This window comes from Acomys russatus, chromosome 24 (genome assembly GCF_903995435.1).
Source record: "Acomys russatus chromosome 24, mAcoRus1.1, whole genome shotgun sequence".
In the NCBI taxonomy this organism is placed as follows: domain Eukaryota; kingdom Metazoa; phylum Chordata; class Mammalia; order Rodentia; family Muridae; genus Acomys; species Acomys russatus.
Window position 1 is genome coordinate 48,542,279 of NC_067160.1, and position 143,578 is coordinate 48,685,856.

The 143,578-nt window shown below is 45.7% G+C and overlaps 3 protein-coding genes across 6 annotated transcripts in view; 2 read left to right on the top strand and 1 right to left on the bottom strand.

Annotated features, from left to right (window-relative positions):
* The first annotated feature begins 7,274 nt into the window (after positions 1-7,274).
* LOC127207282 (40S ribosomal protein S15a-like) lies at positions 7,275-7,776 on the top strand. The gene has a single exon (XM_051166660.1). It carries the CDS (start codon positions 7,289-7,291, stop codon positions 7,580-7,582), a length of 294 nt encoding a protein of 97 aa, XP_051022617.1. The 5' UTR covers positions 7,275-7,288; the 3' UTR covers positions 7,583-7,776.
* Positions 7,777-13,122: 5,346 nt separating this feature from the next.
* On the top strand, positions 13,123-87,306 carry Gapvd1 (GTPase activating protein and VPS9 domains 1). The gene is made up of 26 exons (XM_051166794.1): positions 13,123-13,268; positions 30,753-30,970; positions 32,411-33,254; positions 38,537-38,623; positions 40,522-40,656; positions 40,803-40,992; positions 44,876-45,036; positions 47,141-47,270; positions 49,604-49,729; positions 52,989-53,162; positions 56,142-56,282; positions 58,173-58,307; positions 58,863-58,982; positions 60,199-60,276; positions 60,399-60,763; positions 63,946-64,033; positions 64,873-64,953; positions 69,257-69,379; positions 71,265-71,394; positions 73,522-73,631; positions 74,109-74,268; positions 75,923-76,110; positions 79,594-79,807; positions 84,984-85,056; positions 86,208-86,405; positions 86,639-87,306. The coding sequence occupies exons 2-26, from the start codon at positions 30,786-30,788 to the stop codon at positions 86,777-86,779; spliced, it is 4,377 nt and encodes a 1,458-aa protein (XP_051022751.1). The 5' UTR covers positions 13,123-13,268; positions 30,753-30,785; the 3' UTR covers positions 86,780-87,306.
* Positions 87,307-140,758: 53,452 nt separating this feature from the next.
* The window catches only part of Mapkap1 (MAPK associated protein 1), a 212,760-nt gene continuing 209,940 nt past the window's right edge, over positions 140,759-143,578 (bottom strand). For all 4 annotated transcript variants that reach the window (XM_051166492.1, XM_051166493.1, XM_051166489.1 and 1 more), the window contains one exon: positions 140,759-141,412. In XM_051166492.1, the coding sequence (XP_051022449.1) occupies positions 141,287-141,412 (126 nt within the window). In that variant the 3' untranslated portion in view covers positions 140,759-141,286. The remainder of the gene's footprint in view (positions 141,413-143,578) is intronic.

A 143,578-nucleotide genomic window follows, 5' to 3' on the forward strand; every position in this document is an offset into this window, starting at 1 on the left:
GGATTGGGCTGGAGAGATGGTTCAGTGGTTAAGAGCACTGTCTTCAATTCCCAACAACCTCATGGCAACTCAACAACTGTCTGTAATTCCACTTCCAATGGCTCTGACACCCAATGCACATAAAATAAAATTAAATAAATTATAAATACAGGGATTCGTGTAGCCCTAGGTGTCCCCGGGCACTGTGTAGCAGATGACTTTGAACTCCTGATCCTTCTGCCTAACCCTCCCAAACACGGAGATCAACAGGCACAGGCGTACATTACCATGCCCAGTTGGGACTTGAACCCAAAACAACGTGTGTGCTGGGCAACTGACATCTATCCTCTGTCCTGGAACTTAATATGTAGACCAGGCTAGCCTTGAACTCTCAGATCTACCATCTCAGCCCCCCAGGTGCTTATAGAGGATACTTATGACATTATCACAGGCAGGAAATGACTTCAGTATTCCTATTAAATGTTTTCTGAACTTCATAAATACACTGTACAAATACTACTGAAACACCACAGTTCACTAAAATGGGGAGCCTATGAGTCAGTGTTCAGGAATTTTCTCCTTTCTCGTTCCTCAAGGGTTATGCCAATGAGTCAGTCAACTCCATCCTTGCTACAGAGGTTGCACCATACAACTCTTCCAGCAAGGTTATAATACTGTCATAACATTGATCTGCCTTTGGCTTGCATCAGTCTAGCATCAAGGCGGAAGTCACTAAGCCCAGTTAACTGGTGCACACCTTCTTTTAATCCCAGCACTCAGGAGGCAGAGGGAGGGGATCTCTGTGAGTTTGAGGCCAGCCTGGTGTACAGAGTGAGTCAAGACAGAACTGCATATTGAGACCCTATCTCAAAGGGGTGGGGGAACCAAAACCACTATTTGGCCACCTTTCAACTTTATGTCGTTTCAAGCATATTGGTTTCCACTAAAACACAAAACTCAGTTTTGTCCTCACTTGATGGATGGAGGAAATGCTTGCAACCAATTTTTTAAAAACATTTAGAAAAGTAATACCTGACCCAGACCTGGTGGCACAGGTCTGTAACCCTAGCTTTTCAAGAGGCTGAGGCGAGAGGATCACAGGTTCAAGGCATGCCTGAACTACAAGAGGGAATTCAAGGCCAGCCTGGGACATTCAGTGAAAAACCCTGCTCAAAAGTAAAAGGAAGCTGGAGACACAGCTCTGCGTTAAAGTACTTGCCTAGTACACTTGAAGGTCAGTCTCAGTGCCCAGTCTCTGTCTCTCTCTGTTTCTCCCTGTCTAGCTGACTCTCCCTGTCTCTATGTCTGTCTCTATGTCTGTCTGTCTGTCTCTCTCACGCGTGCGCGCGCGCACACACACACACACACACACACACACACACACACACACACGCACCCTGCTAACTCCATTTTAGGTTGGGTTGGGTTAGATGGGCTCCTCGTGTAAGGCAGGCTTATCTCCAGTACTCTTTGTAGTCAAAGCTGGCCTTGAACTTCTTATCCTCCTGCCCTACCTCCCAAGTGCTGGGACTAGAAGTATGTCACCAAGTCAGGCTATCTGACTAACTTTCAAAGAGTTAAGCATGTCAGTGGCTATAGGATCCTTTTCTTTTTTGAGACTGGATATTGCTAACTATGGACACTATATCCCTGGCTGTCCTGGAACTTGCTAGATAGACCAGGCTGGTCTTGAACTCACAGATCTCTCTGCCTCTACCTCCCCAGTGCTGTGATTAAAGTCATGAGCCACCATGTCCAGCTGTAGTCTTCTTTAAATTTCAAGCCAAATGGAGCTAGAACGATGCTGAATGGTTAAAAGCACTGCTTTTGCGGAGGACCCAGCTTTGATCCCCAGCACCCACAAAGCACCTCGCAACCATTTGTAATTCCAGTCCCAGGGGGTTCAATACTTTCTAGTTTCTGTAGGTACCAGGAATGTACGTGATACAAATAAAATACTCATCCATAGAAAATAAATTGTTTTTTAAAAGAACATATACATATATACATACATATATATGTAATTATATATAACAGTCCTTTAATCCCGGGACTCAGGAGGCAGAGGCACATGAGGTAGATATCTGGGAATTCAAGGCTAGCTTGATCTTCAGATTGACTTCCAGGGTAGCCAGTCTATATAGTAAGATCAAAATTCAAAGTAAATAAAATTCAAGTATATTATGTGTTCTGTAGTATATATTATGGCATATTCTAAAGCACAATCATCGGGGCATGAAATAAGTACAAAGACAAGTTGTAACTGACCGCTGCTATTTTGTGAATTTTTCTTTCTTCTACCTTTCTCCGTTTTTCTTCTACTCTTTCAATCCCCTAACACTGGGTAGGCAGGGGGAAAGGTGGAGAGGAAAGGAAAGAGATCACTGAGTAAATTCAGGGGTAAGAAAGGGGTGACTTTATTGTTAGACCACTTCCTGCTGATTAGGGGCATCAAGTTCCTTAGGGCAAGTTTGATCCTTGCCGTCAGGATATCTAATTTCTTCTTGTTGTTTCTTTTTTGCACATGACTACTTAAAAAACTATAACCAACAACCAAGCAACAAACCCACACCACCTATCATGGGGACCTAGCATGTATGCGTGCGTTTATTCACTCATTGATTATTTTGCTTTTGTTTGTTTGGGTTTGGTTTTTCAAGACAGGGTTTCTCTGTGTAGCCTTGCCTGTCCTGGACTCACTTTGTAGACCAAGCTGGTCTCGAACTCACAGAGATCCACCTGCCTCTGCCTCCTGAGTGCTGGGATTACAGGCATGTGGCCCTGCTGGACCTAGCATTTATATACCCTCTGAAAAGTTCCTAGAATTCCAAACATCACACAACTATCTGCAGCTGGAAAAACCATGGCCTCACCAGAGCACTAAGCAAATCATAGTCAGTATCCCCACACCTGGGATTTAAATGAAAACAGATTCTTATAACATTGCTGTGGTTTTTTTTCTAAGAAGCCAAAATTCAAAAATTCTCACTACAAGTTATTTTCTGAATGTTAAAATGTTGTAAGAGCTAACCACTATAATCAGACTATGCTGGTTTTTACTATTTTGTTGTTGTTTTGGTTTTTGAGAAAGCATTTCTCTGTGTAGCTTTGGCTGTCCTGGGACTAGATCTATAGACCAGGCTGGCCTCGAACTCAGAGATCTTCCTGCCTCTACCTCCTGAGTAGAGGTGTGTGCCACCACCACCCGGCTGCTGTTTTGTTTTTTGAGACAGGGTCTCTCTATGTAGCCCTAGTTGTTTTGGAGTTCCCTATGTAGACTAGATTGGCCTTAAACTCAGAGACTTCTCCTGCCACTGTCTCCCTCATAAGTGCTGGGATTGAAGGCATGTGTCACCATGCTCAGCTTTCTTTACATTCTTGTTTCTTTGTTTTGTTTTTTGAGACAGGGTTTCTCTGTGTAGCCTTGGGTAGCCTGGACTCACTTTGTAGACCAGGTTGGCCTCGAATTCACAGGAATCTGCCTGCCTCTGCCTCCCAAGTGCTAGGATTACAGGCGTGCACCATTGCGCCCAGCTTTTTTTCTTTTCATTCTTATGAAAGCATTTTTATACCATTTAGAACTTAGGAATGGAAGGTCCAGGAGATTTACCCAAGGGATCACACACCTGAGAATTTGTGGACCTGGGATTTGGACCTTTAAGCCATGGAAACTTGATTTTACTGTTGTTTGGCTTATACTTTTTTATTTTATTTTTTTATTTTTTTTTTGGTTTTTCGAGACAGGGTTTCTCTGTGTAGCCTTGACCATCCTGGACTCACTTTGTAGACCAGGCCTCAAACTCACAGCGATCCGCCTGCCTCTGCCTCCCGAGTGCTGGGATTAAAGGCGTGCACCACCACGCCCGGCCCTGGCTTATACTTTATTAATTTTAAATTGTGTGTATGTGTCTGTGTTTGTGTCTGTGCACATGAGTGCAAGTGCCCTTGGAAACCAGAAGAGGATGTTAGATCCCCTGGAGCTGGATTACAGGTGGTTGTGAACCACCTAACATGGGAATAGAACCCAGGGTCTCTGGAAGAACAGTGTATAGTCATAACCACTAAGCCATCTCTCTGGTCCATTTGCTTTTTGGGGCTGGGTCTCTCACTCTGTGGTTCTGGCTAGCCAAGGATGACCTTATATTCCTGATGTGCCTGCATCCATCTCCTAAATTGCTGTTTAAGAGGTTGAGAAAGTTTAATTTGTTTTGTTTTGTTTTTCGAGACAGGGTTTCCCTGTGTAGGCTTGGCTGTCCTGGACTCACTTTGTAAACAGGCTGGCCTCAAACTCACAGAGATCCACCTCCCTCTGCCTCTCCAAGTGCTGGGATTACAGGCTGTTTGCCACCATGCTCGGCACATTTGATTTTAAGTTTTGTTTGTTTGTTTATTTAAATGATTTATTTTTTATGTGCATTGGTCTTTTGCCTGCCTGTGTATCTGTGTGAGGGTGTTGGATCTCCTGGAACTGGAGTTACAGACAGTTGTGAGCTTCCATACGGGTGCTGGGAATTGAACCTGGGTCCTCTGGAAGAGCAGCCGGTGCTCTTAACTGCTGAGCCATGTCTCCAGCCCCTTAAGGTTTATTTTTATTTTATGCATAGGATGTTTTGCCAGCATGTATGTCTGTGCACTACATAGACTCTTGGAAGCCAGAAGAGGCCATTGTTAGCTGCTATGTGGGGGCTTAGAATAGGACCTTCTTCCAGAGCAGCGCACGCTCCTACCCAATGAGCCATCTCTCTAGCTCTGCAAAGTTTGGTATGGAACCTCTACAGTGTCGGTTATTATCTTTAACCACAAGCTGAGAGGACAGAAAACAGCTGCATATTTTATAAATATTTTGATAAAGAAGTAGAAGCTGAGCCGGGCGTGGTGGCGCTCACCTCTAACCCCAGCACTCGGGAAGCAGAGGCAGGCGGGTCGCTGTGAGTTCGAGGCCAGCCTGGTCTACAAAGTTACTCTAGGACAGCCAAGGCTACACAGAGAAACTCTGTCTCAAAAAAAAAAAAAAAAAAAAAAGTAGAGGCCTTTATCTAGTAATTTTATCTGTGCTCTTATGAGTAAGTTAATACATTTTAATCAGTAATAAAGCTAAGCTGGAGTGGGCTCACTAGGCTTCTGTATCAATTAAGTTCTAGTTGAATCTGTGTATATGTAGTTGGAGGGGCCATTTGCTAATGAGCTCATCAGTCTAGCTGAACATTTGGGGACTCTCTTATCCCTCGCTGTCCACCTGCTGGTACCCACTCTGTAACCTACACTGGCCTAAACTTTTGGCAGCCCTTCTGCCTTAGAGTCCTGGGATTGCAGCAATAACTACCATGCCTGGCTTGTCTACTATTCAGAATTGAAAGTGGGATAGAACTACACATAGCAGTAAGGATAAGGAATACATAACGCGTATGTACCTCATGCTAAAAGAGAAGCAAGATGGGGCTGGAGAGATGGGTCACTAGCCTACAGCAGTGGCTGCTCTTCCAGAGGAGCTGGGTTTAATTCCCAGCACCCACATGGTGACTCACAGCTGTCCATAACTTAATTTCCAGGGGACCCAACATAAAATAAAAAGTTTTGTTTCCCCGAGACAGGGTTTCTCTGTGTGATAGCCATGACTGATAAAATAAGATCTAAATAAATGTCAAACTAAAGAAAAAGAAGCAAAAAAAAAAAAAAGCCAAAATAAAAAAGACAAGCTATCCCAGCACTCAGGAGGCAGAGGCAGGTGGATCCCTGTGAGTTTGAGGCCAGTCTGGTCCACAAAGTGAGTCCAGGACAGCCAAGGCTACACAGAGAAACCCTGTCTTGGGGGGGGGGAAGGCAAGTTGATGGAGCTGTTATTCAGTGGTAGAGTGCTTGTCTGAAATGCACCAGGATGAGCATCTAAGCACAAAAACCACGATCTGGGTCGACACACTTCAGTTAATAAGAGCAGTTAGGCAGAAGCGGAGCTACAGAAGCCAAAAACAAGGTTAGTCATTTAGAGACTCCCAGAACTGTTGGCTTTGATGGATTAGGCCTTTGTTATAGTTTTGGCAGGTGGTGCTGTCTACATGCTGAGTTTTAGGGCCTGAATGGTACTTCCATCATGGAGTCAGTTGTGCTAAGGTCTGGGGGCCTGTTACTTGATGATCTTGTTTGATCCTTGAATTCCACAAGGTGGCAGGAGAGAACCAAGTTCTGTTAACTGTCCTCTGACCCCGAAGGGGCCTACACACACCACCTACACACACACACACACACACACACACACACACACACACACACACACACACTCACAAACACAATAGTAAATAAAACTGAGTCTTCCACAGTGCTTTAATGGAAGAGTTTGATTAATAAATGTGTCTCCTCGCCGGGCGGTGGTGGTGCACGCCTTTAATCCCAGCACTTGGGAGGCAGAGGCAGGCGGATCACTGTGAGTTCGAGGCCAGCCTGGTCTACAAAGTGAGTCTAGGACAGCTAAGGCTACACAGAGAAACCCTGTCTCAAAAAACAAAAAACAAAACAACAAAAAAAATGTGTCTCCTCAGGGCTGGAACAAAAGCTCAGGGTAAGATCACTTCCTGCTCTTGCAAAGGACCAAGATTCAGTTCCTAATACCCAAACGGTGGCTAGCAGCCATCCTAACTCCTGTTCCAGGGGTCCAATGCCTCCCCCCTCAGTTTCCTCCAATCTAAACCTGGAAATTCACATTGGTGTATAATTTATCTCTATGGATTTTTCAAACACTTAATTTTTTGTGTGCCTGTGTGTGGATTTGCACGTGGAATTCAGAGGAGGCAGAGGCAGGTGGATTTCTGGTCTACAAAATGAGTTCCAGGATAGCTAGAGCTACACAGAGAAGCCCTGTATATAAAAATCAAAAGAAAAAAGAAAAAAAAAAGTCAAATATATGGGGCTGGAGAGATGGCTTAGTAGTCAAAAGGAAATATTGCTCTTTCACTCAAGTTTGGTTTCTAACATTCATGTCAGGTGGCTCCCAACTGTCTATTACTTCAGTTCTAGGGGATCAATCAATGCCTCTGGCCTCTTTGATCACCTGTACTCATGTACACAGATGTAATGCACGCAAATAATTTTAAAAAATAATAAAGCTTTTAAAAAGCCAAACTCAATGGTGTGGTGACACATACCTTTAATCCTAGCACTTCAGAGGCAGAGGCAAGCAGATCTCTGTGAGTTCAAGGCCATCCTGGTCTACAAAAGTGAGTACAGGACATCCAGGGCTACACAGAGAAACCCTGCCTCAAAAAATGAAAATAAATAAATAAAGCTCCTCTTTCCACCATCTTTCCGCGCCATCACCATGGTGCGCATGAATGTCCTGGCAGATGCTCTCAAGAGCATCAACAATGCCAAGAAGAGAGGCAAACGCCAGGTGCTCATCAGGCCGTGCTCCAAAGTCATCGTCCGCTTCCTGACTGTGATGATGAGGCATGGCTACATCGGTGACTTTGAGATCATTGATGACCACAGAGCTGGGAAAATTGCTGTGAACCTCACAGGCAGGCTGAACAAGTGTGGCGTGATCAGCCCTAGATTTGATGTGCAATTTAAGGATCTAGAAAAATGGCAGAACAATCTGCTCCCGTCCCGTTAGTTTGACTTCATTGTACTGACAACCTCAGCCAGCATCATGGACTATGAAGAAGCAAGACGAAAACACACAGGAGGGAAAATCCTGGGATTCTTTTTCTAGAGATGTAACACATAAATAAAACGCCTCCGTGGACTGTGCTGGGCTGAGTCCTTTTGAACCCTTCCATCCAGCACAGTGGCTGGTTGTGCTGACTGAAGCGAAGACAGTCCTGTGGCTGGTGTGCTGTGTCCAGCTCCGGATGGTTACGTCTGTGTTGGTGTCTGGTGCTGCTTAGCTGAGGGTTGCTATAAATATTGAAAACATGAAAAAAAATTAAAAGTAATAAATAACTAAAGCTAAACGCAGGCAGGTATTGGTGGCCCACACCTTTAATTCCAGCATGTGGGAGTCAGAGGCAGGCAGGTCTCTTGAATTCAAGGCCAGCCTGGTCTACAGAGTGAGTTCCAGGACAGCCAGGGCTACACAGAACTCTGTCATGAAAAACAAAGCAAATAAAAGAGATAAATGTTAACCCTGTCTCAAAAAAACAAAACAAAACAAAAAAAGATAAGTGTTGTTTTGCTGGGCAGTGGTGACACACATCTTTAATCCCAGCATTTGGGAGGCAGAGGCAGGGGATTCTCTGAATTTGGGGCCAGCCTGGTCTACACAATGAATTCCATGTTAGTCAGGACCTTAGAAATTCTGTCTGGAAAACAAAGCAAAACAAACAACAAGTCAAACCCTTCTTTATTTCTTCTAGGTAGTAAATCAGGTTCCAGGTTAACAATGGTGAATGACATGGGGTTCTCTGACTTCAGGGAAATTGATTTAAACAAGTTAGGCTGGGTGTGTGGCTTTTAGCAGTAGACAGAGCATGTGCATAGCGTGTGTGAGGCTCTGGGTTGGGGTTCCTGGGTGCAATCCCCAGCACAGCAAATAAACAAGTAAATCAACAATAAAAAGAAGGGTGTGTGTGGTGGTGGTGTGGGGGGAAGGGAGGGAGAGAGATGACTCAGAATTTTAAGGTGTTTGCTGAAAAGTCTGATGACCTGAGTTTTAACGCCAGGATCTACCTGGGGGAAGGAGAAAACAAATTTTTACAAGTTGTCCTCTGACCTCCATATGTGCACCTGTATACATACACACAACAAATACATACTACGTTGAAACACTTTTTAAATAGTTTTATTTTTTATTTATGTATTTATTGTTTTTGGTTTTTCGAGACAGGTTCCTCTGTGTAGCCTTGGCTGTCCTACACTGGCTTTGTAGACCAGGCTGGCTATTAACTATTATTTTATGGACATTGGTGATTGGTCTGAATGTGTGTTTGTGTGAGGATGTCAAATCTTGGAGTTACAGACAGCTGTGTGCTACCATGTGGGTGCTGGGAATTGGGCAGTCAGTGCACTTAACTGCTGAGCCACCTGCCCAGCCCCCCAACCCAAAAATCTTTTTTGTTGAAACAAGATCTATTTGTGTAACTCTTGCTGTTCTGGTACTCACTCTGCAGAGAAGGATGGCTTTGAACTCACTGAGATCTGCCTGCCTCTGCAACTCAAGTGCTGGGACTAAAGCTACCAGGTTAGGTGATGGCTGCTTCTTCTCCTTCTTCTCCTTCATCTCCTCCTCCTCTTTTTTTGAGAAGAGGTCTCACTATGTATCCCTGGCTGGCCTGGAATTTGTTATATAGACCAGGCTGGCCTTGAGTCTATGAAATTACCGCTGTAATTTTAAAAAATTCAACACATCTATTTGATGAAGTCTGGCAGATCACCTAGTTTTCTTTCTTTTTTCTTTTCTTTTTTTTTTTTTTGGTTTTTTCGAGACAGGGTTTCTCTGTGTAGCCTTGGCCATCCTGGACTCACTTTGTAGACCAGGCTGGCCTCGAACTCACAGCGATCCGCCTGCCTCTGCCTCCCGAGTGCTGGGATTAAAGGTGTGCGCCACTACGCCCTGCTGAGATCACCTAGTTTTCAGTTGTTTGTTTTGTTTTGTCTTACTTCTCTAAGGCCGGCTAGGCACACAGGGAAAGAAAGCAACTGTTATTTTTTTTTTAATTTGTTTTGAGATAGAGTTTCTTTGTTACACAGAGCCCTGGCTGGCCTCAAACTCACAGAGATCTGCCTACCTCTGCCACGCAAATGCTGGGAATAAGGTGTGTACCACCATGCCCGGCTATTTAAAAAATTAAAATTCTGGGTTTATCACTGCTGTGTGATGCTGAGGCAGAGTGCTTAATGGACAGCATGGAACAGGGGTGGAGGGGGGGTGGGGTCAGAATATCTGGACTTATGAAGATCGAGTATGAATAGTCACTGTTGTGCTCAACTGAGACAAGGTCTTGTTCTCCAGTCTAGGCTGGTGTCAAACTTGTGATGCTCCTGCCTCAGCCTTCTAAACACTGACATTATATGTATTTAACCACCATCCCCAGCTCAACTCAGTGAGAATTTGTGACTGTGCGCAAATAATTTTACATACCTGTATATCATGGTTGGCTGAGTTGTATATTAGGAAGAAAATGCTTTTGGATAGAGTTTTATTTATTTATTGTTTATTTATTCTTAAAACAGAATCTCAAATATCCCACGCTGGCTTCAAACTCTCCCATTCTCCGGTCTCCATGTCTCAAATGCTGCCACTACAGGCGTAATCCACCACACGCAAACAACAGTAAGAAAAAGATTATCACTATGACAAATTTCAGACGGAGGGCAGCTGCTCTCCCTGCAGAGCAGCACTATTTACTAAATTCTGATCACTTCCCCCGAAATGTATTAATCTTGGCTATATTTTTCTTTCCCACATGTACAATGTGTAGAGTTTAATGGCCACTCTGTGGCCTGCAAGAGTCACTGCTCTAGCGATCCACGGTTCTGGCAAGAAGGTTACACTCTTTGGGAATGTTGAATGGAAAATTAAAAGCTGTCCACCTAGTTCAGGTGCTCCATTTGTAGGTGACAGGACAGGGCTCAGTCCAGTGAACTGGACATTCCTGTTCTCGTTTCACTTACAATGCACATTGTACTTCCTCCTCCTCCTCCTTCTTTTTTGGTTTTTTCGAGACAGGGTTTCTCTGTGTTATCTTGGCCATCCTGGATTCACTTTGTAGACCAGGCTGGCGTTGAACTCACAGCGATCCACCTGCCTCTGCCTAGGTGCTGGGATTAAAGGCGTGCGCCATCACGCCTGGCTCTACTTCCTTCTTAAGAGCCTTTAGTACCTTTCTCTTTCATTTATGTATATTCATTTAGGTATTTACATACTTATTATACATTCATACAATCTGTCTGTCTGTCTGTAAGTCAGCCAGTCTGTCTGTCTGTCTGTCTATCACCACAGTGGAGGTCAAAAGACATTGCAGGAGTCGTTTCTCCTTCCACCATGCAGGGGCCTTGGGATCACACTCTTGTAGTCAGGTTTGGTGCCAAATACCTTTACCTGAAGGTTTCCTTTTGTGTTTTTGAAAGCTTTTCCTTTACCTCTGTCCTCCTGACCCTTTGAACAGTCTTCTATTCAAGCTGGGTTGATCCTTATGCAGTCTACACATTTCATACCCCCCCCCTTTAGGATTTTGGCATCCTCCTCCTCCTCCTCTTTCTCCTCCTCCTCCTCCTTTTGAGACAGGGTTTCTCTGTGCAGCCTTGGCAATCCTGGAACTCACTCTGTAGACAGGGCTGGCCTTGAACTCATAGAGATCCACCTGCCTATGCCTCCTGAGTGCTGGGATTAAAGGCGTGTGTCACCACTGGCAGGCTCATTTCCTACTGAAATCCAGTCACAACCAAATCTCTTTTTCTTTTCTTTCCTTGATCTTTTGAGACAGAGCCTCTCTTATACTGGAACTCACAGAGATTTACCTGCCTCTGCCTCCCAAGTGTTGGGATTAAAGTCATGGGCCACCAGACCCAGTTTAGGTCCTGATTTCTCTCTCTCTCTCTCTCTTTCTTTCTTTCATTCTTTCTTGACAGGGTTTCTCTGTGTAGCCTTGACTGTCCTGGACTCGCTTTTGTAGACCAGGCTGGCCTCGAATTTATAGTCATCTGCCTGCCTCTGCCTCCTAAGTGCTGGGATTAAAGGCTTGCACAACCAACCACCATATGCATGGCAGGTCCTGATTTCTCAAGAAGGCCTCTTTCTCTGAAATTTCATAGCACTTTGTAACTCTTCATAGCACTTTGTAATTTAGTTTATTGTTACAATCCTCAATCTGTGGGAGTTCCTCTCCACTTTAGATTGTAAATTGTAGCCACTTGCTTTTTCAGCTTCTTTTTGCTTTATACAATGTAACAGACTAACTCACAGTCTTTAATTGAACTCACTTCCAGACTCTGTTGCATGGCAGCATGGTACCAATAACATCTGACCAGCTACTTACAAAGCTATTGTAATGAAATAGCAAATAGGAAGCAAATTCTGACCACAAATTTCTTTTTTGAGGCTGAGTCTCACAGGATAGCTCAGGCTCACTTAGACATCCAACGTTGCTCAGGCTGGTTTAAACTCTTGTCTAATCTTCCCGAGACTTGCCTCTGCCTCCCAAACGCTGAGATTACAGGTGTGAGCTACCACGCCAGTTAAATTCTGATGATTTTTAAAGGAGGTGTGTGGATGAGTGATGGAAAGCAGTCTGGGGTCTGAGTTACATTTCAAACAGTTGGGAAAATGAGTTTTCATGCCCCTCCCCTTTATTTTTGGCTGGAGACTGCTGCTGTCGAAGGATATATTCATTGTCTTCGATGTTTTAAAGAGCTGTCAAGTGGAGCAAGGAGGATTTTTTGCTCCAGGCAGCATAACTACTAGCAAAGGGAGGAGAGAGAGAAGGGAAGCAGATTTCAGCTCAGCAGGAGGCGGAACTCTCTAACATTTAGAGCTGTGAACCGGCTCTTAAAGGTAGCGAGCTGCCTGATACTGGAACCTCTGAAACAGAAGTGAGGCACGGGGGCCATCTGGTTGAACGTGCAGGAGGATATTTTTGCCCGGGCGGGAGCTGCGCCGATGACCTTTAAAGTGTGTTCTAATTTTAAGACTGTTCACTTCTGCTAACTTGGCGCGTCACGTGTCAGTTTTATTTAAAAATAAAATAAAATAAAAACAACACCTATCTAATGTACCTGTGTGGCTTACAATAAAAAATCGATAAAACAAGAAGTGGGAATTAGATTTAACACTAAAAATGAAGATACCGCCCAATTGGCATAGCTTGACAGGGGGAGAGAGAGAGAGAGAGAGAGAGAGAGAGAGAGAGAGAGAGAGAGAGAGAGAGAGAGAGAGAGAGAGAGAGAGAGAGAGAGAGAGAGAGAGAGAGATCATCGGATGATATGAGGTGTGAGGTGGTCCCGGGCAAGTGAGGAGTGTCATTTCCCTCCCCCTCCCCCACGTCTTCTCCAGCACCAGGTACACAGAGGTGAGGGCGTGGGGGAGGGGACGGCGCCGGGACCCGCCGACAGGTCCCAGCAAGGCTGCTCGCGACCCGGAGCGGAAGGGCGGCTGCAGTCCGGACCACCGATCCCAGGGGCCCCCGCGGCGCCGCGCACGCGCACTGGCGAGGGGGCAGCGCCGCCGCAGGAGGCAGGGAAACCGACTGGCGATCTGTGGCGGCGGCTGGGCGGCGGTGGCAGTTCGCAGCGAGGGCGACGGCTCCGAGGCCGAGTGGCCGTCCGGTGGGGACCTGGGCGCCGTCCTCCGCATGACCTCATCGGTGAGTGCGCGTCTTCGGCCGGCTCGCGCCGCGTGTGCCGCTGCGGGCTCGGCAGCCCGACCGTCCGGCCTAGCACCGCAGCCCGCGCCTGACGGCCGCCCCGCCCCGATCCCCGGGCCCCAGGCCTGCCCCGCGCCGGGCGACGCTCGGGTGGGAAGCCGCGCGGCCGGGCCCCGCGAGAAGGGTGGCGGCGCGGTGGCGCGGTGGCCCGGTGGCCGGCCTCAGGCGGCGGGGGACACAAGGCGCATGGGGGGGGATGGGCGGGAGCGCGACGCGGCGAGAAGGGTCGCCTCCGTGGGCGTCCGGGGCAGGTGGACAACCGAGCCCTGGAGGAGCGGACCGAATGGCTTCCGAACGCCGCCAGTGACGCGCCGGACGCTCCGTGCTGGGGACACCGTGCACCCGCAAACGCGCGCCGGGCTTGGCGTCTGTGTGATTGCTGGTGGTGGTCTGGAAGTGTCCGTTCTTTCCACCTCTCTTCTTTCAATGTCGCCTTTTATTGACGGGCAAAATTGTCACGGTTGCTGGCTGGGGCGGACCGCAGAAACGAGCGGGATTTAATGCACATCTCTAAATAAAGTGAGATGAGGTATGAGCTGTCAGATGAATGGTAGGTTACACGGAGGACTCGGTTTTTTTTTTTTTTTTTTTTAACGTTAAACTTGAATTAAATAAAGCCCGGTAAAGTGAAAAATTTGAGTTTGAGCAATAAAAGAGGAGGGCTTGGAACTAGAGTTTCCAACCTGGGGTTCCCCGGTAGGTAGACTGTAACTGATCATTTAGCGAGACCGAGGGTAAAATTACACCTTTATTTACAAACTAGTAATTGAGACTGTGGCCTTTATGAAAGCAGGCACTAAACCGCAATAGTGCTAGCAATCCTTGTGAGCTTGCCACCAATAGAAATTACAGAGATTTTTGTGTCACATTTACAGTTGGAGCTATCTCAAAATATTATATGTGTTTATTGATGAATTTCTTTGAGTTAGTTTCGTTATATTTTTATCTAATATATAACACGTCAGCTATACACGTCAGTTTTTCATTTCACAATAGGTCAGTATAATAGGATTTCTTTGTACTTATATGAGTTTTGCGTTTAAAGGCAGTTTGAGAAGGGGACTTTACGTTTCTCCAGACTATCAAAGAGTTAGAATCGTGGGTACAAAATAATCAAGAATTACTGAAATAAAGATAAGCTTTGGTCGCTGTGAGTTTGAGGCCAACCTGGACTACAAAGTGAGTCTAGGACAGCCAAGGCTACACAGAGAAATCCTGTCTCGAAAACCAAAAAAAAACACGCAAAAAGATAAGGTTTGGAGGGGACTTAACAGTACTTGGATTTCATTATTCAGTAAGAAAGAAGAGAGAGGGGTGAGGGGGAGGGAAAGCAGACAGAATGAGACACAGACAGAATGAGACTATATACATGCAAAAGAATTTTGTAACCAAGGACTTAATGGCTCTGTTGACTCAAAATTGGGTGTGAACCCCAGGCTGGCTTCAGATTTGCTGTGTGGTTCCTTCTACTTCTGTTTTCCAAATGCTGGGATACAGGTGTGTGCTGCTAGTATTGGCCTTTTTTTTTTTTTTTTTTTTTGACATGTGAATTGTACCAGAGTCGTTTGTTTGTTTGTTTTTGTTTCTCTATGTAGCCCTGGCTGTTCTGGACTCACTTTGTGGGACAAGCTGGCCTTGAACTCCCAGAGATCCACCTGTCTCTGCCTCTGCCTCCCAGAGTGCCTGACACCAGAGTAGTTTTGAAAGAGACTAGAGCGCAGATATTTCATCTAGTGTACTGGGGAATCAGCAAAATACTTTCGGAAGAAAGGGAAGTGAGTATCTCGGCTGTTTGATTTTTGTGCTGAGGCGTCCCACACTTTGAAGCCCCTGAAGCTGGGGAAGGGAAATTTTAGTACTTGCTGATTTTCTTTTTCTCTTACCTTCTTGTGTTTGTTTGTTGTATGGTATGTAAGTGTTGATGTGTTTACATGTGTGTGCATGTGTTTTTGGAAGCCATTGTTTCCTGTTGAGTGTCTTCCTGTCTCTTTGCCTTAGTTTTTGAGACAGCGTCTCTTCCTGGCTTGCCAGCCCGCCCCAGTATCCTTTGCCTTTGCTGCCCCAGTGCAGGACTTACAGGCTTTCGTCAATGTGCTGGCTTTTTAATGGGTGCTGGGACTCTGAACTCAGGTCCTCAGGCCTGTGTGAAAGCAACTGAGCCATCTCCCACCCTCCTCCTCCTCTTAAAAATAATGGACTTTGTCAGGCCCACACCTGTAATCCCAGCACTCAGGAGGTAGAGGAAGGCAGATCTCTGAGTTCAATGCCAGTCTGGTCTACAGAGTGAGTGTATGACAGCCAGGGCTACACAGAAAAACCCTGCCTTGGGAAAAGCAAGCAACCAAGAAAGAAAGGGTTTTATTTATTGTTTTTGTATTGATGTAGATGGAACCCAGGGCTTTGCAAGTGCTCTGCTGCTAAGTTGTGCAGCCAGACCCCCTTTTATGGCTTTCTTTTGTGTGTGTCCCCCTTCCCCCGAGACACGGTTTCTCTGTATAACAGCCCTGGCTGTCCTGGACTCACTTTGTAGACCAGGCTGGCCTCAAACTCAAAGAGATCCACCTGCCTTTGCCTCCGCCTCCCAAATTCTGGGATTACAACTACCATTGCCTGGCCTTATAATTTTCTTAAAATCATAAGATTTTAAATAGGAAGGGTTTTAAATAGGAAGAGATCCTTATTTTTCTCTCTTTAAGTGAAAAGTAGCAGGCTCAACTATACTATGTCTTTGGTTGTTATTTTTTCATATATGAAAAATTAACATACAGATTATACAGAGTTGGGAAGTTGGTAAATTGTTTTCCTTTCTTTCAAAGATTTCTTTATATATTATGTATACCATGTTCTGCCTGCATATAATGCCTGCCTGCCAGAAGAGGCCACCAGTAAATTGCTTTCTTAAAATTACCTTTCAGCCTGATCTACAGAGTGAGGCCAGGATAGTCAAAGCTACACAGAGAAACCTTGTCTCAAAAAATAAGAAAAAAACAACCCATATCTTTCAAGTTCTTTGTGTTCTGGTACTCTCCCAGTAGGACCCTACTCAGGGCCACAGGCATTCAGGACAGGTGCTCTGGCACTGAGCTACACAGCCCTGTATGTTTTTCATTGTGAGACAGGTCTCACAAAATTGCCCAGGATGGTCTGGAACTTGCTGTGTAACCCAGACAGCTCTCAGAGTGGCAAATCTTTGTCCTGTGTGCTGTTGCTTTCTTTATGCTGTGTATCTGCCTGCTGTTCTAGTATTGACATACTTATTGGCTATTTTCATTCTTTTTCTTCCCTCCTTCATGCTGTCTTTGTGACAGGACTGTCTTCACGGCTGTGCAAGAACAAGGGCTGCTGCATAGTAGGTGTTTGGTCTGTGGCCCACAGATAGAGGAGCTAACCAGTCTTTCTCTCTTCCCTTCCTTCTTTCCTTTCATTCTTTCTCTTTTCAGCTCCTCTGGCTTCCAACTTGATATGTAGCTGAGGATGGTTTTTATTTTATTTTATATTTATTTATTTTTGTTTTTTGAGACAGGGTTTCTCTGTGTAGCCCTGGCTGTCCTGGACTCACTTTGTAGACTGGCTGGCCTTGAACTCACAGAGATCCACCTGCCTCTGAATGCTGGGATTAAAGGTGTGCACCAACACACTTGACCTGACTAATTTTCTTAATCTGATAATAATTGGTGGATGTGTAGCAGAAATGATGATTTTAAAAACAGCAGTTAGAGTATAAATTAGTTCAGGTGCCATGGGAGATTGTTGTTCTTACTATTTGTAGTTCTTACTGAAGTTGAAATGTTTGTACAGGAATAAAGATGGGAGGTGGTGACAAAGGTGACAATATCTGCGAATCTTTTTTATTATTGTGAATCTATTATTATTATTATTATCATCATCATCATCATCATTATCATCATTATTATTCCTTCTTGTTTGTTTGCTTTTTTTTTTTTTTTGTTTCCCTATGTAGTCCTGGCTGTACAGGAGCTTGCTCTGTAGACCAGGGTGGCCTTGAACTTTGTGCCTGTCTCTGTCTCCTGACTACTGGGATCAAAAGCGTGTGCCACCACTGCCCGCCACTTTCCCCCCTTTTTCTAAAGACTAAAGCAGAATTGATGGTTTAGCTTAATGGTAGAGCAGTTGCCTAGCATATGTGAAACTTCCTGTTTAATCCTAATAATATATGCAGGCACACATGTGCATGAAGAATTGTGATGATGTTAACAGTTATTTCTGGAAAGCTGAATACAAATGTTAAGTTGTTCTACGGCTTTTCTGTTTCCTCTTTTCTGCTGTTGAACTTAGCTTTTAGAATCTATAACTTTAAAAATTTTAGTCTGATGCAGTCCCAGCCCTTAGAAAGCAGAGACTGCTGGATCTTTGAAGGCTCAAGGCTGGTCTGATGTACATGGTGAGGTTTAGGCTAGCCAGAGCCACAAAGTGAGACCTTGTCTCAAAAAAAAAAAAAAAAAAACAACCAAAAAACCAAACCAAACCAAACCAAAACACAATGAAAAATAAAAATATTTCCTTGTTTTGTAATCTGTTTGTTTGTTTTGCTGTGTTAGAGATCAGATCCTGGTCACAGCATGTAGGGCACTTGCTTTACCATTCAGCTGGACCCCCAGAAACCAGTCACATTTTTACAGCATTTGCATCAGTTGGTTGTCAAATGCCATTTTCTTGCTTTTTATTTTCCTTATGATTTTCTTGCATGTGCTGGGAGTTGAACCCAAGCAAGGCAAACATTCTTCCACTGAGTTTTATCTGTCCCTTAGAACACCACTTTATTTGGATTTGTCCCAGTGTTCTTTTAAGTCAGATTCAAGTTAAACATCTTTAGCTGGAATGCTAAAGTGATTTTAGGTCTCTCATTGTTTGTCATAAGAAACATCAGATGATGCCAGGTTCACTACTGATATAGATTTGATTGATTAAGGAGTCTCACAAGCTTTCTCTTGTAAAGATGGTCCTTTTCTATTTTTAATAAGTAATCTATAGAATAATAATTTTTAAAAACTTTCTCAAAGTCTTTTTTTTGGGGTGGGATATGTGTGTATATATAACCCAGAAACTGAGGATGGTTGTCTTCCTTTATTGTTTTCCACCTTATGGTTTTTGTTGGTTTTGTTTTTTGTTCGTTTTCTAAGACAAGGTTTCTTTGTGTAGCTCTAGGTCTCCTCCCCGACTCCCACCCCCCTATACCCCAACCCCCATTTGGAGGCAGGACCTCACTTGGTAGCCCAGATGGGCCTCAGACTTGCAGAGGCAGTTTGGGAGACCTCATCTTAATGGGTTTATAAGCAGGAGCCACTATCTCTGGTTTATGATTTCTCTATGTGCCTCCTCCTCCTCTTCCTCTTCCTCCTCCTCCTCCTTCTTCTTCTTCTTCTTCATCTTCCTCCTCCTCCTCCTCCTCCTTCTTCTTCTTCTTTTTCTTTTTGAAGTTTTTGAGACAGAGTTTCTCTTTGTAGCCTTGGCTGTCCATGATTTGATTTGTAGACTGGTCTGGCCTTGAACTCACAGAGATCCACCTGCTTCTGCCTCCCAGAATGCTGGAATTACAGGTATGTGTTGCCACACCCAGTTTCTAGTGTATTTCTAAAGGCTTCTGGAGATTGGCCCTATGCCCCAAGAGTTGTAGGGAAGCATTTTACTACTGAATTTATACCCCTAACCCTCTTTTTATGTTTTGTTTTGAGCACTAAATTGCTTAGCTGTTTTTAAAGTTGAGATCCTCTTGACTCATCCTTTCAAATAGTTGAGGTTACAGGTCAGTGCCACCAGGTCTGGTGTCACATTCCAGACTTTGTTGGTTTACTAGATTGTCCCACTGTGTGGCTCTGAATGGCCTGGAGCTCTCTATGTTGACCAGGCTACATTTTAAACTCATTGAAATCTACCTGCCTCTGCCTTCCAAGTACTGGGATTACAGATGAGTACCACTTCAGCTGGCTTTATTTATTTTTCAAATTAAAACCAATTTTAAAACCAGGTTTTGGTGGCACATGCCTTTTATCCCAGCACTGAGGATGCAGAAGCAGGCATATCTCTGAGAGTTCAAAGCCTTCTTTGTCTACAGAGCCATTTTCAGGACAGCCAGAGTTACACAGAGAAATACCATCTTGAAAAGAACCAATTTCCAAGACATGGTTTCCCTGTGTAGCCTTGGCTGTTCTGGAACTCGGTAGACCGAAGTGCTGATAGCAAAGGTGTGTGCCACCCTAGCACAGCTGAAAAACATTTTTAAAAAATTACATTTGTGTGTGTGTGCGCGTGCGCGCGCGCACGTGAGTGTGTGTTTGAAGAAGGGTCTTATGTAGCACAGGCTGACTGTGTAGCCAGGGCTGGTTTTGAACTCCTGATCCTCGTGTCCCTACCTCTCAAGTACTGGTACCGCCATGCCTAGCTTAGATCATAGACTCAAGGAGGTGAGCCCTTTTCACTTGGTGCCTCCTTGCCACTGTCATAGTGCTGTCATTTCCTCCTCCTCCCTTTTTTTTTTTTTTTTTTTTTTTTTTTTTTTTGTTGGTTTTTTTGAGATGGGGTTTCTCTGTGTAGCCTTGTCTGTCCTGGACTCTCTTTGTAGACCAGGCTGGCTTCAAACACAGGAACTCATATCAATCCTCCTGCTTCTGCCTCTAGAGTGCTAGGATTATAGGCTTGTGCCACTGCGCCTGGCTTGTGCTGTCATTTCCTGTGTCTACCAGCTGGTTCCTCCTCTGAGGATGCTTAGCTACTCTCCAGTGTACTCTCCAATTCTTGCAACCTTAGAAGGCACTACTGTCTGATAATCGTATTTTGGAGGTTGTAAACATTTTAACTTTTTGTTGATATAGCTAATTGTGAAATTTGTTGCTTTTAAATACAGTTTATTTAGTATTTTTAAAACTATTCCTCATATTTGCAGAAAAGTTTAAGAGGAAAAGCAAGTTCATTTGACAGTAAGGCATTTACTTTATTCTTTGATTTTTTTTCTATTTTTTCTTTCTTTGAGACACAGTCTCATAGTATAGCCCAAGCTAGGCTTAAATTCGAGGTCCTGCCTCAGTCTCCCAAGTATTGGGATTTCAGGCAGATGCCACAATTTCCATTTCTTTCTTTTTGTTTTTGTTTTGGTTTTTTTGAGACAAGGTTTCTCTGTGTAAAACCCTGGCTGTTGGGGCTGGAGATATGGCTCAGTGGTTAAGAGACTGCCTGCTCTTCCAGAGGTCCTGAGTTCAATTCCCAGCAACCACATGGTGGCTCACAACCATCTGTAATGTGATCTGATACCCTCTTCTGGCATGCAGGTGTATGTGCAGGTAGAGCACTGTATACATAATCAATAATCAATCTTTTTTAAAAAAAAAAAAACAAAAAAAACAAAACCAAAACCACCCTGGCTGTCTTGGGCTCCCTTTGTAGACCAGGCTGGCTTGAACTCACAGAGAGATCCACCTGCCTCTGCCTTCTGAGTGCTGGGATTAAAGGCATGTGCTACTGCATCCAGCTTTTGATTTCCATTTCTTTTTAGAATTATTTTTTCAAGGGAGGATATATTGGAAAGAATTGGTTACATGTTCTAGGAATCTCAAGGTAAATTATGATAATTATGATTTTCTTTCTTTTCTAAGCTGTACAATTAGAATCCCTCTTATTTGTTTGGGAAAGAATAGTGGTTTTTTTACTGCACAAATTCTTTTTTTTTTAGTCTGGAAAACCTTTTCTTTTGTTTTTTTGTTTTGTTTTTTGTTTTTTGAGACAGGCTTTCTCTTGTGTAGCCTTGACTATCCTGGATTTGATTTATAGACCAGGCTGGCTTTATTATTATTTTTTTTAAAGTCAGGGGATTTTTTTTTTTTTTTTCTCTTTCTTTCTTTCTTTCTTTTTTTCCTGAGTCAGGGTTTTTCTGTATAGCCCTGGCTGTCCTGGAATTTTCTCTGTAGACCAGGTTGGCCTCAAACTCAGATCTGCCTGCCTCTGCCTCCTGAGTGCTGGCATTAAAGACATGCACTACTACCACACAGCTGGAAAACTTTTTAGTTAAGTATTTGATTTGTATAAACTACCCAGACTATTGTTTGTATAGAATTTCTTATGATTCTTAACTTCCTAAGTAATTCTCTTCAAGATGTTTTCATTTGTAAAAGAATTGGAACCAGTAATTTCTTTATGGAATATACATTTTAGAAGTTGCTTTAATAATAATAAATAATAATTAAAATAATAGTAGTAGTAGTTATTACTATTACTAAATAATAATTACTGCTATATTTAAGGCAGGGTCCCACTATGTATCTTTGGCTGGCCTGCAACTTGCTATGTAGACCAGGCTGGCTTTGAAATCAGAAGAGATCCATGCCCCTCTGCCTTCTGAGTGCTGGGATTAAAGGTAAGTTCCAGGGCTATACAGAAAATTCCTGTCTTGGAAAACCAAAACCAACCAATCAAACAAACAAAAACAACCTGCTCCAAAAAAAAACCCAAAAAACAAACAAAACCCCAACCATTGTGTGTGTTGTTTCGTGTGTGTGTGTGTGTGTGTGTGTGAGTGTGTGTGTTGTTTCGTGTGTGTGTGAGTGTGTGTGTGTGTGTGTGTGTGTGTGTGCGTACGCACACATGTCCGTGTGCTGTGAGTCAAACCCAGAGCTTCATGTATGCAAGACAAGTCTAGGCCACAGCTCTGCGCAAGCCTGTGCATGTGCCTGCACGCCGCTCTTAGTAAGCTGTTCCTTAGACTATACTCATACTCCTGTAACCGTACAGCAGACATGACGTCTGCTCATTGCCTAAGATGTCCGCCCAGAAAGCTGCTTGCTCTGTCTTGCTCCTCTATAATCCTGGTACACCCACACAGCGACGAGTAAAGAGCATGTTCTCAAGCATGTTCAGGTTTTCCTTTTTCTTCTTTTTCTGATGCTGATGCTTACCAACATATATTTTATTAATTATTTTCTGCAATTTTTGAAGGATTAAGTAATGCCTTTCTATTGGAAAAATGAAAATATTAAAAGGAGCCAAGGGCTAGTACCCCTTTTACCTTTACTTCATGATCGGAGCCAAGTAGTGCCCTCCCGAGCAATTGTTTGGACTAAGTACTTGCTTTCCCCTCTCCCCTTTATGGTGCTTTAGCTCAAACCCAAGGCCCCACAGAAGTTAGGCAAGCACTCTACCATTGAGCTACAATCCCATTATAAATGTTTATGGTTTTAAAATTTTAGAAATTTGTGGGCTGGCTTAGTGGTTAAGAGCACTCATTATTCTTGCAGAGGTCCTGGATTCAGTTCCCAGCACCCATGTGGAAGCTCACAGCGGTCTGTAATCAAGTTTCAGGGGATTGATGCCCTCTTTTGACCTCTATGGGCACCAGGTTCACATGAGGTGCACCTACACATATCCAGGCAAGGACCTCATAAAAACACATCTTTAAAAATTTAGAAGTAAAAAAAAAATTAGAAGTTAGACTAAACTCATCTATTTTTTGCCACCCTGAACCACCTTAGAAAATATATACTATATGTAATATACTCTAGGACAGAGTTTCAGAATGCTTACAAATAAGAATACTGCTTTTTCTGGGCATGGTGGTGCACACCTTCAATACCCAGCACTTGGGAGGCAGAGGCAGGTGAATCTCTGTGAGTTTGAGATCAGCCTGGTCTACAAAGTGAGACTAGGACAGTCAAGGCTACACAGAGAAACCCTGTCTCAAAAAAAAAAAAAAAAAAAACAAAACTGCTTTTTTTCTTCATTGGAGGTATCACTATGTAGCCCAGGCTAGACTTAAACTTCTAGTGTTCCTTCTGTCTCAGTCTTTCAAGTGCTAGGATTGTAGGCTGAGCCACTCACACCTGACCAACAGGGTTTTCTATACCAGAGAAGCTTAAGAAAGAGTTTTATGTGGTTTCTCCCCCGCCCGAAAGCATTTCATCTCAGAGGATATTATGGTGCATACCCATAATCCCAATTTTGTTTCCTAACAAGTCCAATTCTAATTCTACTGAGTGAGGCAACTGAAAGTAGTAACCTTGACCATAATAAAGTTCTCATAGTTGGGAGATGAATGAATGAATGAATGGCTTAGTAGGCAGAGAGACAGAGAGAGAGAGACAGAGACAGAGAGAGAGAGAGACAGACAGACAGACAGACAGACAGACAGACAGAGGGACATAGGGAGGATTGTGTGTATTGCTGGGGAAAACCAAATTCTAAAACTGGATATAACAAGATTCTAGTCTAGTTTTACATGTTACTAATTTGACCTTGAGAAATTAAATTGTTTTTACCTCCCTCAGCTGTAATGCTCTATGTTGTAATTAAGAATGTTTACATATCCTGGAACGTGTTCAGGCTGGCCTTGAACTGACAGAGTTTGCCTGCCTCTGCCTCTCCAGTAAGTTTCAAGACTCTGTCTTAAAACAAACAAACCAACCCCTCAAAAACTTATAGATGGCTCTGTGCATAAAGGGGTTTGCCGCCAATACTAAGGGCCTGAGTTTCATCGTAGGACCCACATGGGAGAGGGAGAGAACTGACTTCAGCAAGCTATCCTCAGACTCCTGACTTCACATGTGCTCCATGACATGGATAACAAGTTAAGGAAGAAGAATACTTACATTCTACATCAGAAGTGTTGGTAGAGCACATGCTTAGCATGCATACAGCTATACTTCAGCTTCCACTGTCAAAACTAAAACAAAACAAAAGGTCATAGTATTTCATAGATTCACCTGGAGCATTTAGGCACTCAGTTGACGCAGAATGCAATCTTGAAACGTGTTAGTTACTACTATTTGTATTTCCTAAGCACCTCTAGTCAGTTGAAACTATTCAACCATGACCATTCTACATTGTGTCTGTAGCTCTCGAGGTAGACACATTGCACACTGTGGTCCAACCCACTGTGTAACTCAGGCTGGTCTTGAATTTTCAGCAACTCTTCTGTGTCAGCCTCCCAAGTGCTGGGATTGCAAGTATAATCCACTGGCTGCTGCCTTTTCTTCTTAGTTTGTGTGTGGATGTTTTGTTGCATGTCTGTATTAGCACCATATACATACATACCATAGCCTGTGGAGGTCAGAAAAGGGAGTTGGATCCCTTGGGACTGGAGTTACATGGTTGTATACCACCTGCGGGTGCTAGGGCTTGAATTTGCTTTGTAGTTCCAGCACTTAGGAAGCTGAGGCAGGAGGACTGCAATAAGTTGGAGGCCAACCTGGCCTACGTAGAGAAAGAAGTTCAAAGTTAGGCCAGAATATATAGCAAAACCTTTCATAAAAACAAAGGCACTCACTGTAAGCAGCCAGCGGTGACCTGCCAAGGTGGTTCTACTCAACCCAGAAAAATCTACAAAATCATGCAAATCAAGAGGCTCAGCGCTTCGTGTTCACTTTAAGGACACCCAGGAAACTGCCCAGGCCATCAAGGGTGTGTGTATCTGAAAGATGTCGCTGTAAAGCAGTGTGTGCTGTTCAGGTGGTACAGTGGTGGAGGCGGGAGGTGCGCCTGGGCCAACAGTGGGGCTGGACTCAGGGTCGGTGCTGAATTGTTGCTGCACAGGCTGAAAAATGCAGAGTAATGCTGAACGTAAGGGTTAGATGTAGAATCTCCAGTCATTGAGCTCATCCAGGTGAACAAGGCACCTAAGATACGCCGATGAATTTACAGAGTCCATGGCCGGATTAATCCGCGCATGAGCTCCCCCTGCCACATCAAGATGAGCCTCACTGAAAAGGAGCAGATTGTTCCAAAGCCCGAGGAGGAGGTGGCACAGAAGAAAAAGATATCCCAGAAGAAACTGAAGAAACAAAAACTGATGGCACGGGAATAAATTTGGCATAAAATAAATGCCGATAAAAGTAAAAGACAAACTGGGATGGATGATGCACACTTTCAATCCTAGGACTTGGGAGACAGAGGCAGGTGGATTACTGCCAGTCTGGTCTACATAAGCGAATCCAGGACAGCCAGGGCTATGCAGGGAAACCCTATCTTGAAAAAAAAAAGTTATATTAAATGGATCATAAAATCAAAAGTCATGAATCTGAGAAAGTGACTGATGGGGAGAGAAGGGTAATTCATAGCACTTAAGTGTGAAGGGGCAGGGCGGGGAAGAATGGCTTACATTATACACATGTATGAATTTGTCAAAGAGCAAAGGTAATTAAAAAAAAAGAAAAATACACTTCAAAACCATTAAGAGTACAAACAGCCAGCATGCTAACTTTGATTCATGAGCTGTTGTTGGCCTGTCACTACTTCAGACTCTTATGGAATGGTGCTGGAACAGCTAGCCTAAGTGACATTTTAGCCATATGAGTTGAGAAGCTTAAGTTATTTTTCAAAATCTGATTTAATATGAATGGGTAGAATATATATGTGTGTTTATATTCTTAGTACATACATACATATGATATATATGTATAGATATATAATTCTTGTAGAAAAAGTGGTAAGTGGTATTGAATTTAAGTGGTCAGAGACTAGTGTTTGAGCCTTTCAAAAATGAAATTAGCTAATATAGAAAATGCATGCAAACTTTAGGAGAAATATGTGTTTGTGATGGTTTATCTTGGTGGAGCCCTGACATTATAAGATTATTGTTAAGTATTATTGTTAGACTATTGTTTGAGATAGGGTCTTTCATTTATTTATTTATTTTGTAGCCCTTGCTGGCCCAAAACTCACTAGTAATCCAGGCTGGCTTAGAACTTGCAGTGATCCTGTTTAGGACACACCACCATGCTTAGATGGTGCCAGTTCTTTGATGTTACTTGTGCTCTTCTTCAGAGTGATTAGTGCTCATATAAATACTAGCAAAGATGTATTGAAAATGTTTTGTGCTTTCTATGGTCTCTGGAACTGGGGATATACGGGCCTATTGGGTGTTCTCAGATTTTGAAAGATTAATTTTTTCCTGGAAACATAGGAGGTAGATAGTAAAAGATGAAAATATTTTGCATACCTTTAATCCTGACACTAGGAAGGCAGAAGCAGGTGGATCTCTGAGATTAAGGCCAGCCTGGGCTACAAAGTGAGTTCCAGGACAGCCAAGGCTACACAGAGAAACCCTGTCTCAAAAAAACCAAACCAAACCAAACCAAAAAAAAAAAAAAAAAAAAAAAGAAAGAAAGAAAGAAAAGAAAAAGAAAAATACAGCCAAAACAAACACAGTCAGTTCCAAATCAGGGATATAGTTAGTTCTTTAGCCCAGAGTTGAGATTTATTGCCTGGCAATGTATATGATTGAAAGGTTCATTGAGCCAGGCTGTGGAAATTAAAGCATGTAATAAGATATGAAGACACCGGACAATAGAAATAAGGTCAATTTGAACAGAACAGGTAACATAAGGAAATAGTGTAAGGGCTCTCTATGTTTTGTAGAAGTGCTTGCTGTGTAAACCTGATACCTGAGTTCAGTCTCTGGATTCTACAGAGGAAAGAGAGAGCCAGGTCCTATGAGGTTTTACTTTAGTTTTAATTATGGAAAGGCTCTCACTGTGTGGCCCTTGCTGACTTGGCATCTACAGAGATGTGCCTGCCTGCCTCCTCCTCCAGAGCACTGACAGGAAGGCGTGCACCGTGCTTGTCATGTCCACATTTTACTTACTGTGCTAACTTGAAGAGCAAAGTAACCCTCACTCTTTTCCTTAATTGTCATATTTGGGGTTTGGTGCTAGGCATGGAAGCAGTGTCTACCACTGAGCTGTATTCACAGTAATTACTCTTAAGACTTTGTTTTACAGGGTAAGCTATGCTCAGACTTTTGTGGCATTCTGACCACAAAAAGGAAAGCTTATAATTCTCTTTTTATTATTATTTATTTATTTATTTTTAATGCTTATAATTCTTGAACCTGATTAAAAAGATACTTAGAAAGTTTGTCTTGTGGAAGAGTTCTCTAAAAAATGACTGGGGTCAGCCAGATAGCACAGAGGGTAAAGCTAACTGCCTAGATAACCAGAGCTGGATCCCCAGAGCCTACAAGGAGAAAACCAACTCCTGTAAGTTGTCATATGACCTACACACACACACACACACACACACGCACGCACGCACACACGAAACAAAAATTTTGGGAGTATAGAAGGTCAGTTAGAAGGTCAGTTCTTGGTTAGATTAGATGGATCATTATTTTAAATGTTAATTGTTTAATTTAAATTTTTGCTTAAAATTTTTATTGTTGTTATTGTAAGATGTTACTGAGTTTATCTGTATCAGTGTTTTGCCTGCATGTATATATGTGCACCACATGTGTCCCTGGTGCTGCTGGAAGTCAGAAGAGGATATCAGATCCCCTAGATTTATGGACAGTTATAAACCTCCATATGGATACTGGGATTCAAATCCAGGTACTCTACAAAAGCAGCAAGTGCTCCTAACTGCTCAGTTATCTCTCCAGCCACATTAAGTTTTAAGTTTCATTTTCTTGTTTTGTTTTGTTTGTTTGTTTGTTTGTTTGTGTTTTGAGAGAGAGTCTCTATGTAATCCTGGCTGTCCTGGAACTTGCTGTGCAGACTGTTTTCTGAGTGCTAGGATAAAGGTGTGCACCACTATTCCTGGCCCTTAGTTTTAACTTTGAGGTTATACTTGAAGATTTTAACCTCTGAATTCCATAAATTCATTTGTATTTTGCTGTGTCATTGAAATCATATTCACTTGGTAGCTTGAGCAGTGTTTTGGTTATAAGCACATTATAGGGTCTTTGAGATCAGAGAAATTGGGCTGAATTCCAGTAAAACTCAAGAATGTATTTGTTACCACACCTGGTATAATATATGTCATTATACACACGCGCATGCACACACACACACACACGCACCATTATATACCTATATATACATATATATACCACTATATATATACATATATAATTATATGTATTTATAGTTATTTGCGTTTAAAAATATAATTATGAACCTAAGGCCTCATATGTGCTAGACTTGGCCACTGAGTTGTACACACCTATTATAATATTCAGTTAAGGAATTTGGTGATGTATGTGTATTTTATTTTGTTTCAAATATTTATTTATTGAATGTATATGAATACTTTATCTGCATGTACACCTGCAGGCCAGAAGAGGGCATCAGATCACATTATAGATGGTTGGAAGCCACCATGTGGTTGCTGGGAATTGAACTCTGGACCTCTGGAAGAGCAGGTGGCACTCTTAACCACTGAGCCATCTCTCCAGCCCTTATTCTATTTTATTTTTTTAAGGATGGGATTTTAATGTGACCACACCTTATTTATTTATTTATTTATTTATTTATTTATTTATTTTTGAGAGTCTTACTAGGGGCAGCATTGGCTGATCTGGATCTTACTATGTAGACCAGGCGGGCTCAAACTCAGATAGATTCACCTGCCTCTGCTCCCTGATTGCTGGGATTAAAGGCACGGGCCAACACCAACCATTTATATTATTTCAAAGACAGAATCAACAGGGTCTATTGATTGTTATGGGAAAGCAGTCAAGGATGACTTCATGGCTAATGAGCAGAGGCTCCTCCCTAGATAGATTTAGATTGTATTTGATACTATTAGCTCTAATTTAGAAATGTGTGTGTGTGTGTGTGTGTATCTACAATTTTAGGTCTTGGAAGACTAAGATAGGAGGATCAGGAGGTCCAGGTCATTCTCAGCTCTGTGGTGAATTTGAGGCTAGCCTGGACTGTATGAAGCTGTCTCAGAAAAACAGCAAAAGGGCTGAGGATGTAGCTCAGAGGTGCTTCCTAGCCTGCACAGACCATGGCTTCAGTCCCTAGTACTGCAGAAATTGGACATAATAATTCATCGCTATAATTCTAGCACTTGGGAAGTAGAGGCAAGGTGAACAGGAGGTCAAGATTATCTTTTGCTACACAAAGGATTCAAAGCTAGCCTGGGCTATGTGAAACTGAATCTCCAAAATGTAACACACACACACACACATACACACACACACACACACACACACACACACACACACACACTCGGGCTACATAGATGGCTCCAGTGGTTAGAGTGCTTGTTCAGTAACCATCAGAAGATGAACTCACCTAACAGGCCAAGTATCTAATGCATGCCTGTAACCCCAGCTCTAGGTGGGTCAAAGACAGCAGGAGGATTGCTAGAGCTTGCTGGCTTTCAGTCTAGACAAGAAATGTGAGCTTCTGGTGCTGGGAGAGGCACTGCCTTAAAGGAATAGGCAGAAAGTAAGAAGTATACTTAGTGCCTTGTGTGGCATGTGTATGTATGTATGCAGCCTCATAAGTGGACGGGGACACACACACACACACACACACACACACACACACACACATTAAAACAGACAGACAAACTGTGATCCAGTGAGGTGGTCCAGATGGGAAAGGCACCTGCTACCAAGCCATAGGCACCTGAGTTCAGTCCCTGAAACCTACATGCTGAAAGGAGAGAACCAGACTCCCAGTTTGTCCTCTGGCTTCCATACACGTGTTGTGACTTGCCCCCCATATATTGATGCAAAATTAAATATAACATTTACCAGGCAGTGATGGTACAGGCCTTTAGTTCTAGCACTCAGCAGGCAGAGACAGGCAGATCTCTCTGAGTTTCAGGTCAGTCTGGTCTACAAAGTTGAGTTCGGGCACAGCCAGCAATACACAGAGAAATCTTGTCTGAAAGAACCAAAATCAAACAACCAGCTGACCAGCCAAACAAATAAAGTCTGTGTTTTGGGTTTTTTTTAGTTTTTTTTTTTTTTTTTTTTTTTTTTTTTGAGACAAGGTTTTTCTGTATAACAGTCCTTGCTGTCTAGGCTGGCCTCAAACTCACAGTAGTCTGCCTGCCTCTGCCTCCCAAGTGCTGGGATTAAAGGCGTGCACTACCATGCCCAGCTAAAATCTGTGTTTTAGAAATTACAGTGTAGTTTCAGTGTAGAAAATTGGCAAGTAAGGATTATATTTTTAGTTTCTAATAAGGCTTCTATTTAGAGGTAACCTTTGTAAACACTTGAGGCCAAGTGTTTGTGGGTTAGCCTAGGGTCACACTTCACATCATGATCAAAATCTGCAGGGTTTCTGACATGGGGTCAATGCAGTCCAGGCTGGCCCCAGACTCTTCCTGTCTCCGCCTCTCAAATGCTGGGGTTATTTTTATGTTAGAGACACTGGTTGTACTAAATATAGTCAAAATGTTATTCAAAGGCAATTTCATTTTTTATGACTTATTTTATGTGCATTTTATTTTACCTGTATTTATGTCAGTATAAGGGTGTTAAGTTCCTGGAACTGGAGTAAAGACAGTTGTGAGCTGCCATGTGGGTGCTGGGAATTGGACCTGTGTCCTCTGCGAGAGTAGCCCATGCTTGAACTGCTGAGACATTTCTCGAGACCTCATAGCCAAAATTTAATGTATTCTATTCCTTTTGATTTTAGAAAGTAAATTATGTGATATAAACTTGAATTTTGTCTTTTTCATTCTTAGTGATCCACCCTTGTACCTTCTCCGAATGCCAAGATGGTGAAGCTGGATGTCCACACTTTGGCCCACCACCTCAAACAGGAGCGCTTGTACGTAAGCTCCGAGAAGCAGCTCATCCAGAGGCTGAACGCGGATGTACTGAAGACGGCTGAAAAGCTGTATCGAACAGCGTGGATTGCAAAGCAACAGAGGATTAATTTGGATCGGCTTATTATAACTAGGTAAAGACAGAATTTTTAGGTCATGCCTTATGTAAACACTTAATTCTATACTAAGTAATTAAGTGAATCTCTTAAATGCATGGTTTTGAATCAATATTAAGTAGCCTTTGCTTATAAAATGTATGGTGTTCACTTTGTTTATTAATCAGCTTAAACAGTGATATAGAAAATTATAACTTAAGAGTTAATGTTTTGTGCCTTTGCATATGTAACATTTTATTGCTATATAGACTTAATTTTGTGATATTTATATACATTTCCTTGTTTTGGAATTGTATGTTTTTTTTTTGTTTTGTTTTTTTTTCCAAGGCAGGGTTTCTCTGTGTAACCATAGCTGTCCTGGAGCTCACTCTGTAGACCAGGCTTGCCTCTGCCTCCAGAGTGCTGCGATTAAAGGCATGTATCATCATTGCCCAATGGAATTGTATATCTTTTTAAAGGCTTTTTCAATTTTTAAATTTTATGTGTAGGAGTATTTTGCCCACATGTTTATGTAATTGTGCCACTTGTGTGCCTAGTGCTTATTCTATTCTTCCAAGAAGAAATTTCTTGTTTTGGGTTTTTGAGACAGGATTTTTCTGTATTGCCCTGGCTGTCCTGGACTTGATTTGTGGGTCAGGCTGGCCTCAAACTCACAGAGATCCACCAATCTCTGCCTCCTCAAATACTGGGATTAAAAGTGTGCACCACCTTGCCCAGCTCCAAGAAGTGGTTTTTAACTGTAACAATATTAGTATAATGTTGATAAAGGAAGTAAAAAAAAAAAAAAAAGAATATATACTGTATGATTTCATTTATAAACATCTAAAGAGGCAGGATTGACTTTTGATGATGTCATTCAGAATCACAGCTCTTTATTGGGCATACCAGGTAGGTATTGACTGGAAGGCCATACAAGAGCATTCTATGTTGTAAATCAAACCCAGGGCTTTGTGTGTACCAGCAAGCTCTCTTCCAACTGAGCCACCTCCCTAGCTCCTGTTTTGATTATTTTTTATTTCAGTACGTGAATATTTGTAAATGTTCTTGTGTCAGTAAGCAGGAGTTTTTTGTTTTGTTTTGTTTTTGCTTTTTCAAGACAGGATTTCTTTGTGCAGCCTTGGCTGTCCTGGACTCGCTTTGTAGACCAGCCTGTCCTCAAATTCACAGTGATCTGCCTGCCTCTCCCTCCTGAGTGCTGAAATAAGCAGTTTTTAAGCTGTAGCCAATTTTAAAATTTAATTCATAGAAGATAGTTTTGGACATTTAATTTGAAAAAAACTGGCTTTGTCTTTACTTTTAGGTGTGGCTGTCTTCACTTATTCTCAAAGAGTTTAGCAATTCAAGGAGATATCATTGTTGGCACAAGAATGAACTCAGATTTATTTATTTCAATATAGTGTCCATGTTGTAGTATTGTTGTTCTTAATATTATTTTGCCTATGTGCTGATATTTTCCAGCGCTGAAGCTTCCCCGGCTGAGTGCTGCCAGCATGCTAAGATTCTGGAAGACACACAGTTTGTTGATGGATATAAGCAACTGGGATTTCAGGAAACAGCTTATGGCGAATTCTTGAGTCGGTTAAGAGAAAATCCTCGTCTTATTGCCTCCTCTTTGGTTGCTGGAGAGAAACTCAACCAGGAGAACACACAGAGTGTTATCTATACAGTTTTTACCTCCTTGTACGGCAACTGTATTATGCAGGAAGACGAAAGCTACCTCCTTCAGGTTTTACGGTACCTGATTGAATTTGAACTTAAAGAAAGCGACAACCCCAGGCGCCTTTTAAGGAGAGGAACTTGTGCCTTCAGCATCTTGTTTAAACTTTTCTCTGAAGGACTGTTTTCTGCCAAACTTTTCCTTACAGCTACTTTACATGAGCCAATCATGCAGCTCCTTGTGGAAGACGAAGACCATCTGGAAACGGATCCCAACAAGCTAATTGAGAGGTTCTCCCCCGCTCAGCAGGAAAAGCTGTTTGGAGAGAAAGGCTCAGATAGATTCAGGCAAAAGGTTCAAGAAATGGTGGATTCCAATGAGGCCAAACTGGTGGCTTTGGTGAACAAATTTATTGGTTATCTCAAACAGAACACATACTGCTTTCCACACAGTTTGAGGTGGATTGTGTCCCAGATGTACAAAACTCTATCTTGTGTAGATAGATTGGAGGTTGGGGAGGTCAGAGCAATGTGTACCGATCTCCTGTTGGCTTGCTTCATTTGTCCCGCAGTTGTCAATCCGGAGCAGTATGGAATAATATCTGATGCCCCTATCAATGAGGTGGCAAGATTTAATCTGATGCAGGTATGCTTTTGCTATTATCATTTATTGTTGTTGTTGTTGTTATTATTATTATTATTATTATAGAAATATTTATGTATAGTGGTGTTGTATTTACATGTGTGCCTGCATGACAAAAGAGGACATCAGATTCCATTATAGATGGTAGTGAGCTACCTTGTGGGTGCTGAGAATTGAACTTAGGTTCCCTAGAAGAGCAGCCAGTGCTCTTAACCACTGAGCCATCTCTCCAGCACACTTTTGCTACTATTAATGTAGCATTTAGTTTTAGTTTGTGTGTGTGTGTGTGTATTTATAGTTGTTGTTTGTTTAGTTTTTGTTTTTTTTGAGGCAGAGTTTCTCTGTGTAGCCCTGGCTTTCCTGGAACTTGTTCTGTAGACCAGGCTGGCCTTGAATTCACAAGGCCTCTACCTCCCCAGTGCTAAGATTAAAGGCATGCGCTACTGCCTGGCTGTTCATATATTCTTATCACTTCTTTTCTTAAATTGTCCTAAGTATTTACTTCTCTTGAAACAAAAGCAATTATATTAGGATCTTGAGATATTAGAGTCATAAACATTTTACACTGGTTTTCAAATGAAGTCCTTGAACTCTTTGATACAGAGTTGGCTAGATTTTCTAGGACAAGCCTGTCATCCCTACTCTTATAATTTCAGAGTCCAGATTGACTGAAAACTGAGAATGTTCTTTGTACTTCAAAAATGAGGCTGAGCAGAGTGATAGTGGCACACGCCATTAATCTCAGGAGGAAGAGGCAGGTGGCTCTTTGTGAGTTCAAGGCCAGCCTGGTCTACAAAGTGAGTTCCAAGACAGCCAGGGTTGCACAGAAAAACCCTGCCAGGAAAAAAACAACAATAGCAAAACAAAAAATCAGTATTAAAGCAGGTTGGAGAGATGGCTCAGCAGTTAAGAGCACTGGCTGCTCTTTCAGAGGACCTGGGTTCAATTCCCAATATGGCGGCTCACAACTGTCAGTAACTCCAGTACCAGGGGACCTGACATCTTCACATAGAAATATATATGGATGAAACACCAATGCACAGAGCTAGGCTCAGTGGCGCACGCCTTTAATCCCAGCACTCTAGGAAGAAGAGACAGGCAGATCACTGTGAGCTAGAGGCCAGCCTGATCTACAAAGTGAGTCCCGGACACAGAGAAACGCTGTCTCAAACAAAACAAAAACATCAATGCACACAAAACAAACAAACAAAAACTCCAACAAACAAAACAAACCCTGAAGCTGAATAGGTGTACTTACTGTTAAGTTAGTATTTTTTGGAATGCTTTTGAACTCTTTTATTATATGTGTGTGTGTGTGTGTGTGTGTGTGTGTGTGTGTGTGTGTGTGTGTGTGTATTTTTTTTTTTAGGTTTTTTAAGACAGGGTCTTTCTGTGTTAACCTTGGCTGTCCTAGACTCACTTTGTAGACCAAGCTGGCCTTGAACTCACAGCAATCCTCCTGTATCTGCCTCCTGAGTGCTGGGATTAAAGATGTGTGCCACTATGCCTGGCTTTTTTTTTTTTTTAATTAAAATTAATATATTTATATATACAGTATTCTGCCTGCATGTGTGCCTGCCCACCAGAAGAAGACACCAGATCTCATTATAGATGGTTGTGAGCCACCATGTGGCTGCTGGGAATTGAACTCAGGACCTCTGGAAGAGCAATCAGTGCTCTTAACCTCTGAGTCATCTCTCCTGCCCCTGCTTGTGAACTCTTAGGCCTTTTTGCAGAAGTGTTCATGTTTTTGAAAATAGCACCTAGTGAAGGTTTAATATAAAAAATCTGAATTCTGGGTAAAGGTGATGGCTCTCATTGGGAAAAGCCTTTACTTGAGGAATCTGAGACCTTACCCTGGAGCCCATGTTGGTAGAAAAGAACCAACTACCGAACCTCTGACCTCCACGTGCATGCCATAGAGGAACCCAGAGCCTCCCATGTGCCAAGCACACTTTCAATGCTAAGTTACACACAGCCAGGGCGTTTGGTTTTTTTGAGACAGAGTTTCTCTGTGTAGCCTTAGCTGTCCTGGACTCACTTTGTAGATGAGCCTGGCCTCGAATTCACAGAGATCCTCCTGCCTCCCAAGTGCTGAGATTAAAAGCGTGCGCCACTACAGCCCAACCATGTGTAGATGTTTTACCTGAAGTCTTACTATTTATATATTTAAATTATTTTGTGTGTGTGGGTGTTTTGACTGCGTATATGTCTGTACAGTGTCTGTACAGCGTTGGATGCCCCAGAACTGGAGTTACAGACAGCTGTTAGCTTGCCAAGCTGGGGCTGGTATTTGAACTCAGGTCCTTTGGAAGAGAAACCAGTGGTCTTAACCACAGAGACATCTCACCAGCCTCCCTTCCCAGTCTTTTTATTTACTCCCCGCCCCTAGTCTTTTTATTTTTAAATTAAAAAACAAACAAACAAACTTTTGTGGGTGGAGAGATGGCTCAGTGGTTAACAGTACCTTTTACTCTTATAGATGATTTGGGTTCAGTTCCCAGTGCCCACATGGTGGCTCACAACCATCTATAACACCAGTTCCAGGGTATCTGATACCTTCTTCTGATCTCCACAGGTACTAGGCATGTACATGGTGCATATGCATACATGTAGGCAAAACATTCATATGCATAAAATGAGATAAATCTTAAAAAATTAAAGGCTTTTTAAATTGAAGTGTGTGTGTGTGTGTGTGTGTGTGTGTGTGTGTGTGTGTGTGTGTGTGTGTAGGTAGGTCCATGTGCCATGTGGAGGCCAGGTGAGGACACAGAGTGTCTTCCACTTTTTAAAAAATATATTTTATTAATTTATTCCTATTACATCTCAATTGTTATCCCATCCCTTGTATCCTCCCATTCCTCCCTCCCTCCCATTTTCCCCTTACTCCCCTCCCCTAAGACTGTGACTGAGGGGGACCTTCTCCCCCTGTATATGCTCATAGGGTATCAAGTCTCTTCTTGGTAGCCTGCTATCCTTGTGTCTTCCACTTTTGTGTTATGCTTTCTTCTTTTGAGGCAGGGCTTCTCACTGAGCCAAAACCTCAACATTTTGGCTAGGCTAGCTGGCCATTGAACTCATAGTATGTAATTATCACACTTTTCCAGTGCTGCAGTTATAGGCACATATGACCCTGCCCAGCTTTTACATATGTGCTGAAGATTTGAATTTAGGTCCTCATGATTTCATGTCATGTGCTCTTGCCCACTCAATCATTTCCTGAGTGCCTATAATCTTTAAGCCTTTTAGTCTTGTTGTATTCTCCTGAAAAACTATAAAGAAGAGATTGGGTGAATTTAAAATAGACTGTCTTATGAACTTCAAAAAGTCTGATAAGCCAAAATCATCAGCTGGGCAATGGTGGCGCATGCTTTTAATCCCAGCACTCGGGAGGCAGAGGCAGGCAGATCTCTGAGTTTGAGGCCAGCCTGGTCTACAAGTCGAGTGCAGGACAGCCAAGTCTACACAGAGAAACCCTGTCTTGAAATGCTTTGTATAGCATGATGGGAACACCTTTAATCCCAGTATATTGTAGACAGGTGGATCTCTTAAGAGTTCAAAGCCAGATTGGTCTACATAGTTTCAGGCCAGCCAATGCTACATAGCCGTGTCTTAAAAGAAAACATAAAACCAACCAACCAATCAATCAACAATCCTCCCCAAAAAATGATAAGCATTAAACAAAACAAAACAAAAAATAAAACAAAATCATTGGTTGGGGCTGGACAGGTGGCTCTCTAGTTAAGTGTTTGTTACTCTTCTAGAAGAACTCCAGGTCTAGGGGACCCAGCTCCTCCTTTGCCTTCCATTAGCAGGCACACACGTGTGGCGTATACTCAAACACGCATTAATTCTTGCCTGCATGCTGGAATACACCTTTAGTCCCAACACTGGGGAGGCAGAGGCAGGCACATCCCTATGAACTGGAGGCTAGTCTAGCTACATAGTGAGCTCCAGGACAGCCAAGGCTACACAGACCATGTCTTAAAAAACAACAGAAAACCAAAAGGAGAATGCTTTATCCTAAGTTTTTCATGGATTTGTAAGGGGGAAAGAGCTTTGTGTTAGACTTGAAGTCATTTATTGTGTGAGTTAGCCTTTGCAGATTATTTAAAACATTCCTTGGGCCCATAGGTAATTCAGGGGGTAAAAATGTTAGGTAAGCTTTACAACTTGAATTTCATCTCTGTATCCAGTGGTTAGAAAGAGAGAGCTAACTCTCAAAAGTTGTCTTCTGGACACACACCTTTGGAAAAGAAGTGACACTTCAGCTAAACTATAAGCCAGCACTCACAGCCGCAGTCATGGCTTGACAGGAACATTGCCTCAGAGTCCGTGAAAACAAGACAAAGTGAGGGAGAGGGTGAATGGAAGCTCGTTTTCTACGCTTAGTCTCACCTTCCTCACTTGAAAGAACAGGGTTTAAGAATGAAGTCATGCAAGGAGAATTCAGAGAGCCTGTGAGAAGACTCCAAGAAAACACAAGTCTTATGACCTCCGTTTCTTTAAAACATTTCTGTTCTGGGAACATGTTTTTGAGCTCCTCCCAGATGTGGCGGACAGGAGGAGTGATCTTATTTCAGATTATTCATTACAACTGGATGTTATTATTATTATTATTTTTGCATGCCTCTAAGGAAAATATTTTCACATGTGTGGCCATTCAGTTTGCCCTTGTACACTTTACTCAGAAAATTTTTTTTAATCCTCAAATTCTTTGATGCTCTGAATAAAGCTGGCTATGGCATGAGGGGAAAAAAAAGCTGTTTTCTGACCTCCACACATGCTCTGTGGCGTGCATATACCCTTCCCCCCAAGTCATCCACACACATGCAGTAATAATAAAGTTAAAACTGTTTTGTTTGTTTGTTTTTTGTTTTTTGAGACAGGATTTCCCTGTATAGTCTTGGCTCCTGTGCTCACTTTCTACAAAATGAGTACAGGCTGGCCTTGAACTTACAGAGATAAATTTAAAATATTTTTAAGGACACAAAAGTACGATATCAGAAATAAATATATTTATTGTACTTTCACTTTCCTAATGTAGCTGTCATGTTTTAATGGAAATTACAGCAAAATTTTCTACTTCCTCTAACTGTTAATCTGAAAACAGTAAAAGCTGACATAGACAAGATACACATTTTATTGGGAACGTTATTTTGTTTGCCTGATCAGATGAATGTGAGTATTATGAAACCATATACTTAGGCTAGAATGGAAGTGCTTTCATAGACCAGTGTTGAGGTGTGCAGCCTACATATGCTTATCACTGCTTTTGTTTGCAGGTTGGCCGCCTCTTGCAACAGTTAGCAATGACTGGCACTGAAGAGGGTGATCCTCGGACCAAAAATAGCCTTGGAAAATTTGACAAGGTAGGAATAAATGTTGTGTCATGTGAAATACTGTTTGTAAACTGTAAGATGAGTAAGTGTGCTAGCCCACAACTGTAATCTCAATTGAGGCATCATTGCCTTGAGTTCAAGGTTAACGTAGATAACAGTGAGTTCTCATATCACAAACAAACACCCTTGCGTGGTGCACAACTTTAATCCCTGTACTCACTGTAATTCCCAGGCCCAGCCTGGCCCACTGAGAAGTTCCAGGCCATCCAGGCTTATTTAGAAAGACTGTGTGTCAAGAGTGAACAGCATGAAATACAACAATATCCCCCTCCCCCAAATTTTTTTTTCTGGCAATGTATTAGTGAACTTGACTATTCTTTTTATTAAGTCTTGCCTTTAAGTGATATGAAAGTAAAATAATTCCATCATTAATTTGCTTTAAAATTAGTTAACAATATTATATCAGCAGCAGTTAAATTTAGGAAGATTTCTTTAATGATTATAATAAAACTCTCTTATAAATACTGAATAGAGTCAAGACCTATTGGATTATTTTTTAAAAGTTTGTTTTTAACTTAATGTCTTACTAATATAACAATCAGCAATAATTAAATAATTTTAAATGTTTTTTATTTATGACATTGTTGAGTTAGTTGACTAAAGTAAATATTTTATTAGATATTGCTTAGGCTATTAATTAAACTTGGTTTGAATCTCAAATGTTGGAGCAGGAGAGATGGCTCAGAAGTTAAGAATGCTTGCTGTTCTTTCAGAGGACAGGAGTTGGGGCTGGAGATATGGCTCAGTGGTTAAGAGCACTGGTTGGTCTTCCAGAGGTCCTGAGTTCAATTCCCAACAACCATATGGTAGCTCACAACCACGTATAATAGGATCTGATGCCCTCTTCTGTAATGCAGATGTACAGGAAGACAGAACATAAATAAATAAATCTTTAAAAAAACAAAATAAAGCAGAGGACAAGAGTTTAGTTCTTAGTACCCACCTTGTGTGGCTTACAACCACTTGTAATTTCATCCCTCTTGGGATCCTGTACCCTCATCTTACCTTTCCAAGTCACCAGTGTTCATATATGTACGAAAACATATGTACATAAATAAAAATTAAAATAAATCTTAAAAACAAATGAATTTTTAAAAATGTAAAAACCTCAAATACTATGTTTTTGCGTAGCAGTATATACTGTAATCACAATACCTGAGGAGTGGAAACAGAAAAATCACTCAGGTTTGGTGCCAACTTAGGCACTATGATGAATATCAAGCCAGCCAAAGCCAGAGAGTAGGATTTTGTTTCAAAAAGCAACAACAACAGAAAGCCCAAGAAACAAGAAATAGGGCCAGCAAATGGCCTAGCGGGCAAAGGTGCTTGACATGAACCCTGATGACCTGAGTTTGATCCCCAGAACCTACATGGTGGAGGAGAGAGCTGACACTCTCAGGCTGGATCTGATCTCATGTGTGCATCTTCATGAACACTTATCCACACCCCCCACAAATACATATATGAAAAATGTAAAGGAAAAAACAAATAAAACAAAAATGTGTTGTTTTGTTTCATTCCCCCACCCTTACCTCTCATCTGTCACTTCCATTTCCTCTCCAAAAGTTGTGGTTGTCATCAGTCTTTTGTGTATTCTAGAGGTCTGTATGTATCAGCAACCTCCTATATGTCCCCACTGCACACCCGTCCCTGCTGTCTCAGAATCGTGGGCTGTAGAGTGCATGCACTTTGTTTTTCTCAAGCTTACTCTGCATCACTGTATAAAGAGTTGTCGTTTTTAAAACATTGGGTTTAAAATTCTTTTCATGAAGATAATTACTTTTCCATTCTTGTACACCTTGGTTGGGCAATTTTCCACTCTTTTGAAGGGAGAGTTTCACTTTGATTATCTCTTCCTGTTTTAACAGGGCTGTGTTGCTGCTTTCCTTGATGTTGTAATTGGGGGCCGTGCAGTGGAAACTCCACCGATGTCCTCTGTCAATCTTCTGGAAGGCTTGAGCAGAACTGTGGTTTACATAAGTTACAGTCAGCTTATCACTCTGGTAATAGCATCACCCGTTAATTGAAGGGTTTTGACTCCATTCTTTTGGCCGTAGGCTGGGAGGTCACAGATGAATACATCCTGCTAGAAGCATGTGCTATTTTTGAAAAATTTACTTTATTAGATAATGTTCTTTCCTTTTACCAGGTAAACTTTATGAAGAGTGTGATGTCTGGAGATCAACTGAAAGAAGATAGAATGGCTCTTGACAATTTGTTGGCAAACCTGCCCCAGGCTAAGCCAGGGAAGAGCAGCAGTCTAGATATGACTCCCTACAGCACTCCTCAGATGTCTCCAGCAACCACTCCAGCCAATAAAAAGAATCGATTACCTATTGGTAATGAGAACTTTCCATATTGGAGCTTTTCTTTAAATGCTATTTCTTTGAAGTTGGAGATGTAGTCAATCTGGAAGAGTATTTGCTGTATTCATGAAGCCTTGGGTTCAACCCCAGCACGGCACAGGCCATCTGTGATGGCACAGGACTGTAGTACCAGCATCCATAGTTGGAGGTAGGGGGATCAGAGTTTAAGGTCACCCTGGAGTAGTTCTTGGCCGGCTCGGGGTGTAGTAGACCCGGCTTTTTAATTAGGCCTTACTCAGTATTTGTACCTATCTACATGCCCACAAGACATTGACCATGTACCCTGTAGCAGGCACTAAGTAAACCTTTCGCAAACATTTCATTTACTCCACACAAACATCCAGTCATGGTATGGTCACTGTTTTGCACTTGAAGCACTATATTAGATGCTGGAGATACAAAGAGCATTGACAGAAGCCCCGCTAGTTACTCCTAGGCCATGAGGGAAAATGAGATCAGCGCCCTTCCTCGTATTAAGTGTTCCAGTGGAGACAAGCCTGTGGGTGATGGAATCATAGCTCAGCCAGGTACAGAGTAAAGCACTCTCTTGAGGAATGGCTAGGAGTTAGACCAAAGAAGCAAAGAAGAAAATTAAGTTCAGGGGAGCAAGAGTATTCCAGTATCTGTTTAATGATGAGGTACTCAGCAAGACCTAGTGACTGTGGTAAGCAGCATATTTCATACACACACACACACACACACACACACACACACACACACACACACGTGTTGTCTTATGAGTTGAACCTAAAGTTTTACACATGCCAGGCAAGTACTCTGCCACTGAGCTATACCCCAGTTCAACTTTACACATTTTAAAGAAGATTTCATTTGAACTTAGGGTTAACTGATTTTTTTTAAACAAACACAGTTTCTTAAAACCAGTGTGTTTTTCATTTAACATAATAAGAATTTACAACAACATGAACATGGTATCATCCAGTCTTTAGCTTTCTTCACTATCCCAAAATGTCAGATTTATAATTAAAAATGGGACTGGGTTGTGGATCCCAGCACTCTGAAGGTAGAGGCAGGTGGATCTCTTATGAGTTCGAGGCCAGCCTGGTCTACAGAGCAAGTTCCAGGATAGCCAGGGCCACACAGAGAAACCTTATCTCGAAAAACTAACCAACCAGCAAAAAACAAACAAATAACAAATACATTGAAATGAAATAAAATCAAATAATAAATTTCTTAGCTAGGCGTGGTGATGCATGCCTTTAATTTCAGCACTCAGGAGGCAGAGCTAGGCAGAGCTACATAGTGAGACCCTATCTCAAAAAACAAAACAAAATTCTCTTTTGATTAAAAAAGATGCTTTATGTTCAGTGATTTTTATTACTGTGGATATTTATACTTTGAGAACATGAAAAACCACTATTTTTGGTAGAGATCCCCAACCCCCTTTCACTATTGAACATTAAGTTTTTTTCATTTTCTGTCACTTGAATATATTACTAGAGATGGGTTTGGTAGGGAGAAAAATTTAAATGTTTGCCCAATATTTTGTATGGTCATGTGACCTTGTCGTTGCATTTATAATTTCATGTTTTATACAATGTTTCCAATGTTCAGAGGGTTGATTTTCTTTCTATTTAATATTTTTGCGACCCAGGACAGCAGTTAGCAGCCATCACTGCCTGGGACTCCTCAGCCACCAATCTTACCGCTCATATTCCTCTCGTGACCCCGTTTGGTGGGTAATAGGCCGTTCCCCTCCTCTTCTGTAACTGTGCTCTAGAAATGCTCACAGGTGTGCTCTGTGTGCATGTTGCTTTGCTTTCTATAAGTTGCTACATGAAGTTTGACCGCTTGCATTTTTATAAATTACAGTTTTTCAAGTTTGCTAAGGTTATAGTTGCTCATGAGGTTGATTGTGAGTGCACAGTTCAGTAGAAGATAGGACAGGGAGGCAGAAAGACGTGCTGGCTCCTCTTAGGCTTTTGGAAACCCTGTGATGTCGCTTTTCAGAGTAAAATGATAATGAGCATATCTACAGCTTTGAGAGATGAAGAGCGTTGTTTATCTCGGCCTCTGCCTGTCCTCACAAGTCAGCTTCTCTCAGCACGCAGCTTGCTTCTGTCACTACGGCACGGTTTGCTTTATGTCCTCACTTTTGATTGTGTTGTACCGTCAGAGAATTGTCTACTCAGCACAGTTTTATTGAGTTAGGTTGCTCTGTGAGAAAAGGGTGAAACTCTTCACAGGAGACTAAGACACACACACACACACACACACACACACACACACACACACACACACACACGAAGTTTCAATGTTCAGAATTTCTTAAAAGATGTGTAGGATGCAGCTTGGGATAGCTCATTGTAGAAAGGTAGCAGGCCCAGGGTGCAATCCCAAGCATCAGAAGTAGATAGAGAGGTAGGTGGATGGGTGGATGGATGGGTGGATAGATAGATGATTGGATAGAAGGAAGGTAGATGGAGATAATTTTTTAATCTATATAATAAATTAGTCAAAAAATAAGTATTGTAAGGCTGGTAAGATGGCTCAGAGGGTAAAGAACTTGATGTCAAACCTTACGATTTGAATTTGATCTTTGGGATCCACATGGTGGAAGAAGAGGACTGACTTCCACAAGCTGTCCTCTACCTCTACAGGAGTGCTGTGATGTACCCACATGCTAAAGACATAGAAAAAGGGGGAAAGGGAAATATGTATATTAATGGTAGGAAAAAAAGTTGAATTTTTAAAAAAAGATTTTGCACACTGTGTGTGTGTGTGTGTGTGTTTGTGTTTGTGTTTGTGTTTCTGTTCATGCCAACATACATAGGTGGAGGTCAGAGGACAACTTTTGGCAGTCAGTTTTCTTTTTCTACCAAGAGGATTATGGGAAATGAGCTCAGGTCCCCAGGCTTGGCAGTAAGTGTCTTTACTGCTGAGACATCTTGCCAGTCTAAATGTTCTATAGAGTATTTTAGTAAAGCAGAAGGGACCTCATTTTAACGTAAAGCAGTATCTCCTGTGGCTCTGGGAAGGGTTGATATATTTCAGAAGGAAGAAATGTGCTTTCAGAAATTGACCCTGGCTTTGCCAATACTTGTATAATTGCTTTGCTGGGTGTGGTGGTGGATGCCTGTTATCTCAGCATCCAGAAGGTGGAAGCAGGACTGTAGGTCCCAGACTTCTCTGTTCTACATAACACAACCCTGTCTTCAAAAAGAAGACAAACATGTTACTTTGTTGTTTACCAGGTTTCTACCTGACATTTTAAAAACACTTATAAGTTTATTAGTATGAAAGACTGCTAGCAGTTAAAACTTCTATAAGAAAAATAAATGTCTGAAAAACTTGAGAAACAGGGTAGTGCTTTTGTTGTTCCCGAAATTCTGATTGGCTAGGGTGTGTTCTCTTCACTACAGCTGTGGTCAGGTGTGGCCTTCCTGTCCAGTGGAGGTGGAGCACTATTTCTGATGATCAGTTGTTCGGAAAAAAATTTTTGTATTATTTTGTATGTTTGAGTGTTTTGTCTGCATGTGTGTCTGTGCATCAGATGCATGCCTGGTGCCTGTGGAGGCCAGAAGAGGGCGTCAGACACCGGGGACCGGAGGTAAGGACGCTGTGAGCTGGTATGTGGGTGCTGGGAATTGAATCTTCTGCAAGAGCAGCAAGTGTTCTTATCTGCTGAGCCAACTCACCAGCCCTCTAATGATCAGTTTTGAAGGAGAATCTGATTAGGAAGACCTCGTTGGATTTGTCTTGATTTTTTTGTGTGTGTGTGTCCATGTTTTCACCATCATCTTTTATGCATGCATGAGTGTTCAACATTAACAGAAAATAATTTTGTATTTAGTGTGCCATTTTCTTCATTTTAACTTTTTCTCTTATTTGTTAGCAACTCGGAGCAGAAGCCGAAGTAATATGTTAATGGACCTACATATGGACCATGAAGGATCATCTCAAGAAACCATCCAGGAGGTACAGCCAGAAGAGGTGCTGGTCATTTCCTTAGGGACAGGTCCCCAGCTTACTCCAGGGATGATGTCAGAAAATGAGGTATGTGTGTACCACTACATTTTAAGTTTTTATTTTATTTTTTAATTTTGAGACAAGGACTTACTACAAAGCCCTGCCTGTCCTGTAACTCACTATGTAGACTAGGTTTGCTTTGAACTCACAGAGATCTGCCTTCCTCCGTCTCTTGAGTACTGCGATTAAAGGCCTGCAATACTGTGCCTGGCCTGGCTTGTATTGCTACATTTAACTTGTACCTACCAGTGTTAAGAACTTTAAATCCAGCATGGTAGTTCATACTTGTAAGTTCAGCATGTGGGCGGCTGAGGCTAGAGGAGGGAGGCTGTGGAGCTAGTTCTAGGCCAACATGGTCTACATGATATGAGCCTGTGCTACAGAAAGATACAAACAGATACACTAGCTAACTACCTAGCTAGAAACCACTTGCTTTTGATCAATATTCATAGCTAGTTTAGTAAGGTCAGTATAAAAAATACTAGAGGTTTATATATTTTATTTTGGGGGAGTCTTGTTTGTTTAATTGTGTTTCCTTATTTTGTGTTTTGATACTGAGTCTCATGTAGCCATGGCTGTCTTTGAACTCTGGTTTTTCTGCCTCCAATTCCCAAGTGCTGGAGTTGTAGGTATATACCTCTGTACCTAACATAGAGGTTTATAATAATAATAATAATAAAGCTAGTAGTTCATAAATAACAGAAATTTATTTGTGATTGTTTTGAGGGCTGAGAAGATACAAGATTAAGGAGTGTTTGGTGTCTTGTTAGGGTCTGCTTCCTGATTCAGAGTCTCCCTCTTACTGTGCTCTCATGTGATGGAAAAGTTCAAGGGCAGTGTTAGTGACGGCTTTGCTCACACCAGGCACACCAGCTAAAGCTCCATGTCCAAATACTACCATTTTGTGGGTTAGGATTTTACTACGTGAACCTTTGCAGACCTCAAACACTCAGGTTATACCAATTCTTTTTTGTTTTTTTACCTCCCATTTTTCCTTTTTAAAATTTCCTCCATCCCTTTCCCCTTCTCATCCTTGGGAATACATAGGGTCTTATGCATTCCCAAGCTGGATTGAAATTCGATACATGTATCTGTGAGCTTCTGATCCTTCCGTGTCCACCTGAGTGCTGAGGATTTACATGCCTGATATATTGGTGCTGGGATTAAATCCAGATTCTCACACCCTTGGCAAATACTCTACCATTGAGCTGTATTTCCAGTCCCCAAATGCATTATTTTCTGTAAGTCTGTATGATAAGCTGTCACATGCTAAGCCCTGTGAACATTGTATGAGTGGGCCTTTAATACTTACATGACACTGATGTGGGTGAGCAAGTAAACTTAAATAATTTATTTGTTTATTTATTTACTTGTCTATTTACTTCTTTATATGTGCATTGGTGCTTTGTCTGCATGTATGTCTGCGTGAGGGTGTTAAATGCCCTGGAACTAGAGTTACAGACAGTTGTGAGCTGCCATGTGGCTTACACCTGTAGCCCCAGCACTCACGAGATGGAAGCAGAGGTCAAGAATTTAGGACCAGGGTCTGGGGAGATGGCTCAATGGTTAAGAGCACTGTCTGCTCTTTCAGAGGTCCTGAGTTCAATTCCCAGCAACCACATGGTAGCTTACAAACTTTTATACTGGGATCTGATGCCCTCTTCTGGCCCACAGGTGTACATGGCAGATAGAGCACTCAGATACTTAAAATACAATTAAAAAAAGCCATTTCTTTAAAAAAAACAAAAAACAAAAACAAAACAAAACAACAAAAAAAACCCAAAAAAGAATTCAGGGCCAGCCTGCATGGAACAAACAAAACGAAATCTGCCAGATTCTTAGCTGAACACTGAAGTCAAGCTAGGAGAACAGCCTTGAGTGGCTCTACGGATATAACAAAACCACCAGTCTTCTGATGGCTGTGCCCTCCTCCCTCTGCCTGGTGACTCTAGCTGCTGTCACCTGGGAGGAAGATGGAAGATAGAGTCTGAGCTGGCTTCACACATAGACTTGAAAGACCTTGCAAATGGGCTTTTAGCTAAAAACAACTAAGAAGAACTTAAATACGCACTTTTTTAATTTTATTATCAGTAGTCTCTCATTTATGAGAGGCCAATTTTTTTTTTTCCAGGTTCTAAACATGCAGCTTTCGGATGGAGGACAAGGAGATGTCCCTGTTGATGAAAACAAACTCCACGGTAAACCTGATAAAACCTTGCGCTTTTCCCTCTGCAGTGATAATCTGGAAGGCGTATCTGAAGGTGAAGGGTCACTTCATCAGGGAGTGTGTGTTGACGTTGTCTGTGTTCTCTAAAGGAGCCTTATAAAGTACAGTTAAGCCAACCCCGCCCCTCACTAAGCAGAATATTGAGATTTCCTTTAATGAGCTTCAACATGGCTGTAAGATTGTTTCCTGAATAAAATTAAGATCTCAAGAGGCTGTTGGTCTTACAAAATGAGAAGATACATCTTCATTCAGTGTTAAATGAGCAACAGCAAGTTGTGTGTCTCCGTCTGTACATCTGCACCAGTTTATAGAGCTCCTTTAGAAGGACATAACGCATGCACAGATGGGGAGAATGGACTTATGCCATTTCAGAGTGTTGTGTGTCTTCTTACTGTTCTGTGTCCTTTATTTACACAATCACACATGCCTTTATGAATCAGGGCACCATGGAGTAAAAAAGGTAGTTGAGGGTGAGATATAGCTCAGTTGGTAGAATATTTGCCTGATATCCCTAGATTTAATCTTCAGCAGTAGTGGGAAAAATAAAAAAGAAAACTAATCCAGATTGTGAAATAAGAGTTTGTCATTCCATATGTTAGGGCATTTTTGTTTTATGAAAAAAGTTCAAGTTTACTAACGTCTAAACGAAAATGTAAAAATCACTGAGTAATATACGGCCACTCTACATAATGTGAAAAAGAAATAAGCTCACCTATAATTTTTCTTTTTCTTTTTTTCTTTCTTTCTTTCTTTTTTTGTTTTGTTTTGTTTTTTTGTTTTTTGAGACAGGGTTTCTTTGTCTCACTTTGGCTGTCCTGGACTCACTTTGTAGACCAGGCTGGCCTCAAACTCACAGCAATTCACCTGCCTCTGCCTTCTGAGTGCTGGGATTAAAGGTATGCGCCATCACCGCCCAGTTTAATTTTGCTATTCTTTTAACAGTTAATATGTGTATTATTTATGGCAAAATTAAGTTTATGATGTTTTGTAACCTTTTTATTTTGTGTGTCATTAACATTCCCTTTGTAATTTGTGTTTTTAAATAACATGCTTTTATTTTTATGGTTTTTTTTCTTTATTTTTGAGACAAGGTGTCACTGTGTAGCCCTGGCTGGCCTAGAATTTGCTATGTAGGCCAAAGTGGCCTTGCACTTGCAGATTCTCTTGCCTCTGTTTTCCAAGTGCTGACATTAAAGACATTGCAATAACATGCTTTTAAAGGGTTTTTAACATCAAATATGCCTATCAACATATTTTAGCATTGCTCTGTGTGTAGACAGGTAGAATACTTCTACTTTTTGTTTTACTTTATTTATTTACTTTCTCACTTTTGTTTATGACAAATATTCCCTGATTTCTTCTCGTCAGGAATGCTTTTAAACAATTCCATCAGCCTTAGCCAGTTAGAGAATAGAATCATCTGACTCCCTGGAGATGATGGCACACACACCTTTATTCTTAGTGTCAGTGAGGCAGAGGTAGATGGGTCTCTGAGTTCGAGGCTATTCTGGTCTACAGAGTGAGTTCCAGGACAGCCAGGGTTATGCAGAGAAACCCTATCTCTAAGAACAACAACAACAAAAGAATCATTTGAATGGCTTATCCTGTGAATGGCCTGCAGATGGCATAGGTTTTAAACTGACTATTAACCTGCCTATGACCTTGTCGACCTTGGCCACATTCTTCTGGGTGGATGTGTGGCCGTTTGCAGAACATTTCCATGGAAGGTACAGGTTCATGAACTTGCTGGCCTTGTTCTGCATGCCCAGGCATCGCCTGTTCTCTCTTTTCCTGTGTGTAAGCACAGAAAGTACCTCTAATTTTTAAGTATTACAGGAGTTCTTCAACAAGCAACTTTAGGTAATTTTTTAAATTAGTTTTTTAAAGCGAAATATCTGGAAATGGAGCTGTTGGCTCAAAGGCACCTATGTTTTTGTTATTTTAAAAAATTATTTATTTATTATGTTTGCTTGTGCCTGCCCACTAGAAGAGGGCACCAGATCACATTATAGATGGTTGTGAGCCACCATGTGGTTGCTGGGAATTGAACTCAGGACCTCTGGAAGAGCAGACAGTGCTCTTAACCGCTGAGCCATCTCTCCGGCCTGGCATCTATATTTTTAAGGAAATAAATAAAATATTAAGGCTTCTTAAACCTAGCATGGTGGCACATCAATAATTGCAGGGCTCAGAAGGCTGAGGTAGGGGTTTGAGAGTGTAAGACTAGTCTGGCCTATGTCGTGAGACCTTGTTTCAAACCAGAACAAAAACTATAATCATTTTCAGTCTATTTTTGTGGCATGAAATGTTACATGGTGACTTACCGATGTTGTAAGAAGACTGCTGACAGGATACATATTTCTCTAGGTCCTTCCAATCGCTCCAACTCAGTGTCTTCCCTCGACCTGGAAGGAGAGTCTGTATCTGAGCTTGGGGCAGGCCCTTCTGGAAGTAATGGAGTTGAAGCACTGCAGCTGTTAGAACATGAGCAAGGTAAGGTGAGGGTGAGCAGAGTTGTGCAAGTGGAAAAGATTGTGTTCCATCTCAGGAGATGTAATTTGTCTGCATGTAAGCTGTGTTTGGAAAGTGATTTAAGTTGATTAATGACCGGCTGTGGTTTTTTTTGTTTGTTTGTTTGTTTTTGGTTTTTCGAGACAGGGTTTCTCTGTGTAGCCTTGGCTGTCCTGGACTCACTTTGTAGACCAGGCTGGCCTCGAACTCACAGCGATCCGCCTGCCTCTGCCTCCCGAGTGCTGGGATTAAAGGCGTGCGCCACCACGCCCGGCTTGACCGGCTGTGTTTTATTCATAGCTCCTCAAAGGTGTTTAGTTGCTAAGTTAATTATTCGGGCCTAAGTAACTCACCAGCATTATGAATTACTTGAAATTGTGTAATATTTGCTCTTCTTAATTCTGTTATTTTTATTGGATACAATGGTAACTACTAAGGGCTCAAGGAACCTAGAGTATGCAAATGGTTAAGAGCCCCCAAGTCTGGTGACCTGAGTTTCACCCTTAGAATCCACTTAATGGAAGAAGAGAACCAATTTCTATACATTGTCCTCTGAGTGCCACATGTGCACACACACACACCAAGAAAGAAACAAAAGGAGCTAGGAAGATGGCTCACTGGGTAAATTGCCTGCCCAAGTCTGGATTCCCAGCTTCTACATAACAAGCTGGGCATGTGCACACCTGTAACCTTAGCTGGCTGATGGGATGGAAGTGATGAGAAGATGAAGTGGTGAGGAGGCAGAGACAGGCAGATCCTTGGACCTCTCCAAACTCTTGCCTATGCACACATGAACACTGCACACAAACCCTAACAAACGAAAACTCATAGTTAGGGCACACATCCACAACTAAGTTGGATCCTTAGACTGCAGTGTATATGAAAATTACTTAGGGAGATTTAAAAAAATCTATTTTCCAAGCCATCCTAGAAATATATTTTTGAAAAGGAAGATTATTGGAATGTATGGCTTCTATAGAAGTATTGCCATATTGGACCCATTTTTTCAGTGTATCATTTAATATTAAACTTGTTATGCATAAAAGAGGAATCTAAAATTAGCATACAGCCAACAATGAATGAAAATCACATCTTTGACAGGCCTTCTGAGTGATACCAATGTAGGAATTGATAGCCTTCACATCTGAAATGCTGTTAAGAAGTGAGTCAAGGACTGGAGAGTTGGTGCAGTCATTTGTTGTGTGACAGAACTTTTCCTGGGGAGACACCCATCTACTCACCCCATGTAGGAAGCCCACGATAGGTCAAAACCCAACTTGGTGAACCATGACTTTTCTTAGGGTTACTTACAGGAGAAGAAATGACTCAAAGACAACTACATAAAGCCCACTCTAGCATGGGCGCAAAAGCTGGGAACCTGGAGAACACTAGTCAGCCTGTAGGCAGTCAGACAGGATGAAGAGTATCCTTCCCAGGTGACTCAGTTGGTCTAAAGCCCTTCTAGGCAGCTCAGCTGGTTTCAGCTTCTTACAGGCAGATGGTCTGCTCTCTGGTTCTTCTCTGCAGTGTGGCTTTTCTTAACTCCAGTCATCCAAGAGGAACTGTGGCTTTCATTATTTACTCTGTCATGGAGGGACCTGGGGAGTCTGTGCAGTTTTAGAGAATTTATTCAGTTTCAGGAACTTCCTAAAGCTATTTTGAGTTACCTCCTGCTTAAAGAACTTTCCTGCAGGATAGAATGTTCAATCTGAGAGAGAACTGTTAGGCAGCATTATTGAGAGGATTTACTGCTCCTGAGCAGTACCAGATTCAATTCCTAGTACCCATATGGCAGCTTATATGGGCTCTGCAGACACCAGGCATGCACGTGGTACACATATGTACATGCAGGCAAAACCTTTATATAATATAATAATAAAATAAGTAAAAAGAAGGTGAATTGAAGCCAGGGCATGGTGGTATATGCCTTTAATCCTAGCACTCAGGAAGGAAAAGTTTGCTAGCTTGGTCTACACAGAGAGACCCTACCTTAAATAAAAGAAAGAAAGTGAATTGAGAGCTAGATGTGGTGATCCATGCCTGTAATCCCATCATTAAGAGGGTGAAGTAGAAGGCTGATAAAGTCATGCCATTTTGAGGCCTTGTCTAAAACAAAACAAAACAAAAATACCAACACCAAAAACCAAATCAAAATTTTTATAAAAAGAGAACTGACGGGAATGAGTTGTGGGGCTGGGTAGATGGTTCAGTTGGTAAGAGTGCTAGCTATGTTAGCACGAATACCTTAGTTTGACTCTCTGGCATCCATGTAGAAGCCAGGCCTGGCCATGTGTGCTTATAACCTCAGCATTTGGGCCACAGAGACAGGACAAACCTTAGAGCTTGCTCAGCTGAAATGGCGAGTGTTCAGTTCAGCGGAAGGTGGGAAGTAGTAAGGTCTGGCTTCGGTATGCACATGCACATCACACACACGAAGCAAGTTGTAGAAAATTGGTCTTGAGCTATTGCCAAGATAAATAGTTTACATAAAACCATAAGGATTTTCTATGTCTGCCCCAGGTTTGAAGAATGGCATGGAGACCTATATTTATTTATAATAGCTTTAGGCCTTAGCTTACTCTTGTTCCCAACTAGCTCTTATAATAACCTATGTTAACCCATTTATATTAATCTGTGTTCTGCCGTGTGGCTCATTATCTCCCCTCAGTCTCATACGCCTGGCTTTCTCCATGTCTCACAGGCAAATCCTTTTGCTTCAGATTCTTCCCAGAGTTCCTATCTCTCCAGAAGTCCTGCCCATTCTTTCCTGCCTTTGTTCAGCTTGTTATTCAACCAATGTTTACAAAATACTGAGGCAGGTGATGCTTATTAAAAATCATAACACCAAAGTCCAGCCTGTACTCACCCCTCTGGGCACAGAAGTCAGCTTTGAATAATACAAGGACAGTCTTTACCCGTGCATAAAGATCACCCCAACAGTTTATGTGGGTTTATCACCTAAATATTAACACAACAATGGGATCTAATACACAACCCCAAAACATTTAATTTACCTTCCTGTTTAGATTAGTCTTTCCCTTTTAGACTGGGCGCCTCTCCTTTCAGTAGTGGTTTGGTGTGTGTGGGGTGCGTCTGTTAATCTTAACTGGAGTGAATTGATTAGTGTGGAGCTATGTGCTTATTAATGATAAATGAAGTTTAAAGACAGAATTCTGTCAGATTAACCAAAAAATTGTAGCTGTGCCACCATTTTTAAAGTATTTAAATCTGTTTTTGATAGCTACAACGCAAGATAATCTTGATGATAAGCTGAGGAAGTTTGAGATCCGTGACATGATGGGGCTAACAGATGATAGGGACATATCAGAGACAGTGAGCGAGACCTGGAGCACCGATGTCCTGGGGAGTGACTTTGACCCCAATGTTGATGAAGATCGTTTGCAGGAGATTGCAGGTAACTGGTGTTTGCGGCCTATAGGAATGGGTAGCCGTTTAGTTGTTATATCCATTTGTTCTTCATGGGAGGGGTTAGTGCTTTGACTGCCTGGGAAGCTGGTATCCATATGGAACAAGACATTTGAGTACTTAACTAAATAGGTATGTGTTACCTTCTGTGTTAATCTCCACTTTCTACCTCCTTTGAGAAGGAGGAAAGCTAGGGCTGGTAAGATGGCTGAGCTGGTAAAGTAAAGGCACTTGCTGCTCAGTCTCATAGCCTGACTTTGATAGGAGGATCTGTGTAGAGAAGGGGAGAACTGTCTCCTATAAGGTGTCTGTGACCAGCAGGTATGCCATGGTGTGCACATGCACACACTGTTCAAACACAAACAAACAAACAGACAACAAAAGAAGGCCAGGCTAGTCCCAGCACTCAGGGAGCAGAGGCAGAGGTCCTTTGTGACTTTGGGGCCAGCCTGGTCTACAGAGTGAGTTCCAGGACATCCAGTGTTACACAGAGAAACTCTGTCTCAAAAAAGGGAAGACAGGCAAGTCTTTTGAGTTAGTTTCATGTTGTCTTTTCTTTGGGACATAGTATATGTTCTCAGTTTGTGATGAGCTTACTCTCTTTTTGAGGCTAAAAACCTTACTATAAAGTGAAAATCCCATAAGATATGGACTAATAGAATATTAAAGGTCTTTAAAATGAGGGCTGGAGGTGTAGCTATTGGTAGAGCCCTCGCCTACCATGTATGATGGTCTAAGAGCCATCCCAAGGACCACACAACCATAGAAACCATGAAATAGAGTCATTTCTGGAAAGATTGACTTTGTTCCAAAGGATAGCCAGTTTTTCCTTTTTTAAAATGTCAGTTTAGTGTACGTGTATGTTTTAAAGATGTATTTATTATGTATACAATATTTTGTCTGTATGTATACCTGTAGGCCAGAAGAGGGCACCAGATTATGTTATAGATGGCTGTGAGCCACCATGTGTTTGCTGGAAATTGAACTCAGGACCTTTGGAAGAGCAGACAGTGCTCTTAACCTCTGAGCCATCTCTTCAGCCCCCAGTTTATTATGTTATGACATTCAAAATCTACCCTTTTTAGAGTACTATTTTTTGAATTCTGAAAGATTTCGTATGGCCTTGTAATTACCATCTTCATTTTTTTTAAATGGAAAATATCAACCAAAGACAACAGAGAATAGTGAGAGCTCATTGTACCCAGCCCTGAGCTTCAGCAACTAGACACACATGGCCAGTTTCATTTTCCCATTCTTGCCCTGTTCCCCTATCATGTTTAGGCAAGTTCCAGATATTCTTTTTTCTTTTAAAGATTTATTTGTATTTCATATGTGTGCGTGTCTGTGTTTCATGGGTACCACATGTGTACCTGGTATCTGCAGAAGCCAAAAGAAGGCATTGGGTCCCCTGGAATTGGAGTTATAAACAGCTGTGAGCCGCTATGTGGGTACTGGGAATGGAACCTGGGTCCTCTGTAAGTGCAATAAATGCTCTTTACTGCTGAGCCATCTCTCCAGGTCCTTATTTGCAATGCTTTTAATATTATATCTGTAAAAGATAGCTTTTACTTGTAACTATTCTCAAGACCTTTTCATGACCTGACAGAGTCTTTTGTTAGATGGAATCAAGTGTAGTATAGAATTCCCATCTGAAATGTTTTTTCTTTGCTTTTATTTTTTATGTGTGTGGATATTTTGCCAGCATGTGTATCTGTGCTCCACATGTGTGCAGTAGCTGCAGAGGCCAGCAGAGAGTTTTGGACCCTCTTGCACTAGAGATACAGCTATTTGTAAGCTGCCGTCTAGTTGTTGGGAATTGAACCCATGTCCTCTAGAAAAGCAGCCAGTGTTTTAACTGCTGAGCCATCTCTCTTCATCTTGAATCTATTAATAAAGGCATATAATAATGTTTTATTCCTTCCACTTGTGTTTTTTAATAGTGTATAGAGATTTCTTAATTGGTTTTGCATTATTTTTTTTTTCAGATGCCAAAGCATTAGTGTTCTTGGCCATAGCAGTATTTGCAGTTGGTTAGGTGCTATGAAGGAGCCATGTAGTCTCTTGCAAATGTATTTTATTGCTCTGATTTTGTGGCTAATATGCTGGAAGAAAACATGCTTGGCTAGTGTAACTTTATGTGGTTAAATTCTCTGGATTTTTATAGTCCCTGTAAGACTATAAATTTTATAAAGGTTAAAAAAAACCTATCAAGGCCATGGATAAGATTTGGTGAAAAACCTTAGTGAAAACTAACTGACATGAACCTAAAGATCTGTTTGGGGGGGGAGGGTGATGACACAACGGGACTGGAAGAGATGGCTCAGAGATTAAGAGCACTGTTCTTCTACAGGTCCTCAGTTCACTTCCCAGCTACCACATGGTGGCTCATAACCATCTATAATGAAATCTGGTGTCCTCTTCTGGCAAGCAGGCACACATGTAGGCAGAACATTGTATACATAATAAATGAATAAATCTTAAAAAAAAAAAAAAAAAGAAGATATGTTTTCCCTGTGGAGAGTCAAAGTTAAGCAGAGGAACTTCATGAAAAGGAGGTTGTGGGATTAGAGAGCTGGCTCAGCAGACACGAGCCCTATGTCTACTGCTCTTGCAGAGGAGAGGACGGGAGTTCAGTCCCCAGCACCCACATGGTGACTCACAGCTGTATGTAACTCTAGTTGCAGGGCATTTGATGTCTCTTCTGATCTGCTCAGGCTCATACATGCACATGGTGTGCATATCTCAGGCACACATATGCATATAAAATAAATATTCAAAGCAAAGGAATGAAAGAAACAAGGGTTGTACCAATTTGCCCAACTGCGAAAGTTGTGGTTTTAGTAGCATGCCTAAATGAAATGGTTCCCACTCAGCCACTTTCTTAGTGTTAAGATTTTTGTGTGACCTTTCTCCACTGCTCTCCACACTTTCCTTTCTTTGTAACACTTTGCTCCCCCTGGTTGTACAGGTGCAGCCGCAGAGAATGTGTTAGGCAGTTTGCTGTGCCTCCCGGGTTCAGGGTCTGTTCTCCTTGACCCTTGCACTGGCTCTACCATATCAGAGACCACAAGTGAAGCTTGGAGCGTAGAGGTATTGCCAAGTGACTCGGGTGAGTGTTCTGGCATTGTTTGCTTTTCACTTTGCATAGAACTTTAACATGAAAGGTGTCTTAAATTTTATATTAGGTATACTGTGCCAAATGATATACTTTTATTTGTTTTTCTGTTTTGGTTTTTGAGACAGCCTGACTTTAAACTCAGAATGCCTCAGTGTACTAGAGTTTCAGGCATTTAACTACAGCACCCAATGAGACACATTCACTCTCCTTTCTCTCTCTCTCTTCTTCTCTCCCTGTCCATATATATGTATATATGTCCATATATATGTATATACATATATACATATACAATAGCAGACAATTATATTGTTACATTTTTCAAGGAAAAATTATTGTTGGGTAATAATAAAATAATATTTTGTAATATTTTTATTATAATAATAAAATAACAAAACATAGCAAGTACTGTCAGGTGGTCGTGGTGTACACCTTTCATCCCAGCATTTGTGGGTCAGAAGCAGTCGGATCTCTGAGCTCAAGACCAGCCTGGATCCTCAGGGCTACACAGAGAAACCCTGTTTCAAAAAAACCCAAAACAACAACAATAATAACAACAACAACATAGCAAGTGTTTCTGAGTCTATGCTAAATTATATTTGAAATTCATCAGAATTTTGTGTGTATGGTGTGTTCTTCAGTTTCATCAGTTCATCCCAGGATGCAAGTAACAACCCAGCTCAAACTCTGCACTTCGCGTTCCTAATCAACATCCTTGCGTTTGTCCCTGGATGGCCAGGGCGGAGAAATAGCCTAGTGAGCTCAGTCTTCAGAAGGAGAGAAACACGCACTCACGTTCTCATTCACTCACGCGCAAACAAAATGTTAATTTATCCTTGGGAATGACTTGTCCTTTTAAGAGAAGTCTGAAAGTTTGTGTATTAATCTTTTTGAGATGAAAAGTTTTTAAAATTACATGTTCACATGAGTGTCTGTATGTGGGTATGTGCACATGTAAATGCAGGTGCCCATGGGCTCCAAAAGAGGTTATTGTGTCTTGTGGGCCGGAGTCCAGAGTTCAAGGCAACTGAACCATCTGGTGTGAGTGCTGGGAACAGAATGCATCCTCTGAGGAGCATCAGACACTCTTGACTGTTGAGCCGTCTCTCCAGCACTAAGTTATTATTTTCATCTTATGTTTTGAGTGTTTGTATGTATGCATTTGTATCCATTTTACATAGCTGAGTTACAGCCGTTTGTGAGCTGCCATGTGGGTGCTGGGAGCTGAACCCAGGTCCTCTCTAAGAGCACTAAGTACTCTTAACCACTGAGCCAGCTCTCCAGTCTCTTAAATTTGTTGGCACAAGCCAATAATTTCAGTTTGTGCTATATAATGAGACTCCTATCTCAAAAGCCAGTTAATAGATTATGAGGTAAAGAAATTGTTTTTCATTCTTTTGGGGGGATAGTTTCAAACAAGATCTCACCATGTAGCTCAGGCTGTTCCTGGAACCACCAGTGTAGATCAGTGTGGCCTCAAACTCACAGAGACCTACCTGCATATGCCTCCTGAGTGCCAAAACCAGAGGCACCTGCCCTGATGCCCATTTTACATGTTTTTGAAAATGTAGAATGTTGAAATGTAGAATTGATACAATACTAAGCTATTCTATGCTCTCTTGTTCAGTTTACATGTTGAACAAAAACGTGCCTTTTTTTTTAAAAGAGTAGTCTAGAAATAGTTGTCATCTGTACATAGAAACTGGCTATATACTAGGAGGAAATCATAATTTTGCCTTCTTTAAACCTTGATCTAATTAGCTTTGCTAAGTAACTTAAACTTAGGAATCTCTTTACACCCCAATAGCTTGTATGTCTGAGTCACAAACGCTGAAATTTTGCACGCTCACAGAATCACTAGGTGACGCTCTGTCTTGTGTTCAGAGGCTCCAGACTTGAAGCAGGAGGAGCGCCTCCAGGAGCTGGAGAGCTGCTCTGGACTGGGCAGTACATCTGATGACACCGACGTCAGGGAGGCTAGTTCCCGCCCCAGCACTCCAGGCCTCAGTGTTGTGTCCGGTATGTCTGTCTTGTTTTAAGGACTAGGAATTTGACAGTATTTCCTACTCCCTACTTATAAAGTATTATCAAAGAGATACTGGGTTTTGTTGTAGTTTTATGGTATGGTACTAGTTGTTGAACCCAGAACTCGGAGCATGTTAGTCAAGTGCTCTGTCACTGAGCTGTATGTCTATACCCAAAGGATGTGTTTTATTTAGGAGCTCAGTAATCTCCAGGGAGCAAAATAAGTTATATGCCTCCGTAATCTTTGAGAACTCAATGTGTGGCTCTTATAGCCTGTTGAGAATCATTCCTCTACAACTGTATTGTTGGTAGCTTCTGGTACATTATTCAGGTATAACGTGTGATTCTGGTTATGTTGTATAAAACAAGATAAGTATATCTGGACAGCAGCATGATAAACTCACAGTATTCAGCAACTCTCGTGTATTCAACTGGAATATATAAAATTTGAGAAAGAATTTCTCCAGACTTCATATAATTTTGTGTAGCTACTTTGTTCTTCTTGCAGATTATTTATTTACTCCTGTCTTTTCACTGTATTTTTCAAAGGTATAAGTGCTACATCGGAGGATATTCCCAATAAGATTGAAGATTTAAGATCTGAGTGCAGCTCTGATTTTGGGGGTAAAGATTCTGTAACTAGTCCAGACATGGACGACATAGCCCATGGTAAGTAGTGGGAGTGAGAATGGCTTTTTAAGATGATCATCACAGCCTTGCTTGGTGACACTTGCTTTATTATACCAGCATTTGGGAAGTGGAGGCTGGGGGATGTCTTTGAGTTTGAGATTTTCCTAATCTACATAGTGAGTTCTAGGTCAGGCAAGTCTACACAGTGAGACCCTGTCTCAAAAAAACAAAACAAAGTGGGGCTGGGGAGATGGCTCAGCATTTAAGAGAACTGACTGCTCTTCCAGAGGAGCTAGACACCCACATGGCAGCACAGTCGTCTGTCTGTAGCTTCAGTTCCAAGTGGATCTCTGGCCTCTGGTGGCACTGCATGTATATGGTACACAGATACACAAGCAGGCAAAAAACACAGATACATACAGAATATGTATGTAAGTAATGTAATGTAATGTAAAAAAAAAAAAAACCCCACAAATCAAGAACAACAACGATATATTGCTGGTATTTCATTAATTAATATAGGTCTTCAGGCATAACCTAAGTCAATGTGTACTTAATGCTTTAAATGTTCATATTTAACTTTGGTTCAGTTAGAGCACATTTCACTTCGAGAAATGTGTCATAAGGAAATCCATGAATGGAGAAATTTCTAGCCTCTGTATACTTATCTATTTAATATTTGTAGTTGTGTTAAGATGTGCTTAGGGGTATCTTTTTGGGAGGATAGCCTCTGTATTCTAAAATAGTACATTTACAAGTTAGAGTTAATTTCATGGCATTATATACTCATTTCACTCACAGATTCTTCTTAAATTCAAGTCATTTGCTGAAAGAAATATTAGCCTTTCAAATCAAGTCATTTGCTGAAAGAAATATTAGCCTTTCAAATTTTACAGTTCTCTAATTACTTCTTTAGATAGTACTGCTTGCTTTTATGGTGGGAGGTGAGTCTCAGAGAGGCTGAGCCATTATGAAAAATATGGGTGAGAGCCCATGGTTGTGTTCTTTGGACTAACCATAATAGCATTTGTCCATCAGGTAATAAGCACTCTAAGTGTAGAGAAAGTCCTTATTTGCAAATTAAGACATGTGATAATCAGAATTTGATTCTTATTAGTTTGATTTATTTATGATATGCTACTCAAGTTCTAATTGATTAAGAGAGAAGAACTGTGGTAGAGTCCCAGCGCCTTCTTCGGTATGGGGAGCTCTGTTTACACCTGGCTTGATCTCATGGTGTGCCTTCTTGTTGTAGGCGCCCACCAGCTGACCTCTCCTCCCTCTCAGGCAGAGTCTCTGCTTGCCATGTTTGACCCGCTGTCTTCACATGAAGGTATGCGTGTGGAATGAGCCCTTGCACTCTTGTCATGAACAGAAGCAGATATGCAAGCCTTTGGCTAATGCCTTGGTGGAGTAGTGCTGTCTTGTCTGCAGTGCTTCTTTTCTGTGTTACAGGGGCCTCTGCTGTAGTAAGGCCAAAGGTTCACTACGCTCGGCCCTCACATCCACCACCAGATCCTCCAATTCTGGAAGGTACAGTGGGAGGAAATGAGGCCAGGTTGCCCAACTTTGGCTCTCACATTTTAACTGCAGCCGAAATGGAGGCGTTCAAGCAAAGGCACTCTTACCCTGAGAGACTGGTCCGCAGCAGGAGCTCTGATATAGTGTCTTCTGTGCGAAGGCCTATGAGTGACCCCAGCTGGAACCGACGCCCAGGAAATGAAGAGCTCCCTCCAGCCGCAGCCACGGGTGCTACTTGTTTAGTGGCTGCACCTCACTCGTCATCTTCGTCCCCGAGTAAGGATTCTTCAAGAGGAGAGGTATGGGACACAGGATGTAGGACTTGCACATTGTGGTCAGGTCAGTGTTCTGTTTGATGGGTTCCCACGGTGTCTGAAACGGGTATTAAGGATGACTGTGGTTGTAATGAAAGATGATCTGTTGGACTGGGAGGTGTGGGCAGACCTTTAGCCCAGTACTCGGGAGGCAGAGGCAGGTGCGTCTCTATGAGTTTGAGGCCAGCCTGGTCTATACAGCAAGTTCCAGAACAGCCAGGGCTACAAAGAGAAACCCTGTCCCCCCCATCAAAGGAAACAAAACAAAAAGAAACAAACAAACAAAAATCTGTCAGTCTAATAATCCATTATATTCGTATAACTAGATTTTGTAGCAATCTTGCATTTTACAGCACTTAGCTCTTTTCTCCACACAGTTTTGTATTTAATTACACCTAGGATTCTTTTGAGATGGTTAAAGAGATATCACTTTTGAAAGCCATAAATTTGGGAAGACACACAGTTCTTCCTCATTTAAAAGCAATTTTCCTGGGGAATAGGGTGGAAGAAGGAGGGGAAGATATAAGCGAGGGGATAAGAATAAATAAATAACTAAATGAAAAAAAGTAATTTTACACCCCAATTCTTCTCTCCCTTTTGTTGAGTTAGTAAGTGTCCTACAAACAGCACATTGTCCTGCGTGCAATTCCACTCATCGGCACGCTGAAATGCTCACTCCAATCAGGTCTCCCCAGTTTCCTGCATTACTTTTTTTTTGATTTTTTTTTTTCAAGACAGGGCAGCTCTGTGTACCCCTGGCTGTCCTTGACTCACTCTGTAGACCAGGCTGGCCTGGAACTCACAGTGATCCACCTGCCTCTGCCTCCCCAGTGCAGGGATTAAAGGCGTGCGCCACCACCTCCCAGCCTGTGAAGAATGTATTTTATGTCTTTACTAAAATTATCTGCCTGTGTACCACGTACATACAGCATCTGCAGAGACCAGCAAAGGGCATTGGGTCCATTGGCACTAGAGTTACAGATGGTTATGAGCCAACGTGTGGGTTCTGGGAATCAAACCTGTGTCCTTTGGAAGAACATCTTACCTGCTGAGCTGCTTCACTGTATTCTCCGGCTAGCTCTGGAGTCAGCTACTTCCCCAAGGGTCTCTAGGGCCTCTTGGTCAAAACTAGTTTTCAGAAATTGAGATGAGTCAGAACTCATTGCTGTGCATGTTGCTACTCTCAGAGCCTCTCAACAAACAGAGCTGGGAGAGAGAGAGAGAGAGAGAGAGAGAGAGAGAGAGAGAGAGAGAGAGAGAGAGAGAGAGAGAGAGAGAGAGAGAGAGAGAGAGAGAGAGAGAGAGAGAGTATGCGTGTGCACTCGGGCTTCTAGGTGTATACACAGTTACCTCTGTATTCACTTCTGTCTCTCTTTCTTGGCATAGAGGGAACAGTGAGTGAATAGACACTGGAGATTTAGTTTCAGTCTTAAAAAAAAAACAAAAAACAGAGGTTATTTTGTTTTCCCTCTCTCCCATGCTTTAACTCCTCAACCATGAGAAACCTGCATTCCTTATTCCTCATGTATGTACTTAGTTAGGAGTTTGCCTATAGATAGACTTTCCTGCCACATAAGCCCTCATCTTTGTACTTGAAAAAGTTACCTATTGTTAATTTCGTCTTCTCCATTCACATGAAGCCTATTTTTTTTTCCTTTTTTCAGACAGGGTCTCTCTGTGTCGCCTTGGCTATCCTGTACTGACTCTGTAGACCAAAGTGGCCTTGAACTCACAGAGATCCACCTGCCTCTGCCTCCCAAGATCTGAGATTACCAGCACTGTGCCCAGCTCCACATGAAGCCTTTTAATAAGTATTTCCTCCTAAATAGAAATAGAGACAGTTAATTACAAAGAAGAAAGCACCCTGAGAGTAAGAGTGGACTGGTGGGCAGAGAGAAAGGCACCTGCTCCTACCGCCAAGAATTGATAGTTCCAGTTGAGCAAAGGAAAAAGTGGAAATTAAGAAATTTTCTGAAGCCGGGAAATGGTGGCGCACGCCTTTAATCCCAGCACTCGGCAGGCAGAGGCAGGTGGATCCCTGTGAGTTCAAGGCCAGCCTGGTCTACAAAAGCGAGTCCAGGACAGCCAAGGCTACACAGAGAAACCCTGTCTGAAAAAGAAAAAAAAAAAAGAAAGAAAAGAAATTTTCTGAGATCACATTATAGGCTAGTAACAGGATTACTGGTCCTGCCCTTCCATGTGAACAGAGTTATAATTGGTGAGCAGAGAGAGGCTGGGCAGATCTAGGTTTGATGGTCAGCTGTGCAGGAAAGCTATGTGCCTTAGGGAAGGTCACCTCACTTAGTTTCATGCACTTCATCTATAAAAAGGACTTATAACAGGGCATGGTGGTGCACACCTTTAATCTCAGCACTTGAGAGTCAGAGGCAGGCAGATCTGTGTGAATTTGAGGCCAGCCTGGTCTACAAGAGAGTACAGGACAGCCAAGGCTACACAGAGAAACCCTGTCTCGGGGGGTGGGGGTAAAGGGGAGTGAAGAGGAGGAGGAGGAGACGACGACGACTTATGAGCTGAGGTGGTAGCTCATGCGGTTAGCCTGGTCTGTGCAGTGCATATGAGACCAGCCTGGGTTACAGATTGAGACCCTGTCTCAAAACAAAAACTAATAAAAAGCCTTAATAACAGGAGCTATTTTCTCAGGCAGCTGAGAGGGTTGTGAGATCTGTTCTCAGGCTCAGTTTCTGGGACACCAGGTTCCTATTGCTACACCACACCATCTTTCCCCCATCAAAATACACTGCACTGCATTTACTTAGGGTTTCCTATTTTGTTTGTTTTGCTTTTGTGCTGAGGATTGAACCCAGAGCTTGTACCTGCTAAGCACTGACTCTCACATTGAGCTCTACTGAGTCCCTTCTTCATAGGTGTTCTTTGGGAACCCACCATAGCTAATTCAGTCAGGCCTTTGGTTTGCTAGTAGTATAGAGACAGAGTCTATCCTCAATCTCATCGGTCTGACCCGAAGAGCATCTGTCCACATTCCAGAGGTGCCTGGGAGTGTGGCTTAGTTCCTGAGGTCCATTCCTAGCGCTATTCTCCTCTTGTTTTAAGGCAAATAGGACTGACTTAAAGACACAGAGAAATCCTTTTTGTAGCAGTCTGCCCTGCTGCTCACCTCCAATTAACACATCAAACTCTTCCTGCAGACTGAAGAGCGCAAGGACAGTGATGATGAGAGGTCAGACAGGAGCAGACCTTGGTGGAGGAAGCGTTTTGTTTCAGCCATGCCTAAAGGTAATTTCATAAAACTTTAGAGTGCTGTCTGTAAGAACAAAGCCTCAAGCCTCTTTTGGAGAGCAGTCTCACCACGCCTCTGTGATGTTCTGGGCCTGATTGAAGCCCCGTGGAAGTGTAGGAATGCTTTCTCTGAGAAGAATGCTCGCCCTGCTCTTGTTGGGAAGTAGCGTCGGTGCTCTAGATGCCAACCATGCCGCTCACTGTCGTTAAACATGGAAGGCTCTCGGCATGTTACTGTCACTGTTAACTTAATGTTGACTAGCCACGTTGACATTCCTGGAACAGATCTAAGCTTTTCATGTCTATATGCATTGAAAGTGTGCGTGCCTTACAAATATAGCTAGTGTCTATTGTGGAAGGGAATTGTATATGTATATTTTTTGTGAATAGCCTGGCATCCTTTGAGTTGGCAAAAATTTCTCTTCCTGGAAGAAGAAATCACCCAAAAGTTGGGGACCATAGGCCTTTTCCCAGGCTGTGGCACTTAGGAGCTGAGGAGACCTGTGTCTCCCCAGGCTCAAGCCCACCTAATGTGGAGGAGTGAGTGAGGCAGGAGCTCTGAATGTGTTGTTTTGGCGAGGTTAAGAGGTAGTGGTTTTGATCTCAGCGGATCCTCATTAAATCATTCTTTCTATGGCACATGACTCCACAGCAGATTCTGAAAACCTCTTTAAGACCCTTTGGTGCTATTTTAAGAATGATTATCAGTTGACGCTTGGGATTTCTTAGCTTTTAAACTTTCAACCTCCTTGCACTTAGAAATGTTGGCACACCAGTTAACTTCCGAGGAGTGCAGTATGTTATATGTCACACTACTGACTCTATTTAATTTCCAGCTCCTATACCATTTAGAAAGAAAGAAAAACAAGAAAAAGACAAAGATGATCTGGGGCCTGACAGATTCTCAACACTCACAGGTTTGTAGACCCATGGGCTTCCTGGCTCCTTCATTCCCAGAGCACATATTTCATAACACTTTTCTTGGGTGCCATAAGCGTTGCCTTTTTAGAAGGGTGTGTCTATGTGTGTACTGTGGGAAGTATGTTCTTCATGGCTCTGTGGTTTCTCCCAGGGGCCACAGTGGGTCTCGGTGTGCTCTTCCTACAGACCACCACCACCATCACCATCCTCATTACCATAACCTGTTTCTGACAAGGCCTGCCTGACAGCTCGCCACCCAGGGGACGATGCCACGTGACTTTTGGAGTGTGTGGCGCTGCCTCTAGTGCTCTGCATGCCATATCTCTCTGGATCATTGGTTGGATAGTTTTCTCTTAGCACTGATCGTAGGGCACTAAATTTATTTTCATCTATAGTTTGCTCTAGCTTATTCAGGATCACAATGAAATGCTGTTTTAGAGAATCGTCTTTTAAAAATGATTAAAGTATTTGTTCAAACAGTATCACAAATGCCAACCATTGTTGTAAAAGTTAAAGACGTCATAAATTTTTTTTTCCAGCTTGAACTGTTATAACAGCTGTCTGGCCCATGACAGAGCTTTAGGGATCTTCCTTATTCAACACCTGCACTTCTGCAGCTTCTTTGGTACCTAAACATTGTCTGTGAGCGCTAGCATGAATGTCAACATTGAATTTGATAGTTATGCATTGAGTATAGAGTATACATAGAGTGTATAGAGTGTGCTATAGAGTATCTAGAAGGAAGTTCATTTCCCAGTTATGTTTTTTCCTTAATTTTAAGGTGTGCTATCTTTCCCTCCCACTGAGTCACAATGAAGCCTTTTTATTTAAAAATGGAATAAGTCTTAAGATCATGCTCTCAAAAGTGACCAGCACAGTACATGCAGCATCCCATTTTGATGTGTTCTGATGTCTACGTGTGCATATTAGGTGCACCTCTTTAATACAGCTTATACAGCCCCGCTTTATTTCATTCATGGCTTCTCCATACTAAAGGGTATGAGCAACAGGAGACAGGTGGACAGGCCACAGTGCCCGGCTGAGAGCATCCCATTCTGTCCTTTTTGGTCAGCAAATATTTGCTGAGTATGTGACTCGTGCAGGCTGTACTAGGTACTGTGGGTATTGGGAAGAATTGAAAAGACACTTCTTGTGTGTATTTTCCTGTGTGCTGTGAGACGTACACATATGTCACTGAGGATGCTGGCGTATTTTTAAATCCCAGCTCTTAAAAGGCATAAACAGGCGTTCGAGGCCAGTTTGATCTACATAGTGACCAAGCTCAGGCCAGCCAGAGCTGTTTAGTGAGACCCTGTTTTTAAAAAGGGCAGAGGAGAGTACATATAAATATATATAAGCTGAATTACACTGGATGGAATAATTTTGTATGCAAATAATTTAATTAATGACTTTGGAGGAATTGTTAGGTTTTTGGGCAGTCATTTTTTTCTTGATGCTGAGATTGGTAGCTGAATAAGGTTTTTTTGTTTTTCCATAAAATAGTTCACTTTCTTTGGGTCTGATTGACGCTTAGCTTTCATATTGGAGAAATTCTACCCAAACCTAACTAATGATCACTTGGAAGCTAACCATGAAATCAGTTTGAAATGTTATGAAGAAACATCATTTTTTTATTAGCCTGGGCAAAATTCTGCCACTCTGACAAATGTTTTTTATGATCTCTCCCAATTCTCTCAGTGTTTGTATATGGTGGCTGCTCTTTGACTGGATCAGATATGTGTAACTTTTTACTTATCTTCACCATGTGTCATACACTTCCCAGTTCCTACTGAAAACACTTGGCTTTTGAATCATTTTTATTGGCTATAAAGTAATTTGACTCTATTACACTGTAGTGTAACTGATTTTCCTATTGAAATATTTAAGTTGTTTCCTATTGTTTTTCTCTGAAAATATCTTTGTGCCTATAGGGGCACCTTTGTGTGGTTGATGTTATTATATTGTGCTGGGGATTGAACCCAGGCCTATACATGCCAGTCAGGCACTCCCCTACTAACTACTCCAGCTCTGCTTCTGCTTGAATTATTTTCCTAGGATAACATTTTTGAGAAGTATGTTATTAAAATAAAAGCAATAAGCAGCATTATAGTTTGATTGACTGAGTTTAGCCTATTTGTTGTTGTCCCTCTCCACCATCCTTGTCAACTTTCAAAAAGATAACCAGTGGGGCTAGGGACATACTTGGAACATGTGTTGCCCTTGCAGAGAACCTGGGTTCAGTTCCCAGCACTGACATGTTGGCTCACAGCCACCTGCAACTTCAGTTCCAAGGGCTCTTCTGGCCTCCTCAGGAACCAGGAATACATGCAGTACATTTGCACACATGAAGCAAACACCCAAAAATATAAAATAAGTAAATAAATAAGAGTGTTTTAAAAGCTGAGCACAGTGGCACACTCCTGTAATCCTAGCACTCTGGGAGGGAGAGGTAGGCGGGTCTCTGTGAGCTCATGGACAGCCTGGCCTTCAAAGTGAGTCCAGGACAGCCAAGGATACACAGAGAAACCCTGTCTTGGGTGGGGGTGGGGAGGGGAAGCTATAACCAAAAATATTACTCCTTAAAAGGACTCTGCAGTGGTTCCATTTATAGTTTGAAAAGGTTCACAATTGATTATGAATCTCTTGTCATGACCACACTGTAATGACCGACATTTTAAATGTCTTTGGATGTCAGATGTGCTCACACCAGTAATCCCTGCACTTAAAAGTCTGAGGCAGAAGGATTGCCACAAGTTCAAGGCCAGTGTAGACTACAGAGTGAGACCTTTTCCAAAAAAGAAAAAATGCAAAGCACAACTTTGTGAACCACCTATATAGATTGAGGTATTTTATAGAAACATGAATAGCAGATCCTTGTTTTGTGGAGAGGAAAGGCCTGTGAGAACACTGCTCAGTCTCCATGCCTCACGCTTACTTATCTGCTATAGTATAGGGGTGCCAGTATATCTGTGTGCATTGTTTGGTGAGTAAGTGTCCACATAGGGTGCTCAGCACAAGATCACTGGCACGTGGCACCAACACAATACTATTAGCTGCTGTTGCCATCATACCTACATACACACATAGTGGTTTTGATGTGATTTTAGAAATTTTTACAAATGGGATTCTATCAGACTCTAGACAGCTGGTTAACCATTGACTTAACTCAACGTCAGGAGTGTGAGGTTCACTATGGAACTTCATTTTGTATTCAAGATCCATAATAGTTCAGTAATGACTACTCTTTGAGACTGTAGGCTATCTTGTGTGTATGGTACTGGGCATCAAACTCAGGGCCTTGTAAATGCTAACTAAGCAAGTCTCTACCACTGAGCTATGGTCCTAGCTTGGTTCTTGTTGAGACAAAGCTATAGCAGGCTGGCCTTGAACTCCTAATTCTCTTCCTTCCACTTCCCAAGTGCTGGGATTACAAGTATGTGCCACAGTAGCAAGCTAGGTCAGACGTCCTAATATCTGACTTAGTTGTCAGAGGAACAGTCCCATTGGTGAAACAGTCTGCTTTCTGTGCAGCTCGTGGACCATCCTAGATGCCTAGAATACCTAGGCTCTCTAGCAGTGCCAGTGTATGGACAAAAATGCTGTGTCCTGGCAGCTGCTCTGTCATGGAGAGATGTAGTGAGATAGAATAGGATGCTCTTTAGCTTTCAAATGTGATGTAAATAGGGATTCACAAAGAAAGAATGGAGAAAGCCAGTTCTCAAAATTAAAAAAGGATTTCAGTCTCATTTGAACAATTATTTTTCACCTTTAGCATGGAGATGTCCAATTAAGTGTAAATATACAAATTCATTGTTGGGGCTGTGTGGTGGTCTCAACACTCAGCAGGCTTAGGTGGGAGAACCACAAACTCAAAGCTAGGCCCTGGGCTCCATAATGAGTTAAAGGTCAGCCTAGGTTGTACAGCAAAACTCTTCTTCTATTTGTCCCCACTCCTACAAAAAGGAACCATTGGTAGAAGTTGTGTTAGCATGAATTGATAGTTACTGTGACTCAAGCAAGCAGTTTAGAATCCTTTCTGTCCTGAACTTTGACACACTCATGTAGAACTCCAGCAGTGCTGAGGTAGAGTGCATCTTCCTGGCTTCCTGCCTTGGGCAGGCTCTTACACCTAGCGATGGGGTTGAGCAGGCAGCTGCATGGTGCCTCATAACACTGAGATATGCGCCCTTCTTGAGTTTGACCTCCTAACTCGCCTTTGGGACTATGCTACTGTTGTCATACTAACAGTAGAGGTGACATAAACCCCAGAGCTAACTCTCTCTCTCTCTTCCTCTGCAGATGAGCCCAGCCCTAGGCTTAGTGCACACGCTCAGGTTGCTGAAGATATTCTGGACAAATATCGGAATGCCATTAAGCGGACCAGCCCCAGTGAAGGAGCAATGGCAAACGATGAGAGTACAGGTGATCATCACGATCGATCGGAAGAGTGACAGTTTGTCGCAGGGATTAAGGGAATCCAAACTAAAGTAGCCTTTACAGTAGGCTAGCCACAGCAGTCACAGTACTTGAACATTACAGCTTTTGTAAGCACGTCTCTCCCTACACTTCCCACTGAGCCTGGGCACCCCACATGTTCAGATGGTTTAGGGTCATCTGATGAGCCCAGAGGAACTTGGTGCATGCTTCATTGAGGGGGAATCTTTTTTTTTTTTTTTTAACTGTCTAAAGAAATGAGATTTGGTGTGGTTATGGACCTTTAGTAGAGCTGCGGAGGCCGACTCAGGCTAAGGCATCCTTGTTCCTTGGAATTTCTTTTCTACAGTGTTCTCTCTTTTTGTAGTGGACTGCTGACTAGCTGTTATAAAAATATGGAGTCTGCAACATAAATTAAGAGAAAGCAGAAGCATAAGCAGTTTGCTAAGTCTGTCTGTACCTGTGTATGCAGAGAGCATTCTCTAGAAGAATCTTCAGTTAAGCAGTAACATGAGCTGTCCTGAGGAGGGTACTTAAGGTCGAAGAGGAAGTGAGGGCAAGGAAGGATTCCACCTCTTTGTTTTTCTTTTTCAGAGTTCGAGTGGTAAGACAGGCTCTCACTCTGTAGGGCAGGCTGCCCTTCAATTCAGAATTCTCCTGCCTGCCTCCCAAGTGCCAAAATTACAGTGCAGTGAAGGTTAATAACCCTATATTTAGATTGCCAGTCAGTAACATTTTGTACAGTGTTTAGGGATATTTTATTCCTTTTGACTTGGAAGTTTTTTGTTTTTGAGACAGTCTCATGTAGGTCAGGCTTGTATTAGACTAACTGTACCACTGGATAACCTTGGATTTTTCTTCTAAGATTAATTTTGTTTCATGTGTATGGGTATTTTTATCTGCCTATCTGTTCAGCACACTGTTGTTCTCTGGAAGAGAAGCCAGTGCTTTTTTTTGTTTTGTTTTGTTTTGTTTATTTTATTTTATTTTACTTTTTTTGCTTTTTTTTTTTTTAAGATATATTTATTATGTATAAATGTTCTGCCTGCATGTGTGTGCACCTGCTCGCCAGAAGATCTCATTATAAATAGTTAGAAGCCATCATGTGGTTGCTGGGAATTGAACTCAGGACCTCTGGAAGAGCAGGCAGTGCTCTTAACCTCTGAGCCATCTCTTCAGCCCCCGAGGCTAATGCTTTAACCTCTGGGCCATTTCTTCAGCCCAGGCCATGAACTCTGGATCTTTTTGCCTCCACTTTAAGTGCTTGGCATGGATTACCACACCCATTTTATGTGGTACTGGAAATGGGATCCAGGGATTCTGTTCTGCACACTGAACAAGCACTCTGCTGACTGAGCCCCATGTCCCTTAACTATATATGTGTATGTATTATCTTGTAGTAACTGACTCATTAAAAACAAAGTAGTTTTGGGAATCTCAGATCTGGCCTTGATGAGTTTATGAGCTGGTCCCTGCTAAGTCTTAGGTGTGGGAGGTCTCTGTTGAGGAGCATTAGGAGACCTGAGTGAGGGTCTGTTCCAGCATTTGTCAGGAGCCCCTGTCTTTAGTGAAGGTGTTGTTAAAATGTGATTCAGTGTTTGTGATTGTGGAATATGAACTTTATAGTTGTTTCAAGCCTCAGCTTTCTTAGACTGGGGTAAGAAGTACAGCCATTCTCTGCTGTGATGTCTCCTGCCTTGATACATTGCCTTGCTGTCGAGCCTCATTATGTGTCTGAAATTTGTCTTCTTTCTCCAAGAGCTCTTATTGTGAGATAAACTTACTTATGATTAAATGTCTTTGTATACCTGCTAGTACCAGACATTTCCACATTAACCTGTTTACCCTCTCCTTGGGGACTGGTTTTGTTTAGAGGTCATGGGTGATGGTGAAAGTGCTCATGATTCTCCCCGGGATGAAGCACTGCAGAACATCTCAGCTGATGATCTCCCAGACTCTGCCAGCCAAGCAGCCCAGCCTCAGGATTCTGCTTTCTCTTACAGGTACATCTTTTAGGGTGTGAAGTTTGGGGTTTGAACACTCTTTTTTTTTTTTTTGCTTTGTTTTTGTTTGTTTGTTTGTTTGTTTGTCTGTGTAGCCCTGGCTGTCCTGGAACTCACTCTGTAGACGAGGCTGGCCTTAAACTTAGAGATCCTCTTGCTTCTGGCTCCAGAGCGCTGGGATTAAAGGTGTCCACCACCACAGCCTGGATTTTTTTTCCCCCCTCCTCTTTTACTTTTTTCAAGACAGGGTTTCTCTGTATAGCCTTAGCTGTCCTGGACTTTCTTTGTAGACCAAGCTGGCCTCAAATGCACAGAGACCCATTTGCCTTTGCCTCCCTGAGTGTTGGGATTACAGGTCCAGCTTTTAATATTTTTTTAAATTAAAATATAATTACTTTGTTTTTTCCCACTCCCTTTCCTCCTTCCAACCCTTCCTATTTGGGCTTTGAACATTTAAAAATCACCATTGCAGTCATTTCAAGCCTGCCAATTGTGAGACGTAAAGAAGTGCTGGGCGATGACCCTGTCTGTGACGTGCTTGTGCATGAGTTATGACGGCCTAAATTCAACCCTGGGCCTACCTGAGAAAGCCAAGCCTGATGGTGTGCACTTGTAATCCCAACACTGAGCCACAGAGCCCTAGAGCTCACTGGCCAGTTACCCTAATCTAGCTCTAAGCCAATGAGAGACCCCATCTCAAAAAACAAATGCTGATGGCATCTCCTGAGGAATGACACTGAGGCTGTCCAGCAGCCTCTATACACATGCACACTTGAGATCACACAAACACAATTTAAAACAATAAAAATAAATATTTAAGGGGGGGGGAGATTCAGGGGGCAGGCAGTTAGGAAGGTGAGAGAGCAATCTAGCAAGAGGCTTTCCACCATGGCTCTTGCCTCTGCTCTTGCTTTGGTTCCTGCCCTGATTTCCCTCTGTGCTTGACTGTGATCTGGACATGTGAGCCTAGTAGACTTTTTCTCCCCAAGTTGCTCTTGATCATGTTATTTATCACAGCAATAGAAAGCAAACTAGGACAGTGAGTGAATATTATATTTGATGAACTTGATTTCAAAATTATTTGTTTTGTAGGGTCAAATCTGCTAAGGCAAGATTGAAGCTAGTTATGAGCTGGGCACGTGGTGACCCGAGAAGGGCAATTGGTCTTTTTCTAGGACATCAGACTCCCTTCTTTAAACAACTGCACAGGGCCAGGAAGGGCCATAGGTGCTAGTTAAGGAGAAACACCATGTTCATGTGAGTAGGAAGAGCTGCACTGCTGTGGAGGGAGGCTGCTACCTGAACAGGCTCTGCCACCAAATGGTAGTTGGTAGGTTACAGGTGAAAGTTACAGAATCTAATCTCAGCACAAACCCTCCAGGCAGTGGAACACAGCAAGTGGTTTTTGTCAAGGGATGGGCTTGTCTGAAGCAGGACTACCATTTGTAGAAAAACGGGAGAAAGCATTCAGGTTTGGCATCTGTGTTGTGCATACCCTCTGCTTACTTTCAACTCTTTCTGGGTTTTGTTTTTTTTTCTCCTTTCTTCAAGACAGGGTTTCTCTATGTAGCCTTGGCTGTCCTGGCCTCACTCTGTAGACTAGGCTGGCCTTGAACTCACAGCAATCCACCTGCCTCTGCCTCCTGAGTGCTGGGATCACAGGCATGCACCACTATGCCTGGCTCTACTCTCAGCTCTTTAGCGTGCTCTAGTATAGCAGAAAGATGGTTTTGCCTGATTGTGGTGACCCTGCTGAGCTTGCCCAGAGCACTCTTCTAACCCTCTCATTCAAGAACTAGAAGCCTGTGCTTTTCAGTGAGGTGTCAGTCCAGTGAAATTGGTATTTTCTTTCTTTCTTTCTTTCTTTCTTTCTTTCTTTTTTCCTTTTTTTTTCTTTATTTTTTATTTTTTTGAGACAGAGATACTGATCTTTTCTTAAAGAATTATTTGAAACATTTGAGGTCTGAGCTAACATGTTAATTTATGTGTAAATATTTGTAAAATGTGACTGTATTCGAGTGAAGATGTGCTTAGCTGGAAGTCCTGGGTCCCAGCTACAGGCACCACAAAAAACTATATGATCATTTCTGTCTAAGTAAATTGATGTGTCCTGCACTTACTCTTCAGAGATGTGAAAAAGAAGCTGAGGCTCGCACTTTGCTCTGCGGACTCTGTGGCCTTCCCAGTGATAACTCACTCAACAAGGAATGGGTTGCCAGACCATACGGACCCGGAAGGTAAGTCCTCCATCATTTCTTACTCTCTCATGTGTACAGCTTGAATAACAGAAGCCACCACCAGTCACCAGTCAGATGTACAGACATTCCTTGTGGTCAATCCAAATGGTCCATTTATTCTAAGTCCTTTATGGCCTACTTTGATCTCTCTCTTTTTTTAAATTTGTATATGTATTTGTGTGTCTGCCATGTGTGTTTGGATGCTCCCAGAGGCCAGAAGGTGGTGGCAGAGCCTCTTTAGGTGGAGTTGAAACAGTTGTGAGCTGCTTGGGATGAGTGCTGGGATGGGTAGCACATGCTCTTAGCCCTTGATCCGTCTCCCCAGCTCCGGTACTTTGACTTCTAATAATTTATTTTCTAAACAAGAGTGGCAGTGCTGCTTGGTTCTAAAGGTTTGTGGTACAGAAGAATTGGCGTCCCCGAGTGCTGAGAGGTTGTGTACACCCTAACAGAATTCTTGGTTTTGTTTGCTTTTAGACAATGAAATTGTATGCTTCTTAAAAGTTCAAATAGCTGAAGCAATTAACTTACAAGATAAGAACTTAATGGCTCAACTTCAAGAAACCATGCGTTGTGTATGCCGCTTTGACAATAGGACTTGCAGGAAGTTGCTGGCATCCATAGCTGAAGACTACAGGTACTGTTCCCAGCCTGGCCAGGTCACAGCGCTGGCTGAATTAGCAACGCTTTGTTTTGTTTGTTTTGAGGGAGGCTTTTTCTTGTTTGGTTGGTTTAGTTGGTCTTTACTGAAGAAATGAAGCTACTGTTACTATAAAGTACACGACTGTGTTTACTTTGAGACAGGGTTTCTCTGCTTTTCTGGCCCTCTGTAGTCTTTCCTTTTCTTTTGTTTTTCCATACAGGGTTTCTCTGTGTAGCCTTGGCTGTCCTGGAACTCACTCTGTAGACCAGGCTGGCCTCAAACTCACAGAGAATTCACCTGCTCTGCCTCCTGAGTGCTGGGATCAAAGGAGTGTACTATCACCTCCTACCTTGGATAGAGACTTTAAGCACACAGTTTAGAAATGTTGTTAACCAATAGTTCTTGCTAATAAAGAAATGAATTTACTTCAGCTTTTCAGAAAAGGAGGCAAAGAAGAAATTTGGAATGCCTCAGTGAATAAAGTACAAACATGAGGACCTGAGTTTGCTTCTCTAGCACCCAGGCAAAAGCCAGGCGTGGTGGTGTGTGTCTGCAGTTCCATCTTGGGAGAAGCAGATACATAGGGATCTTGGGTGCTTGATGACCAGCCAAACTGCAGAGTCCAGCTTCAGTGAGAAATCCTGTTTCAAAAGAAAAAGGTAGCCGGAGTTGCAGCACGTCTCTGGATAGAGGCACACTCTGTGGACACCTGACAACCTAAGGCAGAACCCTTGAATTCACAGAGAGGTGGGAGGAGAGAACTGACTTCACAAAAGTTGTCCGTGGCCTCTACATGCATGCCTTGGCCAACTGTACCTACACTTACACATTTACAATAATAAATAGTATTTTAAAAGCAGTTAAGTAGGTTTTCTTTCACTGTGAGGCCAAGATAACTAGGCTATGATTTGGTTTTATTTTGGCGGGGGGCATGTGTTAAGAAAGACTATAGAGGAGCCAGGCTCTCTGTGGTGCACGCCTGTAATCCTAGCACTCTAGGAGGCAGCGGCAGATGGATCTCTATGAGTTCGAGGCCAGCCTGGCCTACAAAGTGAGTCCATGACAGCCAAGGCTACACAGAGAAACCCTGTATGGAAAAACAAAAGAAAAGGAAAGACTACAGAGGGCCAGAAAAGCAGAGATGATCTTAGGAGTTGCTACTGTGTTTTGCCGCCAAGCCCTTGCCAGTGTGGGGGAACTGTGAGTGCTGCACTTAGGCTGGATGGAGGTCCCGGCCCTCAGGGATCTTGTCATACTAGCACTGTAAGCAAGTACATGCTGGTGGTTATTTAATGATCTAGTGCATACAATTTGTATTTTGTTGCAGCAGCCAATTTTCTGTTAAGTGTGGGGTCCTACAAGCATGGAGACCATGCTTCTGTATTAAATGAAATGAGCCTGCAAAGAGCCTTAGAGACATGTAGTAAGTTAGGTGCTGATGATAATACGCCACAGAAACATGCACAAGGGCTTTCTCTCTTGAGCTGGCAGCATAGATAGCTCCCAAGATGCTTGTCAACAGCCTCTCGTGCCAACTTGTAAAAACCAAAGTCTGTGAAGTGATTGTTTTAAAACATTAAGACTCTTAGTTGCTGAAGAAATAATGTGCTGTTATACATCTGATTTTAATAGCATTTTTTTCTTTCAGAAAAAGAGCCCCATACATTGCTTATCTTACTCGATGCCGACAAGGACTGCAGACCACCCAGGCTCACTTGGAAAGGCTCTTGCAAAGAGTTTTGCGGGACAAAGAGGTGGCCAATCGGTACTTTACCACTGTCTGTGTGCGGTTACTGCTTGAGAGCAAAGAGAAGAAGATCAGGGAGTTCATTCAAGGTAACTGATGCCTTCAGACAGACAGCTCCTCAGCCACATGAGACGGGAGAACTGTTTTGTTTTGCACTTTTATGGACAGGCTTGCATGCCTTACAGCAGTTCTTTAAATTCCCTCCTCCTGGCAATTATGAACACTGTCTGCTCGTCCTGAGGACCAGGGTTCAATTTCTAGACCCTACATGGCAACAGCTCATAATCATCTGTAACTCCAGTTCCAGGCGATTTGCTCTCTTCTAGCCTGTGCAAACACAGGTGCACAGAGGCAAAACACCCATACACAGGAAGAATAATCACAGCAACCATAATAAAGTAGGAGATTTTAGTACTTGTGTGTAAAGTTACAAGGAATTATAAGCCTCTTAACATAGGTGCTGGAAACCAAACATTCTTTTTCTTCTTTTTCTTTTTCTTTTTTTGAGACAAGGTTTCTCTGTGTAGCCCTGCCTGTCCTGGACTTGCTTTGTAGACCAGGCTGGCCTTGGACTCACAGAGATCTGCCTGCCTCTGCCTCCCAAGTCCTAGGATTAAAGGCATGTGCCACTACCGTCTGGCTCTCTCTAGCTTCTTTTAAGCTTTATTTTTATTATTTTTATTTAGTGTTGTAGGGTTAGTGCATGGTACATATGTAATAAGACAACTTGAAGGAGTTGGTTCTCCACTTCTACTTTGTGAATTCATGGGATCCAGAGGAACCTAACTGATAAAAAATATATATGGAATTTATTAGGATGGCTTACAGGCTGTGGTCCAGTTAGTCCCTCAGTGGCTGCCCATGAGTGGAAGGTTCAGTCCATGAGGCTGGTTGTCTTAGCTGGTCTTCAGTAAACACCAGAATCCTGAAGAAGTGAACTCTAAGGCCAGTGAAGGAAAGGATTTGCTAGCGAGGATGAGCAAGCAGGCCAGGAGTGAAAACTTGCTTATTCTGTGTCCTTCATATAGGCTGCCAGCAGAAGATGGGGCCCACATTAAAGGTGGATCTTGCCTCCTCAAAGATACAGCTTACAGATGGATCTTCCCACTTCAAAAGATCCAGATGAAAAATGGGTCTCTCCACTGCACATGATTTATATTGTAATAATAATGATGACAATAATAAATCTCTCACAGGTGTGCCCAGTCACGTGGGTTTTAGTTAATTCTAGTTGTGGTCAAGCCAAGAACAGCCACCACAGGATCTGGGTTTGGTCTTCACGTTTGGTGGCAATCATCCTTTCCCACTGCTCCATCTCCCAGGCCTAAGTTTTTGTGCTTCTGGAGTAACTTTGGGATTGCTTCTCTGAAAAGGCAGGGAGGAGTTTGGATGGATATAGTCCAGATTCTTGGCTGAAACCCTAAGTGGGCTAGAGAAATGGCTCAGCACTTTGCAAGAATATCTAATGGTCCTGCAAAGGACCGAGTTTGAGTCCCAGTACCTATGTGACAGCTCACCGTTATCCGTAAGGCCAGTGCCAGGAGATACAACATCCTCAGTGGACACCAGGTATGCATGTGGTGTACAGACATACATGCAGGCAAAACACTCATGGACATAGGGGGGAAAGTAAATAATAAAAAAAATTATCAGAAAAAGAAAGAAGCCCAAATGACTCTGCGCACAATGATGAATGAACTTTGTATCACAGATGGGCTACCCAAAACACAGCCATCAGCATCAGCCTACACCACACGGGTTAGTGTGCACTTTTGGGGTTGCCACTTGAAGGGACCTCATCAAGAGGCAGGAAGATCACAAGTCCAAGGCTTTCCTGGGCTGTTGAGTGAGTTTGGGACCAGGGAGATTTAGGAATTCAAGGCTATCCTGAGCAACTTAATGAGACCCTTTGTCTCAAGGTTAAAAGCAAAAGCAAACTAGGCTGTCCCAGCACTCAGGATATTTCTTTAAGTTCAAGGCCAGTCTGGTCCTCAGAGAGAGAGTTCCAGCACAGCCAGGGCTGCCCTGTCTAGGGAAAAAAAAGCCAAAGATGACTAAGGACAAAAGTTCAGTGGTAGCTCTATCCTGGTGTGCATGAGGCCCTAGGTTCAATCCTAAGTGCTTTAAAAAGAAAAATTAAAAGTATTAAGCATTGATAGTCACATCTCTTAAGTTGAATTATTTGTCTGCTCTTCAAGAGGACCTGGGTTCAGTTGTCAGGAACCACACAGCAGCTCACAGCCGTCTATAACTCTAGTTCTGGGGGATCTGACACCCTCTTCTGGCCTCTTCAGGCATAAAGCACACATGCAAGCAAAACACCCATATGCAGCTACAAGAAAATTGGAGATGTTAAATTTTGAATCTATTTTTTCATTATTATGTTTGATTCAAAGTATCACATAGCTCAGCCTAGCTTCAAACTCACTGTGTACTCTTGGCTAGCCATGAACTATACTGATCCTCTTCCCTCTTACTCCCAAGCGTTGAAAAGGCATGTGTTGCCATGCCCAGCATCAGGATGTGTGTGTGGGTTTTTTGTTTGTTTGGTTTTTTTTTTTTCCCCCTTTGAGACAGTCTCAATGTATCCTAGATCCTAGGCTGGCCTCCAACTTGTGACCCTCCTACCCCAGCCTTCCAAATTATGAGAATATAGGACTTTGTCACTATGCCTAAGTTATATTCACACAGTTTTTTAAAACTGTGTATATTTTATAACAATCCCTTGTGTTTAAGTGTTTACATATGTCTTACTTTTCCTTGCTTTTGATATTTTGGCTTTAAGATTATGGTGTCAAGGGCCAGGCGTGGTGGCGCATGCCTTTAATCCCAGCACTCGGGAGGCAGAGGCAGGTGGATCGCTGTGAGTTCGAGGCCAGCCTAGTCTACAAAGTGAGTCCAGGATGGCCAAGGCTACACAGAGAAACCCTGTCTCGAAAAACCAAAAAAAAAAAAAAAAAAAAAGATTATGGTGTCAGTATCATTTGTTAGTTAGAATGATTTCAGTAGGCTGCTCTCTCCCCCTTTCCATGAGTCATGCTCTCGGGCTGCCCTACACAGTGGAGACTTGTGCCGCCGAGTACTGAACCTGAACACCGCATGGGAACCTGAGCTGTAGGGGAGCTGACTGATGAGCAGGCACAGGGTGGATGTCCTGACCAAAGAAATAGTGCACATGCAGGCTGAACAGAATCGGAGTTCTAAATCTTTTCACGCTGTTCAGAACTGTGCAGTTTAAAGCTTAGGAACAGAGAGAGAGGACATTTATCACCAAGCCTGATGACCTCAGTTTGAGTCCTGGGATGCATATGGTGGAGAAAACCAATGCATACAAGTGGCCTCTGACCCCCACATGCGTGCTATGGTAGGTGCACACCCCCCCAAGTAAATAAATGTAAAAGAAAAGAGAGAGATAAAAATTTACAAATGTTTATTTCTAGAATTTTCCATTTAATACTTTTAGATAAAAATAATGGAATCAGAAAACAAAACTTAAGATACGAGAGTCTATTGTAATTCCCTTTTAGTGTTACATCTATGGCATATTTTAAAGATTACTGTTTTTCTTGGAGACTTTCAGAAACTTACTGCTGCTGATGATAAAACTGCTCAAGTAGAGGATTTCCTACAGTTCCTGTATGGTGCGATGGCTCAGGACGTCATATGGCAGAATGCCAGTGAGGAGCAGCTGCAGGATGCCCAGTTGGCCATTGAGCGGAGTGTGATGAATCGGATCTTCAAGCTTGCTTTCTACCCTAACCAGGACGGGGATATCCTTCGTGACCAGTGAGTTCTGTGCTGAATGTCTGGGCTGCACGCAAAGGGTGTCTTAGACTGTTGCTTTGGTTTGTTGTACAGTAGTAAGGGCATTGCTACCATTTACACTTGTCAGAGCTGTATAATCAAAGCGCTGCTGTATGCAGTCTGAGGGGTTGTGCACAGGAGGAGGGGAGTAATGTGAATCCTTTCTGAAAGGATCTGCTGTGTGCCTGCCTCACATGTTCTTCTGTGTCTTCTCTGTGGGATGAATTCTTGACAATTATTTGATCTGGACCCAGGCATCACTGTCTTAGGAACCCATTTCCTTTCTAGCTCAGGCTTACACTTTTAATAGTTTGCTGGGGTGTTTGTTTGTTTGTTTTGATTTTTTTTTTTTGAGACAAGAGTCTCTCTGTGTAGCCTTGGCTGTCTTGGACTCACTTTGTAGAACATGTTGGCCTCGAACTCACAGCGATCCGCCTGCCTCTGCCTCCCGAGTGCTGGGATTAAAGGTGTGCGCCACCAGCAGGCTCATTTAATAGTTTTGTAGTTGTCATTTGCCATTTGAGACAGAGTTTCTCTGTGTAGCCTTGGCTGTCCTAGACTTGCTTTGTAGACCAGGCTGACCTTGAACTCACAGAGATCCTCCTGCCTCTGCCTCCCAAGTTCTGGGATTAAAGACCTATACTGCTGTTGCAAATAATTTATCAGTATGGCCTAGGGCACAAATAACCGACACAGTGAAGTTATAGTGTATTTTAAAGCTGCAACCACTATGCTGGGCAGAATCTAAACTACTCTAATCCTGTGGCCTCAAAACCTACATATATACCAATAATTTGCCAATCTGATGACTCCTGGGGAGGCTTCTTTCCCAATTGTCCAGCTACCAGCTCTTCCAACCTCTTCTTGGAAGCTCCGCCTTCCACTTCCTGTCCTTCTGCCCAGCTGATTGGCCAAACAGTACTTTATTGACAACTGCTACATCCACTCAAGGCATTCCTCCACAATTCCCCCTTTTAGAATAATAAACTCCCCTTTACTCTGTATCAACCTAAAAACATCTTAACTCCTAAACAACTAAGTTTAATTTTAAACTAAACTATCTGTCTTCAACCCCATCAGAGACTTGAGAAGGAATAAAATTAATTACCTGAGTAAACAGGAAGTGTAGGTTAGCAGGTTTCAAAATGAAGGAAAAAAAAATGACAGAGACAGTTTGCTGCCTGAACAGTTACTCAAAACTCTCTAACACATTGGAGCATCATCTTCAGCTTTCTGGCCCAGTACATCTGACAGACATGTTTGTGAAGCAGGACCTACTGAGGACTTGCTTACCCTGTTTTGGCTGTCAACTCCACCTGCATCCAAACTTCCCCATTTCAGGCAGAATTCTGTCTGTGGCAGATAATGAGGACATTTTTGCCCAGTGGCTGGTTTGCCACATCTGAAGCCATCTCCATAAGGAGGTTCCTCGATGCTCATCTCCTTCTTTTAGGCAGGCTGGGTCAAAACAATAAGTACATCATTAAATGCCATATTCTGTAGGTCTCTGAGGTTTTTGAGGACCTTATTTAACTATTTTGTCTTATCTATGAATCATATCTATCTGTTAAACCTAGGATGTATATTCTTGTGATAAAAATATAGTAGTATTTGACATGGCCATGAGTTGATCAACTAAAAATTGACTTGTATTGCTAATTATCCTAAACAGCCTACAATAGAATTTCCAAAATATTGGAAATAAATCCTGTATCATAATTGAGTTGTATGGGTACAATATCTCATATTAGGGTAGAAATATATATGTAATATGTATGAAGAATAATCTTAAATTTGAGTTTTATACTAATATATCAAAATTAAACTTATTTAACATCAATATACAAAATTCTATACCAATGAATTAAAAATAACAATTAATAATTGTGAATAACAATTAAGGCCTTAAGTTGAGGAGTAGATCAATAATCTACTTTTTGTTTTACCATCCCTTCATATTTCTACATGCCACTGCACTGGGTGACCTGGTTTTCTTCTTCCTCCTCCTCCTCCTCCTCTTCTTTTTCTTCTAGATTTATTTTTATCTTATTTGTAATCGTGTTTGGCCTGCATGTGTACCATGCACATGCCTGGTGCCCTCAGAGGTCAGAAGAAGGCATCACATCCTCTGTAACTGGAGTTACAGGTGGTTGTGAGTTGCTGTGTATGTGGTAAGAGCCAAACCAAGGTCCTGTCAAGAGTAGCCAGTACTTGGAACCCTGAGCCACTTCCAGTCCCCGAGTCATGGTTTGTTAGCCCTGACATTTGGAGCCTGGCGGTTATTTGATACATGAGCCTGTCCTGCATGTGGTAGGTGTTCAGCAGCACTTATGGCTCATAACACCCAACCAGTTATGGCAACTGAAAACATCTTGCCAGACAGTCCCTCATTCACACCTCTCCCCAGTCTTAGGCCTGGAGCATTAGGCCTTGTACATGCTTGGCAAGCACTCTTCTCTGTGGGGAGGCTTGGGGGTGCACATGTGGAAGCCACAGGTCAGCATCACATGTGTTCTTCAATTGCTCTTCACCTGTTTTTAAAGACAAGTAGTCTGCTGAACCTGGGGCTCTGTAAATCAGCTAACCTGTCTGTCCAGCAAGCGCTAGGGATCCAACTGTCTCCACCATTGCAGTGAAGGAACGATAGGCATTCATGGAGGCTAGGGTCCAAACCTAGCTCTTCATTTTCACTTTGCAAATACTTTCCCAGTTGTACCATCTTTGTAACCTTCCCCCATTCTTGGTCATTGTTTTTCAAGATTACAAACTCTTCCCTACTGGGTTGTACCCATCATGAGAGCAGGAAATAATGCTTGTAAACCAGGTGTGATGTCTTATGCCAGTAAATCCAGCACTTGGGCAGTTTAGGCAAGAGGCTCATCTCAAATTAAGGCCAGCACAGGCTACAATGTGATACCCTGTTCCCTGTGAAACAAAACAAATAAAAACCACACTTCTATTCACCACTGGGCCACAGCATCAAGAACAAGGCTTGTCTTCTGAAATATGCTCATTACATGTTATTGAGAATTAATAGCTATGCATTTGGATATCTGCAAACATCCACATATGCTATGTGATCTATACTTCAGTAAAGCTGTTTTTAAAAGTTATCTTGCAGGCTAGAGATCTGGCTCTGTGGCAGGCTAAAAAAGGCCCTGGGTTTGATCCCAGTATTATAATAAATGAAAAAGCATTCTGAGCCAGGCAAGCCTCCTCTAATCAGCCTTTGAGAAGGCTGAGGAGACAGAAGTCCAAGTCCACAGTGAAACCTTCCTCAAAAAACAAAACAGAAACCTAAGCCTGTTGGGGAGCAGGTGAGATAAAAACCTGGAGTATAGAGAGTTTAGCTTTCTTCTGTCTTTTCTTGGGTGCTACTCCATGATCCTGTTTCTGCCCCCAAACAAACCGACAATTACCGGGCAATGGTGGCGCACGCCTTTAATCCCAGCACTTGGGAGGCAGAGGCAGGTGGGTCTCTGTGAGTTTGAGGCCAGCCTGGTCTGCAGAACTAGTTCCAGAACAGTCAGGATTACACAGAGAAACCTTGTCTTTGAAAAACCAAACCAAACCAAACCAACCCACATACTGACATTGTCACCATGTTTCTAGCAATGACAATGACTTTGGTGCCTAGGGACCCTCAGGAGTCCATGTGATAGGATCTCAAGGAAGGCTATTAGTGGTTTTGCTTTTTACAGATTTTGCGTGTGTGCATTGGTGCACACACAGTGGGTAGGGCCCAAGTTACAGGGATTTTGAGGAGTTGCACACGCGTGTAAGAGAATGTGCCTTCTTGTGAAACGAAGTGGGCACTGGGACTGCTCCAGCCTCCCTTACAAGCAAGCACTCTTAGGCTCAGGCTGCCTGCTCACCGTCAGCTCCTGTTTGCAACTCAGGAAAGGGCGTGGCGTTGGGATGTTGAAGTTGTGTGTACTCCAGAGAGCTTATTCCTACCCGCTGTCCGTCCATCTCTGCAGGCTTTACAGAAAGGATCAGAAGCAGGAGGCTGGTTTTGCTGCTGAGGCAGAGCCTTAACTTTTACAATCCTAACTCGATCATCAAAGTGAAGGGCTGGGCAGGGAGTCAAGTCTCATCTCCATCTGAAAGCTATGGTCTTTGCTTTTCGGCCTACGATCCCTCCTGCTTGTCACTTCTTTTTCTTTTCTCACTACCCTTTCCTTCACTGAACAGCATGTCCAAACTCAGGGTCCCTTTCCTTTGCCTGAGATTGTGGCATCCTCTAAAGTCCTTCATCCTCCTGGATCACTCAGCATTTCTTTCTTTTGTAAAAAAGATTTATTTTTGCTGGGTGTGGTGGCACATGCCTCTAATCCCAGCACTTGGGAGGCAGAAGCAGGCTCGTGAGTTCGAGGCCAGCCTGGTCTACAGAGTGAGTCTAGGACAGCCAAGGCTACACAGAGAAACCCTGTCTTGAAAAAAGAAAAAGATTTCTGTTTCTGTGTATCTCTGTGTAATTGTATGCATGTGTATATAGCAGGTGGTACCCTGCAGGGTGAGCTGTCCAACCTAGGTCCCGAGATCAGAACTCGGGTTCTCTGGAAGAACAACAGCAGTGCTTCGTGGCTGAGTCATCGCTCCAGCCCTGCATTGCTAAGTGAAAAAAATTTTTTACTTTTATTTTTCAAGACAGGATTTCCTAGACTCACTTTATAGACCAGGCTGGCCTTGAACTCAAAGAAATCCTCCTGCCTCTGCCTCCTGAGTGCTGGGATTACAGACATTCACCACTGTACCTGGCTTCTAAGTGAATCTTGAAGAGAAGGGCTTGCTATGTAGTCCAAGCTGGGGCTGGCCTTGACTTCCTAATTCCTCTCTTGACCTCTGCCTGGAATTGCTCGCTTCCACTGCCATGCTTGGACTTCGGTATGATTGTTCTGTTGTTCTTGTTTTTTGAGGCAGTGTTTTCTACATAACTTAAGTTAGCCTCTAACTTACCTTGTAGCGTATGCTGAGCTAGGACACGCCTTCTTAAATGAAGTAAACCTACGACTAAGAGTGTCACCCATAATGTCTAAGTGTCACCCATATGTCTAGATGTCTAAAATGTTTTGTTCTGATAAAATACAATTGTGACTATTTGTATACTTTACTTTCAGAAATGTGCATTTACATATGAATTTTGGGTGGTTTTCAGGGTTCTGCATGAACATATCCAGAGATTATCTAAAGTAGTGACTGCAAACCACAGAGCTCTGCAGATACCAGAGGTAATGCGGGCTTGTGTGCAGTGTGGGTGGTGGTGTACTTGGAGAGTCAGCACTTTGGCAAGGTGCCCGGGTGCCCCAAGATAGAAAGCACTATTTCCTCAGGGGTTCCTCCATTTAATTGTCACTGTCAAGAGGGTAGTCTGGGATTTAATTTAACTTCCTTTGTGTGGAAAAGGACCTCAGTGGAGAAGTGGAGAGAGCCTGCAGGAGAGTTCCCCTCCAAGTAGCTCTGTGCCCGAGCACAGCTTCTGTCTCAGCTCTGCCCTCCTGCGCAGTGTACTGCCCTGCACATCTTCAGATGGGCTTTGCACAGGTGTCCAGTTGTAACATGGGCTGCCATGAGCTACAGAGCAAGAACTGTTCCAGAAGCAATGATGGGTCTGCGTGGCCTCAGGACCACTACACAGACAACGGTTCCACTAGAGCCTTCTTCTGATGTATATCTGTAAGAAAGCTGCCGTGTCAGCTGTTTAGGGTTTCTGGCTGTTGCTAAAAATTTCTTATAGTAAAACATTGAGTACTATAAAGTTTTATATTTTCTTTGGCATGGGTGTTTTTGCTTTAGTTGTTTCACATTTGTTTGTTTGTTTGTTTTTGAGGCAGGTTCTTTTTTTCCTGAGACAGGGTCTCACTCTAGCCCTTGATGTCCTAAAACTCCTGGCCTGGAACTCACAGAGATCCACCTGCCTCTACCTCAAGAGTAGAGACAGATTCTTCTGTAATCTAAGCTGACTTCAAGTTTGCTGTGTTGCTGAGGCTGGCCTAACCCTCCTGGTCCTCCTGCCTTGATTGCCCCAAGTGCTGGGATCACAAGCATGTGATGCCATCCTGGGCTTTGATTTAATTTTTTCTAGAAGCACTGCTGCACAGACCCATTTACATTGCCTTCTTTTACTGCTGGCTTGTCTGTGCTCTTGAAATCATCTCATCCCAGCTTTGTAAGAAACACAGGGAGATTGGGAGCTCCAGGTTCTGTGGTATGGTATCTCTCTGCCTGATAGTATAGTCTAGGCTACTGGTTTTTAAATGCAAAAGGATTATCTTGGGTGGCAGGAAGGAAAGTGTCTCTTGTCAGCTGGGGCAAGCACCATGTCTGCTCTGCAGATTGCTGTTAGATTCATGATCTGTGTGTTGTCTGCCATCTTGCTTAGGTCTATCTTCGTGAGGCCCCGTGGCCATCTGCACAGTCAGAAATTAGGACAATAAGTGCTTACAAAACCCCCCGGGACAAAGTGCAGTGCATTCTGAGAATGTGCTCCACCATCATGAACCTCCTGAGCCTGGCCAATGAGGACTCGGTCCCCGGGGCAGATGACTTCGTTCCTGTGTTGGTGTTTGTGTTGATAAAGGTGAGTCTCTTTTTATTGTCTGAGCAAGGTGGCACAGGCTCCACAAGGTAATCGGTTCAGATCCCAGGCTCCTTTCTAAGACTGGAAGGTGCTTACTTCTGAAACAGTGTAGGGATCATTGTCCAGAGTCCTGGCATGGCAACTCTTTTACAGGCATGGGAAGAGCAGGTGCTGAGGTGGCTCTGGCAGAGCGAAGCACCGAGTGATGGGCTTTCTTGTTTCCCACTGTGTAGGCGAACCCACCCTGCCTGCTGTCCACCGTGCAGTACATCAGCAGCTTCTACGCCAGCTGTCTGTCTGGAGAAGAGTCCTACTGGTGGATGCAGTTCACAGCAGCAGTGGAGTTTATCAAAACCATCGATGACAGAAAGTGACCAGGACCAGGCCTGCTGAGGCAGAGACTATAGCCAGGAAACAGATCTCTAAGAATGTGTAGCGGCTTCCTTGAAAGTTGGATGTTGCTTTGTCTAATGCTGTACAGCTTCCAGTTGTTTCCACATGGCTCTTCCTAGCAGATTAACAAGCTAACGTGCAGGCTCTCGTTCCTTTCCGCCTTTCTGAGTTGCATATTTTATTTCTTGTCCCCGAGTAGAGAGTAGAACTACAAAAGGGACCATGTTTTTCAGGTGTTTTAAATTTTTAAAAAAACAACAGAATCTTTTAGGAAACGTCCAGATCTCAGTTCATGGATTCCCCACTCGTCCCTTTCACTGTTAGAAAGAACAGTGTGCCTCTTCCCAGTCTCTGTGAGCGTTAGACCGTGAGGCCAGCTGCACTGAGGGCCTCCTCATAGATACACTCTCCTAATGAAATGCTAAGAAGGAAATGTAAATACAATATATATTTATATTTGATGTAATATGGGCATCTTCAGTCTCTAATAAACAAGGACAGTTGCTGAGAGCAGGCTGCGACATTCCCTCTTGTGAAATCGTTTCCTTGACAAAATTTAAGCTGAGCTTAAAAGCAAAAGCAGAAATATTTATTAGTGTGTAATACAGTTTATTACTCTCCATGTATGGAGTTTGATGGGGGAAGTCATGTAGGCATGTGCCATCATGGACACGTGTTAGCCTGCACATTGGGACGGACTCTACCATGCGTTACATAGGACAAGCAGTACATGGCAAGTGTGTCGTGTCCCTCCACCTGCACACTGAGTAGAAGCCACAGACAGGGCTCCTTACAGACCCTTAATTGTCATCTGTTTTTGATGATTATTCACATTGAATGCACAGACCAGGAATTCAGTGAATGTCATTTTTTAAAACTAATTTGTATCGTCTGCTCTACTGAACCAGGTTTTACTAGTGTTAACTATTTTGATCAGCCACACTATTCTTATGGGAAAAAGAAATCTATTTTGGCAGGTTTCTGTGCCTTTATTGCCCTCTTCTGAAAAAAAAAAAAAAAAAAGTGTCTCTGTACTTTGGTCTGCATTGTACATCAGTAGCTAATCAGGAATGGGCTTTGGTGCCTGAGGAACTGCCCAGGGAGGCACACCAAAGCTTCAAGCACAAGTCTTGTACGTAGGCCATCACCGGCTGCTTTCACCTTGTATGTTTCCTAAACATGTTTAGCTTTTATGACAAATGCTGCAGTCCCATACTTCCGAGTCCCTTGTGGTGGCAGCAATACAGGCATCTTCTAAGGGACCCTTGGTGAGCAGAGGGAGCAGACCGATAGAGGAAGTCCGCTCTCCTCTCTGAGAACTCGGCCACACCGTGCCAGAAGACGCCGGGCTTTCTTCATGCTTCCACTTCCTTCCTCTCTCCCTTTAAAACCCCAAAGAGGATTCGCATAGGAGTGTGAGGTGTGCTTTCTGCCTTTTAGGGAGAGCTCAGAACTGAACTAGTATCACAGAGTATCCTTCAAGTGTTGGGTCAGGAACTCTATGTCCTCCGTGGACTGTCATTATCAACCTTGCCGTGGTGTTAGAAGTTACATCTCATCATACATGAATCGCAAGCCAGACTATGTCGGGACTCTAACATCTCCTTCAGCATCGGTTCAGTAAGTGTCAAGTCAACAGAAGACTTTGAATAGTTGGAATTCATTGTTAGGGGACTTACCTTGTAAATCAATGAGAGATTTTTTTCTCTCTCTCTCTGTAATGGTAGCTAAATATATTCCATGTTATCACTGTGGAAATAAATATGAAGCTGTGGGCATTGCAGCAGAGCTCTTTTCTGTGAAATGGAGGTGGTGGATCTGAGCCAAGGGCCGCACTGCCCAGGCCAGGGGTGAGGTGAATCTGGCATTGGTGACACCGCTGGACTTGGGGGGTAGGAGCCAGCACTGACTCCAGCATCCACAATCACTGCTTTGCATTCAGGCCAGAATTTTTTTTATTTTATTTTATTTATTTATTTATTTATTTTTTTGCTTCTGGATTTATTTTATATGTATAGGTGTTTTGTCTGTACTCCTGTCTGTGCACCAAGTATGTGCAGTTGCCATGAAGTCCAGAAGAGGGTATCAGATCTTCTGGAACTGGAAAACAGATGATTACAAACTACCATGTGATTGCTAGAACTCTGGCCTGGGTACTCTGGAATAGCAGCCAGTGTTCTTAACTGCTTGCCATCTCTCTGGACCCATGATAGAATTATTAAAGTGTTGATTTCTCAATTCAGCAAATATCTACTCTCTGGAATATGACTGGAAGTGATTTGATTTGTTTGTTTTCCTGGAAAAGGGAGTAATCAGTCTTCTGATGTTTCCTGTTGTGCTCCCAGCACTTGTTCTACATGAAGGTGAGATACCAGAAGAACTCAAATTGGATTTCAGGATTCCTGGGGCAAAGGTTAAGAAACAGGCCTACAGGAGATAATCTGGCCAGCTGCAAAGAGCAGCCCCACTAGAGATAGCATTGCCTAGTGACTGACCCGAAGGGTCCCACCGGAGATAGAGTTGATAAGAGACCCAGTTTTATGGCCACACTCCTTCCTGCCCACTGGAGATAGGGTTAATAAGAAACCAGACACTTCCTGGACAAAGCAGTGAACAAAGAGAACAAAGAAAGCTAAGCCATGGGCGGTCTTGGCGCCTTTTTCTGTAGACTGTCACTTTAGACATTAGACCTCTTTATGTTACTCAACCAATAGGTGATTGCTAGGCTAGGACCCCACCTGCTTTGGGACACAGGGAGGGATAGGAACCTATAAATTTACCCTCCGCTCGGAGATTGGGGCTTTCTGGATACCACTGTGTTGGTGACCAGTCAGAGCCTGGCTCGAGTTGATTAAAGGTCCTCATGTATGCTGCATCAGTGTCGAGTCCTGGTGGTCTTTCTTAGGGGTCTTGCGATCTGTGTACAGCAAAGGGTTAGTGCAGTGTACAAGTCACTTTTGGAAATGTTCAGACATCTAAAATTATTATATAGAACTTATAAATTAAGGAATATTAAATGGGAGGCAATGGCTCAGCTCATGAAAGTTCTATAGAATTATGGAAAAGAAAAAACCCATTTATGTTTTCAGGTAATGTCCTGTTTCTGGATTTAGTAGAAATAGATTGCAGACCATCTTTCCTTATAAACTGTTTTAAACCAGGGGGAAAAAAATTCCCCCACCTTAGGTAAAATCTTGGCTACTATAACTAATTATTTCTCTTCTTTTCTTTTATAAAAACATGCTTCTGGGGTTGGAGAGATGGCTCAGTGGTTAAGCGAACCTGAGTTCAGTTCCCAGCACATGGTGGCTCACAACCGTTTGTAACGCCAGTCTCAGGGGATCCAGAGGCCCCACACAGTACTGCAGACATGTATAAAGGCAAAAGACACACAAAATAAAATAAGTAAACATAAGGGGAAACATGCTTCTGAGAACTTTGGAATCACTGGATTGCTGTTGCAGGGGTCTAGGGCTTTTGGAGCGTTGACAGTAGACAGGATAGATACTTCCTCTTCCTGCTGTGTTCTGAACATCTTTATTGGCCTTCCCACACTTCCTGGTGTGTGTAAGCAAAGACTCCAACCTCAGCCCAACAGGAGGTCTGTGTTCTTGCCTAAGACCCCATGTGCCCCTGCAAGCTGAACCAGGCTCCATCTTCATGCTTCGGACAACAGAGTTGCGTCTGCACTGGGTAACAGCCAGCCAGGAGTTTCAGATGTGTGGCCTTCCTCTTGGTGACAGGCTATGAAGAGGGAAGGAGGCACCTGTCAGACACATCAGAGGGTTGCACAGCCAAGATGGAAGTGGCGAAAACGCAGTCCTGGCAGTGTGCTCTCAGTGGGGTAGCCTCCTCTCTGTCGCTCCCTCTCTGTTCTGTCAAAGTCTGCACTCTTCTCAGTTCTTTGAGGTCTAGCAAGTTGACTCTGTGTTTGCTGTGGCTGGAGAGAGGGAGGGTCAGGAACCATCTGCTTGAAGCTAGTGCATTTTCACACATTTGTGAACTGTTGGAACTCTGAATGCCAAGTGCCTGAGCGGTATGGCTCATAGCTGTGAGCATAGGACAGAGGACTCTCAGCCTGGCCTACAGAGAAAGAGCTTATCTCAAGTACATAAAAAAAAGTCCTTGAGAGCTTTGTCAGATGAGTGTTGCTGGATGCTCCAGGAACAGGTGGCTGGGAGTAGCTTTTTACTGGGAAGACCTCGTGGACAAATGAAGGTACAGTCAGCTGTAGTGGGAGCGGAGCTCAGGGCAGACCAGGTGCAGGTGAGGGAGGTTCCCCATGTGAGCTATGGGTTGAGTGGTATGGCCCCTTGGGGCCTCCTTTCTTTTGAGATGACACCTGCCTCCCCGGCTGTCTGCTGTGCATCACAGTTTTCACATTGCTCTCTGCTGTCTTTGCTGCAGTGAGCATTACCTTATGTAAGCCTGGATCTACGCGCCGGCCTCCCAGCCCTGTTACTCTATATGGCGTGACAGTGTTCTCCCTCGCTGCTCCGCGTCCCTATATCCTGAACTCAGAAGCATTGCTTGAGATGTGCTTCACTCCTTGAACGTCACCGGTGTTCTCCAGGACGCTTTGCTTAGGAAATAGCTGTAGACACTTGTCCATCTGGAGGATTGAAAATCTGAGGCCAGTGTGGGCTACATAACAAGACTCTGTCTCAACAAAACCCTTGTTTTGTATGGTGCTAGGAGGAAGTAGAGTGACCCAGCAGTCCTTGAGTGGAAAAGCTACTGTCTTAGCACACTTCCTACCTGACACCATACTAGGTAAAAACTCATTGGCTTTCACTGTTGCCAGTGGGAAGGTGCCTTCCCCGTAAACACGCACTTCTGATTTGGAAGGAAGCATCTGAAAGCTCGGCTTTCCTTAGTGTTGGCGGGGGTTAAAGTGTGACTAAGTTGGGGGTATGTATGTCTCTTGTGCTCCTGTTTGTGCCCACTCAGCCCTCTCTAACTCAGTGGCTGTGGAGCTTCTGATGCTGGGGGTCTCTCTGCACTGCTGAGGTTCCTGGGGCCCATCACGCCTGTACACGCGCCCCTCCCCCCAAAGAAGGAACTATTCAGTGGGCAGGCCACAGACTTAGAAACAGTTGTCATGTGATGAAGCTGGCCAATCTCTGTCTAAGGAGATTTTTTTTTTTTTTAACCTTGGCTGCAACTTTTTCGACCTGTAAACAACAAACTTGAAAGGCAGTGGTCCTGTTTCTGTTGTCTGGGAGTTCCACATGCTGTTGAGTAACGCATGGAATTTTATGCCGCTCTCAACGATGTCCAAAGTGATTTTTCACTTTAGCTTCCTTAGTTCTCCTGGGATTCATAGCTGTGACAAGATTTCTGTGACTGAGGTCTGTTGACAGATAGTGTTCTGACTAAGCCAGTCAGGTGAGCTGATGTAACCATCCATGACCAAATGAATTGTCTGTCCATCTGTCTGTCTGTCTGTCTGTCTATCTATCTATCTATCTGAGACAGAGTTTCTCCATGTATCCCTGACTGGCCTGGAATTCGAATTCACTGTGTAGACCAAGTTGGCCTCAAACTCACAAAGATCCTCCTTGGGAGTGCTGGGATTAAAGGCCTAGATTGGAACATTTTTTTTTTTTACTCATACACATAAAATCTTTATTAAAAAACACTTTGAAACTTAAATTTCTGATGCTCCTAATTTAGACTTACAGCCACATCTGCAGTGTACCTGATTATACTTTAGGAACATGTTAATAGCTTTGAAAGCCAGAATAATGTGTTTCTAATTTTTTTTCCAAAATAATTTTTTTATTAATTTATTCTTGTTACATCTCAATGGTTATCCCATCCCTTGTATCCCCCCATTCTTCCCTCCCTCCTATTTTCCCCTTACTCCCCTCCCTATGAAGAAGGACAGCAGGCTACCAAGAAGAGACTTGATACCCTATGAGCATATAAAGGGGGAGGAGGCCCCCCTCAGGAACATTTTTTAAAGTGCTGTATCGGGAAAGCACTTATACCTCTGCAATCCCAGCTCAGAGGGACGAGGGACAAAGGAATCCCAGTGTTGGGGAGGATCCCCGGGGCTGCTTTGCAGCCTAGTGAGAAAACCCTGAACCCCAAATTCAGGGAGAGACCCTAGACCCTGCCTCTAAAGGAGTTGTTGAGAGTCTTCATCTCCCCCATGTACCCACCTAACAGACACACAGACAACAAACAAGGCAATCTTAACAGAAATAATAGTTTCCTTGTGCTCCTCCCTGCTCCCTGCTCGCCTGCAGTCACAGGCAAGTATCCTCTGATGTTTGCTCTTGGGAGTGGATAGCAGAAAGTATCTTCTCTTTTCAAGTTTAGGCAAGACCTGTCATTAAGTTACCTCCTCCCCCCCAACTGCAGTCAAAGGCTCAGCAGTTCCCACCTCCTGGCGCTAGTGGGCTGCAGGTGGGGGCAAGTAGTCGGTCGGCAGGTGGCCTGAAGGAGCAGTTCCTGGCACTTTACTCACACGGTGAAGTCCAGAAGTCCCGCATTGATACAACTGGATATAAACTCTCCAGGGAGGCGTTGCAGGTTGCGCGTGCGCTGTAGATCTCCCCAATGTCTGACCCCCGTCCCCACCCCCCGCGTTTCCCTGCCAGGTCTCCTAGCAGTCACTGCCACTAGAAGAAACATGGGCATGCTCGGGGTGACCAGGAGGGAAGCCGTGGGACCGAGGCGTGCCCAGCGTCTTCTGTATCCACGCACAACCCACCTGAGACCTGTGGAGCCTCCGTATGCCCCGCCTGCGTATTCGCAGCCACGCCCAGCGCATTGACGCCTGCCCGGGAAGAATGCAGCTCGCAGCCCCACTTGCTCCGGTTAGGTGGCGTCTGCTATGAGCTCTGCAGAGATCTGACCTTGTCCCCTGCCTGATTCCGGTCTGGCAGCTTCCTCCCAGATCCCCACTTTGCCGCTTCTTGGGTGACATCTTGTGGCCAAGGACAGGTACAAAGCACTGGCTGTGAGACGGCAGTGTAGGAACCCTGTACCAGGACAGCTCCATACAGACGCTGGAATGTGTGCAGGTCCCCACGTTACACACGCAAACACACCAGGCTCTCCTTGCTCACCAGTGTCAGCTGAGCCATCATCATTCCTAGTGTATGAAGCTTCTCCACCACAACTCAATGTCAAACTTACTGTCCTGCCTCGAGTTCGTTGCTCGACGTCTCTGATCATGAAAGGCCCATCAGTACAATCCCAACACCCTCCTTCACACCCTTTCTGCAGGGGGTGCTGCTGGAGGGTGCGTGTCTTTCGTTACAGCGGTGCTGCCTACTCTGAGACCGTTTCCATCTGTCAAGAGTGATGCCTAGTGCTTTCCACACGTCCCTGCCACCGCCTGGGCATCACTGTGGGCCCCACTATCCTGGTTTGCCTTTCGCTATGGTGAGGAAACACCCTGACAAAAGCAAGTCTAAAAGAAAAAGGCTTTATTTATGTGGCTTGTGATTCCAGGTCATAGTCCATCGTGGTGGGACACTCAAGGCAGGAACTTAAAACAACAGAGACAAATGAAGAAATGCCACGCCCCTTAACGCTCCCTTTCTCGGCTCTTGTACAGCCCGTGAAACACTGCAACCCACATTCAAGGTGGGTATTTTTTGTTTGGTTGGGTTTTTTGTTTTTGGTTTTTTGGGGTTTTTTTTGTTTTTGTTTTTGTTTTTGTTTTTGTTTTTGTTTTTCGAGACAGGGTTTCTCTGTGTAGCCTTGGCTGTCGTGGACTCCCTTGTAGACCAGGCTAGCCTCGAACTCACAAAGATCATCCTGCCTCTGCCTCCGGAGTGCGAGGGGACTAAAAGCGTGCGCCACCATTGACCTCCATCGAGGTGGATCTTTCTACAGCAAATAACCCAATTAAGAACACCCTGCCGCAAACACAGGCAAGTCCACAGGCCAACCTGATCCTGACAACTCCTCCTGTAAATTGTGTAAAGTTGACAAATTAAAAACCAACCATTGCGCCCGGGGAGGCTCAGAGATGAAAGGGTTTGTAGGGGAATTTTGATTCAGAACATTTCATTTTACAAGAGGTAGCTTATCAAAGCTGTACAGAAAAAGGAAGGCAGACTTTGTGGCTCACCAGATGTTGAAATTTTCGGAACAGAATCTGAGTGGTGTCCTCAAGCCAGTATGCTCCCCACAAAAGAATCCTACTGCTGCACTAGTGTCACCTGTAAATGGTTGTGTATGACCTAACATTATGGATATATACTTTATTTCCCTACTGGTGACTATTTGAAAATACCTGTTTTTTTTGTTTGTTTGTTTGTTTTTTAAATTTTATGTGTATATGTGTGCCTGAGTGCATGTCTGTGTATCATGTGTGTGCATTGTCCATGGGGGCAAGAAGGTGGTGTTTGATCTCCTGGAACTGGGGTTACAGGCAGCTGTGAGCTGCCATGTGAGTGCTGGGAATCAAACCCAGGTCCTCTGGAAGAGCAGCCAGTGCTCTTAACCGCTGAGCCATTTCTCCAGCTCTACTGATGACTTTGTTGTTTGAGACAGAGTGTCCCCATGTAGCCCTGGCTGTCTTGAAGCTCACTACATAGACCAGGCTGGCCTCCAATTCATAGACCAGTCTGCCTCTGCTTCCTGAGTGCTGGGATTAAAACTGTGAACCACCTGGGGTGGAGAGATGGCTCAGTTAAGAGCACTGACTGATCTTCCAGAGGTCCTGAGTTCAATTCCTAGCAACCACATGGTGGCTCACAATCATCAATAACATGATCTGATTCCCTTTTCTGGCCTGCAGGTGCACATGCAGGCAGATCACTGTATATAAAATAATAAATAAATTAATTAATTGAAAAAAGTGTGTGCCACCATTCCCACCTCAGATGACTATTTTTTATTTTATTTTTTTAATTTTATTAATTTATTCATATTACATCTCAATTGTTAGCCCTTCCCCTGTTTCCTCCCATTCTTCCCTCCCTCCCACTTCCCCCCTTCTCCCCTCCCCTATGTCTGTGATTGAGGGAGACCTCCTCCCCCTATATATGCTCTTAGAATATCGAGTCTCTTCTTGGTAACTTGCTATCCTTCCTCTGAGTGCCACCAGGCCTCCCTATCCAGGAGACGCAGTCAGAAAAGGGGCACCAGAGTCGTGTGAGAGTCAGATCTCACTCTTCACTCAACGGTGGAGAATATCATGTTCGTCGGCTAGGTCTTGGTAGGGGTTCGAAGCTTACTGCTTTGGCTGGTGCCTTAGTTTGAGGAGGACCCCAAGACCCAGATCTGCCTGTCATAAAGTTCTTCTTGTAGGTTTCCAGGACCCTGTGGGTCCTACTATTTCCCCGTTCTTCCATGCTACTCTCGCCTAAAGTCTCAATAGGATGTCCTCTCTTCTGACCCACTTTCTTGGTAAGTAAAGTTTTTCATGGTATGTATCCCTTGGACTAGTGTTTTGATATAAGTGAGTATATACCGTTTGTCTCTTTTTGCTTCTGGGTGAACTCACTCATTATGATAATTTCTAGATCAATCCACTTGTCCACAAATTTCGGGAATTCCTTGTTTTTAATAGCTGAGTAGTATTCCATAGTGTAAATGTACCACAGTTTCTTAGTCCATTCTTCTACTGAGGGACACTTAGGCTGTTTCCATGTTCTGGCTATTATGTATAAAGCAGCTATGAACATGGTTGAGCATATGTCCCTGTTGTGTGGTAGGGCATTTTCTGGGTATATTCTAAGGAGTGGGATAGCTGGGTCTTGAGGAAGCCCTATCAGATGACTATTTTTTAAAATAATTATTTATTTTTATTGTATATGCATTGGTGTTTTGCCTACATGTATGTGTGAGGGTATCAGATCTTGGAGTTACAGACAGTTGTGAGCTGCCATGTGGGTGCTGGGAATTGAACCCTGGTCCTTTGGAAGAGCAATCAGTGCTCTTAACCGCTGAGACATCTCTCCAGCCCCCGATGACTGTTTTTAAAAGTGTGGGAGGAAGAGAACATCCAGGTGTGGTGGTGCACGTCTCTAACCCCAGCACTTGGGAAATGGAAGCAGGCAGGTAGATTAGAAGTTCAAGGCCATTCTCAGCTATCCAGTGAGTTACTGGCTAGCCTATGGTACTCGAGACCCTGAGAATGATGCTGGCAAATACCTCTTAGTCCTAGCACTTTGGGGGGGGGGGGCAGAGGCAACTTGAGGCCTGTCTTGTCACCATAGTGAGTTCTAGGCCAGAGCTATATTATAATAAGACCCTGCCTTAAAACAACAAAACAAAAGCTAGGCAGTGGTCGTGCACGCCTTTAATCTCAGCACTTGAGAGGCAGTCAGTCAGGTGGATCCCTGTGAGTCTGAGGCCAGCCTGGTCTACAGTGCTCATTCTAGGATGGCCAAGGTTCCACAAAGAAACCTTGTCTTGAAAAACCAAACAACAAAAAATCAAAACAACCAAAGAAAGAGACAGAAACAGGATTTGAATCTAGATCTCAAGATTCCCAAGTCTGGGCCGGGCACTGGTGGCGCAAACCTTTAATCCCAGCACTCAGGAGGCAGAGGCAGGTGGATCTCTGTGAGTTCGAAGCCAGCCTGGTCTACAAGGCAAGTCCAGGACAGTCAAGGCTACACAGAGAAACCCTGTCTCCAAAAAAAAAAAAAAAAAAAAAAAAAAATAAAAACAAACAAACAAAAAAAGAATTTTAGCTACCTAGGGATCTAACCCTGTCTGCCTTCTGTAAAGGCAGTCTCCTGGGACTGTGGAGGATCATGGGAGCCAGGGTGCAGAGGGAGCAATGCAAACTGTCGAGGGCAGGTCCTGTGGCAGGTGTCTTATGATCTTCACGGCTGTGACACAGGGATGGACACTCTTAGTGTCCCAGTGTCAGGACTGGCATCCAGCAGGAATCCGCAACTCAAAGTGGATTTTAGTGTCCATGGGAAGGAAGAACGGTGTTCTGCTCATGGCCTGAGTACAGCAGCAGTGCCAATGACACAGCAAAAGGGAGCAGGCAGGTGACCGCCACCTCCTCTTTGCTGCAGTTGGCTGGCACTGGGCTTCCAGACAGGCCCTGGGGGGGGACGGCCTGCTTGCAGGCAGCAGGATAGTGAGAAACAAAATGTGGCTGTGAAGGGGAGGAACGGATGAGGAAAGCCTCCAGGTGGCTGGGTGGAGCGCCCCGCGGGGCGGCCGCCTCCTCTCCGTGCACAGATTGAGCCCATGATGAAGATGAATGGAACCCTTTTGGTTAGGAAACGTGGCAGCAATCAAGCCAGCTACCTGTGCCCAGGGTCCCTCCCACCAGCCCGGCTCAGGGAAGCATTAGGAGTTGAAATTGCAACCCTGCCACATGGTTAGCACAGAAACTAGGTGAAAACAGACCGGCAGCCTTGATTACAGGATAAATGATATAGGATGCCAGCAAGCTTGGCAAGAATAAGGCAACAGATGACAGCTTGCTCAAAAGCAAGGTGGCCCAGATGGGTGAAGACCTTCTGGCCCAGCCTGGACCCCATGGTGAAGTGGCCTGAATGGCCGGAACCCTTCCCTCAGCAGTGGTAGTGCAGGGAGCAGAGGGGGGTGCTAATGGCCGAATGAGGTGGGAGACAGGGTATTGCTTTGTGTGTTGGTTGAGGGAAGTAAACAGGTCCAGATCTCATATTGGGAGGCACGGCTGATGAGGACACTGTGTCTTCATCTTTCCAGGCCCCCAAATCCCAATTTTTCTCAATATGTCCACTGTAGAAAGCTAGCTGATCATTCTGGTCACACACACACATACACACTCTCTGGTCACACACATAAATTACACACACTCTGGTCTCACACACACACACACACACTCTCTCTCTGGTCACACACACACACACACACACACACACACACTCTTTCTGGTCACACACACACATTGGTCACACACACACACTCTGGTCACACAAACACACACACACTGGGCACACACACTAGGCGCACACACACACACACACACACACACACACACACACACACACACACACGGATCAGGACAGGGACGTCTACGGGCAGCACCAGTTAATACTGTTGGCGAGATTGCAGGGGGCATGCTTAACTCGCTTCAGGTGCTCTAGAAGCTTCACACAATGGAGAGGCTAATTACAAATCATGCCTATTTATTCATTAAACAGGGCCTGGGGGAAATTCAAAGAGGCAGTGCTGTCTTCACTTCATTCAATTTGCAGTCTGTGATTAAACGGAACACAGCTGCAAGGCTTGGGCTGCCTGCTCTGTTTTCGCCTTCCTCAGGAGCCGCTGACCCTTTCTTTGGGGGGTTGTGTCAGTTCTCAAACAGGCTCTTGTCATCCTTCTTCCGTGTTTCCGTCTGGTGACGCTGGGCAAGCCCTTTCAGCAGCCCGAATCCCAGCTTCCTCATCTGTGAATTGGGTGCGGTGGGTTTAGAGAGGCGGGAGGAAGGGAAAGGAAGGCAGTCTGCCTGTGCCTGTCCCGTCTCCCGAGTGGCGACATCTTCTCTGGTGTCCTCTGACCTTCCATGGGAATAGCTGTCATGGAGACAAGAGGACCCAGGGCCTGTTCCCGTGCTTCCCAGGCTTAGTATCATGCCAGACGCAACAGAGTCCCTGTTTAGTGCTGGGTGCAGCTGAAGCCTCCTGCCCTGAAACAGAATCTAGGCCTCTCTGCTCTCTGACTATGTCCCCTTTTGCCCAGGATTGAGGATTTCTCTAGATGTGACACTGTTCAGGAGCTGTCCCAGGCAAGTCAAGACAATTAGTCCCAGGACACTCTCATTATCTAAAGCCTAAAATAAGGCAAAATGAGAGGTGTTCACCGGTAACATCTAGAAGTATCTGGGGGCTGCGTGGACCACGGTAAGAAGCAAAGGATGACATTTCTGTCATCGATGGAACAAGTTTGGTTGGGCTTTCCTTTTTCTGTCTCTCTGTACCCCGGACTGAACCCCAACTGCCAGTGTGGGAGGTATGAGTCAGGGCCACCGCAGGGCCTCGGGTTATGTGTCCTCTGTGATTCTGAGGGCTGGTAGCTTTTAGATTCTACGACACTCTTTTCTTCCTTCTATTATTATTTATTTATTTATTTATTTATTTACTTGTGTGTGGCAGTGAGAGGATAGCTTGAGGGAGTCAGTGCTTTCCGTCCACCACGTGAGTCCCAGAGACGGAACTTAGGTCTTCAGGCTTGGCAGCAAGCCTCCTCTCCCCACAGAGGCATCTCTCCAGCCCATTATTATTATTATTATTATTGTTGCTATTGTTATCATACCATCATCACCACCACCACAGGTCTCAGGTAGCCCCAGCTGGCCTCAAGTTTGTTAGGAAGTGGAGGCTGGCCTTGAACTTCTGATCTTCCTTGCCTCTGCCTTCCAAGTCCTGGGGCTACCGTCCTGTGCCACCACACCTGAGGTGTGCGGTCCTAGCGATGGGTTCCAGCCCCATTAGAGGCCAACACTCTATTAACTGACCCATAGCGCTGTGTCCTAACTTCATCCTGTGACTGTAATAAAATACTCTCTGGGCACAGCAACTTAGAGTAGGAAATGTTTTGTTCCAGTTTTCTTGCTCACAGCCCATCACAGAGAGAAGCCAGGGCAGGGACATGAAGCAGGAACCATGGAGGAATATTGCCTGCTGGCTTAGCATTCTTTCCTGCCAAGGAAAGGTGCCACCCACAGTGGGCGGGGCCCCCTAGTTGATTAGTAATTAAGACAATCCCCTCCTCCAAGAGGCATGCCAGCAGGCCAATCTGATCTGGCCTACCTTCTCAGGTAGTGTCAAGTTGAAGCCAGAGAGCTCAAACTCAAGTCCTTCCTTTTTATTTTTATTTTCCTTCCCTTTTCTTTTTGTGAGGAAGGTTCTTCCTTTTTAGCGTAGGATGGCCTTGAATTCACTATGTTGCCCAGTCTAGCCCTGAATTTGCTACCTTGCCCAGGCTGGCTTTGAACCCTGGATCCTCCTGTGTCTTATCTCCCAGACGCTGGAATTACAGGTGTGCGCCACCGTAGGCATCTGGAGATCTTATTTGTTCCCATTTCCCAGGGTGGAATCAAGCCAGGTCATCGGGATGGATGTTACTGCAGAGCCTGCATCCCAGCAGGTGTCTCTCACTGACAGCTTCTCCCACAGGCTTGAGCCGTGCCCCCCTCCCCCTGAGTGGCAAGGGCCCCCCTCTCCCCTGCTGGTGCTTCTGAAATGACCTTGACCTTGGACCCACTTCTCCTCTCTACCCCCAACTAGGGGACTCCCCGCCCCCCTTGAAGGCCTCTCTGTAAAACACCCCATTTCCCAGGGCTCCCTGTGGGGGTCCTGATGGGTTTCTAGACATGTTGCCATCCCCCCCATGGCTTCTAAAACATACAAATCACTCTGTCTGCGCTTCTGTGTGTTTCATTACCAGGGATGCACATTTGAAAACAACAGAGGGTGAGATCTAAAAGCAACATACAATTTTTATTACATATATCTCCAGATCTGCCATTAGGGCCGTCCCCGCGGCATTATTGACCTTGGTTCTTTCTCATTTACATCCTGCATTTTTCATCCTTTGGAATATGGTGTTTGGGGACTTCTCCATCATTAAGTGGGTTTACAGCAATTTCCCTGTGTGTTTTCTCCAAGGGATTCTGTTATGAGATGCACATTAAGTCTCCATTAATACCTCATTATCCGACTGATAAGATTACCATGATAATGAGGCAGAAATTCTAATTGTTTCACTCTTATTGCTCCTTCCATTTAATCCTTCCTCTCTACCTGGAAGTTGTGCACAAGCTGCTGAGCGCTGGGTTTGGAGAAGGCCTTCCATTGGAGGAGCAGAGACTGCGATCCCTGTGACCAGCAGTGACTGGGCCCAGAAGGGTGCTGGGTAGAAGTGAACTTCATGGGCCAGGCCTTTTGGATTGAGAGAGCTTCCTTGCGACACAGCCAGGTTCACACATGTGTCCACAACACATGCACACAGGACCTGTACTTCAGGGGAGCTCAGCCTTTTGATTTCCTGTTCTATTTGCCCTCTGGCCTGGTTGCCTTTCTAGAATATTCCTAGTTCAGGAGCAACATGCTTTCCCAGACAGTAAATCTGTTTGACAGAGTTAGAGGCTCCAAGGTCAAGAGTGGAGCAACTGGGGGGCAGAGAGGGGGGGCTGGGGAGGACGACAATATAAAAAGAGGTCTCTTCCGTGGGGGCCTATGTCAGGGCCCTGTGCAAAGGTGGTTCCCACAAAGGCATCCCTGGATCCTAGGCGTGTTTGGCTTTCACATGTGGGGGTTCTTCCATCAGTTGGGGGTTCCACTGAAGTCATCCCGTGACCAAGAGTGCCACCCCATCAGACTCAAGACACACAAGCTTTGAAGGATCCTGTGGCCAGGACATTCCTAGAGTGGAATAGCTTGGCCTGTGGGAGAGCCCCCACCCACCCACCCACCCACCTAGCCCTCACGTGCTCCCCTTGACCCCAAGATCACAGAAATTGCTTTGAGCCTGAGGGCATTTTCAAAGCCTGCAAAGGTTTGGGAGCATCCAGAAGCTTCATGGTTGTCACAGTAGGCCTCTGTGGCTTAGAGAAAGAGTGGACAGAGAGACTCTCATGCTCCAGTGTCTGAGACTGGGCCTCAGGTGGACGGCTAGAAGCTGCCCAGCTTCCACGAGGCAGGATGACATCACACTGAGCAGGGGGCCGGTGGCAAGAGGTGACCAGTGTAGTTTCTAAACAAAAACATGTATGACTTAATACAACAGCAATGTCATTTCACAGTCGTGGAGGCCAGAAGGGGCCAGCAAAGTCACCTTCTCTCTATCCCAGGCAGAATGTTGCCCTCTTCTTAAGATCCTAATGGAGTCTGTTATTCTGTGACCCTTGGCTGGTGCCACTCCTGTCTCTGCCTGCACATCACAAGGGCTATTTTCTCAGCCTGTCCCCTGTCCCCCATTCTACCCACCCCACCCTCCTTTTTTTTTTTCTTTTTTCTTTTCTTTTTTTTTTTTTTTTTTTCTTTTTTTTTTTTTTTTTTTTTTTTTTTTTGAGACAGGGTCACTTTGTAGGCCAGGCTGGCCTCCAACTCACAGATAGTCACCTGCCTTGCCTCCCAAGTGCTGGGATTAAAAGCGTGCACCACCACGCCAGGCCTGTCTGTCCTCTCTTCTAAGAGCCCTAATCAAACTGGATTCATCTTAGCTTGATGGCATCTAGCAATGAAGCACACACAGGCACTGCGTGAGGCTCTCAGCATGAAGACAAGGCTGGCCTTGGTACATAGGACTTTTATTTCAGTACATGGAGGCAAAGGCAGATGGATTTCTGGGAGTTTGAGGATGGCCCAAGCTATACTGTTAGTCCAGGCCAGCTAAGGCTGCATGGTGAGATCCTGACTCAAACAAAACAAACACCCCACAACAACCAAAAACCCAAAATACAACAAAACCAAAACAACACTGAAGGAAAGATAAACCTGTTTTTTAGGATTCCAAGTGTGGGATTGGAACGGTCTCATGAGAGAACAGGTGAGGCTAATCCACTAGAAGACCAACCACCTTGTGTGGGAGCTTGATTGTTGCCAGCTGAAAAGATCCGGTGAACAGACTCTGGGAGGAGATATGTAAATGAGCCCAGAACTGGAGGTGGGGTTTTTTGGAGACTTGGGATAGTTTTGGCTGTTCATCGCTGCACTTCCAGACGCTCCTGGAGAGAACCGCTTGAGGGAAGGCTTCGGGGCTCCTGCTCCTGCTGAGGTTCTGGGTTCTGGTTACTCTAGGTTCCAGCAGAAGAAATCCTGCAGATTATGCCAGGAGAATTACTCCTCGGAACTGATATCCTTACGGTTTTGTTATTGTGTCCATTAATCCTCATTTCCTATTGTTTTGGTTAGTCGGGTTATAAGTGACATATGCTCGGTCACTAAGTTGTTAATAAAATATATTGGTTAAGAAAATTGGGCCTACACAACACCCTTAAGCAAATACCATCACACCACAAAGACAGTATTAGACAAAGCCGAGCACAACCGGCAGAATGTATCAATAGCTCTCAGGTGGTGACCCCTGGGCCTAACTGCAGTATGTGTGGATGGGAAACTCTATTTAAACATGATGCCTCTACCCCGCCCATTTTCTATGGTAGCTCAGGTTGGCCTCAAGTTCATAGCAATCCTCCTGCCTCGGCCTCCTTAGTGCTAGGATTATAGGTATGAGCCACCACACCTATCTGATATTTAAATTTTTTTCTAGCCAGGCATGGTGGCACATGCCTTTGATCTCAGCACTCAAAAGGCAGAGCCAGTTGGGTCTCCGAATTCGAGGCCAGCCTAGTCTACATAGTGAGTTCCAGGACAGCCAAGGCTACATAGAGAAACCCTGTCTCAAAAATAAGTAAATAAAAAACTTTTAAAAAATCTTTATTAATTGTATTATTTCTGTTGTGTGTTTTGTTTTTGAGACAGTGTCCTGTAGCCTAGGCTGCCCCAAACTCCAGTATAGCTTTGAGGTGGGGTAGCCTTCTCTAGCTTATTCACGTGTGTGAACACTTTGTCTACACGTATGTATGCTTACTGTATTCATACCTGGTGCCCACAGAAGCCAGGAGAGGGTGAGACTGCCCTGTGTGTGCTGGGAAGTGAACCCAGGTCCTCTAAAGGAGCAGCCAGTGCTCTAACCCCTGAGCTGTCATCGTCACTTGACAGTGGCTGTTTTTGTTTGTTTTCCCTATTTCTTATGTTGACACAAAAAACAGAGATTTCTCCTCAAAGGGAATAAAAATAGTTTATTCTGGAGCTAAATATGAGTAACCACAGCCCAGGGGCATAGGTTCAAGTAGCCCCATTATCACATTTCAGCATAAAGTTTTTCATAGTAACAGAAAAAGGGAAAGCTTGAATCAAGATGTTTTTCAAACAGTTGATCAGAAACATCACGTGAATGTGTCACCACAAGCCGGGATGTTTCTGTCGCAGGTTTCATATGTTATCTCACGGCATCCTTGGCTTCTGGGCTGCGGTCTTAGCACAACCCAGAAAGACAGTCACAGGATGTGCGTCACACACAGTGGCTAGTGAGAGATCTCAAGACAGCCCAGGAGAACTTGCCTCTGGAGCTGCAACATTCTAACTTCCACAGTCCCCGAGTTCCCATCAATGTCAGAACCTGCAGCTTTTCCTATGACTGTGGATTGATCACTCGTGTGTACAGAATTCTGAGCCGAGGGCTGGACCCCTCATCTTCTTGTGCTGAACAGCTGAGCCTCCAGTGGACAGTACTGATGTCTGGAAATGCACACACGCTTCTGCCACGTCTTTCATTCAGGGGCTCCAGTTGGTCAGGCCTGGCACTGAAATGGGTCTGCTTTGTGGTTGCCTTGGTTACCATCAGCATTTCACACTTCTCCCTTGCTTGACTAACAAAAAGGAGCATCTTTTCGTGTGCTTATTTGCATATACGTGACATAAGTATATATTTAAATTATTATTATTTGTTTGTCTTTTAAGATGGCTCTCACTGTATTTACTTGCTTATCTAACCCCGAGTCTCTAGCCCAGGCTGGCCTGAACTCCCCATGTGCTGTCCTGCCTTCACATGACAAGTGCTGGGGTTACAGGTAGGCAAATGGCCCAATGCTTTGCCAGGGCTCAGACTTCCTATATTCCCTGCAAGCATCCTGCAAACTGCCTGAGACAGGAGCTGGGGGTGGTACTTGAAACTGGGGTCTGAAGTTGGTGCAAGGAGATTAATGGGCTGGGATTTAAAAAAAAAAAAAATTATTTATTTTATGTGTATCAGTGCTCTATCTGCATGTACATCTGCTTGCCAGAAGACAGTGTCAGATCACATTATAGATGGTTATGAGCCACCACGTGGTTGCTGGGAATTGAACTCAGGACCTCTGGAAGAGCAGGCAGTGTTCTTAACCTCTGAGCCATCTCTCCAGGCCGGGGCTGAAATTTGGAACTCGTTTTGTGGCTAGTGTCTGGAAATGTTGCCTGGGGGTGGCTCCTAAGGAGGAGTGTGGGGATGGAGCCTTTGGCTGGAGCTGGGGCCTGGGCCAGGATCCTTGGGCTGTAGCAGGGGCCATCCACAGCCTAAAGGCAGAACTTAGGCTTGTGGTGGGGATGATACTGGGGCAAGAGACTTGGGTAGTGCTTGGAGCTGGAGCAAGGGGCTAGAACCTGCCATATATTGCTGGGGAGGGAGCCCAGGGTCGGAGTCCATGCTAGGAGCCAGGGCCTGCTGTCAGGGCTGCGGTCTTTGGTTGAAGTGTTGGGCTGGTGCCTGTGTATGGTGTGGGGTTTGGTATTGGAGCTTATATCCAAGGTGGAGAATAAAGCTTAGAGCCTTAGAGCCCAGGGCTGGAGCCTAGAGCAGAGGCTAGGGATGGTGTCTGGAGTTTGGACTGTGAGTAAATCTCCCAGAGCCTGGGTGAGCGAAGCTGGGAGCTGCAGCTAGGAGCTAATGGCTACTGTGCACACCTGGGTCTGGGCGCTGGCACTGGGTCCCTAGGCTTGCTGCTTGGGTTTGGCAACTGGAGCTGTTGCCTGGGGTAGGATATGGGCCTGGAGCTCAGGACAGGGGTCTGGGACAGTGCCTAAGGTGGTGTCTGAGAGCCTAGTTATGTGGGGGCCCGTGAAGGCCAGAAGAGGACCCCAGGCCCCCTGGAACTGGAGTTGCAGACAGTTGTGAGCTGCCATGTGGTGCCGGACACTGAACGGGAGTCCTCTGGAAGGGCGGCCGGTGCTCTGAACCGATGAGTCATCTCTCCAGTTTCCTTTTCACCTTAAAGAATAAGAAGATGGGAGAGGAGGAAGCCGGCGAGGGATAGATGATGACAAGAAGCCTCCCCTAGTGAGCACTGCTACCCTTGTTCCTGGGGCAGCTGGCAGTGAGTGCAGGCACCACGTCCTCCTGTCACTCCTACACTGGCCTCATCCTCACAGCATCTCAGCTGGTACACAGACTTTACTTGGCAGGGTGGTGACACAGATTTCTTCTAGAAGCCTCTGTATCTTTTTTTTTTTTTTTTTTTCTCTCCCAAGTCAGGGTTTCTCTGTATAGCCTTAGCCGTCCTGGACTCGCTTTGTAGACCAGGCTGGCCTTGAACTCACAGTGATCCACCTGCCTCTGCCTCCTGAGTGCTGGGATTACAGGCATGCACCACCGTGCCTGGCTGAAACCTCTGTGCCTTAGCTCCTTTTCTGTTGCTGTGATAAAACACCACCACCAAAGCAACTTATAGAAGCAAGTGTGTGTTTGGGCTTGCGGTTCTAGAATGTAAGGGGCCCTCACCATACTTCCTTCAGAAAGGCTCATCCCCCTGATCCCGGACAAACAATGTCACCAACTGGGGACCAGGCAGTCAAATGCCAAATGCCAAAAGTGCCTGAAGATGGGGGGATTAGAAACATCTCATTCAAACCTTCGCACTTTGTGTCAATGATGTCGCCTTGGATGCCTCACGGTTACCTCAGAGCCCAGCATACCCGACGGCTCTTCATTGGTGGAGTTTACCAACTTCAGTTGAAAGGTGTTTTGGAAAAATGCCATGTCAGCTGTGAGCCTGCACTGAATTTTTTTTTTCTTTTAACAAGACTCTGGTCTTCCCACAGTCTCCTAAATAACACAGGCTAACAGCTGTTCACACCTGCATGGAGTAGCGCAGGCCATCTGGAGACAGCTGCAGGCACTCGGGGCTGCGGGGCTGCTCTCTGTGGACACCACGCTCTCACAGGTGAGGACCCAAGAGGTTGTGGATTCTGGTGTCTTTGCAGGTCCCGGAGGGGTGGCTTCCATTTCCCTAGTAGCAGGCACAGACACAACCTATTCGCTTCAGGAGGTCAGTGGCACAGAGGACCCCCACGATGTTCAGATGCCAGGCTGGGCTTCCAGTGTGTGGCACTAATGCTGTGTTGTCATGTGGGAGCATTTCTCCTTGCAGGAATGAGAACATAGCATTTTACTAGAGGGAATTGGAGCCATTCCCACCTTTGCCCTTTGACTCGTGACCATGGGAGCCCAGCCTGGCCCTAAGGGCAAAGTCCCTGCCCTACAACCTACTGTGTTCTGCAGCCAGAAACACAATGGAGTGCCCCAAATGCAAATTATACCCTTCTATAAGGTCTGCTGCTTTAGAGTAGCCAAGTCGCAGAGTGGACAGGTGGCTTCCACAGGCCCTGTGACATGGCATTTGCTGTAGAATGATTTCTCTGGATGTGGGGAGGGCTGTGCGCATCTCCGTGGGGCACAACAAGCTCCTAGAAGGTGGATAGATGGAGCTTTGGGTGGGGAAGCAAATCTATATTAAAATAAATGATCTGGAGACTGATGGGGGAGACAGCCTGGTGATCCTCAGCACCATATGAAAAAAAAGAGTGTGTCAGCATGTGCTTGTAACCCCAGAACTGGGGAAGTGGAGACAGAAGGTCCCTTCCTTCTGGCAGCCCCAGGCCCCAGGAGAGCGAGAGCCAGGAGTGGTGGCTCATACCTTTAATTCCAGCACTCTGAAGGCAGAGGCAGACGGGTTGATGTGAGTTCGAGACCATCCTGGTCTACAAAACAAGTCCAGAGAAACACTGTCTCGAAACCACCGCCACCACCACCTCCTAAAAAAAAAATGGGGAGGGTGGGGCTGGAGAGATGGCTCAGTGGTTAAGAGCACCGGCTGCTCTTTCAGAGGTCCTGAGTTCAATTCCCAGCTCCCACATGGTGGCTCACAACCATCTATACTGGGATTCAATGCCCTCTTCTGGCCACAGGTGTACATGCAGATAGAGCACTCAAATACACAAAAATAAACAAAACAAAACAAGGGGATGGTTCCAAGCAACACCTGAGGTTAACCCAGAGGTTAATGTAGTTCTTGCATGACCCGGGGTGGTTGCCACAAGAGGCTCAGGGGAAAGGAAAGCCTGTGCCATGACTCACGCTGGCTCTCTTTTTGTTTGTGGGCTTTCCTGTTCAGTTCTTCTGCTCAGAGATTGGTGGGTTTTAGTGGGAAGCTCAGGGATTGGTCCGTTTTTCTGCTCAGGGGTTGGTGAGGTCAGGGCCTTTTCATGCCAAATTAACATAACGTGGGACAAGTCCTACTGAGGGGTTGGGGATGGCAGTTACAGAGGCTGTGGGGAGGAGCTGGGCTGCTGGAGCTTTCTCAGGAAGAGTTCTGGCCACTTTTCTGCCTTGAGAGCTTATAAAATGTACAAAGTGTCCAAATTTTACAGAGTCCACTGTGAAGGCAGTAGGCTGAAGCCGGAAAGGCTGTCATCCTCATGGACAGCTCCCAGGGCAGCAGCCGTAGGTAATCTGAGGCCACTGAGGTGTCAGCTTCCATGGCTGAGGCAGGAATAGTTACCATGGACAGCTCCCGCTGAGGCGCTGACAGAGCTGCCATTTTTCTTTGGTCTGCACAGCTCCTAGGCAGGAAGGAGGGGCTGACTGGCAGGGAGCCACTTGAAATTTTAGTGGTCCGCTGCCCAATGGCTAAACATAGCTTTTGGTGGTACAGTGGGTTGTTACAGCAAGGGCCAGTGGGCTGTAGGGCTGGGGAGGACAGTGGGCTGGGGGAAGCAGCAGGCCACCACAGCTTGGGACAGGGCACAGTGGCTTGAGGGTGGGCTGCTGCAGCTTGGGGATAGACCACCACAAGGGGTCAGGCTCAGCAACACCCCCAAGGCTCTCTCCATGGCTGAGACATCAGGCTGCCACAGCTCTGGGCTCTTTCTGCTGTGGCGTTGGCGGCGGGTCTTTGATTTTGCTGTGCGGCCCAGCCAGTGGTGCTAAGAAATCCCTAGTACCTGCCCCCAATGACCAATATTGGCACATGTGCTAGATTTATGGATTTACACACACACACACACACACACACACACACACACTATATATATATATATTTCTTTTTTTTGGGCTCATTTGACACAAGGTTGAGTCACTTGGGAAGTGGGAACCCCAACTGAGAAAAATGCCTTCATCAGATTGGCCTGTAGGCAAATCTATCTGACACTGTCTTGAGTAATGACTGATATGGGAGGGTCCAGCCCACTATGGGCCATGTCCCCCCCCCCCCCGACCCCAGCCCAGCTGAATACACATGAGGCAGACTGAGAAAGGCATGGAGAGCAAGCCAGTGAGCAGCACTCCTCCATGGCCTCTGCATCAGCTCCTGCCTTCTGGTTCCTGCCTTGGGATCCTGCCCTGACTTCCCTCAACGGCAGACTTTGATAGAGACATGCGAGCCAAACAAGCCCTTTCCTTCCTGGGTTGTATAATTGGTCATGGTGTTTGTCACAGTCCACCTTAGACTTTTCTTGTGAAGATTGTTCCTTGCAGGCTACACTGTGTCTCCAAGCCCTGAGGCTTGTCAGGTCTACTGTCCGGTGGAAGATCTAAAGGTGTCAAGAGGTAAGGGCAGAGCTTGGAGAAGACCCCTCTTAACCATACCAGGCTGCTGCCTGGGGAAGAGGCTCTTTCAGGAAGCTGGGCCTTGGTGAGTATTATAGGGTATTGATCCTGGCTAGTCTGGTAGAAAGGCTGAGAGGATGCTGTGGAGAAAAAGATGTATCTACTGGGCAACCAAGAAGCTAGACAGTGCGCTTAGCTCTGGAGATGGGCTGGAGACATTCACGAGAGGGTGGAGGCTGCCTGCATCATGACACTGCCATGAGTCCTGGCATTAACTCCACCATCCAGAGGGGGTCAAAGGCACAGGGAGGGCATGTGGTGGCTTCTGGTGGGACCAGTATTGCTGTTAACCTTCCTGACCAGGGGGGAAATATCCAGGAAACACACAACTCCAAGGCCTGGGAAGGTACCCCAGCTCTGAGGTGAGGCAAGGTCCCAAGGAAAGGGTATCCAAGTCATGACACCAAATGTTGTTTGGTTGGTTTGCCTTTCTGGTACTCAGATGGAAGGGATGGAAAGGTGTCCTGGGACTCAGAAGCCTAGGAACCACACAGCTCTGGGGGGAGGCCTCCTCTGCGGAGGCATTGCAGCTCCCAGGGGAGGGTTACCCCAACCCCTGAGGAGCCGATGAACTGAGGAGCCTGAGCCTCACTCCTCTGATATCTTCTTTTTTTCTTCTGATGAGAAAGTCACTCCAGGCAGTAAATCACTTAAAAGAGATTTATTGGAGAGGCAAGTCCAGGAAAGGCTGCCTCTGCTCCAGGGAGCAGGCAGCAGAAAACTGGGTAGACACAGTTTTTATGTAGGATTCTTAGTGAGCAGAGCTTTCTAGGGCAGGGGTTTCCAGAATGAGGATTGGTGAGATTTCAAGTCCTGAGCTTGGGGAGCTCAGGGATTGGTGTGGGCTTTCTTCTTCAGGGATTGGTTGGTTCTCCTGCTTAAAGATTGGTGGGTTTTATTGGGAAGCTCAGGGATTGGTCAGTTCTCCTGCTCATGGATTGGTGGGTTTTTGTCCAGAATTTTCACCTCAAATTAGCATAATTTAGGATGAGTCCTACTGAGAGACTGGAGATGACAGTTACAGAAGTCTGAGGAAGGAGCTGGGCTGCTGAAAATTTCTCTCTCAGAGGTCTGGCCACTTTTTCCTTGATGGGTTATAAAGTTTACAAAGTACAAAATTTGCAAAAAGTCCATGGTGGGGAAGCCTTTTCCTGCAGCATAAATAGCCGACAGAGACTGAAGAGGAGGTGCTGCCCTCGTGGGCAGCTCCTGTGAAGGCAGTAGGCTGAAATAGAAAGGTTGTCACCTGGACAGCTCCCCTGGAGGTAGTAGGTACTCTGAGGCAGGAAAGGTCCTGACTCTAGTCATAGCAGTAGGCTGAGGCAGGAAAAGTCACCATGGACAGCACCCACTGAGTCCCTGATTGGAGCTGCCATTATTTCTTTTGTTTTGTTGTTTTTTGGCTCCTTCTGTCTCCACAGCCCCAGGGTAGGAAGGAGAGGCTGACAGCCTGGAGGTGGGGGCCGGGGGTTGGGGGGGGGACTGGCAGTGCTGAGGCAGGAAGGAAAGGCTGACAGTGTGCCACTTACAGCTTTAGTGGCTGGATGCTCAGGGGCTAGACACAGCTCTTGGGGGACAGGTACACAGGGCTGCCCATCTTGGGGCAATGGGAGCCCTAGTTTGGGATGTTGATCCATCTCAGCTGATTTAGGAAGGCTTAGGGCAGTGGCCACCTCAGCTTGGAGGGGCTGGCCTACAGGCAGAATTCCCACCCATCTTGATCTGCTTTTCTGGGACCAAGGAACAGAAAGCCAGTGCCCTGAGGTAGAGCACAGGAGCCCTAGGAGAAAGCCTGCCAGGAACGCCTTTAGTGAGCTGGTGGCACTTGCCCAGAGCCTGCTCACACACTGCACGGGTCACTCCAACTTCTCTCCTTTGCCCAACAGGAAAGAGAGTCCTCAGCCAGACCTAGAAGCCATATTACATCCCGAGGGCCCCTGGAGCAAGCCCCTACACCCCCAGGACAGAGAGGCCCAGTGCTCATGAGGAGCCATTGAGCCTGGGCCAAATCCCTGCTTTACCCTTTCTCGATGATGAGATTTGGGGCAAGTAATCCTCAGCCACAGCTTTCCTAGCTCTAACACGGGGGAGGCGATCATATGCATCTCACAGGATAGCTTCCAATGTGAAATAAATGTAAAAACCATGAAATAACGCTGGGGAGATGGCTCAGCTGGTGAAAGTACCTGCTGCCCAAGTGTGAAGACCTGAGCTCAGAGCCCAGCATGTGCACAAAGGCCCAATCAGATGCAGAGTCTCTAACTCCTGTGCTGGGGTGTGGCCCTAGGTGGATCCCTGGAGCTCATTGGCCAGCCAGCCCAGACGACCCTGCCTCAAAAAGTGAGGTGGGAGCTGGGGAGATGGCTCCATGGCTAAGAACACTGGCTGCTCTTATGGAGGGTCACTTGATTCGATTTCCAGCACCTGCACGGAAGCTCACAACCATCTCTAACTCTGTTTCCAGGGGATCTGGCACCCTCTTCTGGTCTCCTTGTGGACCAGGCATGGACATGGCACATAGACATAGATCCAGGCAAACATCCGTGCACATAAAATAGCAACCACAATGTTTTTTAGTTAAAATTCAGGGTCCTTTCACCTCCTCCCTGCCACACCTGTGGCCTTGGTTCAGCTATGGGATGGACCTGACAGACACACTCAGAGAAGTCCACAGAACACACGCACAAGTAGTAAAATAAAAATCCTTGAGGCTGAAGTGATGGCTCAGGAGAGGATTTGGGTTTGGTTTCCAGAACCCACGTTGTGTGCCTCATGGCCACCTCATCAGCACCAAGGAAGCCAATGTCTTCTTCTGGGCTCTTTTGGATGCCTGTGGCATTCACTTTCACACACATACACACAATTAAAAGTATAAAAATCTTTTACAAAGTAAGATGTTAGTTACTGTGGTTATATTCCTGCACATGGATGAGAGAATGAAGCACCTCTTCCTTATGGTTGGAATATTCAGTGTTTCCCACCAGATAATTAGTTGGCCTAGTTTTGAGAGGCTCTGAACTTTCAGAGGAGGGGCCTACCTGGAGGAAGTGATGACAGGAGACATGTCCTTGGAAGCTGTATCTTGTCACCAGCCTCTTTTCATCTCCCTGTGTTGGTTTGAATGAGATGTCCCCCATAGTCTTGGGAATTTGATCATTTAGTCTCCAGTTTGTGCTGCTGTTTGAGGAGGTTTAAAAGGTGTGGCTCTGGGGCTGGAGAGATGGCTCAGGGGTTAGGAGCACTGACTGTTCTTCCAGAGGTCCTGAGTTCAATGCCTGCCATCCACATGGTGGCTCATAACCATCTATAATGTGATCTGGTGCCCTCTTCTGGCACACAGGTGTGGATGCAGGCAGAGCTATCATACACATAAAAGTAAATAATAAATAAATGAGTAAGGTGTGGCTCTGCTGCAGGAAGAATGTCACTGGAAGTGGCTTTGAGAGTTTAAAGAGTTCATGACATTTCCAGCTCTCAGCTGGGCAGGGGTGGAGCGCAAACCTTTGATTCCAGAACTTGAGAGGCAGAGGCAGAGGCAGGTGGATCTCTGAGTCTGAGGCTATTCCAGCCTACTTAGACAGTTCAGGACAGCTAGAGCTACCCCAAAGAAACCCAGTTTCAAACAAACAAAAGATGAGCTCTTAGATTCCCATTTCTCCCACCATGCCTGCCACCTGCCGCCATGCCTGCCACCTGCCGCCATGCCTGCCACCTGCCGCCATGCCTGCCACCTGCCGCCATGCCTGCCACCTGCCGCCATGCCTGCCACCTGCCGCCATGCCTGCCACCTGCCGTCATGCTGCTCCACCATGATGGACTCTAACTCTCTGCAACAAAAGCCAGAATAAACTCTTTCTTACATAAATTCCCTGGTCATGGTGTTCTTTTTTTTTTTTTTTTTTTTTTTGTAGAGGAATGTTAATTTAGAACATCGCTGCTCTGGCAAGAGATCACATGCAAAGATCTTCTGGGTCTGTGTGATCTGGCTGGAATACAAACATGCCTTTAATCCAGGAGACAGAGGGAAACAGATCTGAGTTCAAGGTCAGCCTAGTATAGAGCAAGTTATCAGGAAAAGAAAAGCTTAGGTCCAGGCATGTTGGTACACGCCTTTAATCCCAAACAAAGGTAAAGTTAGTTTGTAGAAGGAAGCACCCATGTTTGAAAGTGATGTCTAATTGAGTGGCAGAAAAGGTGACAAATCAGACAAGATTTGACAGAAGAGGATACACCCAACTCTCACAAGAAGAAGGAGGAAAGGGAAGACACTTAAGAGCCAGTTTTACAGAGAGATAAGGCAGTTTACCAGGACAGGCTGCAGAGAGAACACAGGTGAAGACAGGAACGGGCCAGGAAATGAGAAGAAGCCAGAAGATTAGAGCAGATTGCTGAGTTAGTCTGAGGCCAAGCAGAGCAATTCCAGCCTGAGAGAGAAGCCAGATTAAATAAGTCAGCTGGGAGAGGAGTTTGAGCTAGAATAGCTGAGTTGAACCAGCCAGCCTGGAGCTCAAAAAGAACAAGTAAAGGTGAGCTTATTAAGCAGTAAATGTCAGAGGCTGAAAACATTCTAGGCCTGGGTTAGATTGTATGGAGGCTAGCAGCTCCCAGGACTAGGCCTAGGTTAGCAGGGGGCAGTGAGCCTCCCAGACAACAATTGAGCCAGGAGAATAAAAGTTCCTTTTACAGTTTCTATAACAGCAACTGAAAAGTAACTAATATACTTACTTAAGTTATTTCTATCATATATTTTTGTCACATCCATGCAAAAGTAATGTGTGTGGGCTCGCACCCATGACATGATTCACGCAGGAATCTAGACTGAGGCAGATTTTATCTTCAGCAGACATGTTTGTGTGTCTCAGTACCTGTCTTTTGCCTAATGCTGACACTGTGGCTATGGCCATCAAGTGCCCTCCCTTCCTTTCCAGCGTGTGCTTGGCACTGGGGTGGGGGTGGGGAGGGACTGATCAACCCTTGAGTTGTCAATCTCAGTGGCCACATTCTCTTGTCAGCAAATAGCATCACACCCTGCGCCCCACCTAAGCCACTCTGGCCTTACATGGTGACACTCAGCCCCAGCTGCTGTCATTTTGCTTGACAGCTCTCTTTGGCAGCATAGCCTCTTCTCAGTAAGTGTCCTGCAGACCATAAGTGCAGGAAGCCGGAGGCCTATTCGCCCAGTGAGGCTCTCAGCCAAACTGGCAGCATGGCCTCCACACTTGTAGGTGAGCCAGGCCTGAGGTCCCAAGCTCCAGCTGTCCCCAGGGTTCCTGGTAACTGTGGCAGACTGTCTCCTCATTCTCTTGTCATACCAGGCTGATGACATTCCTCTCCTCTTGAACTTGGTTGACATTTTTCCACTAGTAGAGGGACTGACACTTGTGACTTCTGAGGTACTCAGAACACAACATGGCTGCCACTTGGTTCTTTCTCTCTTAGTCTCTTCCTCTCTTCTTCTTCCTCTCCCGGACTTTCTCTGTGCTTGTCTTCGGGACTTGTCTTGAGGAGCCCAGGTCATCACACATAGAGATTTCAGCTGAGAACTTCAGCCAGGCTGAGGGACAGTCGGCACCAGCTGCTAGCTACGTGTGCATGGCCAGTCTTTAGACGCCCCATACCCTCCTCCGACTTCCCAGCTGGGGCCCCAGGTGCTGTAATGCGTCAGCCACACAAACCACAAGGGCTGCTCTGCTGGCTGGTCGTGCGTCAGCTTCTCAAATGAGCTAGAATCATCTGAAAGGAGGGAGCCTCAAATTGAGAAAATGTCTCACTAAGGTCTGGCAGTAGGGCATTTTCTTATTTAGTGGTTGATGGGGTAGGGCCCAGCCATTGTCAGTGGGGCCATCCTGGGCTGGTGGTCCTGCCTGGGTTCTGTAAGAGAGCAGGCCGAGCAAGCCATGATGAGCAAGACAGTAAGCAGCACCCCTCCATGGCCTCTGCATCCGCTCCCACCTCCCGGTCCCTGCCCTGCCTGACTTCCTGCCCTGACGTCCTCCAGTGACGTGCAAGTGTGAGCTGAGTAAACGCTTTCCTCCCCAACTTGCTTTCTGGTCGTGGTGCTTCATTACGGCAATACAAACCCTGACTAAAATAGCTGACAACGAGTTTTTGTCTCAAGAGTATAAATTGGGGAGCTGTTACACAGCAGTTGAGTATGCAGAAACCATGGGCACTTTGTGTGTGTGTTTAGGTATACATGTGTGACAGGTGTGCGTGCATGTATGTACATGTGAACATGGGAGGCCAGAGCACATCTTTGATGTCTGCTGCTCTCAGGTGCCACATTTTAAAAGATTATTTATTTTGTTTTATGTGCATGACTGTTTGCCTGTATGTATGTCTGTGTGCCATGTGCATGCCTGGTGTCCATAGAGTAGAAAAGAAGACTTTGGCTTTTTTGCGTGTGTGTAGGAACACATGTACATGTCACAGTGCATATGTGTCAGAGGACAACTTTTGGAAGCTAGTTCTACCACGTGGGTCTCAGGGTTTGAACTCAAGTCATCAGGCTTGGTTGCAAATCTGTGTGTCTGAGCCATCTTGTTGGCTCCTATTGTTTTTTTGTTTTTGTTTTGTTTTTTTAAAGACAGAGTCTATTACTGGCATCAGGGACTCCGCATTTGGCTCGGCTGGCTGGCTAGTGAGCCAGGGGTGGTCCTGCCTCAGTCTCCGCAGCGCTGAGATTACAGGAGTGCATCAACATGCCTGGCTTTTTACAGGCGTGTTGGGGGGTCAAAGTCACTTCCTCATGCCCCCACCGTTTTTACCCTCAGAAGACCCAAGACTGGACCCAGGAAACAGATACTGGGGAGAAGGTGAACTTCTGCCTTTTTTTTTTTTTTTTTTTTTTTTTTTTTTTGCGGCAAGGTGGGGAGAGGGTGGGTATTTCGAGACAGGGTTTCTCTGTGTAGCCTTGGTTGGTCTGGACTCACTTTGTAGACCAGGCTGTCCTGGAACTCACAGAGATCTGCCTATGTCTGCCTCCCGAGTGCTGGGATTAAAGGAGTGTGTCACCACGCCCAGTTACATATTTTGCCAGTATGTATGTATGTGTGTGTGTGTGTGTGCACCATGTGCAAGCCAGGTCCCTGTGAAAGTTAGAAGAAGGTGTCGGATCCCCTGGAACTGTAGTTACAGACAGCTATGAGCTGCTATGTGGGTTCTGAGAAACGGACCCAGATTCTCATGAACAGCAGCCAGTGTTCTTAACCACTGAGGCATCTCTTCAAGCCCCAGCAGCAGTATTCTTATTTTTTTAATTAATTAATTAATTATTTTTTAAAAATATTTTATTTAGTTTTAATCTATTGGTGTGAAAGTGTCAGATCTTGGAGTTACAGACAGTTGTGAGCTGCCATGTGGGTGCTGGGAATTGAACCCAGGTCCTTTGGAAGAGCAGGCAGTGCTCTTAACCACTGAGCCATCTCTCCAGCCCCTTATTTATTTATTTTTGAGACAGGGTTTCTCTGTGTAGCCTTGACTATCCTGGACTTGCTTTGTAGACCAGGCTGGCCTTGAACTCACAGCGATCCACCTGCCTCTGCCTCCCAAGTGCTGGGATTAAAGGCGTGCACCAACACTGCCCGGCTATTTTTATTGTTTTAAATAACCATTTAAAGACTTTGGCTTGTGAATGTTACCATTCTGGGTGCACAGCTCAGCGGCTCTCAGTGTCTGTGACAGCCACTGCCACAGCTCTGAAACTGTCACCTGAGTTGGAACTCCCTCCCTCCCCACTAAGCGTTCATCCTGGGGCCTTGAAGGTGGCTCTGTGGGCAAAGGCACTTGTCCCCAAGCCTGATGACCTGAGTTCAACCCCTGGATCACACACGGTAGAAGCAGAGAACTAACTCACTTAAGTCGTCCTCTGACCCCCACACAGGCCAAGGCTACGTGGGCACCCGACCTCCAACATAAACAATTAAATGTATATCGTAAAAATGTAAATCCTCACACCCCAGTCTGTCTCCTGTCCGCCAGGCCCTGGTGCTCACCTTTCTACTGCCAGTCCACAGTTTCACAGGAGAATCCCACACATGTGGATCAAAAATGACAGTTTTATCCTGTGTGTCTGGCCTACTTGATTAATGTGGCTCTCTCCCAGGCAGTCCGAGGGCCACTCTGTGGTCACTGATCCCAGGACCCGCAAGGCCCCGTCCTTCTGTACCCAGTGGATGCGCTTGGTCCAGCCAAGCTCCCGGCGGCTCCCATGCCTGGGCCGAGCGGAATCGCCGGGCGAGGTTAATCAACATTCAGTCATGTTTCCAAGTTTAAATGGCGCATTTGTTTAATTATGTGTAAGCAGCAATACATTGTGGCTATTATCTAAATCACTATTTTATTTCCTGGATGTGGTTTTATAATGCGGGGGTTCCGCTCCAGCCTTGCATCATTAACAGAGAAGAGTTAATGAATATAAAAGCAGAAAGGCTAATTACACTTTAATTTACAATCATGGTCTCATTTTGGGACCACATGAAATCTGTTTTGAAAACAATTAAAAAAAAATCCTACTCTTGCCCTGGTAAGAGGAGGGACCCCGGCCAGAAGCTGGGTTCTGCCTACCGTGCCATGGCTGAGTGGCTGGGGCTGGCACTGATCCCTCCCTACTGGGTGACGCAAGAGGCTAAATCCAGCATCCTGCTCTCTACCTTTGGTCTTTAGTGTTCTCTGTGTGGCTGTGGGAAGAGCCTTTCTGGACTGTCCACGGTCTGTCTGTGTCCTCTGCACGGCTTTGCCAAGGAAAGCTGCTGTGAAAATCCGAGCTTTTTGCTGTTTTTCTTTTGTTTCTCTGTATACTTCTGGCTGTTCTGGGATGAACTCACTCTGTAGACCAGGCTGGCCTGGAAGACACAAAGATCCACCTGCCTCTGCCTCCCTAGTGATGGGCTTAAAGGTGTGCACCGCTGCTGCCTGGCTTCAAGCCCAGGTCTTCTAAAGTGAGGTAAGATGTGGGTCTATGTTGGCCCCACAGTGGTTCTCGCACTCTGCAGGTTCCTTTGACTTACCTCATTCATTTATTTATTTGTTTATTTATTTATTTATTTTGGTTTTTCGAGGCAGGGTTTCTCTGTGTAGCCTTGGCTGTCCTGGACTCACTTTGTAGACCAGGCTGGTCTTGAACTCACAGCGATCCGCCTGCCTCTGCCTCCCAAGTGCTGAGATTATAGATGTGTGCCACCACGCCCGCTTTACCTCATTTATTTCTTATGGCCTGCAGTGCTGACTAGCCTAGAAGTGTGGCTTTAAATGTCTTCATGGCATTCAGGTCAGTTCATGATGATGGCAGGCTGGAGAGATGGCTCAGCAGTTAAGAGCACCATCTGCTCTTCCAGAGGTCCTGAGTTCAATTCCCAGCAACTGCATGGTGGCTCATAACCATCTATCATGAGATCTGGCTCCCTCTTCTGGTGTGCAGGTGTACATACAGGAAGAACACTGTATATGTAATAAATAAATCTTTTTTTAAAATGATGATGGCAGCCAGGCATCACGCGCCTTTAATCTCAGCACTCAGGGAGGCAGAGGAAGGTGAATCTCTGTGAATTCAAGGCCAGCCTGGTCTACAAAGTGAGTTCAGGACAGCTAGGACTGTTACACAGAGAACACTGTCTTGAAAAATGGGGGAAAATGCTGATGGCCCTGGACTGTCCTGATCCCTGTGGTGAAGGCCCAGATGTCTTCTGCTAACTTCCACATGACTCTGGAAGGAAGTTAAATTAAAATTTATATATAAAGAGAAAATGCCTATCAGGGAGGGTCAACACGGGAGAAGGGAGAGTGGGCATGCGCAGTGTGGTTTATTTCTTTATGTTTATGGATGTGCATGCACATGCTCCTGAGAGTATGTGTGTGTGTGTGTGTGTCTAGGTCAAAGGTTAACCTGCAGATGTCACTCTTCAGAAACCATCCACTTTTTAACTATGTATTTGTTTATTTTTATGTTATGTGTATATCTGAGTGTATGCATAATGCATTATGTGGGTGTCTGGTGCCTTTGAGGGCCAGGAGAGGGTGTCAGGTCCCTGGACTTGGAGATAATGGTAGTTGTGAGCCCCCTGATGTGGGTGCTGGGAACCCAGCCCTGGTCTTCTGCAAGAGCAGCCAGTGCTGTTAACTGCTAAGTTGTCTTCCCAACCCCTGACACCTTCACTCCACATTAAAAATTTTTAAAAAAATATTTATTTTATGCTTTGCCTATTCGTATGTATGCGCACCACATGAGTGGTTGGCCTGAAGCCAAGAGTCACAGGTGGTTGCAAGCTGCCATCCTAGGAACCAAACTCAGATCTTTTACAAGAGCAACAGGTGTTTTTAACCACTGGACCAGCTCTCCAGCCCCACTTTTGGTTTTGAGACAGGGTCTCTCACTGGCCTGGAGTTTGCTGACTAGGCCAGCTGGCCAGCAAGCATCAGGGCTTTGTTAATCTCTGCCTCCCCCCGGAGTGGGTTTGTTTGCACACACTGCCACACCTGGCTTTTTAACTACAAGTTTTAGGGGTCTGAACTGAGGTCCTTGTGCTAAGAGCTTAGCAGACATTTTGCCCACTGAACCCCCACCCCACCCCCACCCCACTCTCATTGATTCTACCACACCCCACCTCCACTTCAGGGCTGACGACTGAACTAGGCACTACTTGTTCCAGGTGGAGAGGATGGCAGAATTCGTTGCACAGTTCTTTCAAGTTTTTGGTGTTTCGAAAAACCATACAATAAAAATTGGGAAGGAAAAAAAAAAAATTTCTGACTGAGGATGGAGCTCAGCGGTAGAGCTGGTCCTTCTGCCTCAGAGTCACAAGTGTGTCTACACGCATGCTTGTTTCATCTCCTTGATGTGTGACAAAACACCTTTCTCTCAACAGAGATGAAGTCCTTTACTTAACCTGCCAGCCTTTGTATGACTTCACAGTGTGAGTTCTTGGAGCCTGGAATAAAACCTAATCAGATAATGAACCGGAAAATAAAAACATGCACAGAAAGGCAAAATAAAGTCACCTTTGGTCTTTTGTCTGAGAAGTTAGGCAGTGGTGGAAGGTGTGTGATGGATGGTTAGTGTCAGCTGTCAACTTGAGGGGACCTGCACTCACCAGGATGACCTCTGAGCTTGGCTGAGTAGGGAGGAAATGTCCTTGGCTACCTTAACTGGGGTAGAAAGGCCCGCCCACTTAGGGCGGTGCCATTCCCTGCCACCATGGACTGTGGACTGTGGATGGTGAACTGTGTAAGTGGAGAAGGGAGCAGAGAGACCACTCCCTGGCCCCAACTGTGGATGTGATGTGAGTGGCTGCTTCAGCCTCCTGTGGCCTCGCCTTCCTCACCCAGAGGGACCACACCCTTGAACTGTCTAGAGCATCTTATCACTGTGGAGTAATCAGCTGTGGTCACCAGATGCTTGCTCCTAAATCCAGGCTCTATTCTACAGAACAATCCTTTAGGGAGACCTCGCAGCCACTGCCCTTCATTGTCCAGAGAGGCACGAAATAGACTCTGGCTCAGGCCAAGGGAGGTGGCGCTTGCTGCCCCAGAGTTTCTGTTAAAAATAAGAGCAGGGTCTGGGGAGATGGCTCAGTGGGTAAGAACACTGGCTGCTCGTTCGGAGGACCTGAGTTTGGTGCCCAGCATCCACATCAGGTGGCTCACAATGGCCTGTAAGTCCATGGGGACCTGACACACTCTTCTGGCTCCCAACAGTACCAGGCATGCACGTGATATACAAATGGACAAGCAAGAAAAAAATATAAGACAGAACCCAAGCCAACCAGCTAACCAGTTATAGTCAGCCTCTTCCCCCAAAAAAGATAGTGTCCCTAACAATGTTGTCATCTGGTCTACACACACGCACACACACACACACACACACACACACACACACACACACACACTCCACACATATGCACATATGTACACATGCACACATACCACACACAGAGAGACACATGCCACACACACACACAGATACCACACACACACAGACCTGCACATACACACCACACAAACACACATACCACACAGACACACACACACACATACCACACACACAGACACAGAGACACATACCACACACTCACAGACACATACCACACACCACACACACACACACACACACACACACACACACACACACACGGAATAACTAAAGTTAGGTTTTTCTATGAGATTAGAAAATGACTCATGAAAACCAGATGGAGAATTGCATCTGTAAAATGACCTGGAAAAGGGGAAAGAGAGAGCTGCAGGTAGGCACATCTGAGAAAAAAAGCATCTAATGTTTCTTTATAATTCAAACCTAACAGATTCTCCCAGACTTTCAGGTTTTCTAAAGCTCTGTTCAGCTCACGAATCCCTGGGCCGTGGGCCTCATGCATGGGGCCGAGGGGCTGGCATGATCTCATGCCTCGGTCTTGACTGATCAGACCTTTACAGGCAGTGCCTTACCCCGGAACTTGGAAAAGGGCAGTGATGCAGAGGTCTAGGGACCAGTGTCTTTTCCCACCCGGGATGAAACCTGGACCCTCCTGTAAGATTCCATTTTATTAAAGCTTGCTTTTCACGGGAAGCCCATCCTGAGTGGATCATCGCAAACCGTTCTCCTCCCATGTTATTTTAGTAGTACGAAGGAAGAAAACAGAAGCAGTCATCGGCCTGCTGGGCTGGCACCGCAAGCTGAACTGTCAACTGGCGACACCAAGGCCCCCAGATCCTTGGTGTCCTCTGGCTAGCTTGCTCTGAGGTTGGGTGTCTGGGACCCTCAAATGGCCCCCAGGAGGCCATAAGGGACAGACAGGAAAGATGGGGAGCCAGCCTGTGCGTGTCCTCCAGTGTGGGGACAGGCTCTGACTGGGCAGCTGCTGGCCCACGTAGATGACCCTTCCAGGTCCAGCCTCCTTCAGGGACCCACCTGAGGGGAAAGTGGGTTTTTGCTAACACACTCTGAGGGGCTCGGCCTGTCCTGCCTGCTCTTTGTTTTTCTAAAACCTCTTGGGTCAACACCAGGGCCACCCAGCGTCCCCTCTACCCACTCAGAACTGTGAGGTGAACCAGCTTGGCTTAGTCATTCTGACGAGTGTATGCACTTCAGAGGTCAGGGCCATCCTTAGCTACATAGAGTCCAAGGCTACCCTGGGCTATGTGAGACTGCTTTAGAAAAACTAACTAACTAACTAACTAACTAACTAACCAACTAACCAACTAACTAACTAACTAACTCAACAGGACTGGGGCTATAGCTGAGGGGCACAAGGGTTGCCTCACATAAAAGAGGCCCCAGATCCATCTTCAACACTGAAAAAGTAAGTATGCAGATAATCCAGTAAATACGATGGCTGGTAAATGAGAAGATGCCATTTTCCTGGTTAAGCTGGAAATCTCTCTCCGGAAACACCCCTCTCAGGGGCCTGACTCCCCCTCTGTGTGCAGGAGACACTCACAGGACTTGCTGTCACAGTACTCTGTCACTACAATTGGCTGTCTCTTTCCTCCCCCACCCCACCTTTCCCACCCCCACCCCCCCAAGAGCCAAACCCAGGTCCTCTGCAATAACAGCATGTAACTGCGGAGCCATTTCTCCAGTCCTCCCCTCCCCTCCCCTTTCTCCTGTCCTCCTTCCTCCCCTCCCCCCTTGTGCCCGCCTCCTGTGTTCCTTCCTTCCTTTCTTCTCCCTCCCTTCTTTCTCCTTCCTCCCTATCCTTTCTTCCCATCCCGCTCTTTTCTTTCTTTCTTTCTTTCTTTCTTTCTTTTTCTTCTTTCCTTCTGTGGAATTTGTCCCCAGTCCCTTGCTCTAGTTCTCACAGGGACAGCCATGGGCTTTGCTACCTTCATCCCTTCAAGGGTCCCACTCTTGCTCACTTACTCATGGCTCTTCCTGCTTTGAAGAAAACTTTTGTCTGAACTGCCCCCGCCCTACTCCTACCCTCATCTCTGAGTCTCTTAGCCTTGTACTTGCCAAGATGAGGAGGATGGCCTTGAACTCCTGACCCTCCTGCGTCTACCTCCTGAGTGCTGGGATCACAGGCGTGGCCCCCAACACTGGCCTCTGGGTTTCAAGAATGCAGTTGACTCCATGTGTTATCTAAGAAAACCAAGTAGCCCCGTTCCTCTGGGCGAGTCCCTCTAGCCACAGTGACAGAGGTGGCGGGGGTGGGGGGGGGGTGGGTGGGGCAGGAGTGCGACTTCTGTCAGCTGGGCAGCACCGGACAAGTGACTGCTGATCATCAGCCTCGGTTTTCTTCCTGTAAAATGGGGCAGTGCCCAAGAAATGAGGCTGAGGCTCCCTCAGCACTGGCAGTGTTAGCAGCCACAGAGGAACTGGGGGCCTGGTAGCTAGGAGCCAGAATTCTCAGCAGGATGCCCTCTGTGCCCCTGAAAGAGTGATGTGTCTCACTTACAGGTATCTAAGGGATGCAGTCCTCCCTGCCTGCAGGTGGCGCTGCTAACACTTTGCCCCCCTGCCTCTGTCATCTGGTTAGACCAGGTGGTTCCTGACTGGAGAGCTGCTCCTTGCGCTCTGAGCCCACCCTACTTTGCATATCCAGAGCATAGTCTCATCTAGGCCCTTGGGGAATTGTCCTGAGGCTGCACTTTCCCATGCGTGCAGTAGATGCAGGGATCCAGCGTCGAGGATGAGATGCCTGCTGAGAGGGCGCAGCCTTGAGAAAGTCCCAGGCAGTGGGGCAAGAGAGGCAAAAGGTACCAGGCAAGAGTGGATGCTCCCAGGCTGGACACTAGAAGGGGTGTCACCATTCCTTTGCTATGGTCACTGGATCTGAGGGCCACCAAGGTGCAAAGCATGCTGGGTGACTGCCTGGCCTCCTCAGGCACTTGCAGCCTGTCTTCTATGCTGCGAGTGGCACCGCAGAGACTGAGTGCTACCTTCCCTCCCACAGGCCTGCGCATCACCCAGGACAGGCAAGCAGCCAGCACAGTCCCACCCAGCGGGAATTAGGACCTTGGCTGTCACAGGGCAGAGACTCAGTCTCTATCACATCACTGACTGCCTCAGTTTCTCCTACTGCACCCTGTAGTAGAGTTGGGCAAGGTCTCACAGGGTGAAGTGGCTGGCATGGCACCAGCCCCTTCGAGGGGCACAGTCCAAAATGAGGGAGCCCTTCAGTGTTTGGGGTGGGGCACGGCTGGCCTAGTCTCTCTCAGGAGGTGTTTGCCTCTCTTAGCGGGCACTACACAGCTACCCACAGTTGGGCACTGCACAGTCCCAGGAGAACGGTGCAGGTCATAGACATGGTACCCTTTCTAAAGCTAGGACAATTCTCTCCAAAATGGGTGTTAAGGTTGTATTTTCATAATTCCCACAGAGATGGCACGGGATTCACAGTCATTTTGTCTTTGGGATGACAGCCAATCTCCAGCGAACTCCTTTTTATGCTTGAAGCCAGGCTCCCCCGTGAGCCTCCCTACTCCCGGGATTGGGGTCACTGTCACTCACCCAACCCCACCCTCCCCTAGCCTAGCTGTGAACTTTGGGGCTGCACTGGGCTAAGATCCCACCCATGCCAGGGCTCAGCTCTGTCCCAGGAAAGAGGTCACATGGTACATCATGGGCCCCTAAGAAATTGAGGCAGGGGCAGCAAGGCCTTCTGGGACATGGATAGGAACACCAAGGCCAGAGCAAGGAAAGACTTGTCCTGGGTTCTGCCACAGGTTGAGTGGCGGGTTAGGAGCACCTGGTCTCCACTTCTTGGTGGGCGCAGCAGCCAAGGACACAGACGAGCCTGGCCTTTGAGACAAGTTGGAGACACCCAGGCCACACCCCCATGGGAGTCATTTTCATCCTGGTCTACTGGACTTGGGTATCCCATGCCTAGGGAATGAGTGTTCTGGCAGAAGAGGGGAAATGGTCCAGGCTGGGTGTCTGCTGTTGGGGTGCCTGGACTAGAGAGGATGTGCTTCCCGCCCAACACCCCCCGCCCCCCGCCTGTTCCTGAGACTCCAGCTCCTCGCCTCATCCCAGCCCCTTCATCTGCCTGAGATTTATTCCTGAGCTACAGAGCCTGGAAGTAATTTGCTGACAAAGCTGAGTCCCGGCAGGTGCTTTAATTGGTTCTGTGGGAGCAGATCTGGGAGCTTCTATTTAGAAGGAAATAGAAATTATGGCGGTGCCACCGTCCTTCCTCTGCAGTGGGGACCGCACAGTGTGCGGGGGGTGGGGCGGGGGGGGGGGAAGATTGCGCCGTATGGGGGAAGGGTGGAGGCTCTTCCTTGTCAACCTGGTGTGGAAGCAGGGTCTCTCAGCCTGGTCCAGCCTTGGATTTGGCGTGGGAGTCCTGAGCCTTAAAGAGTTGGGCCGGAGAATGTCAGGCCTAGAGCCTGTCTCCAGTGTGAGGCCTCTAGGGGAGGGACAGCTCCAGGAGGAGAGCCAGGCCCTGCACAGCTGGCCCCTCTGAGACCCAAATCTCCTCATTGTCCTCAGAGTGATGCTTGAGGTGACCTCTCATGACCTCTGTTTTCCCAAAGAGCCGTCCTCCCCGGAGGACGTCCTCCCCGTGGGCTCCACACCGTGCTTACCCACTAGAGCAGGGTCGCCCTCATTGGAGCCTGCGGGAGGCGGCACAGCAGAGCCTGGACTCGAACCCCGGCCTGCCTGGTGCGCAAGCTTATAGTCCTCACTGTCAAGTTATATAGCCTACACCTTCCAGTGAGATGTCCCTTCTTGCATTTCCATCTCGCAAGCTCCTAACTTCAAAGCCTGCGGATACCATCTCTCCGTGAATTCGAGAATTCTTTCGGCAGTGAGCTCTCCCCTGAACTCCCCCAAGCTGGGCGACACGGGTGGGGGCAGGGTATCTTAGTTGTGGCCTCTGGGTTTGCCCCTGGCTCCTTCGGTGTTGCCCCTTACCATATGGGGAGCCCCACGAACTGACATTTATCTCTCATGGTGAGGAAGGCTTGGGCCTAGACTCTGGTGTGTTGAACACTGCTCTGAGCTACCACTTGGGGGCTCCGAGCGTGTGATTGTCCCTCTTCTGGGGTGTGTGGTCAGGGCTTACTTCTCATGGGTGAGGTATGGGTGTCATGTCACTTGGTGCCCTCAGAAGCCCAGTGTAGTCTGGCCTTCAGGTGATGGGCATGGACCATGGGCTGACTGTGACACCCCCCATCCCCCCAGCTCAGGTGCTACTCAAACCAGGTCTAGTTCTACCCTCCCATGCTTCCTGACCCAAGAGGGTTAGAAGTCTTAGGGCCATGTTGTTTCTTGTTGTAGCAGGGGCTGATGGGAGAACACAGGACACCCAGCCCTGTCAGAACAAAGGGGCCTGGGCCTACTGTTTCTGCAGCTACAGGGTGGCTTTTCCTGATGTGAAACCCCGCCCCCCCAAACTCTGGGGTAGGGCCAAATGTGGGCTAGAGATGCAGGCTGAGAAGGGTTGGATAGGGGTTGGACGGAGGAAGGCAGAACTTGGGTGTTGTTGTTGCCAGGAGTCCACACGTCAGCAGTTGGCTTTGCTGCTGATACCCACACCCCAAGTCAGGCCTCAGTTCCCCCCCACCCCCAACCCCTGCAGGGCCTCCGGTGGTTGAGTGGAAGGCTCAGAGCGTGGACAGCTTGGGCACTTGGGCACTTGGGCACTTGGGCACTCTCCTCTTTGGCTGCAGCTGACTCGAGGGGAGAGGCTGTCTGCCCCGGCATCCCCAGAGGAGGCCTCGGGAGTCCTGCCCTCCTGGAAGAAAGCTTGCGAGTTAGTCTGGGCCGTAGGTGGCGCCACAGGGCTGCAGTTGTAGCCTCCCTCGCGGTCCAGTCCCGGCTGTTCCTCGCCCGCGTGGCCATCCGCACCGTCTGCGTCCGCGGACACTGCGTGTCAGTTTGGGGCACTCGGGTCTGCCAGGGGCAGCCACGCGCGGGCCCTGGACCTGGGGGAGAACCGTGGAACGTCCTCCATGGTCCCTGCAGCTGCAGCTCCAGGGCCTCAGTGTTAAAGGGAGACCATACTAGCGCCAGAGTCGGGGTCCCCACCCGCGTAGTAAGCCCCAGCACCCTGGGTGCTTATGCGCGACACGCGTGATCATGGGTGCGAGGGACGCGCGTGGGATGCGAGGCCACCGGCCGGTGCTTCCTTTGTTCCGGCGGCACCGAGCTGCAGGCGTCGTCTTCGCTACTGCTTCCCTCCGTGCCCCGCCCTGCCCGTCGTCTGTAATGGGCGAAGGTCTCAGTCCCTGCGAGGAACGTGTCCGTGGGCCCTAACTCGGTGGCTCACGCCGCTGGCACCGCATTTTACTGGAAAGAGCCGCGCCTCCTCTCCTCAGCCTGGACACAGAACCTGCTCAAGTTTCCAGAACCAAAGTGACATTCCAGCTTTGAGGCCCGGGGGACCCAGGCTTAGGGGACCAGCGTGAGGGGTTGTGGGGAGGTTCATCTTAGAAGTGACTGTCCCAAGCCCAGGAGAGCGGCCTGGCAGGCGGCGGTGTGTGTGTGTGTGTGTGGGGGGGGGGGTTGTGAGAGAGCCTCTCAGGTCAGCCCAGTTCAAGGGCTGAAAAGTCCACAGACCTCATCTGCTAAGGGGACAAGTGGGAACCCCCAGGTAGGGTCTTGCTAGAGAAGTTAAGCCAAGCCAGGCAGAGGGTACAGTCCCCAAGATCCTGCGGGCAGGTGCTGGAGTCACTGGGTGACTGTGAGGTGCCTGTGTCCCCTACTCCCTCCTGCCCCACCACTGTCCCACACCTACTTTCCCGGTCTACATTTTGGACCTCTTAGTTTCTTTCCCTTTTATCCACGCCTAGGCAGCCTTTAAGTCCTAACAGGCGGCGCTCAAAACCCAGCAGGGATGAGCAAGGTTACTCAGGGACCTCTGACCTTGCCAGAGACAGAGTGGGTAGTGGGCACAAACTGGATTCTGTACCAGGTTTCTTGTCTTTCTAGGAGGGCCCTGAAGGTCACACATTCTGAGTCTCTCGACATAGACAACCGAGGTTGCCACCCTTTGCTGGGCCATACTGTGTGAGCAGGCACTTCATGCTGACCCCACCCCCCCACAGGAGCCCCAATCACCACCCCACAGACAGTGCCAAGTCCTGAGAGGACTGGGCTGTCTGTGGAGTGGCTGTCATCACAGCCTGGGCTGCTGTGTCGGCAGCTACATCCCAGGATCCTGACTCGGACTGGGGAAGATGGCCCTAATCTATGACTCTGAGAGGCGACCCAGGTACAGCCCTGGGAGGGTCACTCCTGTCCTGCTGTAGATGACAGTAAGAAAGTGGATCCAAGGAAGCTGAGATCTGGCCTGGGCTGGCGGCCTGGGCAGTGAGAGGCCAGGACAATGGGTAAGAAAGGTGGGTCAGGCCAGGACCCGAAGAGGGGTTCTTGCTAGGCCCTTCCAAGGTTCTGGCCTCTGCTGTCTCGTTGGCAAGATTCTCAGGATTAGGGGAGGGGGCTGAACAGTGACTCCCATTTGCTGAGAGCCTGGTGTTAGTCCTGCTGGCTGTACTGTTGCTGGTAGCTGTGAACTGGCCCGTTCCTGGGAGGTTTGCGGCGAGGCGGAAAAAAACCCGGGGGTGCTAGCTCCATTCTCTGGGTCTTTTGAGCTCTGACCACCAGCCTGGCTGGTCTCAGAGCTGGGAACCCGGAGAGCGTTTGAGGGATGGAAGGGTTGGAAACCCATGCTTCCCTTCCCTCATCAATAATCATTTATTGAGCACCCACCCTTTGCCACTGGCCCCACATTTATTGAGCACCCACTGTTTGCCACCGGCCCACACTGAGCAGTACAAACTTGTTTTCTCTCTTCGTACAGGGCTTTGTCTACTGGGGCTACACACTAAGTGTTTGTGTTCCTATTATTATTGTTTGCCGTTGTTGTTGTTGTTGTGCATGTATTGTGTGTAGGTGGCATATGTGCACGTGTGTGTGTGTGTGTGTGTGTGTGTGTGTGTGTGTGTGTGTAGGACAGAGGTAGACATCGAGTGTTGAGCTCTATCGCTCTCCACCTTATGAAGCAGGGGTCTCTCGCTGAACCCGAAGGCAGACAAGCAGTCAGCAAGCCCCGATGATCTTCCTGTGTCTATCCCCAGAGGCTCTGTGGTCACAGGCACGTGTGTAACCACTAGCCGGTACATGGGGCAGAGGATATGAACTCAGGTCCAAGCGCTCTCACCTACTGAACCATCTCTCCAGCCCCTGAGGACAAGGATGAGAGATGGCAGGACTTGGCGTCCACTGGGCGTATGGGGAGCAGAGACCCCCACAAACACAGGGGTGTCAATTCACACCTCAAGTGGGAAGGAAGGGTGGGGTTTTGGGGTCATAGGCAGGCAGGCTCTGGGGTCACAGTTGCAAGAGGATAAATAGAAGGGAAGCGAGAACCAGTAGGCAAAGCATTCAAGGGATAAATGGCCAGAGTCCAAGCGCGGGGGGGACTCTGGGTTTTGCCCCCAGTCTGTGGGAGGTGTAGCCATATCTGAGCCAGCCTGGGGGCGGGGAGGGGAGGATCTTGACGTCCTGGGAAGCCCGAGGTAGACCGAGGTTCCTGGAGGAGAAGCCAGGTGGAGGCTGAGATTGGGGAGAAGCAGCTTTTGGCCTCAGACAAGCTGTACGTGCATGGGCAGGGAGGACAGGATAGGGAGGTCATGGGCAGGGGTCAAGGCCCAGGATGGCAGATGGTCACCAGGCTCCATTGGCCCTGGGCTTGATCTGTCCTAGGCCTTTACGTTCAGCCCAATGGGAACGGTTTGACCTGTCGATGGGCTTTCCAGAGAGGGTGATGGTCTGAATGAGGGGCAGGGCTGATGGGGTGGGAGGAGGGGTGGGGGTGGCAGCTGATGGGATGGGGGAGGGGTGGGGAGAGGTGGGCGTGGGGGGTAGTTTTCCCGGAATCCCAGATCAAGCCTTAATAATTTGTTTCAGAATTAATGTGCGTTCACGCTATCTTTGCTGTTCCAGCTCATTGAAGATTAAATAAAAATGTGGCTCCCCTCCCCCAAATGGAGGGAGAGAGACCAGGTCTAATCTTTCCAGCTGGGCCGGCAGCCTGAAGCCACCACCGGGGAATAAATCTCAGGGAAGGCCACTTGGCTCACTTGGTTTCAATCCAACGGGGCGTAGTGGCCCTAGTCGCTTCTTATTTTATTTCGTTGCTAATATTTTATTGTATCCAGAGACCCTTAGTGGAAGCTCTGAGTCCTCCGAGGGTTGAGGGCTCTTCAGGCTCTACGGCAGGGGCATGGCCAGATCCACATTATGTGGGCTCTTGATCAGCAGTCGCCATGTCTGAAGTGGAGAGCCCAGGCCTCTTTGGGGAGGAGCAGTGGCTTTTACCTCATTCTTGGGGAGACACCTGAGGCAACACACGCTCCCTCTTTCATTCATTCTTCCATGAGTACAGTCAGCAAACTATTTTGGTAAGTCTTCTTTGTGCCAGACTCTGAGGGCAAGAGGTGACCGGGCAGACAGGCTGGCTTCCTGTCAGGGTCACCACCACTTTGTCTTATCATGCCTCAGGATCAGCGTGCCGTGATCTCGGTTTGCCTCTGACATGGGCTCCTTTCTTCTCAACAATTCACTTTATTTCGTGTGGATCAAGGTACAGAAGAGGAGGTAGTGACCCAGCATGTGTAGGAGTACCAGAAATTGCCTGAGGGTTTGGTTTTTGTTTTTCCCCAAGACAGAGTTTCTTTGTTCAGTCTTACCTATCCTTGGTAGACCAGGCTGGCCTCGAACTCACAGAGTTCTTCCTGCCTCTGTCTTCCGAGTGCTGGGATCAAATGTGTGAGCCACCACTGCTTGCAAACGACAGAGTGTTCTAAGGAGCAAAAACCCTTCAAGTTCTGGTGGTATGTAATGGCAGAAGCCTCAGTCCTGGGCTGGACGCAGGGTCCAGACCTCAGCGAGGGCTTTGAAGTCTTTCTCCTGTACCCACGTGCCAGCTAACCTCACGCATTAATAAGTTGTCCACACATGCCTTTGAGCTTATAAATTGGATCTATCATCTTTAATAGTCCAGCCTGGGCCAGCCAGCTGCCTTCACCTCCAAAGTGTGGGGATCACAGGCATCCTCGACATGGCCTGGTTTATGTGGTACCTCAGGACAACAGCTGTGCTTGTCCCAGGAGAAGGAGCTGAGGGGTTGGGAAGATGACACAGGTAAGATAAATCCCCTTGTGGACCAGTCCCACAAACTGGACAGGGATCTCATCCCTAGTTACAGTAGTAGCCCTGGGCACAGGACAGGAAATAGGGATGCCTGGTAGGGCCCCCACATCTCAGTTAATTTTTTAAAAAATGATTTTCAAATATATACATATATATATATTTCAATTATATATAATTCAGTTATATATGTGTGTATGTATGTATGTTTGTATGTGGGTATGTGCACCGTGTGTAGTGCCCATGTGCGAACCACTGATGTGGGTGTTGGGAGCTGAACTCAGATTGTAAGCAAGAGCAACTCCTACTCAACCTCCAGGCACCACCCCCAGCCCCTACATCTGGGTAATTTTCTAGAGCTCATTTCCCTTCCGATATCTTGCAAGTGAGGAAACTGAGGGCCAGAGTGTTGAGGGGAGGCATTGGGCAGAAAGTTTAATTTTCTTCTACTGGAGCTACGGACTGTGATTGACAGGCTCTTTGGGAGACTGGGCCCAGACCTCTCTCTCTGCAGGAGGTTCCTTCCAGTGTTGCTCCTGAGAGGAACCCAAACTGGCCCTCTGGACTTGCAACTGGAAGCAAGCTGGGGCCTGTGCACTGGGTGACCAGGCCACACCTGTGTCCTCTGCACCTACCTCTTTCTCTGTGCACCTTGGGAAGCGTGCCTACCCACGGCGTTGCTGCAGGTCTGTTACACAGTGCTGGGGTGCGGGGCTGGGGTGGGGTGGGGGGACTGGGGTGCGGGGCTAGGGTGGGGTGGGGGCTGGGGTGCGGGGCTGGGGTGGGGTGGGGTGGGGCTGGGGGCGGGGCCAAGGTGGTGAGTTCCAGGCCCGCTTGGGCTCCAGGAATCCTGAGCTATGAATGAAGTGACTCGCTCCAGGGTCTCAACAGTGGCAACCATAGCACAAAAGCAAGACAGAAAACAGCAGAAAGCAGGGAACTGTTCGTCTGGGCGTCTGATGTTTTGTTTGGTGCCTCCCCTCTACCTCCCGTCCCCTCTCCGATCCCTCACCCCAGAGGATCAAGGACACAAGCGCTCACTAGCCCTGGAGCACATAGGGGGGTGAGAGCTTAGGCTGCTTCCCGAGCTGAGCGCCTCTCCCCAAATGGTTCCCATCTCCGGCGCGAACATATTTATTGGGTTTGATGGCAAACACATTATGCTTGTCCCAGGAAGGGCAGTTCCAAAGAGAAAGCCTTGAAGTCCGGGAAATAATGACGGGGGAGTTAAATTAAAGTGCACAAAACCCTCCTGAGAGATAACGTCAGGGTGAGTTACAGGCCCGATAAGGGATTGGGGCTTCTCAGAGGGGGGCCCAGAAAGGTCACCCAGCAGTGCGCAGAGGACCAGGAATCATAAATATGGGGGCAAGATGCTCAGCTGGGGTCACCGGGGTGAAAATATTGGGGTCATTCCAAAAACAATTATCCTGCCTTACTCTTCACATCTTGTAAATCTTTTGTCTTTTATAAGAGATTTCTGGAGAAAGATGCACTTTGCAAGCTTTAACCGATTTTGTGCCTGCTTTTGGTGGTTGAGCTAACAGCAAACAAAAAGACAAAGGGGTGGAAGTAGTTACCCAGCATCCTCCGGGGTGTAGGGATAGCTGACAAGCTCTATCTTATTCTTTGGAGATTTGGTGCTCACCTGGGGTTCGGTTTACTCCATTTGGAGCCAGGATGCAATTTAACACTTAATTTTTGTTTTGGACCTGGTTGTAATATGGTTCTTGCCTCCCAGCTCCAGCCCCTTCTTTGGCCCCCCCCCCCCCCCCCCCGACATGATGGCTGAAAGGCAGCCATCTTGGCTCATCTGGTTGTCCTGGGTGATGTTACTGTCACCTTGGCTGACAAGTATTAAGGCTTCTGTCCCTACAAAGAGTCCTTTGAAACTAGAGAATGGGTCTAGGCTGTGGCCAGCCTCGAAGCTGACTCTGGGTACAGCTTTCTGCCTTCCCGCTACTGTGTTCCACGTTGGGACCTCAGAACGTAATTTATTTTATAAATACTTACTGGCCCCTGTTCCAGGCTGCTGACTGTTCTGGAGGTCTGACCACCCCAGGCTTAGCTGTGAGTTTCACTTTCTTGACTCATTAGGTTTCTCTGTGACCTTTCTTGAAGCACAGGGCCCGATGGCTCGTGACACACTCAGGAAATCCTGCAGGAGGGCGGCCGGGCGCAGTCATATGCACCACAGTGTTTGGCAAACCTCTGTAACCAGAGTCCCCTCGGAGCCTTGAACATCATTCTGTTTACCCGTGAGCCTGTGCTTGTCCCTGAAGGAGTCAGGGAGACTGTAGCCCACAGGCGACTCCCACAGGAAAGTGGGTGAAAGAGGCTCAATGGCTGCCCAGACTTCCTGTGGAAGGCCCACATCTCCCTGGACTCACCCCGCAGCCAGGGTGTGCTCCCAGGGCCTTCTCTGGGAGGCAGGACTCCCAGACAGGACAGTGATTGACCAGTGACCGTGGGCTTGGGAGTCTGGGTGATCTCTGGAGAGACGTGACAGCCACTCACCTCAGAGGGGCTGTGGCCTGGCCCATATGTACTACTCAGCTGGACCCCCACAGCCCCTGACAGCGCATCAGATCCGGTGCCCCACTCCCAGACTTCTCGTGGGGACTGCTGGGGGTCAAAGTCACCTTGCAGAAACCATGCATGGTTTTGGACAGGCGCAGGAGGCTCAGGAGGCTGGGTCCACTCTCAGTCCCTGTGTGCCTTGGGAAGACAGAAGGACCCTCCAGCCCCAAGTTCCCCATCACTATGAAGGGCTAAGGCTGTGGGGCCGAGTATGGTCAGCTGACCAAGGCTGCGGTTGCTCAATCTGCATTGCTCCTAAAAACCAGAGACAAAAACCACTCCCTGACCTGAAAGAGCCCAGCGGGACGCTCCTGTAGGCCTCGCAGACATGACTTTGCAAATCAGATGTGACAGGGCAATGTGTGCCAAAATGGTGGCCAGCTGCTTGGCTGAGAGGAGGAGCTGCTCAGAGACTAGGACATGTCCTCTGAGAGCAGGTGGCCAGCCCTGGGCCTAGTGCAGGTGTGCTGGTGGTGCCTGGCTGGCTGGCCTGACCAGGGCTTTAGGTTTTAGGACAAACACACCACATGTGTACACACACACACACACACACACACACACACACACACACACACCACACAATGAGTGTATGTAGAGATATGTATAGACACACGTGTGTTCATGTAGGTGTACAGACACATGCATTCACACATACAAACTCATATCGCAGTCACCTAAATACGTACGCACTGATTCATAGTTCAAGCACAGACAAGTACATACCCACATGCATGTGGCCCGACCTTCTCCCATGGATACACACGCACACTGGTGTATGCTCACTTCTCCTTTCACTATTACCCAGGCTGCAGCAGCTGTGTAAGCTCATCTGCTTCCCCCAGCTTGCTTGACGGACCTGAGAACCAGAGGCCGATTTCCAAGGGTCTCTCCCTTTCGTGGGAAGTCCCTCTCTCTCTAGGTCTAGTCACTGTGCACCTATGTACCAGATGCTGGGGTTAGAGTTGAAAGGAATTTAAAAAGAAGCACAATTTGGGCAGTTGGCACTTAGATATTGCCAGGGAGGCCCATCCATTCATTTCCTGCCCCGCCCACCCCCCCCAGCACCATTCCCACTCTTGTCCTAGAAGGGTTGCCCATCACAGTCACACATCCTCACACCAGGGATTGGCTGCGGGGTGAGTGTGTGACCTATGCTGGCCTGGGAGGGCCCTGGACTGCCTGTAACATTCAGTGGCCTTGTCCAATGTGGGGGGACACCCTGGTCTGGGGGCGGGGATGAGGCACAGGCATGGACCGTGGCACTGAGAGAGACGTGGCTGAGGCAGAGCCTGACTATGGTGTCTAGCTGGTATGGCCACCAGGTGAAGTTTGCCAGAGTCCTGTCACTCTGGGTCCCTGAAGCCTGCAGACAAGGTATGTTAGGATCTGGGGCTCCTCGGGTGTGGAGAAGTCATACCAAAGATGCCAGTTGGGGCTGGCTGAGGCCTCTGCACCTCTGCCCTGTGGTGGTTATGGCACATATGGTCCTTGAGCCTTGGCTGTGTTGCTCATAACCTTGTTCAGCTATTAGAACTCCCAGGGATCCAGCTAGGCACGTAGCTGCTTCCTGCTCTCGGGGGATGTACCCTCCCAGGATGCTGTCAGGACTCTCAAGACACAGGCTGCAGAGTCAATGGAATCTGGACCTGTCTATGGCTCTTGCGGCCCCAGGTCTCCTCCGTTCTTTAAGTGAAAGTGGATGACACCTTAACCCTATGCTACTGTATCCCAGGCCCAGAACAAGGCAGCTGCCCCATTCTATGCAGCACCCACCTTCTCCTTTCCTGTGTATTCACCCTCCCCCCCCCCGCATGTATGAACCTTAGGTGAGGTGACAGGCACAGTCAAGCGTGACAAGAGCCCCAATGCATGCAGGCAAATGCACAGCAACTCTGAGACCAGCTACACTGGTCGGTGGCTTCTTGTCCTTTTTATTTATTTATTTGTTTTTTTTTTTTTTTTTCCGAGACAAGGTTTCTCTATGTAACCTTGCCTGTCCTCGACTTGCTCTGTAGACCAGAATGGCCTCGAACTCAGTGATCCGCCTGCCACTGTGTCCCGAGTGCTGGGATTAAAGCCGCGCGCCACCCACCATGCCCGGCTTTGTCTCTTGTCCTTGAAGCGCCTCCTGTGGGTACTCTCCACCTCCCCAGCATGCTAGGGGCTAGGCAGAGGAATAATGCCCCAAATGAAGGGGCCATGAAGACGCGTGGTAACCTTGCTTCTAGAACTTTCTCAACTTGCAGCTTCCTCCAGCTTTTTTCTTTTCCAACACACATCAGTAAAGTTCTTAACATAGTCAAGGGCTTGAGGAATGCTAAAAATTTAATGTATGTTAAAAAGGGTATTAAATTCTAAACTAAAATTTGCATGGAAATATGACATTAAAATACTTTTAGCTTTCAGGAAGCTGGGGGCTGTAACACAGACAGATTTGATCTGTTTAAAAGGAATTAGCTTTCCAGTATTTCTCCCTGATCCCAGCAGTTAATGTGTGGAGATGCAAGCTCTGCCTGGGGCTGACATGAGAGAAGAGAGGGATGCAGGGCCAGCTGTTGGGGAGCAGACAGGGTCTGCCCTGCACTGAGAGGCCCTGCTGGCAGGGAGGTGTGGTCAGTGTGATCCCTGAGAGTTTGTGACTAGGCTGCATGGCTACCTGTGACCTGTGCCCCAATGCACACACCAGGCCTGTGCACATCACTTTATTCATTTCATAGCAGGATGCTGTCGGAGTTTGTGCAGACAAGGGGTTCAGAGACTCTTCTGGGCTCACACAGCATAGGAAGGTAGATGCTAATTTTCTCGGATAATTCCTTGGATGGTGCCACGGAGCTGGGGCAGGGCCTCAAGCTTAGCCTTTTCTTTCCCTCGCTTGGGCTGAATCCCACAATGGTACTGCTACCATGCTAGCTCCTGGTCACCTCAGTGAGGCTGGGTGGGGAGCTGCTGTGGGGGTGCAGAAGAGGGCACGGCTGGCCTGGCTCCAGGAGAGCCGGCTGGGGGCAGTTTGGGGGGGGGCGGGGTTGTGTTGGGCAGAAATGACCAGTCGTGGCCACCGTACCTTGGGGAGGTTACTCATTGGCAGTTAAAAATCTATTGTGACTTGTCAGAAAAATGAATAAACGGGTGCATTAACTTTTCATCCCAGACCTCAGCAGGTGTTTGTCTAATTAGGAAGAGAGCTGCAGCCGCTGAGATGGGAGCTTTAACCACACAAGGTGCATGCTGCAGGCACTTGCAACACAATCCCACTGCACTGAGAACACTACTGGCATGGGGACTCCATGAGTCTGGTGGAAACAAATATTCATGCTTTAGCCCCCCCCCCCCCCCCGTCCTCCTCCCACCTTCTGGCTGGGGGCAGGTGGGTGGGTAGAGACAGGAGGGGACTGAGCAAGTCAGTAAGCAGTTTCCTACCATTGGAGTTCCTGACCTGGCTCCTCTCATGAAGAGCTGTGACATGGAACTGTACACTGAATAAACCCTTTCAGCAAGTTGCTTTTGGTCACAGCATTTATCACAGCAACAGAAAGCAAAGTAAGACAGGTTCATGAACGGCTTCCCTTTCCCCATCTGTGAACTGGGGGAAGAGCTTGGCCTGGGACAGCCAAGATTCATGAAATAAAAATGTGAGCTACAGATTCCGTGAAATCCAGGCAGGGTTGGCAAGATGGCTCAGTGGGAAAAGGCACGCTTTCTGGCAAGCTTGATGGCCCGAGTTTGATCACAGGTGTCACATGGTGGAAGCAGAGAACTCCTGCCTCTTGTTCTCTGACCTCCACAAGTGTATGCCTGCCACCCACAAAGTAAAAAACAAAACATAATCAAAGTATTTTCAAAACTTTCTAAAGGTAGCTAATGCCCACTGTATGGTGGCTCTTGTGCATGACATGATTTTAGAAGTATTTGGATGGTTTAAAAATGTTTTTCCCTTATTTTTATGTGTGTGGTGTTTTGTCTATATGGATGTCTGTGCACCACACCTGTGTCTGGCGCCCATGGAGGTCAGAAGAGGGCATCACAAGATCCCCTGGAACTGGAGTTGCAGACCACTGTGAGCTACCATGTAGGTGCTGGCAACTGAACTTTGGGTCCTCTAGACAATCAAGCAATGCTTTTAACTATTGAACCATCTCTCCACCTCCCTTCTTGTTTTGTTTTGAGATAGGGTTTGTCTCGCTGTGTGGCCTTGGATGGCTTGGAACTCTTTGTAGACCAGGCTAGCCTTGAACTCCAAGGGATCCACCTGCTTCTGCCTCCTGAGTGCTGGGATTAAATTAAAGTCTTGTGCCACCAGTCTGGTGATCTGGTCCACTCTTACTAGCGCCATATCTAACCCTCACAAACATCCTTGGGAAGGAACTGGTTTCATCTCCATTTTACAGAAGGGAAAACTGAGGCTCAAGAAGTCAAGAAATTCACCTGAAGGTCAAGCAACCAGCAGCTGGGATTGGTTACAGTCTGGTCTGGAGGCCATGTCATTTTATTGGCCATGCCTGCTCCCATCTCTAGATCTGAGGTGGGGAGCCCCTAAAAGCAGCTGGCAGGGATGTGATCGTTGGGGCCACTTTCCAGCCTCTGACTCCATGAAGACAGGTGGGTCAGCTGCCGGCCCAGTGCAGAGCGTAACCATGTATTGCTGGCTGGCTGTGCTCCTCCACAGTGGGTGACAGGGAGTTAGGATGACTGAACTGGCAACAGGGACAGCATGGAGCTTGTCAGCACTGTAAACAGAGTAACTGGCAGAGGCTCAGAGACCAGGCTAGATGGTACTGAACTACCCCCGAGATGGGGCCAGGGAAGCAAACAGAAACAACGGGTAGGGCTACCTCACAATGACCCTGAGGAGCTAAGGTCCCTGATCACAGCTCGCCTAACGTGGCACCTGGACTGTAACATCAGACAACTCAAGCCCCAGAGACCCTAGCCAGATGAGAGCTACACACCACCAGCTGTGGAGAGCAGAGCCCAAGATTCCAGTGTCCCTTGAGTAAAGGGACGACCAGACATGACTTCTGTACAGTTTGAAATGGCTGGGCATTTCAAGGGCTGGCGTGTTGCTCCCCTGAAGACTCACTGTGGTGTTATCATCTCAGCATTGTGTACTCAAGCTTTTAGGAATTCAAATCAATATACAAAAGAGGGTGTTTATAACTTTTATTTTAGTATTTTAATATTGAATATGTGACAAGATTTAATGACCAAATTAGTCATTTACAATTTCAAAGATATCTAAATATAAAATTGCTAAAAATCCAAATACAGAGCAAGCTACAAATAATATTTCTTTTGGGGGAGATAGGAATGGAAGACATAGAAAAGGGTGCTCCTGTCAGCTGAAGAGGCACTCACTCAGACGACCCCTCGGCAAAGAAACAACTGACTCTGAGATGTTGAGATGACGGTTTAAAAATGTTCTAAACACATGTTGTAGGAGACATTAGCCTGTGGCCCTGGCCCAAGACAGTATGAAAGGATGCTGCCACAGGACAGGCCATGGTGAGGTCTGCAGAGGCATCTGGTGTGGCCAGAGGTGGTGTGGTGTCAGAGTGCTGGGTACCTTGCTCCCCTTCCCCCTGAGCCAGCACGGCAGCAGCAGTGTTCAGCTCTCACAGCAGGCACCGGTTAAGAGGACAGGAGATAGACTTCAGGCCCAGTGAGGCAGGCTGACCACTTCACACTTACAATGAGGAAGTGAGAGAGGCACTCTGGCTCTCAGTACCACCTGGAGACACTGTCACACCCATCTCTCAGGTCACGGGCGCTGACATGTTAGAGGCCTTAGAAGAGGAAAACCACAGCCTTGGATGGAAACACTCGCACGCACGCCAGGCTTCCTTCCTAGCTTTAGTGAGATGCTGCTCTCAAGGCAAATGCGCTCGTTTAGACAATGGCACAGTTGAAAGTACTGTCGAAGCCCTCAACATTGCTCTGAGAGCTCCAGCCGCAGCCTTTGTAATCTGCCTGTTTTAAAGAAGATAGTATAATCAATCCTCCGCCCCAAAGAATGGTCCATCATACCAACCGTGATAAAGAGTACACCTGTTTATTAAAAGGAAAAAAGAGAAATGTACACTTTTGTTCTTTGTTTGCTGTAAGAAATTTGATCAAGTTGCAAGGAGCTGTCTGGCATGGCTATGTACATCCTTGGTGGGACCGCCTGGCAGTGAGCATGGCTGGGCAGCACACGGCCCCTCCAGGAGATGCTCTGGCTCCTGGGCATTGCTACTGAAAGCCATTGCCAGGTTCCAGCCCAATGGCAGTGTCCCTGGACTGGATGGCACCCCTGCCTCCACAGCTTCCCCTAGAGCCCAGCAGCCCAGTGCTGAGTCCAGGCACTACAGGGTGCATGTGGACTGGGGCACCAGGCCTTGCAGGCAGCCCGGGCTGTGGTAGCAGACTGGGGCCAGCGTCACTGTTGCCCTGCTTTCTTCTCCTTCTGGAAGCTGAAACTTGTACGTCTGTTCAGTTTTCTTTGTTTTTGAGCAAAATAGTCAGCCCGGGCAGTGCTTGCTCGTGATTCCAGAATGTAGTTGACCTAGAAGGCAAGAAGACATGGCTGTCACTTGGCTAGGCAGCACTGGCTGGTCACCCAGGGTACAGCATGGGATGGAAGGGAGACCTGCTGGGACTAGCTGCTTCTGACACTGCAGCCTGGCAAGCCTCGTTTCCCCATAGAGCCAGAAGCCAGTCCCTAGGCTGTGATCCTTGGTGTGGGCTACCTCCCAGAGTGCTTCACACTTCCAGCTTTGGCTATCACATGACAACCCTGGCTTCCACATCTGAAAGATGGAAAGTTGGGGCAATGCTCCCCTCAGACTTCCTCTAATGTCTGCTGCACCCCACTAGTCAGGGCCAGGTAAGAAAAGTGAGTCTGAGAGGACTGCAGAGGGTGAGGTCACTGGAAGTCAGGGCGGACTTCATTTGGAGTGTGCACCTTCAGAAATGGCTTCCCTCATGGCTCTATACCTTCTGCCTGACTCTCAGGGAAAACACAGTTCTTTTACTCTCACACCTCCCAAAGTCCTGGCTGTAAGCTGTCTTGGGTAGGAAAAGGCAGCTAGAGGCACTGGGGCGGGGCAGCTGCAGACTAAGGCTCCAACAATATCCCTCAAACTTTCAACAGTGGGAGGTACAGGCAGGCGCAGGGGCACAGAAGGCCTGTCTCACTCGGCCATAGCTCTGCCAAGTAACCAGCTGAGAGCCATAAATCAGGATGTAAGCTGGTGAGGGTGATCTGAGACAGCGTGGACAAGGTGTGGGGCAGGCGGGAGGCACTCTCAAGCCTGGGGAACACCATCTCTGGCTCAGCTGACCCAGTGTTTGCAGTGTATTTTTGGCACATTTAATTTGACAAAAGCATTTTAAAATGGTCCTTAACAAGCCAACTATTTCCTAAATTTATTATCTTCAGTACTTCGTGATAATCACATAGATAATTTTAATGCAAGATTAATGTAATAATCAAAAGATAAAAACGCCCTTTGGTCTGCCATTAGCTGGTTAATATGCTGTGGCTTAAAACGTGCCCGATTTTATGCACTATGGAGGGTTTTACTTTCGATGCACTTTACAGCTTAAGGCATAAAAATATAGGGAGTTTTCATGGTCAATAAAGCCACAGCCTCCATCACTCGATCACAGAAGAACCCAGTGTGAAGAGCCCAACAGTCCCTCTGAGATTCATCTTGGGGCGGCAGAATGAGGGACTGAGCACTGTGTGGATCCAGCATATGGGGCAGGTGGAGGGCAGCCCTGAGTGGGACAGGCCTCCACCGAGGCTCTGCCCATTCTGAGACTTTGGGCCTCCATCTCCTCATCTATAAAATGGGGACAGTGACATCTATACTCTCTAGGGCAGTTGGGAGGGTTAGCTGAGATATGGAACATAAACACTAGATGTAGCTGCCAGTCAGTCTCTACCGAGGGGTCCCTTCATCATCCTATAGAAAGCCTCTGTGATGGCTAAGCTAGCACTAGCCTTTGGCTCTTAATTTCTCCATTTAATTTTGGTCTAAACTCTCAATTTTAGCTCTCATCATGTTACTTGAGTCTGGGATGGACCCTGATTCCTAACAAAATTTGGAGCAGGGATGGATGTAGCATGAAGGGAATGGTGGAAAAGCTGGTGTTCAACCCTTTAAACAAGGTGGGACATGGCACTGAGCCTTTGGTCAGGACCGCGGTCATTAGCTGTGAGGCGACTAGTCAGGTCAGGGATGAAACTCTCTGAGGCACATGGTGACGTGATATTTCTACAAACATCTTGAGATGCACACAGACATCTCAGGGGAGGAGGAAGGCCGGGATGAGGTGTTCACAAAAGCATCTGCTTTGAGTGACTGTTCAGTCCTGTAAAATGACTTCTCTGCACTTGATCTTCCAGTCTCATACTGAAGTCATAAACCCGTGTTTCTGTCATCAATCTGCTGTTGTGAAAATTATTCTGATGTCAAACACGGGATTATAATTTTACCAGAACCCTTCTCAAGTCTTGAATATTTTAATGCTGGCTATAAAAATAAGTCCAGGCCCTGATGAGGTGGGAATTGGGATTTTATTTTAACCCACTCTGCAAATACCTGGCACAAGCTCCTTGGAGCATCTTGTGATGCTCTGCCCAGTAACCCTTGGCATGCTGGGAGTCAGCAGTCCACAGAATGGGCACTGTCCTCACCCTGGTCCTCTGGGGCTCTGTTCAGTG

Coding starts and splice junctions, on each gene's coding strand:
- LOC127207282 (XM_051166660.1), top strand. CDS start 7,289: ATGGTGCGCATGAATGTCCTGGCAGATGCTCTCAAGAGCATCAACAAT.
- Gapvd1 (XM_051166794.1), top strand. CDS start 30,786: ATGGTGAAGCTGGATGTCCACACTTTGGCCCACCACCTCAAACAGGAG. Junction 69,380..71,264: donor GGCAAACGATGAGAGTACAG/GTGATCATCACG, acceptor GGTTTTGTTTAG/AGGTCATGGGTGATGGTGAA. Junction 76,111..79,593: donor GATCAGGGAGTTCATTCAAG/GTAACTGATGCC, acceptor TTTTTCTTGGAG/ACTTTCAGAAACTTACTGCT.